The following is a 143,885-nucleotide window of genomic DNA, read 5'->3' as shown; positions in this document are numbered from 1 at the left end:
AATCTTATTATCCAATACAATGGACTCATCTACCTTCCTCCAGGACCACAAAACTGAGCACAAATACAGCTTTAAAGAGGGGCTTGATTTTTTTTTTCAAGTCCTATGGGGGAAACTTTCAATGTGATTATTCAAAATTTGAGCTAGATCCTACAGCAAGGATCACATTCTATACAAGTCTGAAAACATTCACGAAAACAGTGCTTACCTTTATTACAAGGAATGTGTTGGTGTTTTCTCTTCTCTTTTTGGTTGGTTGAGACCTACTGCTATGATTTTAATGGTTCTCCCTTCCTAAACACATGCTGAAATTTAATTTCCATGGGCATGACATCAAGAGGTAAGATCCTACAGGATGGAAAGGCAGGAGGACTCTGCCCTCACAGATGGGGCTAATGCTGGTATAGGAGGTGAGTCTGGTCTTCTCTTGCTCTCTCTTTCCCTTCTGCTTTTCACCATGGGATAATGCAATAAGAAGGCCTGCAACAAATGGCAGTCCCTAGATTTTGAACTTCCCAGCCTCCAGATCTATGAGGAAAAAAACTTCGTTTTTTATCAGTTATCCAGTCTATGATAGTTTGTTATTGTTATAGCTTGGCATAACTGACACCATCTCGGGCCCTGTATTTGACTTATGTCTTGTATTTGACTCAGAAAAATAAAAAATTATTCAGGTTACAGATCTCATGAGAAAAGCAGAATGAGCTGCACCCACAACAGAAAAAAGTTAACCTGTTCAACAAAGAAGCAGGATGCAAGTGTCGACCAAAATTAATGTAATATTCTAGCTAAATTGTTTCCAACAGGATGTCTTGTTTTGTGATTTTCTGTTTTAAAAGCCCTGTAACCACCACCCCCACCCCCCAGTTCACAGCCACTTGTTTTGACTCTGAAACAGGGATTTGTAGGTGGTCACTGATAAAATTCCAAATTTAGCAATTTGGCTACTCGGATTTCTGTGTTGTTTACAAACCTACTTCATCTGGGGGCTCATCCAGGATTTCTATTTAGGGATTTATATGATCCAAGCCTCTCTGACATGAATTATTCCTTAGGGGGACTGCTGAGAGACATTCATTCCTTGCCCTCTAGGAATTTCTTTGTTTCAAAGAGAAATGGAAACCAAAAACCTGGAACTGATTCAGAGCAAGCCATCCAGATCCTTACTGGTAAAATTGTTTTAGTTTGTTGGGATGCCCTTCAGGGTCCTTGGAGACCTTGGATGCAATATTAAAGTCTCTAGGATTTGTTCCCAGACCAAGATATTGGCCTGGAACTTGTTGGCCTTAGGGCCAAATTAGTTTCTGGTGTCAGTTTACAAGCAGACTTAGTCTCTTTCTTTGTCGTGTTAATTTTGTTTGTCACCGGTTTTTGTTATTCATCTGTTATTAGTATCATGGATCCGTCTACTTCTGCTTCTTTGTTGCCCCTGCAATGTGCTCTTAACCATTTTCAGGTATTTCACCAGAGAGCCTCTTCCTATGCAAACCAATTTACCAGGAAAACTCCGCCCACTTTCAGGGTCTCTAACCTCTCTTTGTGTCAACAGGTCCATCAGTCCACCTCAACTTTCTGGAAAACAGCCAAGCCACCACCATGGGCACCCCACCTGGTGGGATCCCCTGGTGAGAGGGGGTACTTGCCCCGTCCTGTTGGCCTCACACACACCGCACATACCACATGCATCTGCACCCTGAAAACGGAGGCCTAGATGCCTCTGGGCTCCCTCCACAGAAAATAGCTCAGCACTCTCTTTCAATTCCCTGTGCACTGAATAATCAGCCTGAGCATCGTGCCTTAACCATTTCGTGCCCAGTGACTTCTGGCCCAGCCACAATCAAGTGATCAGTTGGGGCTGGAGGCAGAATGCATTTTGACTCTGGAGCCCTGGCAAAAAACTGAGGCCTAAACATCCCCGGGCTCCCACCACAGATACGGAGGGTGGCTTGGGCTCAGGGTGGAGTCCAGCCTGGGCTCAGTGGGGGCCATTCTCCCCTTGAAGCTCTCACAAACCTGTAGCAGATACCCTTTTCTGGGCCTCCTCCCTGGGACACTCCTCTCCCATCTCCCTCCCTCTGAAGAGCCCACCAATAGCTTCTCCAGACTATTCACTTCTGAGGAAGGAGAACGCGTCCACACCCTGGGACAAAAACTGGTCCCAGGACTGGATGGTGACCCAGATGGGACCTGGCCCATTTGGACCTCGTGTTTCCCCTCACTTGCCCTACTTGTAATTCAAGGTAAGGAGGCTCTCATGCAGAATCACCACACTTTCCTGGTTGTCTTAAAGGCAGCCACTCAGGAGCCATCCAATCTGTCTGAGCTCTCACAGAGGTAAGTTAGGTATCTAATGAGGTCTAGTCTTTTCTGTAATCTCATTTTTGTTGCTGCCGTTGCAGAAAACTCTGCTTTACAAAGATATAATGTTGGAAATGAAAGCAAGCTTTCAGTGCTTTTGTAGCAATCTCAGGTTATTCTGTCTTGACCTTAATACAGAATATATTGAGATTTGAAGTTGTCTTGACATACTTTAAAAGCTGCTGTCATTTGCAGTCTCAAGTAGTTGATGCTCTTCTAGCATGGACAAAGTCAAATCACCTGGCTTTTTCATAAATGGGTCATGGATTCATCCCTTCCTAGTGCAGGGAATCTTTTGTGGTTGAGATGTAATGCCCAATCTCTTTTGAAAGCTGAAAGGAGTGGTCATGTACTGACTAGAGGAAAGAAAGCCCTAGCTCATCCTCTTTCAGGATATCTGCTGATGTTTAAAACATGTCAAATACCCCAGTGCGCACACTCTGTTTCCATAATTCCAGTTCAGATTTGAATGGAGCCATTCTGTCAACTCTAATACATTTTTCTGTCACCCCTGAAGTGAGAGCTTGAGTTAAAGTTTGTTAAATAGTATCTCATGTAAGCAAGCCAGGAAATGTAGTGCCAGTGGTGTCTCTTTTTCTGAAAGAAATATCTGGAGAAGCTCTTGTACCTCAAAAACTCTGGCCAGTGATCTACTTTTACAAAGCCATCTCCCTTCTGCATATAAGGGAAGATGTGCATGTGCTCTTAGTCTGTCCCCTACACTCCTACACAGGCCCACATGAGTTGAAAGCATGGAATTTAATGTAGCTGGTAATTTTAATCATGTCCTGCAGGGGTTGTTAAGTTCAGGTGACATTTTTTGGCTACTAGCGTTCCTCTATGGAGGACACAGCACAAAATAGTGAAATCAGCAAGCCACCCAGTCATGAAAGCTGCTCTCTCCATGCATATACCATCACAAAATGACTGGTTCGGTTTTTCTGATATATAATCATTCAGACTTCATAGTTTTGTAGCTATGGCGTTGGTTGGCAACAAAAGTGCACCTAACATATTTTGTGCATATCCTCCTGAAAAATACATCCCACAGAAAGCAAGCACTGTTGTCTGGCTTTGTCAATATCAATAGACTGGTCAGCCTGGACTGTGTGTCATAGTGATCCATCAAACCTCTCTAACAACTCTGCCTCCATATCTTCTGCTGTTTCATCAGTTCATCTAATTATGGTTCTAGACTTAAAAAAAAAAAAAAAAAAAAAAAAAAAGGAACACATACCGGTAACCTTTTGAACTGCAGCCTCTCCAAAAGGTTCATAACAAATGTCCTCAGTGGCAGGCAGGATCAGTCCTTCACCAGTAGTAAAGGGCTTCTTAGCTTTAGCCATGCAATAAACCCTTAGAATGATGCTCTCAATGCAGACACACTTAATGAAGTGGTGGCTTTCAACAATTACTCTTGTTCTTGGTGTTCAAAGTTTTTTTCTTTTGAAAAACACAAAATCCTGGTCTTTTAATGCAGGGTACTTGGTCTCCATGTAGCAAAACAGTTTTGAAAGTTTCGTGGCTTCACTGAAGAGCTGATCACCATGTATTATACAAAGCAGACTTGGTGAATGTGACTCACCTGGTGCAGTGAACACAATGAACCTATAATTTAAGTGGAGTCTTTGTGTTTTCTTTTAAATGCAGCTTCTTTTTATTGGCAGGATTAGAGTCATCTACTGTCCCATCATTGGATCTTTCTTTCTTTCTTTCTAAAGAAGCTGCCTAGTGACATTTGTTTTTTACTATTTTTGGTTAGGGTTAACTGGTGGGCTTACCAAAACTGTGACTGAGACAAGTGCACAATACAAGAAAGTGGCCAGGGTGGAAATGGTAAATAAAATGATGGGCAGGTCTCATGCAGACTAAACTAAGTATCAGATTCTGATGTAAAAAAAAAAAAAACCTGCCACCAGGTGCAGCTGTATAATCAATGTACATCAACCCATTTGCAACTCTAAATCTTGCTACTGGATGAGCTTAATTTTTACTTGCCACTCCCTGATAACATTGTGATATGAGTCTTCAAGCAATTAAATTTATTATGGTCTGTACAGTCACACTTTGTCTTAGTTACTTTCTTGTTGCTGGGGAAAAATACCCCATACCCACAAGTTAAAGGAGAAGTTTATGTTGGTTCACAGTTTGTAGAGGTTTCAGTCCATAGTCAGGGGCTCCAAGCCATGGTGATGTGGCAGAAAGACAAGGCACAGGAGAAAGCAGAGCAAGATCAAGGCAGTAGGAAGGATATGTACTTCTGGGCCATACCCACAATGACCCGCTTCCTCCCACCAGGCTTCACACCCCAGCATCACACCCAGCTATAAACTCCTCAGTGGATTAATCCACGATCACACACCCATGATCAAGTCATCTCCCTAAAGCCTCACCTATTACCTCATGAGGCTCTGGGGAGACACCTAGATATAAACCATAACAGACCTCACTGCTCTACATGTGTTTGCAGCCACTCCCCAGTGCTAGCATCACCTCAGCTCCACTTCAAGCATTAGATTGGCATAAGGAATACACAACCTAAATTCCTCCTATGCATTCCCAGTAGGGCTTGTGCTTCTGGGAGAAACTAATGCCTTTGCTGGCTTTGTCAAGCAGGATGTCGGGCTCAGGCAGCAACTGGGTAATGGGGAGCAGTTGTAAATACAATTGAATCTTTGCTTGCTCACCTGGATGATGAGGGACTTAGGGGCCCTTGCTCTTCAGAGGAGCTTTATTGAGGAGCCCAGTGCTTCTGAATCTGATCTGCCCCTCCCTGAGGCCTCCCTGCCCTTTCAGCCTCAAAGTAGCAAAAGTCTGAAGAAGATTCCTTTTGCCCAGAGCATGTACGTTTCAGTGACCAGTTTCAAGCCACTTGTCCCTTTCTTTCTTACTAGCTGTGACTTCCTCAGGCAAGAAACCCCTCTCTGGGAGGGCTTCAAAATTCATTCACTTCTAGGTGACAGAAAACCCAGCTCAAACCGACCCCAGGAATTGATTGGCTTTCCAAACTGAACAGTTTGCTACTTGGCTTGACTGTATTTCAAAGGGTATGACTATGCTGTAATCTGCATCTCAGCTTGGCCCCCACTATATTGGCACCAGCTTTAGGTGAACTTCTCAGCATCATCACTAGTGGCTTCCAGAAGTGTCAGCTGTGGGTCACTCACCCCTGAGCACAAGGTTTCCTTTAATTAGCCATTCCTAGAAAATGTGCCCACTCAGAGCCAATTAGAAGGGTGGATTTTCCTGAGCTTGAGTCTCAAATTCTCTAGAAGCTACAGTTATCTCCCTTGGAAGCCCATAGACTATGGGGAGGAAGGGTGGAATAAAAGTTAGGATACTGTCACCAGGAGGAAGCAAGAAACCGATGCTGGGAAGTCAAAAATAGGATATGGCTACACGTGCATGAGAACACCAAGACTGTTCATCTTTGGCTTCTACTGTATCTATTATGTTTAGATGCATTGTGTTTGTGTTTTCATAGAATGTGGTTTCAAGTTCTTTTTGGACTCAGGGGAAGGTATAAGTATATTAATAAATCAATAAAATACCAAAATGGCTGTCACATCTGTTAGTGTCGGGGATGTGGTCCATGAGTGAGCAACATGGCAAAGGGGAAAAAAAGAATTAGAATTTAAATACTCATACAGAGAATTCTTACTATGGATATCTTACACAAAACAAGTAAAAGCTGATTTACAATGCTTTTTACTTATTTATTATCACAACCCACCGCAGTTTCTTGCAAATGTCTGTATTTCCCTGAAGATGATAGATTTATACAGCCAAGAAGCAAGAACTGTTTGCAGTGAATGCATGGATACACAGATCCCAACCGAGGTCCTGGGAACAGTTTCCTCTTTCACTCCATCCTGTTCACTGCATTCTATCTACACAAGTTGCTTGCTTCAGAACCCTCAGGTCCCACCCTCTTCTGTCTGACACAAGAAGCTCTGTGCAGGCATTGGTCAATTCTGGTTTTTGTTTTGTTTTGTTTTGTTTTGTTTGGTACTGGGGATCGAACTCACGACCTTGCACTTGCCAGGCAGGCTCTTATACCACTGAGCTAAATCCCCATCCCTAATCAATTCTGTATTATTACACCAGCTATATAACTTCTCTCCCTTGCCCTACTTTCAATTTTCTTCTACAGCCAGCAGAACAATTTTTGAAAAACCAAATCTAATCATGTTATCCTTCTGTAACTCTTACAAGACATCTCATTGTTTGGGGGGTAAAATCTAATTTTCTTAACAAAGCGTGAAGGGGCTGCCCATGAGCAGACCCCTTCCTTTTCCTTTGGCATCACTTTTTTCTACTGTCAGCCTCATGCCCTAAACTACAATCACAGCCAAGTGTAGTCAGGAATTGCAAGAACAACAATTACGTACAGGACACAGAATTTATAATATTATTTTATGATGGTCACCCAGAGTTAAATACAAGAAAGTACAGGAAATCTGTCCACAACACTAAAGACCTAGAAAAATCCATCTGAGGGACTGGATCCCACAGCAATGTCCTGCATGAGTCCAGCTGAAGACCTCCCACAGTCCAACTTGAGTTCTAGGGCCCATGATAATGACACATGCTAGTCTGTTTTATGGATCTGCACTGGGAGAACCCAAAGGTCAGTGGTGGAAGATAGAAAGTCTATGACAGTGGGATAAAAGATCTGTGCCAGTATTTTGAGGGTTCTACAGTGGAGCCAAGAAGTGACACTCAAAATGAGGACCAGAGCTCCTCTGAAAAGTGCCACTGCCATCCTCAGCAAGCTCCTTCAATGATGAGACAGACGAGCATGTCAGGAAGCCAGTGTGACAAGCTTCTTCTGGAGATTAAAGAGCAAACATCTTCCCCTTCAGAGCCAGGAAGTGATTCTCAGAGCTCCCCGAAAGTGAAGCAAAGCCATCTTCAGCGACAAGGTCCTAAGGATCTTCAATGAAAATGGCTGAATTGATTTCAGGGAGGCCAGCATGACAGCTCCTCCTCATTGGAGAACCAATGGCTCAAAACAGCACCACTTAAGAGAACAGACAACGGGGCTGGGGATTTAGCTCAGTGGCATAAGCACCTGCCTTGCAAGCAGGTGGTCGTGAGTTCAATCCCCGGTACCGATAAAAATGAAAAAGACAAAAAAAAAAAAAAAGAGAACAGACAACACCTCACTCTTCCTCTCCACGTCTTCTTTTATGCTGGCAACTTTCCTCAGGTGGGCCATCTGCACTCAGCCCCATGCCTATTTAATTCAGCTGGTGTTGAGTTGACCACAAATTTTTAATCTATAACACCGATCATCTCTCTTATCTCTAGGTCATCTCTGATCTCTAGTTCTGGACCTATTTCTTATACATGTGCTTCTACTTACTTTGCCCAGTAGGGGGCAAACTTGCTGAGTTCAGAGCCCAAAACCTGTATCTCTATCCTTAGGGCCTTACGCTGGCACATGGTAAGCGCTCAGTAGATGGTTGAGTGGATAACTAATGGATCAAGTCAACATTTTAAAATTTCAATACAACCCAGAAACTGTATAATTGAATAGAGCTTATCAACATATGAGTTAACCTATATGGAGAGTGTATGGCATAATTGAAAGGATAAAGGAAGAATAAAGCATTGAGTTAGAAGAACCAGTTTGGACTCATCTCTGTCATAAACTGGTAAAGACTTCCCGCATTTCTTGGCTCCTGGCCCCACTCCAGCACCTCAGTCCTGTAGTCACATCACCCCTCACTCTGGTTTCCTGCTGCCCTGTTCTAAGAACTCTTGTGATCACACACAGCCTGCATGGGCAGTCTACGATAATCATCTCTCTATCTCAAGAAACTTAATTTAATCCCAATTGTACAATCCCTTTTGCTATATAAAGTGACATTCAAAAGAAGATGAGAGGGTATCATTATTTGACAGACCACAGATAACTATACTCAAAAGAAATAAGCCTGCACATCACAATTTTATACAGAAATTACATTGAGAGGATCATATAGTTAAATATAAAACACACAACTAAAAATTTTAAATAATTATGTAAGAGAAAGTTTTCAGGAACTAGAAGGTGGTGAAATCTCTTAGAATGACACCATATATGACCCATAAAAGGAAAATAGGTAAATTGGACTGTATCAAAATCAAAAAGTTTTGTCCTCTCAAAGACTTGATGATGAAAAGTATGGTAGAAGGAATGAAAAGACAAACTCTAGATGAGAGAAATCCTTGCTAGAATATGTAAGATCATCAAAACGCAACAGTAAAAACAACAAAATAACAGCAACAATACCCTAAACCCAAACAAGCCAACTAAAACATGGGTAAAAACACATAAAAGTACATTTAATTAAAGAGGATCCACCGAAGGCAAAAAAGCATGGAAAATGATATCGAGCATTCTTAGCCTCTAAGAAATGCAAACTAAGACTATGGCTAGTTAACACCGCAGGACTATGGAAATAAAAACAGAGACAGCACCAAACGCTGGCTGGGATGCGGAGAAAATGTGTCTCTCTCCTATAGTGCTGGTGGGAATGTAAAATGGCACAGCCACTCGAGAAAGCAGTACGGACATTTTTATAAAAAGAAATTAAAAGGGCTGGGGTTTAGCTCAGTGGTTTAAGTGCCTGCTTGGCAAACACGAGGTTGTGAGTTCAATCCCCTATACCAAAAAAAAAAAAAAAAAAAAAAAAAGGAAATTAAATACAGCTACCACATGATCCATCAGTTAACACTGTTACACTCCTGGACATTTATACCCCCCAAAATGGAAACTGAAATCCACACAAAAACTGTGCATGAATGTTCATAGAGGCTATAGTTATAATTTAAAAATTGAAAGTAAACTTCTTTAAACTGTGAATTTAAACAAGTTGTGGTACTGTATGTCCCTTCCATGAACTTCCATTTACCAATTGAAATTTATCGACTACTGGGGCTGGGGATTTAGCTCAGAGGCACAAGCCTGCTTGACATGTGCAAGGTTGTGATTTCCATCCCCAGTACCAAAAAGTATATTAATCAACCATCGATACTTAGAACAACTTAGGAGGATCTCAAGGACATTGTGCCTTGTGAAAAGGGCCAACCTCAAAAGGTCACGTGCTGCGTGATCCATTTACATAATGTGGTCAAAATAGCAGTATCAATGCACAGATCTGACTAGGAATTGTCAGGGCTGGGGCTTGTGGGAGGGGAGAGGCAATGTGAGCATAAGGGACAGCATAGGGAGATCTTTGTGGCCATGGAACAATTCCTTATCTTCATTGCAGCAATGTCTACATGAACTTACATCTGGGATAAAACAACATAGATATTGTCCCGGTATCAATTTCCTGAATTTGATATTGTGCTATAATTACATAAGATACAACCATTTTTACCACTTCCTGTGAATATGCAATTAGTTTAACATAAAAGTTAAAAAACATACTTGCATTGTAGACAGACTTTCCTGTAAGTTTGTAAGCAATGAAGTTACTTTCTTCACATGACCTTTTAAAATCTATGATGAAACACAGTGTGAAAGCCTGAGCTTTTGCTTTGCAGCAAGAAAGAACTGAACCTGAATCTTTGCTCTGCCATTTACTTTCTTTCTTGATCTCAGACAAGTCCTGAAAGTCGATTTTATCATCTTTAATATGGGTATATTATCCATATGATAAGGTTCCTGTTAGGAAAAATAATTTATGTAGAAAGCCTTCTTCATAGAAGTATTTCACAGATTTGTCTCTTTTTCCCTCTGTAGATATTGTCATAAATAAAATCATAAAAGTTTAAAGTTTTTCAGGTTTCTCTGCACTGATGGTTTGAAATACAGTGACTGCATAAGAACTCTGCCAGCTTTACTTTCTAAGATTCTGTGTCCCTGAATTACTTAATCCTGGAATTTCTATCTGTCAGGAAGCAACGCTACAGTTGCCACCAGGGGGCAGGCCATCCTCTGTCTGAGGCCTAATTTGGTCACCAGAGGAACAGGTAACTCACTATATTTAGATTATGAGGTTTTTGTGTTTCCTGCTAGGAAGGACTTCTAGAACAGCCTGAATTCTTCATGGCTCTAAAGTTTTCAAAGTGTTCCAGTAATAAACTTAGTTAAACTTGGTTCAACAATCTATCAGATAGTTATCAAGTTCAAATAACATACTACATTAAGGACTTGGGAGCAGAGTTATATTAAACAATCAGGCTTCATTGCATGTGAGTGTGTGTGTCTGTGTGTGTGCATGCGCACCTGTGCATGTATGTTTTTCAAGATTTTTTCTGCTGAATCCACTATATGACATGTTATAAGGTATTATAAAAGTATTGACTCTCCTCCTAACTTCCAAAGTTTAAAATAATAAGACTGAGGTGGAAAAGGGCAACTCAGCTAGACTGCAAATCAGCTGGTGAACTCCCTCAAGAAATTTCTGGTCAAAAGTGACCAGCTCGCCCCAGTTTTCCTGGTGCTTTCTCAGTTTTATATCAAAAATGTCACCTCCCATAGACCCTGGGAGACCGGGACAGCTGTGGGTCACCATACCTAGAGATGGCCTCTCTCAGCCTACAGACCAAGAGATACAGGTACGAGGCATGGGAGTGGATTTCAGAGTGACTGCTCCTGTCTCATCACTCCATCCTGTCCTGCTGTCAGGTAGACACAAAGCTGCCCTTTGAATTCCAGAACGACATCCATAAGCAAATCTCAGTCATCAAACCCCAGAAAACCCCAGCGAAGGGTGGAGAATAAGTTGCCGGGAGAGGAGGTGCTTTAGCCTGGATTGTCAGAGACCCTCTGAGATGGGAGCAGTGAGCTGAGCCCCAAGTGAAAGGAGGCAAAATACATAAGGGGCGGGGAACATCGCAAGCTGAAGAACAGTGCAGGGCCAGGAAAACAGCGTCATCAGGACTGAAAGGAAAGCTTGATGTGGCGAGAGAAAAGGAGGGAAGGAATGAAGGTGAGCAGTTCATGGAAGATTATGTGGGCCTCAGTAAGGAGTCTGGATTTTGCTCTTGGTAGGGAAAAGAAGCTGCTGGACTCTCCTTGAGATGAGGAAGGATATAGGCCAGTATGTCGTAAAACAATCACCCAGCTGCTGTGGGATAACAGAAACCATTCGGGACACTCCCACCACTGGAATCAGACACATACTGTGCGCCAGGTAAGAGACCACACCATCATCTGGGGGTGCAGGGCAGCAAGACCACAGCTCTGACCCACATGGCCTCAGGGAGTCGTGTTCTAGAGCAGCTCAGAGCCTGGTGCTAGAAGCCTCAGGACAGGATGGCGGGGAGAGTTCTGGTGGCAAAGGCAGGAGCTCTAGGAGACAGGGCTCTTCAGCAGGTTTCCCAAATGGTCACTTCACCGGCTCTTCTGGGGACCCACCTCACCTGTGGATGTGACACAGGCACATAAGTAGTGAGGGAGGGAGTAAGAGGAGACACACAGGCCAGCTGGTGCTGCTAAAAACACTCCACTACCCACCTGGTCGGTCGCCAGCATGCCACCTCCCGTGGCCAAGGAGACTGAGAATTAGACAAGTCCCATGGGGCAAACCCTCCAATTAAATGTTTGAACTAAGTTATAGAGACTCAGTAAAGGGATGGCCTGGGCGAAGAGAGCTGTGCCCTCCCAGCAGTAGGAAACACAGGATCACAGAAAGGCCACGAGGCTGAGGAGCAAACTGGTCCTCAGTGTGGAGCCTGGCTGGCTGCATTTGTGCTTGGCCTGGAAACCAACAATGAATACACTGCTGTGATGTCACCAAGTTTGCAAGGTAAACATGGCTCAGGGCTCCGAGGCCAACTGCCTCCCTACCAGTGTGTTTCATCTGGCGGGACTGGAGTGGGAAGAGACATAGGCATCCCGTGATAGTGACATCACCAGGAGCTGCCATCCAGTTCTCCTTGGGAGAACCTAAACTAGTCTGAGCTGATCACCGGCACTGTTGAGTAGTCTCGTTCACTCCTCTAACCCCAGTGAGGCACCTTCATCTCCCAGGTAACACTTAGGCCCTGAGGAGGCAGACTTAGACACCTAACCTGAAGTAAAGAAATAACAGATAGCCAGATGGGGTGGTACCTGTAATCCCAGAGCTAGGGAGGCCGAGGAAAGAGGATCACAAGTTTGACACCAGCCCAGATCATATAGCAAGACCTATCTCCAAAAAGCAAAAGCAGAGAATGAAGAAATAGCAAATAAATGCTTGAATCTTTCTCTTTTTTCATAGGCCACTGTCGCTTTCTACATGGTCTTGATTGTTAACATCCCATCACAGTATTTCTCCCACTGTGTTTGGTCATCCTTATATTTATATGTCCCCTCCCTCAACCGGGAGCTTCCTGAGAGCAAGGATGCTATGACTGTCCCCAGCACCCAGCATTCCACCTGACACACGTTTGGTACCCAATAATCATGACTGAAGCCAGTCTGGGATTTTTCTCTGGTTTTAACTTTTCAGGTCCTGGGAGATTTTCACTTCTGCTAACCCTGAGTCAGAACAGGATGCATCTTGCTTAATAAAAACAAAACCAGAACCTCCAAAGCAGTCACTAGACCCAAGAATCCCCCTAAGGATGGAGATGTGTGTCCCAATCATCAGTTCTACCACTTCTTTTTTCTTTTTTTGGTACTGAGGATCAAACTCATAACCTCGTGCTTTCCAGGCAGGTGCTTACACCACTGAGCTAATCCACAGCCCCTAGCTCTACCACTTCTTGCTCAGCTGTGAGCAAACGCTTCCTGCTGCACCCCGTATCCCAGCTGCACATCCACACCGCATGCTGGGAGGACGAGGCAAGGGTACTCGATACTTGACACATGAGCACTTTTTTTTTAACTTAGGTGAAAAGAAAAATCTTGCAAATCTCTGCCTGTTACTCATTGTTTTCCTGCTATTTGCTGACTAGCAAAGCTTATAATAAAAAATCATTAATTTTCTAGTGGTTTAAGTGTATTTTACTATTAATCAGCCATCTCAACATTCATTGGCTAGGTTTTATTACACATCAGTGTGGAAAACACCTCCAAGTCAATAGCCAAAATCTTGGTAATCTTGTGGATTTTCAGAGGCCTTGGAGTAACTTTGTAGTTCCTTCAATTGGGGTATGACATGCCAGGAAAAAGAAGAGAATTTGACTACAACTTATATCTTGGATCCAAATTCAGGAGACCTCATTTCCGTCCCAGGAAAATAATTCCATTCAGGCAACTTCCCTTCTTCCTCTCCCACTCCTCCTTCTCCGATGTCAGCCCTTCCTCCCCCAGCCACCCCAAGAAATATTCCTGCAGGATCCCCCCACACATATACAAAATGTGCATAGAAGTCATAGGACAGTACAAAGGTCTTTGACTCTAATAAAAAATAAAACTAAGAAAAACAAGGATTTTTTCATGCCCTGTGCTCTTAAAATAACCCAGGAGCTGTCAGGCATGTCCAGGAGAATTCTGTCCATCCACCATTTGTCTACGAGCTACTTCTATCATTTGACCTCAGCTTTGCTTACATTTCCAATGCTACCTTTGGCCTCTAATGATTTGCTATTATTATGGAGCCTGGTATATTGGTCAATGTTTAGTTTAAGAAAACAGAATCCACACTAACTAGTTTACACAGAAAATATTTAATTTAGAGTCACTTAAATCTTGCAACCTGGGTTTGGTGGCACAACCTGTAATCCCAGCATTTGGAGGCCGAGGCAGGAGAACCACTGCAAATTCCGAGTAAGCCTGAGCTACAAAGTGAGCTCAAGGCCAGTCTGAATTGCATAGTGAGAACTTGCTTCCAAAAGACAAAATTAAATAAACAAATAAATATAATCTTGCCATATTATTGGAAGCTTTAAAGACATGCAGTCTAGATCAAGAATTCAGGAACAACTCCTTTATCTCTATACCAAGAAAATAGTATTGCTACCCACTATCCCCCAATCTAGCACTTTCGCCATAATCTACAGGGCAAGATGTCCCTTATCTTGTCACCTTCTCAATTTAACTGCTACTTGTGTGCTTATTCTTGACAGAATGGGAATCAGATTCCTAGCCCAAATGGGGAGGTTTGGGTTTTTGTCTCTGCAGTACAGGAAAGCATGCTAGAAGGGACTGGAACAGATGTATGGGGAGCCAGTAAGCAGACATACTCTACCAGCTGCATTTACCTTGATTTCATCCTCTGCCCTTGGAGGTCCTGGTACCCCAATACCCAGAGATCTTGCTAATCCAGTGTGATCTCTGGGCCAAGAGTATCAGTGCAGCCTAGGAATTTCTAGAAAGAGTCTCAGTCCCCACCCCTCTACTCCATTAGCATCTGCATTGAGAATCTGATTTATGGATGTGAAGTAAGGTTTGAGCATCAGTTTGTAAGAATCTAGCACGTGGCGAAATTAGAGAGCTCTATACTAGGAGATGAGAAATCTCTGCATTGGGCTTTGCAGTCTGCTCTTGGTGCTGAGAGACCAGGGTGCCATGGCTTTGCTGTCTCCCTGAGATTGAGTGTTAGGTCCCTCTCTCAGCTTCAAGCAATGTCAGAGTTGTTACCAGTCTGGCAGTTTGCTCTTTAGTTGCAGAGACCCTGAAAAACAGAAAGATGCTGAAAACTTAAATTTCCAAGTTACCATGGGAAACAAATTTCAAGACCAGAGAGTTTCAAATAGACCACACACTTTCCCCAAAGCCTGCTACTTGAGCATTTAACACAAGCATCTAGACATTCTGTACATCCATTAAAATGCCACAGACGTCAACTGAATATTAGCAATGCACTATGCTTTCTTAATTGGTACAAATGCTTTCAGATTGTTTACATTTCTAATATACACTGCACCATCACCTAAGACTTGGACTAGAATGTATTTTCACTGTGCTGACACTAACAGGCACTTCATGGAACCTAGCGAAGGTGTGGTCCATTGCATTCTAAATCAGTTAAACTCTTGGTTTAGTTCAAAGTAGACTCATAGCCATTTTTCAGAACCTAATGGATTGGATTGAATATGTGGCATAATGTGTTACAGGGCATATCCATCTATATAGTGTCTTTTCAAAATGCTAAGAACTGTTTGCTGGTTTTGGATGCGAATGGTTTTTCATTCAATGCTGGCCAAGCCTCACCTGCAAAGACTTAAAAGCCGGGAGGGTGAATAGTACTGCCCACTTCCCTCCCTGCCTTCTCCCAATTTCTCTGGCAATTACAACACACGGAAGGCCATTCTTCATCAGTTGGTAGAAGATTTAAGTGGCCAGCTTCTGTATTCCTCTTCATATGTATCACCAGTAGGCAAGATTTAAAAAGTCAACATTTCCAAGTGAACTAAGACGCCTGAGCTAGTCTGCTGTGTAAGTAAATACCTTGTATCAAAATCAGTTTGAGTTCACACTGGCAGGCACTATTTAGTGAGTGACAGGCACTGGTTTCTAGTACTGGTATCTCCAAAAAGGAAAACTGAAAAGAAGCATAGATTTCACCATGAGAAAAGAGGAAAGAATATTTAGGAGATCAACCATAAAATACGAAAAAGTCTTCACGAATCTGAGGTTAAGAATTTAAATATAGCTGGGTGTGGCGGTGGACATCTGTAATCCCAGCACTTGAGAGGGTGAGGCAGGATGATTGACGCAAGACTGAGAACAGTCTGGGCTATAAAGTCAACCTGAACTGCACAGTGAGACTCTGTCTCAAAAAGACACACACACAAAAAAAGCAAAGAATTAAGTTACAGGCCAGGTGTGGTAGGGCAAGCCTGTGATCCCAGCACTTGAGAGATACTTACTTAGTGAGTTCAAGACCAGCCTGAGCTGCATAGTGAGATCCTGCTTCAAAAAAAAAAAAAAAAGTACATGCATAGGTCTGAAAAATTACTGAGGTCATGAATATTCTGTGCCCCTTCATACACAGTAGAATATTATTCAGTTGTAAAAAAAAAAGATGCAATTTTGTCATTTACAAAGATGAGCCAGCCTTAGGACATAAGATGAATTAAGACAGGCACAAAAAGGCACATACTGCTTATATGTACAAAGGTGGAAAAAAAAAGTCAGCCTCACAGAGACTGAGAGTGAACAGTGGTCACCAGGAGATGGGAAGGGGACGGAAGGATGGAGAGAGGACTGCTGGTGGTTGAGAAGCTGAATAGAAGGGATAACTTCCATATTCTATACACAGAAAACTGCCAGGGATATAAATCAGCCACACAGTGCCTCCCTGGCAAGTGCTGGGTCCTGAGTTCAATTCCAGGTAACAACAACAACAACAACAAAAAAAAAACCTCCAGCATAAAGCCCACTATCCTGGATGGCAATAATAGTATATTTCCAAAATGGCAAATAGAACTTTTTTTATTTCTATTTTTTTTATTTTAAAGGGACTAAAACAAAACAATAAAAAAGAACAAACTATAACAGTGAGAACAATATAGAATTTCAAAAACAAGACAGAAAGAAATCCCCTACAGTTGCTGTAATGCATATTACTATCTTCTAAACAGATCCTCAGACTACTGGCCCCAGGTCTGGTAAAGTCAATCAATCAATCCAAGCACTAAATTGTTTCTGTACCTCAGTTGCTATCATCCCAGCCTGTGTTTCTCTGAATCAGTTGCTTACATGGGGTGGGGGAGTGGGGCTCTTTTTGTCTCCTTAACCATGGCCTCTGCCGGCTCATGGGAGTAAGAAGATTTTGAATGTTTCCAACACAAGTAAATAGTGAATGTTTGGGGTGATGGATAAGTCAGTTGCTGTGATCTGATCACTACATATGTATACATGTATTGAAACAGCACACAGTGTCCCATAAATATCTTTTGCTTTGCAAATAATTTGTTGTAAATAGGATAAAAATATACCACCACCCCCAGCCAAATATTCTCTGCCATCCTCTGGACCAGGGAGACTAACCTGGGCTGTCCTCCCTGCTGTCACACCCCTTTCTCAGTACAGACTGATCCCCAAACTCTTCTGTAAGTCTTTCCGTCAGTCTTCCAGATATTGTACCCTGGATAGTGTGGTTATCTTCAGCTACGGGTTGGTAACCAGCAACTCGCTTCCCATGTCTAGGTTGGCCTTCTATTAAGTTTTTAGTAATTAAACTTCAAATCTTTCAGTATTTGAAGAAGAAAGAAATTCTTTAAGGAACTTTTGAGAGAAAATATTTCATGCAAACTGAGGCTAGTTGGGTGGGTTTAAGAGAGAGGCTCAGCCCACTTCACACCCCACCTTGTCTGTACCTGAGTTAGGTGTTTCGTTAGGACCTCACAGAGGGGGTGAGCAGCCCAGGATGAAAGTGACCCAGCAGCTGGCAAAGTGGACCCAACTCCATAGTACTCCTGGGGGAAGGGCACTCCTGGGGGACATTACACATCAAGTTGGCTGCCTGGTCATTCACCAGCTTATTGACAGTCACCAGTCTTGATGCTACCAGCAGGTATTTTCACTGACATTTACATTTCAGGCAATAGCTGTTGATTAACCAAATGGGCTGCATGCAATCAGTCCACAGCTTTAAGGGAAAATACTACTGGGGGAAGCACTCTGCTTCCAAGTTCCTTTTGGAATTGACACTGCAACATCAACCCTTCCCTGGGTTTCCAGCCCTCCCTGCAGCATTCAGATGTACTAGCCCACAGAAGCATGAGTGACAAAATACAAGATATGACCCTTTCCATCCCCAGCTCTAATTCTTCCCACTACCCATAATCTACTTCCCGATGTAAAATGTGAGCTCTGAGCCAGGGAGAGATGTAGTACAAAGGGGAAATTATAACACAGGAGCTATCTATGTTCTGTAACTCTCCAAAAAGCAGGTCCTCTGAAAGGAGTTTCTCTGCTGAGCAGAGAGGAGACAGCATGATGTAGGGTCATCCGGAAGGGGCCCATGAATGGGGGCAAGCAGTAGGGTGCAGGCTGCCACAGAGAAACTCTTTTAGATGCACAGGGAACTAAGTTTAATAGTAACATTCTTAGTGGAACTTTATTTTGAGGTCTCTTCCCTAATGAAGATTGGACATCGTAGCCAGATTTGCTTCTGATTAAGTTGACGAGAATATATGCTGGTGCAAATCTAAAAAGCTGCTTACAAATTTATCTCAAAGTTGCCTGCACTATTGAAAAAAAGTAGTTATTCTGTTGTGAGATTGTTTTTAAAAAATCTGGTTCTCAGCAATATATTCTTGTTTCTCTCCCCCTGGTTTAAGCAAAATAATGTGTTTCTTGGGCCTTCTCTGAGACTTGAAAACAAATGTGCTTTATGAATCTCCATGAGACCAAGAGCTGAGGGAATAAACTTCTTAAACTTATTTTACTATGGGATAGTTTTTGTTTGTTTGTTTGTTTGTCTTTTTTGAGACAGGGTCTTATTATGCAGCCCAGGCTGGTCTTGAACTTGTAAGGATCCTCCAGTCTCAGCCTGCCGAGTGCCGGGATTACAGGAGTGTGTATGGAATATTTTTTAAAGAACATTTCTTGGAATTTACGGTTCACGGAACACACAGACTTGTACTAATTTTTCAAAGGTGGGTTTCCTATTATTTCCAAGTTCCTGAGTATTTTTTGTTTGTTTGTTAAGTTGGTTGGGTGGTTTCTGGTGTGTTTTGTTTTTGTTTTTGTTCTGTTGCTCACAGAACAAAACCCTTAGTTTAATATGAGAGGTTCTCTGTGATCTGTCTCTTTCCTCTCTAGCAGTATCTCCCATGACTTCTGCTCAGTGATATGATTCTTTTCTCCCTATATGCAGAAGAAATGCTATTTATTGCATTTGATTTTAGAATTTCTAAAAATATCCTTCTTGAAATGAATCATAAGAAAGATGTCTCCTTTATTAAAATGGAAGGTTAATTTTAAAAATCTAAAAACATATGGTATCCGTGTGAGATCTTCTATCTTCAGAAGGTGACTATGAGGTAGACATATTGCTTCTTAACTTTCAAGCAGCTGCAGTTGCTCTATGTATCTCATTATCTAACCCACTTCTGCTTCCCACTGAAGAGAAAACGAGGCATAGGATGAGTTTTTTGATCTACTGCCACATGTGTCTGGGGATTCATCAATACTGATGCATTCAAAAGGATACTAGTTAAGCACTGGACTATAAAGTCACAGTTGAATCACTGAAAACGGCATAAGTGATCTTAGAAAACTGGAGAAGCCAGCTGTTGGGGCTGCCTTGGATAAATAAATAAGACTGCAGACTGTGATAATCATTCAGCTTCCTCAGCATACACAGTGGTGATATTTTTGAGATAAACGTTAGCGAAGTCCTAAAAGTATTCTTCCATTTTGAATCAGAGATTGGAAGGCACAGTCACTTGTTACAGATATACATATATACATATCCTGAAACATGTTAATTACAGCAGGTCTAAGAACACCTTATGGGGATGCAAATACCAATCACCAATTGTTAGTGCTTTATGGTTGACTTAAACCAAGTGAGACTACACTATAACTTACTGGTTCTTGGTGCACTGTAACCCCAGAAAATTCATAGCAATCAGGACTAAAGCTAACAGCAAGAGAGCCTTCATGACATCAGACAACAATTTCAAAATGAAGAAGCTTTTCTTTAATCTATTGATATGTTTCTGAAGCCAGACTCACCACTCCTGGAGCCCACAGGGCCCATGCCCTCCTTCATTCACTGAAGGCATGATTGGCTGTGTTAGGGTACTTACCACCTTATGGCAAAAATCTTGTCCTGCTGCATGTACACAAATGGGCCGTTAGATTTTAAAAAGAAATGAGTACCTGGGTATAGTGCTGCAACCCTATAATCTTAGCATTCTGGGAGGCCAAGGCGAGAGGATTGCAAGTTCAAATCCAGCCTGGGCAACTTAGCAGTTTAGCAAGATCCTGTCTCAAGGGGCTGGGGATTTAGCTCAGCGGCATAAGCGCCTGCCTTGCAAGCAGGCAGTCGTGAGTTCGATTCCTGGTACCGATTAAAAAAAAAAAAAAAGATCCTGTCTCAAAAACAGAAAGAAAAGGGATGGGAATGTGGCTCAGTGTGAAAGCCCTGGGTTCAACTCCCGATACCACAAATAATACATAAATAAAGCTGGGGCTGTAACTCAGTACAAAGACCCTAGTTCCAGTGCCCAGTGCCACAAAAATAATAAATAGACAAAAAATAAGTAGAGCTACTTGGTTCTGAGAGGACTTTACAGCACTGAGAAACTCAGTTTGAACTATGACTGTATGATAGGATCTGGGTTTTACATCCGAAGGATTTTTCTGGAAGCTTTCCACATATGGTGTTGGTTGTTTATAAGCCTAGTGTGGTGGTTTAGATCTACAAAGTCCCTCAAAAGACTAAAGAGCTAAGAGATTTTTTTAAGGTGAGTTGGTCATGGGGGCATTATATTTATCAGTGGATTGATTTTTAATGCGTGTGCACCTAATGCCCTGTTAGGAATTGATTGAAAGAGTGTACCTCCGGGGGCATGACTTTGGGTTATAAATCTCCCTGCCCAGCTCCCCCTTCCTCTCTTTGCTTCCTGGCTGTCATGAGCTGTGTAGCTTCTTCTACCTTGCTCTTCCACCATGATGTTTCTGCCTTGGAGCCCGCAGGCCACGGACTGGCTCCTTGAATCAAGAGCCAAATTCCTTCTGTAGGTCTGGCTGTCAGATATTGTATCTAGCAAAGGCAAAGCCAACTAATACACCTAGTGACACAGAGAACACATAATAAATGCCTCCTTTAGCCACACAGAGAAGCAAAAAAGAAAGAAAAGAGAAAGGAAGGAAGAAAGAAGGAAAGAAGGGAAAGAAAAGAGATATACTTGGACTAGGTTGCCTTTTTTTTTTTTTTTTTTGCTTTTGTTTTGTTCTGTTTTGGTACTAGGAATGGAACTCAGGACCTCGCACTTGCCAGGCAGGTGCTGTGCCATTGAGCTATGTGCCCAGCCCTACTCCAGAGTTTTAGGTAGCCAAGTATATTACCTGATGCCCTTCCATTTGCAACTTGTTAAACTTGCAATGCTTCGGAAGTTTCCTTTCAGAGAGAAAATTCTCTTTGCATCCTCAAAGTACCCTTAGCTGGGGTTCTTATCCACCCTCCTGGCTGAGCTGCTCCAAGCTCCATTGACAGCTTCATGATATTATTGTCCTTGGACTTATAAACAATTCCAAAAAAAATGTGGGAGGCAGAGCTATGTACAGAAATTGCCCTTCTGCCACCTTCTTTTCAGATGGAAGATTCCACAGTTTTTCTATTACCTGGCACCCCCTCCCCAATGTGGCCAGGAGAACAGTGACCACCACTGAGGTGATGAAGGGAGCAGGGAGGAGACTGTGTTTCTCCAATCTCATTTTCACGGCATCCGCCAGGTTGCCCAGAATAAACTCATAAATAGAGGCATAAGGTTCTCAGGCTCCACTGAAGGCAACCAGCCACATCCGTCTCTGCCTCAGGCTGCTCAGGAAAAACAAACGGGAGCCACTGTACAGCAAGAGTGGGGCTGGAGGATCAGATGATTGTCATCCTACTGAGAAGACAGTTTCCCAGCCAATTGGAAAGAGCTTATTTACAACCAGACATTTCCTGCTTCATAAGCTGCTTTCTAAGTGAAAGAAGGACGTCAGAAGCTGCAGATTACCCAGAGGATGGCATGGAAACACCTCCCAGAAGTTCAGCAGCAAAAACATCTCATGTTCCTAATCTCAGACCAGAGGGGCAATCGTGGTGAGCTGACAGCCATCCACGTCAGCTCAGTCCTCTGTGGACCGTTTTACTCTGAATGTGGTTGGTTCCTGAAGCGTGGTGCACTGCTGACCTTCACTGAACTTCCTTTTCTGGAGACTGTAAACCCAGCCTTAGACAAGGGCGGATGCCCTGTAGTCTCAATTCCAGAACAAGTCCAGGCAAATAGCCTTCATCTTAGCCAGTCATTTACGCACTTGTCAAGTGCATGGTCAAATATTTATTGAGAGTCTGCCATATGGCAGGTGGTGCACAGGATCCTGGAACCCTCTTGTCATCTTATTCTTTGTCCTCCTGATCCTGGCTGGGTACAGCCTGCACCCTTGCACCTTGGGAGAACTGACAGCATGAATCAGTCACCCTGCTTAAGAATGCAAATAGAGGGACATAGATAGCCCTAGGAGCCTCCAGCTTGCAGGTCCAAGGACCATGCAGGTCCCTCTGTTTGCATTCTGAAGTCCTGTTACTATCTCTCTGACTTTATCTACAGCAGACCCTATTCCTTCTTGTTGCTGCTGTATTGGTGAAAATGACACTACTGATGCTTAACTGATAACAGCTTAGTCTTTCGAATTATTTTTCTAGTTCTGGATCAGCCCTCATTCAAACTCTTCACTGTCCTACCTGAAAACTGCATTTTTTTTCTTTTTCTTTTCTTTCTTCTTTCTTCTTCTTCTTCTTCTTCTTTTTTTTTTTTTTTTTTAGTTCACTAAAAAGAGGGAAAACAGTGGAGGTAAGAAAGAAGAGCCAGGAGTATGTCACAGAGACTCAGTATGATTGTGAATGCAGGAGGATTCAAATTCAATTCAATAATGCCATCTTCTGGGTTTGTCATACTGTGTCAGAGAGGTTAGATATTTTTGAACAACAAGGAGTAATAACAGCCACCCATCTCCACGTCATGGCAACCAAGCTTTGGATCAAGAAAGCTAAGAATTATGCAGTGTCTTAAAACAGCCTCAACAACTTGAGGCCATGATATTAAATGAAATCAATCAGACACACAAGTTTGAGTATCACACACTTTCCCCTATATAAGACAGAAGAACAAAGATAGATAGATGACATGATAAATAGACAGATAGATAGATAGATAGATAGATAGCAAAATGAAAGATAAATAACAGGAAGTAGAGAGGTATTTTTCAAAAGGGAGGGAGAACAAGAGATGGAGGAAGAGGAAAGGGAGGGGAGGGCAAGCAGACAGGAAAAATTGGAGAAAAAATGGAAATAAAGCTTTTGCAAACAGGAAGCAAAACAAGAGCTGGAAAGAGAAGAGAGGGATGGGAGGGAAAAGGATGCAGAAAGAATTAAGTCTTGTTATGCCCATGTAGCAATTCCCCACAATAAATGTACTAAAAATAAAGTTTTAAAATGTATTTACAATAAAGAAACAAAGCAGGATCAAAATTATAGGTGAAATATACATTCTAACTTTTATTATTTACATTTTGGTTGTGAAGAAAACATAAAGTTTTAGGGGTGGAGGCACTCAGAAAGGCCACTTTGAATCTAGCCAGAAATTTTTCCTACTGTAAATCTACAGATATTCAAGGAGGAAATTCCAGTCTCTTATACAGGGCATCCCAGGGTTTAGAAACTTCTTTACCTCTCTCCTCAGTCTACTCTCCTAAGTTTCTCTAATATGCTCTGGTTGTGTGAACAGGAGTCACTACTTCATATTTTCACAACTCAGCTTCACAGCACAACTCTCAATATGCAACGCCAGCCTCATGAATAGTTGGTTGCACTGATGAACTGGGAGGGGACAAAAGGACCCCCACAGTCCTCCATAACTGGGATGGTGGACAGGCTTCTTTGTCATGAGAAGGCAGCAGAGCTCATACTTTGTTGAGAGTCACCCCATATCTTCCTGTCCAGAAACCTTTCATGTTATTTTCTCTCTCTCTCTCTCTCTCTCTCTCTCTCTCTCTCTCTCTCTCTCTCTTTCTATCTATCTACCTATCTATCTATATATATATATATGTATCAGCTGTTGGGGCTTGAGTGAGATGCGGGTGAGCCAGGAAGAGAACCAGTCAGCATCTCCTGAAATCCAGCCATGTTGGAACTTTAGGGTGCTGAGCAAGAAAATCTTCCTGGTAAGCAGCCATGGCTCAAGTGAGCTGCGGGTGAGTCAGGGAGAGAACCAGTTATCGCCCCCCATAAGCCAACCCCACCCTCCCATTAGCAACTGGGCACCAGAGGTCTGAGCATCTCTTGGGAGGATGACCATATGCAATATAGCAAATATGGGGGATTTCCTTGTACCATCTCTTTGAAAGCAAATATTGTCTTTCACTGTTATGTTTTGTTCTGATTAATTGTTTTGCCCTATTCAATGTTCTGTTTTGATAGGTTTTACAGTGCTCTGTTTTTGGTTTGATTTTGCTATACCTGATTGAATGGACAACTACTGTGAAGATAACAGGATATACTATGGCACCTATTACTGTTATCCCAGTATTGTGCTGTGAAGTTCCGTACCAATTTCACTGCATTGTCTTGATTGGCTTTGTTCTGTCCTACCTTCAAAATAAAAATAAAATAAAATACACAAATTTAAATATATATATATTATATATTACATTATATATGGATATATATGATATGTATGTTACCATTCAGGAAATCTAAAAACCTCTGAATTTTACTCTGATTGTCAGTCAGGGAAAGGTAAGACTGTTTTGTGTCCTCTGTCTCGAGAGCAGCCTTTGCTTCTCAGGCTGTACTACCTGAGGAAACCAAGTGCCAGGGCTATCCTTGAAGGCCCACTGGGTCTTCCCTCACAGCTGATCATGATGAGGCCTTCCTCTCCTCAGTAGTGAATGTCTGTTGCTTTTTCTGCCCAGCATCCATCCCTCTATGTAGCTGGTAAAGGAACCTTGGTTTTCATACTGGCACATTCTCCTCCCCCATGTTCTATGCATAGTCATGAGAGGACTGTGACCAAGGACTCTGTCCTCCCCTGGCTGAGGATGGACCCAAAATCTAAGCCAGGTCAACCATCTTTCTCTCCAGATAAATCGAACTTGGCAAGGTGACTCTGGGGAAGAAAATAATGGAGATGCTTCACTCCTGATGGTTCATCTCTGAAGAGACCTTACACTTGGTCCTGCTGCCTTCATCCCCCCAAGCTGAAGGTGCTTCAGAGGTTTCAGAGGTTTGGTTGTGTAGTTTTGGGTATTAGTCTGTTTTTTGCTACCCTAATGCAATACCTGAGGCAGAGTAACTTATAAAGAGATGAAATTTATCTGGCTCACAATTCTAGAGTTCCAAGGCACTATGCCAGTATCTGCTTACATCCAGTGAAGGCCTTTTGGTAAATGACACCTTTCAGTTGGGAAGGCATGCAAGAGGGAGAAATCACATTCTCAGACAGAAAGCCAAGAGCAATTCAGTGGTCAGATTCAGACTTTTGAAACAACTTACTTTTTTTTTTTTTTCTTTTTGGAACAACTGACTCTTGTGAGAACTGAGTCTCTTGAGAACTTCCTTAGTCTCTTCTAAGAGTAGGGCTCCAGGGATCGCCCAGTAGGTCCCACTATCTCAAAGTCACCAAATGGAGGACCAAGCTTCCAACACACAGACTCTTAGGGACACACCAGGTCCAAACCATTGCACTTCTTCATCTGTGAGCTGTCTCACATCCTCTCCTCCACAGACCCTGGGATATAGCAATGTGAGGAAGACCAGGAGGAAGGCAGTAGGTCCCCAGGACCCAGAAGGATCTGAAGTGAGAATTGAAGCCCGTGGAGAGAGTGAAGACAGAAATGTCAACAAAGGAGGTAGCCGGGAAAGCTTCTCTCTGGGTCAGGACCCACTGTGTGAGAGTAACTGTTCAAACCTGTGGACACAAGGTGACTGCTGGCAGCACCAGAGGTCTCCAAAGAGAAGGGCAGCAGTGGAAAGGAACAGTGGAAATGAAGGCCTGCACTGGCTGGGGCCTGTTATCTTCTAGGCTGTGTTTGATGCTATTGTTAGTGCTGATTGTGCCACTTTAGCCAAAGTGACATAATTGTTCTAACCAGCTGTTCTTCCTGGTATTCCAAAACTAAGAAAATACTATGGGCCAGTGCCAAAGAACCAGGGACTAGGCCAAGCAGGCAGACACTTCTCATCCCAAACAAATTGAAGAGGTAGGATCTTGAAACAGACTCAAAACCAAAAACCAGCTACATCTGGAAGACAGCTCTGAGAAGTAGTCATCTCCTATGGATTCTAAATATTAGCAATAAAGCAACTTACCTTAGGCAATTTACAAGCATCAATCAGGGAATTAAACAAAAGCAAAAACAAAACAAAAAATTTTTAAAAAAAGAAATAAGAAAGAAAATGAGAAGACACTTAAACAAAATGCTACCCCAGACATCCACTTCACTGAAGACAAACCCAGGGAGTAATGAGGTGGGACAATCCAAAAGCCAACCACCTGTCCTCTCTTTAGAGGCAACAACACAGCAAATGAACAAGGCTCTAGAAAAAAATCAAATCAGAAATAATTTAGCAGATAACTATAGAGATGATGACCACAATGCAAATCAAATTCAGTGACTCTAGAGCAGATTCAGATTAAAAAAAAAAATAGAGCAGCTTAAGAAAATGACATAAACATGAATGCCCAGCATAGGAAACAAACAGAATCCATGAAACAGATTCAAGTGGATATCTAGGAGAATAAAAATTCCATTGAAAGTATCTGTAGCAGAATGAGCCAATATGAGGACAGAGTCTCAGATGTAGGCTTGAGGTAACTGATCATGAAAAGAAAGATTTCTTAAAAATAGCAAAAGACCATGGGGAGATCAATCCAGCAGCTGCTAGATAACACAAAGAAGAATAACATAAGTTTGATTGGAGTCGGTGAAAAACGCCAGAGATAGCACAAATGATTTATAAAAACAAAAACAAAAAACTGTCCACAGATGTCATGGCAGAAAACTTTCCTGGAAGGGAAAAAGAATTCCCACATCCTTCCAACAATAATGTATTGTTTTAAAAATTTCTCTGAAAATGGTTAGAGGTAGTTTCTGTGGCTTGACCCAGAAGAATACAAATATTCCCTGAACCATTAGGATCAATTATCCTAAAATAGCATAAGCACCACTAGCCACAGACTTGGGACATCCTGGAAGACAGCCCTGATGTTCCCTCACTGTGTAATTCATCTTGTCTAGTTTCCTAAAGAGCTGGAGACCCTGGTAGGAGAGTGCTGCCGAGTCATGTTACCTCACTTGTGGACTCCAGGAGTAACAACCATCTCCCTCTGCTCCACGGATTATCCCAGCTCAATTTGCCTCAAGGAACCTCAATTTGCCCTCCAGGAACCACATTTTTCCATCTGATCTGGACTGACTGACATTACAGCTCTTTAGGTTAGCCTTGAACTTAGCCATGTGGGACACGCCCCCAGCACTCAGCTGACAAACAATTCCAACAGGAATTGTGCTTAGCAGGAGGTAAGGTTCTGAGGGTAAGGACAAATCTACCTAGGTCCAAGTCACCCCACACTAGGGAGAAGTGGAAGAAATGAGGAACTTTCCATGGCTTGAAATTGAGAGAACTCCAAGATATACTCTTTAAAAGACTGATCTCCTTGGAAAGACCTTCAAGACTGATCTCCTTGGAAAGACCTTCTTTCAAGATCAGTTCGGGGCTGGCATCTGGAATCTTGGATTTCAAGAAAATTCCTCCCATTACTTAACTGGTAAGAATGGCTATTGTGCAGTGTAGTTAGTGCATATAACTGCTTTCACTGTGCAGACCTGTACTGAGGGTGTCGGAAAAGGGTATCTAGAGGACGAGTTTCCCATAAACATTCCCAGTACAGAGCTTCTCTGATACACAATCTTTAAAAGATTTTAGTATAGCAATTTCAAAATCATACAAAAGAACACAAAATGACACAATGAAGCCTAATGTAAATCCCCCTGTGCTTTATCAGCCACTAACTGCACCATTCCTCTTCCTCTTCTTCTTCTTCTTCCTTCTTCCTCTTCTTCCTCTTCCTCTTCTTCTTCCTCTTCTTCTTCTTCTTTCTCTTCTTCTTTAGAGGGAGGACACCAAGGAGTGAACTCATGACCTTGCACTTGCCAGGCAGGCACTGTGCCACTGAACTATCTCTGGCCCATCCACAGTATTTCAATATATGCATGTCTTACACACAAGCTTAATATTATTATCACCCCTAAAAATTAATAATAATTCACCGACATCCTTAATATTGAGCCCAGATTTCTCTTAGTCTCTTCTATTGTTTGAATCAAGTTCTAAATAAACTGCTGTATCTGGGATCCCCAAAATCACTCCATGGTTTATAACTCATTATGAAGTCTCACAGAAATCAGCACATGATCATCCTTATGGCTGTGACTTATCATTAAAAAAAAAAAGACATAAAAATCAGCAAAAGGAAAAGGCACGTGGGGTGAAGTCCAAAGAAAGTCAGATGCAAGTCTCCAAGGACCCTCCTCCATAGCATCACACAGGACATACTTCATTCCTCCAGCATCAAACTGTAACATTTGTGAAATATTGTGTATCAGAGAAGCTCTGTACTGGGAATGTTTATGGGAAACTCGTCCTCTAGATACCCTTTTCCGACACCCTCAGTACAGGTCTGCACAGTGAAAGCAGTTATATGCACTAACTACACTGCACAATAGCCATTCTTACCAGTTAAGTAATGGGAGGAATTTTCCTGAAATCCAAGATTCCAGATGCCAGCCCCGAACTGATCTTGAAAGAAGGTCTTTCCAAGGAGATCAGTCTTGAGCCTGCATGTGAACTCTTTTCTCCTCAAGTGCTTACACTACAACTAGTTGATATTTTTGAAATCTTTTTTAATCTATAGGATTCTCTTCTATATCTTTTTCCTATGACAATTATGTAGGTTTCGCATAGTTTGAATTTTGCTTATGCATTTCCTCTACAGTCATTTAAAATAGTTCTCTCAGCTAGTTATGGTTGGAATACACCTGTAATCCCAATACTCAGGGGACTGAGGCAAGAGGATCACTGTAAGTCTCAGGCCAGCCTAAACCACACAGTGAAACCCTGTATCACAAAAGCAAACATAAACAAATAAAATAAAGCATTTCTCTTTTCCCTGTCTTTCCCATGAACTGGTACTTATATCTGCAGCCACAATCCAACTTGGACTATTATTGTGGTTGTGGTTGTTGCTGATCTTCTTCCTCCTCCTCTTCTTCTCCTTCTCCTCCTCCTCTTTCTCCTCTTTCTCCTCTTCCCTGGCCTCCTCCTCTTTTTCTTCTTCTCCTTTGTCTTCCTCCCTTCACTCCTCCTCTTTCTCTTCCTTCTCTTCTTCATAGTAACATGACTTCACAAATTGTTCTGTGCACTTTGAGAGGTAAATTACATCAGGCTATGTTTTCACTGTGACACCACTGCCTCAATCTTGGACTTCACATCCATTTTTTCACAGGAAGGGCACGTTGGCAATCTCCAACATTCCTCCTCCATTAGCTGGAATATTTCTATAAAAATTAACTTCCTTCTTTGTTTTTGAGTACAGGAGGTACTTTGTATAGAAATACTGGATTCACGCTTTTCCATTTTTTTTCCTCCAAGTTTTAAAACTAACAAGGTTCTCCGGATTCTTCTAATAGTGACACTTTGGCATATCACAGCAAAATTATGCATTCAACCATACAGAACTGTGTTTGATCTGTCGCAGCTCACCTGCCCCCCTCATTGCCCAGGGCAAGCCTCAGCAGTCTGGAACCTGAGATCATTACATGTGACTCCACTGGTCCTCGTAAGCTGTCTTTCCTTTTTGTAAGACAAGTTTTTCTAGAATCCTCTTGTATATTTCCCACTAGATCTGGAAAGAGTAATCTCTCCAGAAATTCCTGGTTTCATTATGTGAAAACTGCTATTCAGCACGTACAGTCTGGGTTCTCAGATGCCTAACCTTGAATTTTTAAAAAAGATGCAGAATAGAACATGGTGTCTTAACATCGTGTAAAAAGTGGGAAAAATGAATATTTGCTTTAGTTGAATTTTCATAAAGAAGCTCTGTAAGACTTCACAAGAAATTAATAAAATAGTACCTGTGTGAGTGTAAGAGGAAGGACCCATGGGTAGATTTTAAGACTCCCCTTTGAAAATCCCTTCAGTGCCAGAATACACACTATGAAGACATGTGAACATGGCCAGTAATGGAACAGAGAGCTTTTTCCTCAGATGAATTCCAGATGAAGTGATGGGCTTGAGTTTGGGGGTTATGTTAAGTGGTAAATTTGTGCCTTGAGCATCTAGCACCATGTCTAGCATCTGTGCTACACATGGTATGAAGTCACACGAGGAACAGTGAATTAGGAACCATGACCAGCTACAGAGGTTGCCACCCCTAGCTGATAGCAGCCTCCCCTGGGGAAATTTTAACACTCTTCCTAGGAGACCAGGCCATACTGCTACTCAATTATTTTTAATTTTATTAGTACATTTTTGATATACATAAAATGACCACATGCATCACAGGAAATTTATACACAACATATCTGGATTCCCCATTCCCTTCCCCCTCCCTTCGGTCCCTCTTCCCCTCCTTATCTACTTGAGCTTTGTTTCCTTTTTGTCTTCTTTTCCCTTTATTTCCTTTTCCTTCCCTTCACTCCCCCCTTCCTTCCTCTTCCCACTCAAACAGAAACTGTTCTGATGATCAATTCCTTACATCAGGCTTCCTGGGAGCGGTCCGAGGCAGCTGCATCTTTAAAAGCCCCCCTACTAATGTGAGAGCACTTGAGGCCCAATCTGAACCCAGGAAAAGTAAAGAAAGAGTCACTTCGCTCCCCTCAAACTCAGCAGGGGCGACCCTGTAGGGATTCGTGGGCAGACTCACCTATACTTGAATGAAAATATAAAAGCCTGTTATTGTTTAAATATGTATTATGTATGTGCCCTTTTTCCACCTCCCAGTACATCCAGTCTGTTCCCTCCTCCTCCCTTCCTTTAGCCAAGGATTTGTGCAAATTCAATACTTGTGTGACACCGCCCCTCCTGCATCAATCTGACCTCTAAGGAGAGGCGCGTGACTTCCTATGTCCAGTTCATAGTTAGTTAGGGCTCAGAACCTAGTTCCGACCCTGATCCCAGTGTACCCTCTTCGCCTCTCATTCCAGGGGAATACAGCATTTATCAGGATGATGCACCTGGAGGTCTGCCTTGCCCTGCCACCTTCCCTGAGGCAGATGTGCCGCTGATCCCTCTGGAGCCCTGTTCTTCTCTTTGGTGCATGGGGGCTGTGCTCGGACCTTATGCATAACAGTGATTACAGGGCGAGGAAGAAGCCTTTTTTGGGTTCTCTGAGAAGAAAACTTGTGTGGTTGACTGATGAAGGAGTTGCACGTTAAAGGCAGAAAACTCAGGAAAGATGAAAATAAAAAATCAAAGCTCTAGCTGTCCCCTTTGGCTTCCTGAGGAGCCCTAGGGGCCCAGTTATGAAAGGCACAGCACCTGCCCCAAGGAAGCTGTAGTCTAAGAAGCAGACAATTACACAGATGCTTCAGAAGCTGCATGGTAAGTGCTCCGGCTACCGGTGAGCAGGGTCACATAGAAACCAAGCAAAGAGAACAAAACTACTGTGGGGAAATGAGGGCAGGGGACCAGGAAGGCTTCTTCTAGGAGGCACCCTGAGGACTGTTTTTATTTTTAATTTAAAAGTACACAGGTCCTGTGAGTTCAGTATAGAAAATTAGAGTGAGTTGAGAATGGATGCTGAAGATAAACAGACACCTATGAAAAACCAGCAGTGCCGGTTGGAGGGATTTCAGAGAGCAGTTATGTGATCACTCCACTGTACAGGGATCTGTCCTGGAGTCTCATGCTCGGGGACAAGTGCCTAGGATCCTCAGAGACACTGCTGAAACCAGTGCTCTGCAAAGAGTCTGGGGAGGGAGGGGTGGAGGAACCTCAATCTCAGGTTCTGGCCTTTAGAATAGACTCCTCTGTCCACCCCTGATTGCTAGCAACAAAAGGTACTCAAACATTGAAAGCAGCGGTGTGGATTTGCCATCATGCCCATTCTTAAGCACCCAGTGTGTGTCCCGCCTACCTCAGGAGTGCAGAAAGGAAAAGGAAAGGGAGAGGAAGTGCTCCTTCAAGGAGCTGCCATGAGGAACAGACAAAATGTACCCAGCCAGGCCCACCTCTCCTAGGAAAGATGAAGTAGGAGGATTACAAGTTCAAGGTCAGCCTGGGCAACTCCAAGAGACCCTGGCTCAAAAGAAGATAATAAAAAGGTCTGAGGCAAAGCTCAGGGGAGAGCACTTGCCCTGCATGGATGAGGGAGAACCTGCGTTTGATTCCCAGGCCTGGAGATGGGGGGAGAAGATGCACTGTGTCCTCAAGGACACCTGTATGAGAATGAAACTTCTATATTGGTCTTTAAATCTACAGCTAACTGTTCTTTGTTTTTTCTGCCTGTCCCTCTTATTTTGTTTGGTCTCTCCTAATGGATAAATCTGCATATAATGTGGGCAAATCTTTATTATTCTATTTTCTCTATTAGTTTGATACTTGTACATTTACTATTTTTTAAGTGATTAGGATTGTAATACACATCATTGACCTGTTACAATATAACACAAATTCTTTAGAGTTCTTTTTAATTAATTTATTTATTCATTTATTTTGGTGCCAGGAATCTAACTCAGTACCTTGTGCTTGCCAAGCAGGCACTTATGCCACTGAGCCATATTGCTAGCTTTCAAATTAGTTCTTTACTTTCCAAATACTGCAAAGACTTTTGACTATTTTAGCTGCATTTGGCTCTTCCCACTCTTTGCATTTAATATTACATATATGTAAAAACCCCACAGAATTGCTCTATAAAAGAAAAAGTTTTCATTTATATTTACCCCTACTCCATTGACTTTTTCCAATAATAATCCCTAGGTCAGTCCTTCATTTTCGAATTTCTATCTTGGATCATTACCCTTCCATCTGTAAAGCTTCCTTCAGTAGTTATTTTACTCTAAATCTTCAGGCAACAAGATATATCTTGTTTTGTTTTGTTTTTGTTTTGTTCTGTTTTGTTGTACAAAGGATCAAGCCCAGGCTCTAGCACATGCTAGGAAAGTGCTCTACCACTGAGACATACCCAGCCTTTGCTTTTCTAACAAGATAAACTGAATGTTTAATACACTTATGGGAATAAAAAGAATGTTAACGGTATTGCAATTTATACACTGGGCATTTATGTAAAAGATGTTTCAAAGAAGTATCCTATTGCTGTCTATCTTCTTCAGAGCAATAAATAATGGTTAGTTATAGATAATTTGCTGTGTTATGTTGGACAGTATTATATTTTTATATTTCATAGCATTATCATGTTTCACAGTAAAATTTGCTCCACACCGGTTAGAAAAGCCCATAGAAGTTAGAGCAAACGGGACAGATTCAAGTAGATGAATGCTAGAGGCCCACGGAATTTAAGTATTGGTTTAGTAACAGAGTATCTACCGGCATAAACCCTTCATTTATTCATATTACTGAAATGGCAATAATGGAAACAAAAGATATTTTAATGAAACAGGAATCAGGAATGAGGTCATTAAATATAAGTAAATACATTTGAAATATAAAGACTATGTATTTCCTGATAAGTATCAGGTAACTATCAAAAACTGTCTATCCTGGATTCTGATCTCAGATAAAAGTCAGAGAGAATTACAGGAAAGGTTTTTCATATTATGAGGACCATTTTTAAAACAACTGCAATGCCTTTGGAAAATGGTGTTAGTTGCTCTTTTCATCCGAGATTTGTGTTGGTCCTTCTATTGGTCATCCATACAAGTCTGTGCACTTACAGTCTATTTTACCTTTATTTTTATCATGGGATTCGACAGCATTTCTAGACCATACTTAACTAACAAAAAGAGAACTTGAAAGGTATATGAATGGCTCCAGGAAATTTCTGTAGATGCACAGCAGAAGGGGAAAAATGAGATGAGCCCAGGTTGGAGCTCCTAAACCAACCCTGCAAAGCTGCAAAGGCAAGTTCCTGCTGTTTTTCTAAAGTCTCTTTACTGCTTTCACCTTTGAAAACTATCTCTACTGAGTATAGTATTGTAAGTCCTCAGTTCCTTTTTACCCCTAGCACTTTTAACTTGTGATTTCTTCCACAATAGGAAAGTCACCTTTCAGTCTTAACTATGGGTCCTCTGAAAAGCAATGTGCATCCCCCTGCCCACGGCTTCCTTTGTAATCGCCTCTTTGATCTTTAGTTTTCTATAGTTTCACTGACAGGTCTACACATGGTATGTGTGGTTTTGTTTTATGTTTAAGTTGCCTGGGGTTCGAAGAATCTAATTTTTTTTGTAAATTCTATTTTTCTTCAAATATTATTTCTGCCACATTTATATCTGGAAGAGTCCACTTATACATATGTTCTTCACCTTTTCACAGTATCTCCTGTGTATCTTAGGAGATTTTTAAAATCTGTATTTTCCATTATATTTTCCTTTGTGATCCAATTCAGGTATTTCTGCCCAGAAGTCTTCTACTTTTCTTCTTTCTTTCCTATCTCTCTGTCTTTGCCCTCCCTCCATACCCTATGTTTGGGGATGGAACTCAGGGCTGTGTACATGCTTGCCAAAAACTCCACTGCTTAGCTACATTTCCAGCCAGCTACTTATTTATTTATATTTTGAGAGAGAGAGAGAGAGAGTCTAAATTGCCCAGGCAAGCTTTGAACTTATAACCTTCTCGCCTTAATATTTGCAGTAGCTGGGCACCACCGAGCCTCATTTCTTTTACTCCCTAAAAAAACCTCAGAGACTAAAGCTCTATTCTTGGCGATAGATTGGGTACACCTGAAAATGTGCACAAACCCGCATGTACATGAGCCTGAAGGGGCATATATGCTGGCACTTCCCGCTGAACTTCTTCATATAAGCTTCAAAACTCCCTTTTAGAAAGCTCTGCAAATGCACCAGAATGAATCATCTGTATCAGCGCAGGACTGGTCTGTGTAAATTCAGGAGTTGATGAATACCAGTTACTGTCGCAGGGAAGCATGGGGCCATTTCTCTGTACTTTGTCATTCAGGTAAGGGAACAAATATCCTCCATGGGTGCAATAAAGGAATGGTCACAGCTCTTTTCTGGGGGTAATGACACGTACAGCTGTGTCTCATGGGGTCTGAAGCAGGCTTTGCCACCCTTTCATTTTGTAGTTGGCCATGTGCCATATTCTGTCCGGCTACAGCAAGTGTGAGAGCTGGCGTTAGGAAGATGCACGGGTGGTGGGGCTTATTCTCTTGCATTTCTGTTATTGCCATCATTAGATCTTATTTCAAGTTTCCTAAGGCAACATTCATATACAGTAACACTCAGTACACTTTTTTGGTGTTTAATTCTGAGTGTTCACAAATTTATAGACTTGCATGTCTACCACTAAAGATTTGGTATATTTCCACCACGCTTAAAAGATCCCTTGTGTTCTTCTGCAGTCAGCCTCCTCCTCTGTCACTATAGTTTTTGCCTTTTCCAGAATATCGCATAGAGAGAATTACACCGTGCAGTCTTTTCTCTCTGGCTTCTTTCACTTATGCGTTGCTTATGAAATGCATTCTATCTTTCGTGTATCAACAGCACATTCCTTTTCATCACTGAGTAATACTCCAGCATACACATATAACACAATTTATCCAAATATTAGTTGATGGATATTTGTGATGTTTCCAGCTTTCAGCAATTAAGAAAAAATTGTTGCAGACATGTGCACACAGGCCTTTGTGTGGATGTAAGTTTTCAGCTCTCATAGGTTTAAAAAAAAACCCAAAGTGTGATTCTTAGGTTGTATGGTAAGTGTATATTTAACTCTAATAGAAATTGCCAAACTGTTTCCAAAATAGTTGCACCATCTTATATACAGACCAACAGTGTGTGAGCTCTCCAATTGTTCCACATTCTCACCAGCCCTTGACAGTACAATTTTTTAAGAGTAGCTATTCAGATAAATATGGCGGGGATATGTACTACTTAGATAAAATTTATGCTAAATTTGGGCACAGGTAACTGATTATCTGGGGCAGACTACATTTATTTTTTGGTCTTTTTGAGACAGGGCCTTGGTATGCAGATCGGGCTGCCCTTGAACTCACTTCATAGCCCAGGCTGTTCTAGAACTCACAATGATCCTCCTGCCTCAGCCTCCCAAGTGCTGAAATGACTGGCATGCACCACCATACCCAGCCTAGGCTACCTTTTTTTGTTCCACTCTGTCTGTCGTGTAATTCTGTAACATTTTCCTGCCTCATTGATATCAGCTCTCATCATATTCCCCACCTTAGCCAATTAAATGCAAGTAGAAGTAATAATACTCCAGTTCTGGAACTAGCCTTAAAGAGATCCTATTAGATTCTCCTCATGTTTAACAAGTTTTGTCGTTGCCATGAGAAATAGTTGCCCTGACAAGATCAATAACCCCCAGGTGAAGAATGTGAGAGGAAGAATTTTTGTTGTTTCAAGCCACTGAGTTGTGGGATGACTTTTTATATTGCATTATGCCAACAGCAAATTTCATCTCCCAAATGCTTACTCATGAAAGTTCTTTCTTTTATGAGCACAGTAAATAGACATTTTACAGGAGAAAATATATAGTGTCCAATTAGTACAGTCAAAGATGCTCAAAGTGATTAGTCATCAAGGAAATGCAAGCCAAGCACAATGAGACAGCATCTCGTACATACTAGAATAACAAAAATGAAAAAGACCAACCAATATTTTCCAACTGTTGGTAGGGATATATAACTGCTAGAGGCATCTTATACCCTGGGGAAGGGTACAATCACTTTGGAAAACTGTTTGACAGATCCTTATAAATTTAAATATACTCCTATACATGTATATGAGTCAGTTATTACACTTGTAGGTATTTCTCAAAGAAAAATAAAAACGTACATCTACATGAAAACCTATACACAAATGTTTACAGCAACTTTTTTGTCAAAGTCAAAACTTAGAAATATTTGAAATGTGTAACAACAGGTGAATGGATAAAGAAATATGCACATATACAATAGAATGTCACTCGACAGTTAAAAGGAAAAAAATATTTATACACCTATACAACAATAGGCATGAAACAAAACAATGAAAAAGTCCCAGAAAAGTATTATACTGTATGGTTATATTTATTAAAGATTCTAGAAAATTCAAACTATTGTGGTAGAAAACAGGTCCGCACTTACCTCAGGGCCAGGGTGTAAGAAGAAATTAACTGCTTTAAACTGACATAAGAAAGTTCTCAGGGTGATAAGAATGGAAATGCTCAGTGTGTTAACTATGGAGTATAGACCTACTGAAAGTCACCCATGTGTGTGCCTTTGATAGCTATGATTGAATGCACATGGATTCCACTTTGATAAAGCTGATTGTAAGTCTCCTTTCACCTTCACCAACAGAACACTAGTGTTTTGGAATGGCAGTCTGCCTCCCTCACAATTGGGAGTGGCCAAAGAAATCTACTAGTGGAATGTATTCATCAGCCTTTCCATTGCTGAGACACATTACTTGACACCCACAATTTAAAGAAGAAAAGGTTCAATTTGGCTCACGGTCTCAGCACATTCAGTCTATGGTTAGCTGGCTCCAAGACAGGAACATCATGGCAGAAGAGCATGGTGGATCAGAGATGTCTAGTTCATGGCAGCCAGGAGGCAGAGCAGGGAAAGAGTACCACAGAGGAAGAGATGAGGTGCCAGATAGACACCCAAGGTCAGCCTCCATGACCCATCCAGAGATACTCAAAAGTGTGCTTCACCCATCCCCTGGGAAGTGTCCAAACCACCCAAGTTGACACAATCAAGCTTTAGTATCACATGAAACTCCCAGGAAAATTCTTACAGAAGGATAAATTCAGTGGTTGTATGCCTTTTTCCCTTTTCCTTTTCCATTCCTATAATAAAGAAATGGTGCTGAAGTTGCCATCCTGAGATTGCCATCCTGACAGGCAGGAGGAAAAAAGGTCATCCATGCAGGATGGAAAACCAGAAGCAGCCTAAGTTTAAACCACTGAGGAGCTGTTGCATCATTAAGAAAAAACCCCTTCCTTATCCCAGCCACTACAAGAAAAGCTTCTTGTTATTCAGAAATAAACATAATGTCAACAGATACAAACCTCTCTGTTAAAAGCTTGAGTTTGCGGTTGCTAAATCTCAGACCTGATTTTCTGACCTTCCAGACCAAACGCAGAGCTGTTTTAGAATCTTACTTGTACCAGGCATCCTCGGCTGGGGCTACCTAAGTGCCAGCTTCGTTTCCTGGCCCGGATGCACTGATCAGCACGTGCCTGGTCCCCACTTTCTCTGCTGGCCCCTCCCACTCGGGTCCCAAACACACGCCTCCTCATCACAACACTCTATGCTGTCCTAACCCTAGTAGACTTTCCTCCTCCCTTCAAGTCATCACACAGTCTGCTGACCTTGACTCAGGACTGTTTTTTTCAAAATGGAAATATTTACTTGTTTCTCACTCCCTACCCCCAAGTGTAAAGAAAATGTTCCTTATTGGCATTTTCCATCACTGTGCTGTTTTGCCTATATTTTTTCATCATAGCACTTATCTTCGTTTCTGTAAATAAAATATACATGTGCTTATTAAAATAATGCCTGTCTCCCTAATTAGAAATGTGAGCTTTCAGAAAGGCAAGGCCAATGCTTGTGTTGTTCCATTTGTATTCCCATCACGTGCAGGCGGGCATGCAGTGTTCCTGAATATTAATACATGAAAAAAGAATTCCACACTATTTGTCAGTATCAAGAAGCTTGTGAATTCATGAGCACAGATTAATAACCTTATTCACATCATGATTATTTTTGGAAAGTTTTATAAAACCATAAAGAGCAAATCCACTAATATATGCACTAGCTAATGCATAGATGGCTACTATAAGCAGTTGACAATCACTTTTCATCTTTGTTAATTTTCTGATGCCTTCCAAACATCATTTATTACAATCCTTCACTCAGGCAGCAGAGCTTATCTCCTGTGGTTTTTTTTTTTAGTAGATAATTGTCAACTGAACTGGGCTCTTTCATCAATTTTTTTCTTCATTTCAAAATAACTTAACCTCTAGGAATATCACCTAATCTCTGTTTTCAACTTGGAAGTCAGAGATACCCCTGTTTCCTCAAGATACTATGCAATCTCACTTCTCTAATCCACCAGGTCTGTTTATAGCAACTGACATTTCTTTCTTTTACTTTATCTCTGTCCCTTTCCCCTCTGTTCCCAGGTATTTAGTCAATAAAAGTTTTATTTTATGCTTACTAACCATGTTGCAGTGTTAGGTTCTTAGATTTTATCAATGAACAAATCATCACAAAATTTATATATGAGTGGAAAGAAACAGACAATAAGCAAATTACAGTATTTAAGGGCTAAGGATAGAAATAAAGCAAAGAAAGAAGTGTTAGAACTAAGGTGATAGGGGGTTTCAATTTTAAATAAGGCAGACAGGAGACTTTTCTGTGAAGGTACTAAAGCTTAGGCTGAAGTGTGGCACGTGCCTTTCAGGTATCCAGGTGTTATGTACTAAACGTGTCTCTTCCCTCTAAATATGTGTGGCAAAATCCCAACCACTAACATCTAAGACCCCAGCAGCTTTGGGAAATAAGATAATTAAGAAGGTGATTAGGTTAGAATGAAACTATTAGTGTGAATCCCTAATCCAAAATGATTGATGTCCTTATAAGAAGAGAAAGAGACACCAGGGATCCATGTGGAACAAGGGAGGACCACATGGAGAGACAGGAAAATGGACCATCTACAGACGAAGGCATATTAACTTTCCTGTTGGTGGGACACAAACCTAGCTCCCGCAGGTTTAAGAGAGGTTTAATTTGGCTCATAGGTTTAATCCATGGTCATTTGCTTCACAGCAAAAATATCACAGCCAAAGGGGATGGCAGAGCAAGGCTGTGGAGGGAGTCCCCATGGACTGGTACCTATCAGTGGCCTGTTAGGATGTGGACCACATGGCAGTGAGTGGGCAATGAAACTTCCGTATTTACAGCTGCTCCCCATTGATCACACTACTGCCTGAGCTCTGTCTCCTACCAGATCAGCAGCAGCATTAGATTCTCACAGAGTAAGTGCTCTACTACGAACTAAACAGGGTGGGTATGTTTGGTTGCATGTTCCTCATGAAAAATCTAATGCCTGATGATTTGAGGTGGAGCTGGGGTATTGATGCTAATGCTGGTGAGAGGCTGCAAATACAGATTAACATTAGCAGAGATGTCTGACTGCACCAAGACCTTTCAAACTCATTTCAAAACCCTGTCACTAAGTGGCAAGTAAAATTAAGCTGCATCTGGTGGCAGGCTATAGGTGGATTGATGCACTTTGATTGTATAGATGAATCTTGTGGCAAGAGTTAAGTTAGAATCTTGACACTTTAGATTGCACACGACCTGCCCATTATTTTATTTACCACTTCTCTCTGTGCCTCTTTCCCACATGCACAATCGTCTCAGTCATAGTTTTGTTAAGCCCACCAGCTAACCCTCTCCAGAGCGAGTAAGAAACAAACATCACTAAGAGGTTCTTCAAAAAGGGAGAAGACCAATGATGAGACACAGCAGACTGCCAACAAAAAGAAAGACTCACTTAAAATAAAATATCAAGAGTCCTACGTAAACTGTAAGTTCATTGCAACAGGTGATTCACATTCTCCAAGTACAGTCTGTATAATATATAGCAACCAGCTATCTAGCAAAGCCATGAAACCCAGCACACAGCTTTGCCACATAGAGACCAAGCAACCTGCATTAACAGATGAGCCTTTGAAGTTTTTAAAAGGAAAAAAAAAAAAAAACCAAGAACACAAGGGACTGACACAACTACTGAAAGTCGCCACTTCATGAAACTTATATGCACTGAGAGCACCATTCTTAGAAGCTAACTGCATTGCTAAAGTTAAGAAGCCTGTTACTCTTGGTAAGAGACTGATCTTGCTTGGTGCTAAGGATATTTCTTGTGAACTTTTAGAAGAAGCTGCATTTTGAAAAATGGTACATGTTCCTCTCTTGTCTAGCAAAATTAGGTGGGTTAATGAAATAGCAAAGGAGGAGGCATAATTGTTAGAATTAATGAATGACCATGGTATCAATCCAGATGCCATATTGTTCCATGAAATATATATTTTAGGAGTGTAGGAGACAATTTGAGTGACTCCCCATGAAACAGAACAATTGCTGAAATATTAGACTTATACCCATATATTGATATGTACGGAGTAGGGCTATGCTATTCCCTTTTCTCTTCCATTGGTTCTAAGCAATGCAAACAAGGCCAGCTGAAGTAGTGATATGCAATCTTTGGGGCCAATCTGACAGTTTCCTATTTCCTCGCATAGTGTTCTCTGCAAAAGATCTGAGCACAGTGGCATGGCAGAGTCAGTTAACTCCAGGAATGTCAGCTGGGTATGAGCCTCAAAATACAGAGCTTATGAGTCACCAGGACACAACAGTTTACATGTCATAAACTGGAACAACCTCCTAATACAATTCAAATGCTACCCTAATTGAATTATGTAGATTGATCCTTCTGCATGTCATTCTCCTTGCATTTTACAGAGATGCTTTTCTCCCCATCTGGCTAGACAGCTCAAGTTATTCGTCATCCTCACTGTCACTCATCCTTGAACTATTCACTTCTTCATGAGATAATAAAATCTGGGAGAGGCCTTAGATTGGCCTTTGTCCGTATAACATCACTTGGATCAGGCTTAGGACCCCTTGGCTGCCCATAACTTGGAATATGGCTTGGTGTTTTTACTCTTGCTGTGGGTTGTATTAAGAGATGGTAGATCAGAATTAGCTTGTTGGGATCCAATAACGTCTCAGTGGGATTACAAATATAACTTTTTGGATTGTGAAGAAGACTGGAAAAGGGATTACAATACTTAGATAATGATATTCATTATTTGGATTACAAGAAGGATGTGCACGAGAATATGTTATGTGCATGTTTGCTGCTAACCAACAGGATACCTGCACAACTATTCTAGTCTGAATGATTACAGAGCAGGATAAATGAAGCGGATGTTTTGTGTCAGTACATGCATGGATGGTCACCATGACTGGATGGCTTTCTGGTTTCACTACTTGGGTCAAGATGTTGCTTCCAAACATGAGTTTACACACTATGTCATACACAGAAAAATGCTAACTTGTAGAAAAATGCCACCCAAACTTAACAATGTTTTATAGGATGTGATTAAAACCATTAAGCACATTACAGTGCGTGTCCTTAACTCATATCTATGCAATTCTGTGAGGATATGGAGGGAGAGCACATGTCTACTCTTACACACAGAATGGAGATGGCTTTCTAAAGGTAAATTATTAGCAGAGTTTTTGAGATATGACAGCAACTCCAGAGACTTTTCAAAAAACAGTAACCACTGGCAGGACATTTCAGTGACACAAAATGGAATACAAAACTTGCTTACTCATGTGACATATTCAGCCTGCTCAGTGAACCTAGCCTGTCACTTCAGGGAAGAATGAAAATTGTATACAAACTGGCAGACAAAGTGGATGTACTCGGAGCCAAACTGGAATTGTATGGGCAACAGGAGAATATTGGGATTTTTGATGTTTTACACTTCAGCAGAGATTTTGCAAAACAATGAGGTAGTCAGGGCCTTCTTTCTCCCTGTGCATTATCACCTGTTTTAGCTTTCAAAAGAGTTTGGGCATTACTTCCCAACCACAAAAGATCCCCACTGCGAAGGAATGGACCGGTGGCCCATTTATGAGTAAGTCAAGTGTCTTAGTTAATTTCTCATAGCTGCAACAAAATACCTGACACCCACAAGTTAAAGGAGAAGAGGTTTATTTTAGCTCATAGTTGGTAGATATTTCAGTCCATAGTTGGCTGACTTGAAGGCAGAGTGGCACGGCAGAGGAGAAATAGTTCATGGCTTGGCAGGCAGGAACCAATGAGTCTTCTTCCTTTCCCTTTGTATTCCACCCAGGCTACAAGCCTGTGCCACCCACACTCAGAGTGGGTCTTCCCTGCTCAGTAAATCCTTAATCCACACCCAGAGTTACATTAAACCAATCTGTGGAATAATCCAGTATCACACTCATAATCTAATCATTTCCCAGACCCTTCTCTATGGCACATGAGGCTCTGAGGGGACATCTAGATATAAGCTGTAACATTAGGTAAGTTGACTTTGTCTGTGCTAGAAAGGGAGATCACAAATGCTAGTGGCCTTAAAAGTATGGCTGAGGCAACTTCAAATCTCTAGACATTCTAGATTAGTCAAAGTGGAATATCCTGAGATGGCCACAAAACCACTCAAATCCTGTTTCCATTCTGTACATCCTATCTTTGTGAAACAGTTTTCTGTAGTGATAGCAACCAAAAAAAGATTATGGAGAAGACTTTGGTGTCACTCTTTTCCATCAACCCTATAAGGAATTGTCTAGTGGCAGGGAAATAAGCTTGGTGCTTTCACTAACTCTGCATTATGATGGATTACATATTATAGTGTAATAACAGTTGAACAGTAAAGGAGCTTAAACCATTCCAAAAACATCCCCTACTCATACTCTGGTCCATGAAAAGTTTGTCTGCCATGAACCTTGTCTGTCTCTGGTGCCAAAAATTTTGGGGACCACTGACTTAATTCACAGCAGTGGAGAAGCAGAACATGGGAACAATGCTAATAAGAAAGAGGCCATGGACCCTATATAGCATCCAAGCCATGCCTTCATGGTTCACCCACACACTTACGAGTGTGCTTTACTAATGCCCTAGGCCGCTGCCAAGCCAATCAAATTGACATGCTTAAGCTTAACCACCACATAAGGAGCTCAGAAGAACCAGTTCTGCACCAGGTTTGGTGGTGCACAGCTGTAATCCCAGGTATTCACAGTGTGAGGCACAAGAATTGTAAATTAGAGACCAGCCTGGACAACATAGCTAGACCCTGTCTTTAAAAATTTAAAAACAAAGGCTGAGACTACAGCTCAGTAGTAGAGTAACTGCCTAGCATGAACAAGTCCCTGGCTTCAATCCTCAATGCAGCCAAAGTAAACAAGAACAATAAAAATCTGTTGACAACTTATTTTGGACTTTCTTTTTTTTCTTTGTCTTTTTGAGACAGGGTCACTATGGAGTTCAGGCTAGCCTTGAACTCAATTTGTAGCTCAGGCTGGTCTTGAACTCACAACAATCTTCCTGCCTCAGCCTCCCAAGTGCTGGGATTACAGGCTCGAGCCACCACGCCCAGCTTGATCTTGGACTTTCAACTTCTGGAACTGTGAGAAAATAAATTCCTCTTGTTAAAACCACTTAGTCTATAGTTTTTGACAGCCCCCCTAAGTAATACACTGGGGAAGAGTTTTAGGGCTATGGCCTTCATTCTGAATGAATTGGAGGACCCTTTGAGTTAGTTGTTGGGAAGCAAGAAAATCAATGAAAATGTGTTTCACACAGAAAAGGCAGCATTTTTTTAGTCAAATGTAACTAAGAGATTGAAGCCCAGAGATTGTCCTTTGCATTTAATAACAGTAGCTTCAGTAAGAGCAGTTCTGGTGGAGTGGAGTATAAATGCCTGAGTACAGTGTGCTGCAGGATGGAAGAAGAGGAAATGAAGCCAAGGAGTTTATAGTTTTGCTGTCCAAAAGAGCAGAGAAACGTGGTAAGAGCTACATGGTGAGGTAATTTTGTTTTGCTTTGAGATGGGAGAAAATAGAACATGATTGCATGTGCAGATGAAGAATAATGTAGATTTGCACACAAACGGTTAAATCTTCACAAGGTTCTGATGAGTCTCATCTTCCATATTCTTCTAAATATACCACTGATGGATGCAGTTCTTATCGATTTATCACGTGCTCAAAAATCTTTAGAGTGTTCTTAACTGCTGCAAGAAGAGTTCAAATGTCTTACCTAAAGATTTAAGTCTTCTCTACTAGGGCCCTTTGCAATTCATTTCTCTCTCTTCTCTAGAATCCTATAAAGAGGAGAGAAGCAAGTCAGACAACAGGCAAAAACCTCGAATTACAGTCATGTTTCTATAGCTACTTATGCGACCTTGGACAAATTATGTAAGTGCACCTGGCTGGGCTTCTTCCGGTGGCTTGGATTATCCATTGTGTCAAGTTATCTCTAACACTGGGATCCTCTCCTCAACTTGTCTCATCCCTTCCAGCCACTTCTGCGGATAATAAGACTTGTGCGGTAACTTACTTGTTTCTACTTTGCTTTTGCCTTTCCAAATAGACTCTGCTTTAGAATTGCCATAACAGCAGTCCCTTTAAGGTCGGTCTCCTCCCCACCACTTAGTACTCACCCACTCTGGGCCCCAGGGGACCGTCCTCTTCACAGTCAAAATCCGCCACGTATTAGGTGCAGCTTCCAACCAATCAAAAAGCAGTTAGCGCAGATGTTTGAAGGGCATTCATTTCCACCAATAACCTTCAAGTCTTCTCCAGCGCCACGCTTTGATGGGCGAGGCCAACTTCCAGGATGGCCAGTCTGGGTAGTCCGGGAATCGCAGAGTTTACCAATCAAGTGAGAAGACTCTGGGGAGGGGCGTTTCTCATTGGTAGCCGCGTCCGGAAAAGGGCAAGGCTTCGAGGAATGAAAATACGATTTGATTGGAAAGTGTGATGTTGACCACCGGGGAAATCCCCGCCTTTTTCAGAGTGGCAGGATCCTCAGCCAATCGGAGAGAAGCTGCGCGGAACATTTGCTCAATGGGCGATGTCCGCGGGACGCTGTCACTCAGGTGGTGGCGGCGGAGGCCGGGCTGAGACGTGGCCAGGGGAACGCGGCAGGCTGTCCAGTCTATCCGGGAGGCAGCGGGCTCGCTAAGGCGTCCTCTCCGGGGTCGGAGTCTTGGAGCGGCGGGAAAAGCGGGCGCCGGCGGCTGCGCCTCCATGCCCGCGCGCGGGGCCGGCCGCTGATGGAGCGCGCCGCCCGCCCGGGGCCGCTGGCGCGGGCACTGCTGATGTTCCAGCTGCTGCTGGGGCTGGCGACTGGGACGGTGGCGGCTGGGCGCGCCCGCAACCTGCCGGCCCCGACGGCAGAGGCAGCGTTCGGCCTGGGGGCCGCGGCCGCTCCTACCTCGGCCGCGCGAGGGCCGGCTGCGGGGGCCGTGGCCGCAGCCGAGGTGACTGTGGAGGACGCCGAGGCGCTGCCGGCAGCGGCGGGCGAGCAGGAGCCACCAGACCCCGAGGACGACGACGCCGAGCTGAGGCCGCGCGGCAGGTGAGTGAGGCGCCCCCGAGCCGAGAGGGCAAGGGTCGCATGTGGTGGCTAGGGGACAGTGACACCTTCTCACCCTCGGCCCTTCGGAGAGACCAGCTTGGAAAAGGGTGTACAGAGGTTTGAGATGACACTTTTAGTTGTTTTTAGTTGTTTGTTTCAGGCTTTCGTTCAATCTGCGAGCAACAGATTCTTTATTTTTCTTTATGTGAATCACCCTTTACTTGGGTGATGTAACAGCAGTTTTGAAAAAGGCCTGTCGAAAGAGATGGCATGCCTATATTTTCCTTTAAAAACAACTCTAGTGCCCCTGGACGCGGGCAGTGAACTGTATTTCTCTAATTGAGATCTGCGGAACACCTGCATCAGAATCACCTGGGGATGCTGGTTAATGTACAGGTTTCTGGGCTCCACCCTAACTTTACGGAATCGACATTTTTCTGGATAAGAATCTGGAATCTGCATGTTTAACAGCTGTCTGGATAATTCCAAAATACTCAGAAGTTTAAGAACTCTGGTTATAGATTCTTGAATACTGGCAGTTCTTTGATATTGAAGGAGTTTACTATATGAACATGTAGTTTAGGGTTATCTTAATTGGGTTTCTTAGCCTTTTTAAGCACACCATTTCAAGGTGCATGTTTTAAAGCACTTCTCAAAGTTTGGATGTGAGTATAAGACATGTCGCTGTAAAATATTTTGCAGATAGCCCAGCTAGGGAAAAAGTGATGTTTTATTTAAGAAATGGAATGAGAACAGAACATTAGGTATATCAAGCCAGGAAGAGTCAGAATCTGGATTACAAAGTATTTAAAGCTTACAGTAATAACTAGATCATCATAAGTTAGATTTAAATTTTAGATAAATATAAGAACATAAATCTATATACCTGGAGAGCACTGTAAGTGTAAATACTGAAATTCTCTAGGTGCCATTTGAATGTTTATATTGAACTTTTTTTTAGGCAACAAGAATCTAGCAGCATTTTCTTAGGTCTGCTAATGAGTCAGCTCTTCTGGAAGAATATTGTTTTTCTTAAACTTCTGAGACAGCTGCTGGATGATGAAGTAGAATAAGATGTTTTGTTTGCCTCCCAGTGCACATCTGTTTTAGCAGGTACTGGAGTCCACAATGCCCTTGGGATTACCGAGGTTGGGCAGGTAAATCCTGAAATCCAGCAGGAATGTGCAGTCCAGCAGTGGGGAAGAAATGAGAGACTTCTAATGGCATTACAGAGCAGAAGCAGCGCAAATATAACCCTGGCTGCCCCAAGATTTTTGTGTTCACTGGGTTGGTTATGAGGATGGAGTAGGTTATAAGATAAGAAAAAGGCTGGAGCAGAAAAGCTGACTCTTGAGAAATAGTTAGAATTCTGGTAGACATTGGACTGGAAACATCAGCAAACCCAGAAATTGTAATTATATTTGAGAACATTTTGTCTGTACCTGTGTGTGTGTGACCTGTGTGTATGTGAGCGGTACAGATGTGTATTCTGTGCAGGGAGGAATAGAAGAGGAGGCTGGAAAAATAGACTGGAGTGTGTGTGTGTGTGTGTGTGTGTGTGTGTTGTTACACTGTTAGCATCATCATCATCAAACATGTTAGAACCTCTGGCTCACGAACCACTGGCTAAGCGCCTGCATTTTAGCAAAGTCACTATTGATTCACATGCACATCAATTTGAGAGATGCTACATAGAGGATCTTGAATGCTAGGCCTGATCAAACTTATGCGTAAGGAATAGTTCTCTAGCAACAGTACTGAAAACTCAAGGTAAAGAAGAGATACCAAAAGGAGAGTTTTCTTGCCCTTCAGAGAGGCTCAGTGTTATGCAGTATAAAACAGGTGACAGATTTGAGAGACATCAAGGCAAAATCTTTGTTCCTGGCAAATGAATTGATTCCTTTTCTCTTGGCACTTGTCTAGAAATTGAGATGAAGCAGCCAAGAGTTGAAAGCATATATAGGAAAAGCAAGAGTTTGGGGAGCAGGGAAGAAAAGATCAGGGTTTGGTGTTGGACATGCAGGCAAGAAGATGTCCAGAGGGAGACACTTGGTGGCTGGTAGAAATGAGTGACAGACTGGAGAAAGGTTGGGGTACACAACTGAGGTTGCGAGAAAGAGGGACCCAAGAGAAAACACGAGAAACGTCTTTGTCTGTTAGGGAAGAGGGTGAACCAGCGGAAGAAACAAATACATCTGCTAGATGGGAGGTGTAGGGTGAAAACTGGGAGGAAATAAAGATTTGGTGCTGAGCACGCATAAGAAAGAATTTAAGTAATGCTGCAGAAATAAAAAGACAGATTGCAAGAGGTTAATGATTCATCCCTTTCTGCCCCACTCCTTCCTTTCCTCACTGATGGGAGGCAGTTTTAGGGCAAAGGACCAGATCTTATTTATAGAGTGAAAGGAGGAAATGAAGGTAGTTGGAGAGGATCTGCTTGCTAAGAGGAGGATTACTTCTTTCTCAGAGAGAAGAGAGGACATAGATGAATTTTGCCTATAAAGAATGAGTGATCTCTGGCAGACAGAATTGGCTGGGAACAAATAGGACCTAATTTAGGGATCTGCCTGCAATATGAAACTTAGTGTGCAATATATGAGAAATCTTTGGGAAGTAATTTGATAGTCCTTGACAGATAAATATGCAAAGTTTCAAAGTCCCCCCCACACAAAGGCTCTTAAAAAAAAGTCAAAAACCAGAGACTGTGAGTTCCAAAATAATAGACCAATATCCTGTTTGTTTCAAGAAGGAGGATTAGAGGAACAGATTTGAGTTAACCAAGCGTTTATTACAAACAGCTGTGAGGAACTACTGTACTGTACTTATAACACAGTTAAGGGAGATGAGAAAGTAAGATCTTTACTTTTGTGTGCTGTCTTTTGTTACTTAAACAAGTTGAGCCTTAGCCAGTTCATTATTTGCTTTTTTTGTCTTCATAGAACATTTGGCTATTTGTTGGGTTCATTTAGAATGCTCATTCTGGATCTCAAGCATGTGAATGAGTGAATAAATTCTTTCTTTGTTCAAAAAAAAGTACCTGTCAAGTGTTTCTCCTGTTAAATATTACATGTAGTTGAATTGTAAATGATGTATTCTTTGTAGAACATTTGGGAGAAAGCCTCACTCTTACCTCAGTGTTAGGTTTTATGGGTGTTGGGATAAGTTTTATTACCAGGTTGCTAACTCCAGCACTGATCACAAGTTGCAGAGTATTGCTTGGGCTTCTTGCAGTAAGTTGGACATATTCACCCTGAAGATAATCTGACCACCTCCGAAGTTGTAAAGAACTAGTTTTATCTTGGCCGTACACTGACTTGCAAAATGTATCTCCTTTTATCTCAGTGTCTAATTTCTCTCTTAACAAAAATACTAATAAATCTGACATTGATCTCTGATGCTTCTTCAGTTTGTGCATGTGTAATCTTGAATTTTTTGGCATAAATGAAAATACTTTGAAAATACTTTGCAAATATAAGCTTTCTCTTTCCTTTAACCAATAGCCGATGTGAAACAAGGTACAGAAATTATCCTTCCTCATATTTTAACCACTGGTGGAGCACTGAATAATAAAGCATCTCAGAATCAGGTGCTGAAAGGGAGGTCAATCACCTACACCCATCTCTGTGCAGGCTCTGGTTAACCAAAATCCATATTTCAAGAACAATTTACAAATCACTTTTAAAGCAGATTGGTAAGCCAAAATATATATACTTGCGAGTAATGGATGATCCTTGTCTGTACTTGTCTTTAGCTTGATTAATGCCCCAGTGCTGTGTGTATGTGACGGGGACAGGAGACAGCCCTTTATAGGAGCCCAGCTCTGTGTGCTCCTGGACATTTGGCCAAAGGAGCCTCACTCTGTCAGTTGCTGTGCGCAGTAGTTACCTTGTGCCTCATTCTCTCATTATTATCTGTGAACTCCATCTCCTTGCTTTTTATAAGAGAGCTGCTTATATGTATGTATTAGAGATTATTCCCAGCACTGAAAACAAACACATAAAACTTGTAAGTTACAGAGGTGAACACTGTACCAAGAAAGAAATCAAATGCATTTTTTAAACCCAGTTGTATTTATAAGTAATGATTTTGATTTAAAATGTTTCATAGAATACAATAGAAATGTTTCCAGAAATGTTTTAACAGGGGTGGAGGAATGGGGAGGATGTACAAATGTGTCATTTGCGTGTTACCCATAACATTGAAAAATTGAGATACTTTTTTTAACAGTCTAATCAATATGTCAGAGTGACCCAGTATGCTTGATATTTATATATTTGACTTTTTTTTGGTTTTTGAGACAGGAGCTCACTTGTGTAGTTCAAGCTGGCCTTGAACTCACTTTATAGCAGAGCTGGCCTCGAACTCCCAGTGATCCTTCTGGCTCAGCCTCCTGAGCTTTGGAATCACAAGTGTGCGCTGCCATGCTGGCTGTCTTATTTGTTGTGGTTTGGGGTGTGGCTAACCTTGTGAGATGGTTAAATAAAGCAGGTTTAATTTAAAGATTTACTTAGTAGGTGAAGACTAAGACAAAGTCCAGTTAGTATTAGTTTTTTTTTTTTAGATAAGAACATATGCTTTCTTCAGTGAGAGCATATGTTTAGGTGCAGAATTCTTTGGTACGTTAAAAAAAAAAAACAGATGTAGCGAAATCACATGTTCAGCTTTGAATGTTTTTTCCTTAAAAGAAAAGGGACGTAAAAATTTAAAATAAGCAGTCGTTAGTGTAGGACCTGTTCACGCCTGTTACCTGCTTCTGTTCCTTCTCAGGGGAAATTTTTAAATGACCTTGTGAAGGAATTTAGTGTACACTTAACCAGAATCCAATAGATGTAAGCTGGCCAGTGTTCTGGGTGACTTAAGTCAGAGCAAACAGTTCTCTAAAATTTGTGTATTCATTGTGGCATGAGGTCATTTCTGCTCAGTTGAGGGCATAATCAGAGCAATTACAAGATAAATGACATGTTGATGAGATTTCTGGAAGGAATAAAATGCAGCACATTATAATAATACGGTGGTTGCCATTTATGCAAACTTAAGAGTTTACAGAATAATAGAGTTAGGGGACCTTTGTTCAAAATTTACTGCATGTATGAACTGAGGCAAGTTTATGCAAATTTATAGTTGACAGAATAACAGAATTTGAGTTAGGAGATCTGACTTTCCTCTTTTGTCCAGAACTTAGGTGGTGCATGATTGAAGGTAAGTCATCTCTTCATGTTTCAGCCTGTTTTTGTTTTATGTGGGTATACATTTACTGCAGTTTATTGAGGGCTAGATTCTGTATAGTGTTGGGTTCTAAGAGTAGGTAAATGTCTTTTACTAGAGAAGTTCCAAGTCTGACAGGGAGATAATTGTGTTAAAGAGTTAACTGTACACCTGTAATCCCAGCACTCAGGAGGCTGAGGCAGGAGGATGGCTGCAAGTTTGAGGCCACCTGTGCTACAGAGTGAGTTCAAGTCAGCCTGAACTGCATAGTGAAACCTTGTCTCAAAACAAAAAAAGTTAATTATATTAGAATGGCTAATAGTTGTCAGAAAAGAACTGTGAAGGTGAAGAGAATAGAAATATCAAGTGCTTGAATGTGAAAAGTGTGAAAGACCACATAGCTAGGGACACAGAGGAAATTCCACGCGGGGGCACCGAGCAGCAGTTCCTATGCCAAAGCTCCTGGACTTCTATAAATCTGTGTAGAGGGAGCTCATGTTACTTACTCATTTATTAATGGTGCTGGCATTGAACCGAGCACCTCGTACATGTTAAGCAGGTACTTTACCACTGAGCTGCATTAAGAGGACTGACACTGTCAGTGTTTTGAATAAGCAGGATTTTTAATATGCTAATTTAATTTTTTTGTGCTCATGCTGCTCGGGATTGAACCCAGGGCCTTGTACATGCAAGGCAAGAACTCTACCGCTGAGCCACACTCTCCAGCCCCAATATGCTAATTTGAAGTCTTATTTCTTTACTTTGAATAAGTATTTTATCATTCCTTAGGTAATAGTTATGCTTATTTCTTTCCAGAAATCCTAAACATTTAGATTTATTCTTAAAGATAGAAGAATTCATTATAAGCAGTGTTCCTTTGGCAAGTGTATTATTTTAAGGCAGGGAACAAAATGTAAATAAATGAAAGAACTTTGTTGGAAAGGTTAGAAACCTGGAGAAGTAGTGTGTGTGCTGTGGGGTGAAGGGAGTGCAGGAGAGGGAGCTAGATTGGCAGAAAAGGTAGAGCGTGAGATTAGGAGAGAACACTGAACCCAGACTGGGAGAGGCTCTATGTGCCATACCAGGCAGTGGGCCCCTTCTCAGTGGGCACAGGGAGTGCCCAAGATCATCACCATGGAAACAAGACCCTTGTAGTCAAGCATGGTGACAAATGACTGTGATCTCAGTACTCTGGGAGACTGAGGCAGGAGAATCACTGTGTTCAAGCCAGCCTGAACTGCATAATGAGACCCCCCAAAAACAAACAAGAACAAGACTATTGAAAGAACAGAGAAAGAGACATGCAGCAGGAAAATATTTCAGAGACTCTTCCTTTTTTTTTGGTCTTTTTGGATTTTATCAGTACCAGGGATCAAACTCACGACTGCCTGCTTGCAAGGCAGGCACTTATGCCACTGAGCTAAACCCCCAGCCAGAGACTCTTTCAGGGTGTTCTGATGAGAAGGAAGACTGTGTCAGAGCTGTGGCAGCGCTGCTGCAGAAGGAATAGATTTAAGAGCAGCTTCAGAGAACATGGCCGTTATCTAAGTGCGAACACTGAGGAAGCAGGCCATGCTGATGTCTGATCTAAACATTAGGTACAGGGTAGAAGCTACGAAGGGAGAAAGAAGTTGGAGAAAGAGGCCCCGGGTAAGAAGTTTACTTTTCTGAGCGTGTCCTGGTGATAATGGCAGAGCCTGCTGCAGATGCTGAGCTCAGGAGGACAGTGGTATTGAACTGCAGGTACTGCATAGGTCTAGGACTGCTGGGTTACAGAAGGAGCCGAAGCTGTACAGGACATTGGCCCTGTGGGAAGAACAGGCAGTGTAAACCGGGAAAATGCCTGCTGGGTAGAAACTGAGATTTGTGTGGGTCACCATGAGACTCATGAAGGACTGGTCCTGTACAAAGCAAGGAAGCAGTGTCCTGAGTGTTCTCTGGCTGCTGTCACCGTGGCTTCTTCGAGAACAAATTTGATGCATGGTGTGGGGCCTGGCAGAGAGGAAGCCACAGAAAGCCCTTCCTGTGAGCAGCCTGAGGATGGGCCACATGGCTTGCTGTGCAATCAGTGAAACACTTGCTCCCATAAACTAAAGCAAGGGTTCTGCTTTAAAGAGGGTTGCCCAACACAGTTGTTCAGTATACCCTCTTTTTCCAGGTGATAAATAATACATTGTTACTGTTTTTCTAAGGAAATGGCCTTTGAGCCTGATCACTGTTTACATGACTGGTTGTATGTATCATGAAACACACTTGGGGTGTTTGTTAGGATGCATTATCTGAGTGGTCACCCAGTCTAACTTCAAGGTTCTCCACCTTCCCTGTGGAGACCCTGCCTTTCTGTGTCCTTTGACTCTTGAATAAACTAAGGGTTTTTCATCTCTTTCCTGGAAACCAAACTAGGGCCATCCCGGGGAGTCACAGTGGTTTATCTTTTCCCTGTGTTTTATCGTTATGCCATGTTTTACTGCTGTCCTCACAGTAACTATGCATTCAGTGTTTTCAGCAGTGTTTGTGATTGATGTTGTTCCAGAGTCTGTGAATCTCTCGCTTGTAGACTGTGATCAGGTGCCCATAGGTTTGCCCTGCCGAGCCACAGTGAAGACTCCAAGCCCAGAACACAAGAGGGGATGAAGGGAGGGAATTTTTTATTTTTATTTTTTGACACTTAGAAGAGCCTGTGAGACCATTTGTTGTTACTCAGTTAAAAGGGGTTAAAATAATTTAGGGCACCCCACTCAAATCTAAGAACCAGCTTGATTGTCAGTAAGTATCAATAGCGGTTAAGACATCGATGCACTTAATTATTGCTGCCCACATTTATATTTTGAAATACTGCTCAAACTTGCACATGCTTGCTAAATGTAGTACTTAGTGAAAATGCCTTATTTTAAAAACAAGAGATTGGCTAAAGCACATTTGACTCAGTTAAATATACCGCCATGATAGGTTTTCAATGAAAGAAAAGTTGAATGTTATCTTCAGATTACTTATTAAAATATATCCTTGTAAACATTTAACATTTATATCCATATTTTATTGTTGAATTTTTGTTTCTTTTTTGGAAAGTCAGAGTTAGACCTTTGTCATTCTTCTCTGAATAAGCCTGTAGTACACAACTCATGAAACCCAGAGAGAGTAGAGCTTTCTTTGTTGTTGTAAATAGAAAACCTAAGATAATAAATAGACAATGTTGATTATGAGTTGTTTGAAAAATAGTATCTAAAGTGTTCAAAAGATCTAGTTCCCTTAAGTTTTCATGGGTTAGTACTGTTTGCAAAGCAACTAGAGCTTTAGTGTCAACTGAAGTTTTTTCATTCAGTCATTGTATTTGTGATTAATGATTTTGTTTTTTGTGTTTGTTTTTTGTTTTTTGTTTTGGTACCAGGGGTCAAACTCACAGCTTTGCACTTTCCAGGCAGACATTGAGCTAAATCCCTGGCTAGTAATGATTTTGAACAGAACAAATAGCATTTCTATGATGGAACTAGAGGAGAGTTAACTTGATTTGACAATTAGTCTCTAACTTGACTGGCTTCTGTTTTTATTTGTAAAGTGGCATGCCTAAAGTATGAATTTTTATACCTTTTATTATAAAAGTTTCCTTATTCAGGATATCTTGCTCCTCTTGCTTCCATTAGATTTGATAGGAAACAGGAGATTATACAGGAAGGGACTGTTCTCTCTCTTGTTTGTCATCTAAATTGCTAGTGTGTGTAGTGTGGCAAAGTCTTTTCACAAATTAGGCTGAGTTATCATTTGAGAAATTCAAAATGTGAATTAGTGGATAGTATGGGAACTGTTAATGATTTTATATGATTATTTCGTAAGTTGTTCTTTGAAAGGTTTCAGATAGGTTTACCTTAACTAATTATTGTGGGTCATTTGTAAGTTTGCTTCAAATTCATACACATTGAACCTCAAGTGTAATGAAAGGCAAAGTTTCAGTTTAGAAGCTATACATACTTGGAATTCGTATGGTCTTTAAAAACAGACAAATAAGAATAACAAATTCTAGAACAACTGACTGACTTATCCTTTGATTTAACAAATAGTTATGGGAGCCTGCAGGAATCTGGGGGTGTATTCCAGGCAGCAGGGACAGTAGCTGTAAAGTTTTCCTGAGGGAAATCCTGTGCCATATATTTGAATTCGAGGACATCCCTGTAGGGGGCTTATTGACATGGGATGCTACAAGCTTTGAGAAGCCTGTCCCGCAATTTAAATGTAGTAGGAAGTTAGATATGAATGCCCTGGTCTGGAACTAGAGTTCCAGGGAGAAGTCTGGAACTAGAGTTATAAATTTGGGAGTTGCCAGCATATACACAGATGTATTTATAGCTATGAGAGGAGATGAGATCACAAAGAAAATGACATGTAGGTATAGACTATTTTAAGAGGGAGGAAAGATGACGAGAAACTAGAAAATGAAACTAAGAAAAAATACCTTCAAACTGGGGAGAGGAGAGAGAAATAAAAGCAAAACACAGGTGAGTGCAGTGTGGTATCCTGGAAGCCACAGAAAGTGTGTTTCGTGGAGGGCAGGGGAAGGGCTGTTTGAGTACTGTGGACAGTCTTGAAGTGAGAGCTGAGGCTAGACCCCGTGTTTATCAATGAGAGTGTCATTGGTGACTCGAATCAGAGCCATAATCAGGCTGGGTGTGGTGGCGCAGTCCTGTAATCCCAGCACTCAGGCTGAGGCAGGAGGATGGCTGTGAGTTTGAGGCCAGCCTGGGCTACAAAGTGAGTACAAGGTCAGCCAGAACTGAATAGTAAGACCCTTTCTCAAAAAGACAAAGAAAAAAGAACTATAATCAGAAATGCTGATTAGAAATAGTCCAGAGGGGCATGAAGGGGAGGATTTGAAGACATAAAAATATGTAACAGCTGTATTAGAAGCTATAGCGGGAACTGGGATTCATTAGGTCTGATTTGGTTTATTTTTTAGATCTGGTTTGGTTTTTATATTGGGAGAAAATAACAGCTTGGGATACTATTTTTACCTGTTCAGCCTGCTGTAACAAAATTCTGTGCCTTTGGGTGGCTTGAAACTTTATTTCCTCATAGTTCTGGAGTCTGGGAAGTCCAATGTCACGGCACCAGCATATTTGATGACTCAGGAGGAGCATTCTATATAGAGGACATCCTCTGTGTCCTTACGTGGTAGACTGATGAAGGAGTCTCTGGGACCACTTCTATAAGGGTACTGATGTCACTCATGTAGGCTCCACTTTTATGACCTAATCACCTCTCGAAGGCCGTGCTTCTTAATTTCTCACGCTGAGCATCACCTTTCAACATGTGTATTTTCACTGAATCTAGACATGTGCTGCTGGGAGAGGGAGCAGTTGTGTGGAGTAAGAGGAGACATCTGCAGAAAGGAGGTGTTGGAGAATGTGTGAGGGAAATATCTGCTGCTTAATGGGAGGAGTTGGGAGTGGATGAGACAGTGGACAGTTTGGTTGTACTCTGAGAAGAGACATCAGAGTCCAGATGTGGGTAACTGGACAGCAGTGGCGGTGGAAAGCAAACTTGTGATTATCTCCCTTTTCCCATGGGAAACACAATGCCTGAGATTTGTGAGCTTGGAAGCACTGGTACCAGGTTTAAATCTTCCAAGCATAACAGAGGATGCCACATACACACCCCTTACCCTTCTAAATTTTTACTTTAATGTAATAGTCTCTGACTTTGTGGCTCAGTACCTTTCTCTGAGGGATAAAGGATGCAATCTTTGTGTTAGTATGATGAAAGGCAAGATGAATGAATGTGTACAAAAGTATCAAACCAGGATTTACACTCATGTTATGCTCCATGGAACAGTTCTAGCATATGTTTAGGTGAGCATTCCAGGTGTAATATATTCACACCACTCTAGGACTTGTTTTGTTTTGTTTTTGGTGGTGCTGGGGATCAAACTCATGACCTCACACTTGCCAGGCAAGTGCTCATGCCACTGAGCTAAATCCCGGACTAGGATTTGCTTTTTAAAAAGTTTTATTTTGATTTTTTTTCTGGTAGAAGTAGCCCAGTTCAGTACAATGGCATATAAAAAAACAGATTTGAAAGTTTTGAGAAGGTCAGAAGTGAATGATCAGATTACTCATGCATGGATTATAAAGGTGATCCATTTATGGTAAAATACATGCTTTCATAGAAGAGTGATGTGAGTGGATGATGACGATGACAATGGCAACAAGGATGACAACGTGCACCAGAGTTCCTGTGATAGTGACATGGAGCAAGAATCAACTAATATGGACACAAGGAATGCAGCCCTCGATTCACATGACCAGATAGGACAATCCAGTGTTAGAACTAGGTCTGTAAATACAGTGAGAGCCTTGGCAAGAGCAAAATGTATTGGACGCATGCCAACACTGCGATTCAGTGTTAGAAACTGTAACAGACAAAATGCTACAAGATGCTGTGAAATACACAGAGCTGGAGATGCAAGTAAAATGTTCAGTATGCACAAATCAAAAATGTGTTTATTATGACACCTCACTAGCTGAACTGCAAGCATTTATAGGTCTCCTGCAGGGACTTCTCATGGTAATCACAGGAATGTAAAAGTTTATGGAAAAGCAAGGGATCAAAATATGGCATAAAAATTTATGCCCTTACAGGTACAAAAACTTTGTTATGCTTTCAGTTAGAAATTTATCCTGGGGACTGGGGATTTAGCTCAGTGGCACAAGCACCTGCCTGGCAAGTGCGAGGTCCTGAGTTCAATCCTGTTACCACCCCCCCCACCCCCCCAAAAAAAAGTGAAAAAAAGAAATTTATCCTGAAACTAAGCCATCAAGTTCTTATTTGTACAGAATGACATTGTCTCCCAAACTAATCTGAATGTGACATTTGACAGTTGATTTACTGGTTTCCAACTGATGTTACATTTTCCTAACAGAGCATAAGTTGACTATTCCAGGAACCATATGCAGAAAAAAAGCAGAAGTTCCAAATGAAATATTGCATTTTCAAAACAAAGAATTGTATAGTACAATCTTTGGATTTCTGAGAGATTAACATTGACCTTGTATATGTCAAACAAACAAATAAACAAACAAAACAAAACTGGTACTACAGATGTCAGCATTGTACCATGATGAAAATATTGATAGGGAAACCTCAACCAAACAGAAGCCTGAGATCGAAACTTTATATAACAAAACCAAAGGCAGAATAGATGTTTTTGATGGGTTGTGTAGCAACTGTGATATCACTGAACTATGAAACAGAGAACATTGGCTAGTGATTGTGTTTTACTCAATCCTGAACAAATGTAAATAGTTTTATAATTTACAACAAAAACAGCAAGTGAAAAATAACACAGAGAAATTCTCTGGGAGGATTAGGACTGGAACTCAGATCATTTATAGCAGAGGAAAAACTACACAAAAAATATTGTGGACTGCAGTGGTGAGCTCACAGATGAACAGGAAGGTGCAGTATCTGAAAGACCTACTATGATAATAGGGAAACCAAAAAGAGATCAACTGTGCCCCACAGGAAAAAACAGAAAACAAAGCATACATGCCATCAGTGTAAGTGATACTTGTTTATGGAACATGCAGTTGTCATGTGTGAATTCTGCCTTGGGTGTGACAGTTGAAGCAAGACTTTTGTTTGTTTTTTTTTGAGACAGTTTTACTATGTAGTTCTGGCTGGCCTCGAACTCACTTTGTAGCCCATGCTGGCCTCAAACTCACAGAAATCCTTTTGCCTCAGCCTCCTGAGTGCTGGAATAACAGGCATGCAGCCACCACATCTGGCTAGCAAAGATTATTTTTGTTATAAGGTTCTGTTGGTATTTTCATTGTAGTTCACATTGATTTGTATTTCTGAATTAACTGTTAGGTTTGTTAAGCAAACCTAATATCAACAGCTGATATGAAAATGCTGGTGTTTGTTCTAAGCACTCATTACACGTTTAATATTTTATTAATTTATTTCACTGCTAAGTGCATATCCCAGCATAATAGAAAGTTCCTAACAAAACAGGAAGAGAAGAGAAATGTTGCAGTTTCAAAACAGAGAATCGTATAGTGTAGTCTTTGGATTTCAGAAAGATTCAGAGAACAGAAATGTTACAGCTTCAAAACCGAGAGTTGCATAGTACAATCTTTAGATTTCAGAAAGATTTAGAAAGAAAGAGTGGTCTGCCACGTAGGAAATGCTGTCAGTGCAAGTGATACTTGTGCATGGAGCATGCAGTTGTGTGAAGAGTGCCTTGGGTGAGAGAGTTGAAGCAAAGATTTTCTGTGGTAGACTTTTGTTTGTGTTTACATTGTGGCTGACATAGGCTTTTATTTCTGATGTTATCTCTTATGTTTTGTAAGAAGCCGACGTGAAAATGTTGATGTATATTCTAAGCACCCATTACATATTTGGTATTTTGTTGACATTTTATTTTCTTATTAGTTGTGGTAATAGAAGTAAAAATTTTTTGGGTAGAGTGCTATTGATACTTTCATTGTAGTTCCTATAGAAATTTACTTCTGATGTTATCTTTTAGGTTTTGTAAGCAAGTACACGGCTGATTTGAAAATATTGGATGTTTATTCTAAATGCGCAATACATACTAAGAATTTAATGCTTTATTTTATTAATATTTTGTGTTTTTGTTACCTACACACTGCATAATGTAAGAACCTTCTAACAAAATGCAAAGACTAACCACAGATCAAGCATGTCCTACAAAAAGGCCAGGAAAACTATTACATGTGCTGTCAGTGTAAGCGATGCGTATGTATGGAATGTGCCATTATCATGTGTGAAGACTGCCTTACGTGTGACAGTTGAAATAAAGATTGTTTTTTCTGTAGAGCACTACTGGTGATCACAAACTCTATACACCAGAAACCAGTTGATGTTGAAATTTTTGGTGCTTTTTTCTAAGCAGCCAACAGATATTAAAAATGCAACATTTTATTTTTTGTGATTTTTTTTCTTGTTAAGCACTCAGTGTTTAAAAAGACTTCAAAATTAAAATTAATAATTCATCGATAGAAATATTCTAAAGAATAAGTGGGGTAACACTCCCTTGATTATGCTGTGAAATGACAAAAAGCACGTTAGGTCCTGGGGGATTAAGGAACGGTCACCGAGGTGGAGTGTAGACTAGAAAGTGTTCTGAGTGCTGCACGTCCCCAAGGCCTTTCAAGGGCGTGGTCATGAGTTAAAGTGAGAGCAGTCCATAGATGGTTTTTCTCCAGCTGCATTCACCTGCACAGATACAGGAACGGGACAGCGGAGAACAGGAATTGTGCCAGGGTTGGAGTTCTGCCTGTCCACTGTGACAGGTGAAAGAGAGGATAGGACATGGAGGGTGGATGCAAGCTAGTGCTTAGGATAGGATGAAGGACTGGCATTTAAAGTAGCTAAGAAAGAAGTGAGAGCAAGATGGTAGTGCAGCTCCTAGGATCTATGGCTTGCTGTCCGAGCGGCCAGAGATTTGCTGGAGATGGGGGAGCAGAGGTGGACTGGGCTGAAAAGACAAAGCTGGGTGGCAGGGGTGGAATGTTGAAGTTTCAGTGGGTGGAGAGGTTGCACTTGGTTAAGTCCAGGGTTTATCCCAGGAGTCGTGTTTTAGTTACTTCTCACATTGCTATGACAAAATACCTGATGCCCAAAGTTGAAGAAGGAAATCTTTATTTAGGTCACAGTCTGTAGAGGTTTCAGTTCATAATAATCAGTTGCCTCCAACACAGGGTGGGGTGGCAGGCAGGCATCACAGAGAGGAAACCATTCATGATGGACAGAAGTAGCAAAGCAAGCAAGAGACTTTGTTGGCTTCTTGCTACCCCTTTTGTATTCTTTCCAGGTTACTGGGATTACCAGTCAGCGGACTGATTTAGTAATCACCCACCCTTAATCCTGTCATCCTCAATTCTAGCATTGCACCATGAATCTTTCACACACGCTAGATCCAGCTACCTCTGAAAGAGCTCCATCTATGGCTACCTGAGGCTTGCTGGTGGTGGTGGGGTGGGCATCTAGACACAAGCCACAATGGGTGGCTAAGCAAGGGAGGTGGATAATGAAAAGCCAGAGGCAGAAGTGTGTGAAGCAGTAAAATCCTGTGGCACGGGGCTGGTGACTTGAGGATCAGTACATAAAGCCTGGAGGGACTCTGGATGAAATAGTCTGATCCTGAGAATTTTCAGAGAGAGAGGAAGAAAACAGTCAGGAAATGGTAGAGAAGAGACGAGGAGCGCACTACTCCATCCCTGGGCACAGGAGGCCAGGTTAAAGGAGAGAGAAAAGTCCCTTTCCTTCTTTAGAGAAGTAATGCTCCTACTGAGGCCCTGTTGCAATGAGAGCAAGAAGATAACTGAAAATTTAGGGAGAAATTCTGGGGAATGGCTTTCAGGAGATGGGAAAGGTAGGCAAAGAAGATGGAGCAGAGAGTGCTGAGCTTCTCACAGGAATTTGGATGTGGAAGGATGGAAATGTGGAACTTCTCATACATGCAATAAACCGAAGAAGAGCGTAGTGAAATCATCCTGTTATAAGGACAGATGAAGTCTAGGCATGGTGGTGCACTCACCTATAATCCCAGCATTTAGGAGGAGGCAGGAGGATCTTCATGAGTTTGAGGATGGCCTGCACTACATAGGGAGACCTGGTCTCAAAAAAAAAATGAAAAACAAATCCCGTAAAGACAGATGGTAATAGTGGGGATAGTTTTCTGCCGAGTGTATGGAATAAATGCCCAGAATCTTAGATATCTTTTCCAATTTTTAATTTACAGATCATTAGTGATTATCAGCACTTTAGATGGACGAATTTCTGCCTTGGATGCTGAGAATCATGGTAAAAAGCAGTGGGATTTGGACGTGGGATCTGGCTCCTTGGTTTCATCCAGCCTTAGCAAGCCAGAGGTAAGAATCCTTTATTAACTGTTGACTAGAAAACCCAGCCATAATCAGCAGTTGCTGATGGATTTGCTAATAAAGCTTGGGCTTAGGCCCTGTTGCCTGGGATTTTAAGACTTGCTGCAGCTGTAGCCCCTGGGACAGTTACCCAGCTTTCTGTCCTTCCATTCCCCTCCTGTAAAACAGGGTGATTAAGAGCACCGGCTTCGTAGGATTATTTTGGGCATTAAATGAGCTGGTCGTGTAAGTGAGTAACTGAGGAACACTATCTGCTCTGACAGTACAGCACATTACCTGATCTATTACACAGTCATCATTTTTCTTACCACAAGATTTCTAGGAATAACCAGGTAAATATATATAAAAATTGAGTTTTACTAGAGATTCATACTGCAAAATATCATAAAATAGTATTCCCTCCATTGTCTCTTAAGTACATCCTAATCGTAAGCATAATCCACTAGAAACTTTCTTGGAATAGAATTCTTCATAAATTTGATCATTTGCAGAACATTTGTACGTCATATCTTTGAGCTCTAGAATGGTAGGAAATAGGTGCAGGTTCAGAGAGATCCCACTTCCATTTCTACTCTGGCTCAGGACTAGAGACTTGAGCAGGTGGCTTAGTCTCTCAGAGCTTCCAGCCCTCATCAATAAAGTGGGAATACTGGCTCCTTCACAGAGGTGGGACTCAGTGAGGGGAGGGTGGCATAGGAACCTTACTTCCCTCACCTGTAGTCTGGGCTCTGCTGGATTAAGTCCCCTTTTCTGGAGCTTTATTTTGTTTTAATCATTTACAGCGTTCTTTTTCGGGGGTGTCTTTTTTGAGACAGGGTCTTGCCATGCAGTTCAGGATGGCTCTGAGCTCACTTCGTAGCCCAGGCTGTTGTTGAACTTGCAGCAATCCTCTTGCCTCAGTCTTCTGAGTGCTGTTTAAATCATTTAAAAGTTGATGCATCTTTTGATTTGTGACTGCTAACAGGGAACAGTTGCCTGTTTTTTAGAATGCCCTCTGCCTTCTTCCCACCATACGGAGTCACTTCTGCACTACACTCCCTGTGATAGTCTTTTATTTCATCATCTGTCTTTCTTTTTGAAAAGCTTCTTGCTGTCATTAACTTGAGGAAAGACAAAGCCCAACATAAGAGGTGTGAGGGTGACCTGAGTGGTGCTGCTAGAACTTTCGAATGAGTGAGTGGCTCCCTGCAGCCCGGCTGCAGTAGACTCCCTGTGCTCTCCGTGAACACAGCCCAGTTCTTTTCAGTGGCACCAAGGTGGGTACTGAGGGAAACGGCAGAAGGCCCGCTGGTCATCAGGCCACGTACCCAAATATTTTTTGAAAATAGTGAGCTTCCATTGTATTGGGACTTTCTAATGCAAATAGCAATTTGAAATTATTTTAAAAACTTGAATTAGAATTCAGACTTTCTGAATGAGACTCAAATGAATTGCTACTCCAGATATATTTTTTGGCTTTTTTGTCTTGTTAGAATTACGCTTGGGTTTGCGTATTTTGCTTTGTTTCTGAACTAGACATAAAAGATGATCAGCAAAATGAGAAGATTGTAAGCTGGTTACATCTGAGGTAATTATTCAGTGTTTTGCTTGCATGCCTGTGTTTGCAAACCAAAACATACACGTGAAGATATTTTGCATGGTGTAACAAAGTAGAATGCAAATAGTTGTAATAACTCAGGTGCTATTGAGTGTATTTAATTGTAAGCACCTAGTTACACTCAAACATTTTCTTACAAATTGCAAATATCTGACTTGCATTTTTTGGTTTTGTTTTGTTTTATAGCACTGGGAATTGAACCAAGGGCCTTTATACTGAGCTGTGTCTTCAGCCCTTTTTCATTTTTAAAACACAGTCTTACTAAGTTGCCTAAGCTGGGCTCAAACTTGAGATCCTCCTGCCTCAGCTTCCTAGAATCCTAGGATTATAGGTAGGCACCCCCAAGTCCAGCATGTTACTGTTTAGCTTACTGTTTTCTGGGATGTCTTATTTAAGTATCCTGTCTCCCACCTACCCCTAGTCATAGATGCTTTAGGTTAAATGCCTTGAAATGCTGACTTGCAAGCACATTTAAAAGTTTTATTGTGCATCTTTATGTTGAAAAATGAAAAACTCAACAGTTTTTCATGTAAGAAAACTCCTTAGTTGTTTTTCATGCATTTTAATTTTCTGTTTTAAAGAAATGATATCTAGACATTGAACTTGTGTAACATAAGTTACTAGATTTTACGTTGCCTCAAGTTCTCAGGACCGTGTCTTGAGAACATGGGTTTTGTGTACAGATATGCTCTTGGCAGCTGTGTTCCTAGCACTGTCGTATGTACTGTACTTGCTTTCCTTACAGTCAGTGCAGTCCTCCTGGTAATCCTGCCCTGTGGATGTGTTGGTCTCATTTTGTAAAGGAGAAAAACTAAAGCTCAGAGAAGTTTTTTACTTAAAGTTATAGACCTATCTTATAAGGCAAAAATTGAATACAGGCTTACCCAACCGTACTGTGGTAGTCTGGTATTAAGCCTTTTCCCTGTTTGTGTGTCTCTCCTCTATAATCTCCCGCTGTTCACATAGCACAGTGAGTCTCAAGCTGTTCGTAGGCTCTGAGGGTTTCAAAGAGATTTTTCCTCCATAAGCTCTATCCATATTTATGAGATTCAAAATTAAAATAAAATTTTTAAAAAATTATTGGTTTGTTAAATCATAATAAACCTATTGCACAATAGCATAGTATTTTTGTCAATAATTTTTTCAGTACAAAAAATTTAATAAGAAAACTCACATTGTTTTACATGTCTTAAAATCTCTAATTTCTGGTTTAATAGAGGATAACTAGATTGTCATACTTGCTTCTGTGTGAGATATTTTGCCATGTTGTTTTTGATTGAATTATGTGAAGTAGAACTGTAGCCACATAGATGTGTAGAGGGAAAGAAAGGGACATTTTAGAAGTCTTTTCAGATAAGTGTAGTCATTCTGCTTTGATGATCACCATGAAACAAGTGGAGGTCTCTTAAAAGTTGTTTGTATTGTGGTTTTAACCATAACAATGAACATTTTGTACTCAAGCTAATTAGCATCCTTCTCTTGCCTTTTACTGACATGTAATTTCTAACTTTATTTGGAGAATATGGATTTACTGGATTACATTGATCTTCCAAATGTTGACATGTCTAATTCTAATATTTTAGAATATTAATTTGAGCCAGGCATGGTGGCACAGACCTGTAATCCTGGCACTCTGGAGGCTGAAGCAAGAGGATTACCAAGAGTCTTATGGCCAGGACAAACTATGTAGTGAGTTCAGGACCAGCCTAAGCTACATATTGAGAGCCTGCCTCTCTCTAACTAATAAAATAAAAAGAAAAAATAAATCAAATTAATATTGTCAGTGCTGATTTTATCTGAAGTCTCTGGGGTGTGTGTGTGTACAAGTGTGTGCTTAGGGTGAAACCCAGGTTCCTGCCCGTGCTAAGCAGTGGCTCCGACACTGACCCACGCCCCTGGAAAGTCTGTGCATGCTGGAAAGTTGGCAGGCCACGCCGGAAGAGCTTTCCAAAAATCTGATTTTCACTTGAAAACTTGAATTTTACCACACATACTGTCAGAATTTTACCACATATACTGTCAGAAAACTTGTTTTCTTTGACGTGAGAAATCCACTTTGTCCATTTCTGAGAAAATGTCTGTTATATAAGTCTCAGTTGATTTTTGAGTAAAAACAGAGCCTCAGGAACAAAACAGCTAGTTCAGCTCACGACAGCCCCACAGGTACTTTTGCTCAGTGAGTGCGTCAGTTTATATTTCCTGATTAATCATGCACAATAGCAAAAAGTATAAACTCAGTAGTAAAATTAATCATGTTTGCTGCTTCATCAAGACCATTCTTAAGTGGAGCGGTCTCTTTTTGCATCTTGTTGCAAGTGAGTGACAGTGAGCATTGCACCTATCAGTTTGGTGCACAGTTCATGTGAAGGCACCAGCAACCTCTTATATAGCATCAGTGCAAATAAAACAGAGTGAAATGGTCAGTAACATCTCATTATGGAAACTGTTTGACCTTCTACAGTTCTCAGAGAACCTGCAGGCCACACTCTGAGAATTGCTCATTTAGTATGTAATAGAAACAATATTTGTGAGATTATGAACATACTAGTAAGAAGAGGGGACTGTATGGTGAGCTCAAGTCATCCATTACTCACCAAGAGCGCCAGACATTGTGTTCAGAAGTAGGGCAAAATTCCATGAAAGGAGGATCAAAAACTGTTGTAATCCCAATACTGAATATTGTAATTCCTTATATTATAATCCCTTATCTCATCTTCCTTGTGGTCAAGAAAACTATTTTTGTAATCCCATCGATACATTATTGGAATCCCAGAGACATAATTCCAGTCTACCACTTCCAGTGCAACCCACAGCAAAGAATAAAGACACTCAGACATATTTATACTTACAGGCAGCCAACGAGTCCTGAGTCCATTCCAGGTGAGGATACATGGAACAAAAGACCTTGGGCCTCTCCAGAATTGATTATCTCGTGAGGAAGGGAGTGGCTTAAGGATGAGTGACAGTGAGGATGGCGGGAACTGTGTGAGCAAGGTGAACTGAGATGCGCAGGTAGAGAGCAAGTACCTCTGTGATCTGCAGAAAGACCAGTCTGCATAACTCAATTAGGGTAGCCTTTGAATGGTTGTAGGAGGCTTTTGTTTCAGTTTCTGATACGTAAACTTTTGCGCCCTGGAAAGTCATAGCCTATCTTGTGGCTTGAACCCAGTTGACATTCCTGGAACTGATTGGCTCTGCCATCCTGCTGTGCTCAACTTTTTTGTAGGGAACACAGTGTGAGGAGACAGGAAGTTGTCTGCTGGCCTCAAGGATTACATATCAGTACCTTAGCTAGCCTTTTATTTGCACTGCTTAGAGCCAACTGAAGGGAGAAGAAAATAGCATAGCCAGCTCTGTACATATCAGTACATGGAGACAGGGTTTGGTTTAACTATCGCCAAAGCAATCATTCTACATTTAAGGGCAGTCACCTAGGTTGTCTTCTACAAAAAAACCAGTGTTTCAGATGTGCTGAACTGGATGCGTAGAGAAGTAGAATCTTTCTAAGTGCATCTCGTGCCAACTTCTATGAAGCTTCCTAACATTCACAGCACAGTGGTAGTTTGGCTGACAGACTTAATTCTTTCCCCAGTTTTGAATGCAGATTGAATTGGAAGAGGCCTAAATCAAATTCGCACATAAGAGCAACATTGAACCTAACCATTGGATTTGATTCAGTTCTCAGAGAGAGTGAACTTGACTTTGGGAGCTTTGGTACTAGTCATGAGTCCACCATTAACTTGCTGTGTGAACTGACTAATCCCACAGAGCTTGATTTTCTTCTCTGTAAAATGATGGGGTTGGGCTAGGCTAAATCTAATTGTTCTGACTTCAGGAATCAGATGCCATCAAGTAAGTATTTAAAACACCCAAATTATCTAGAGAAATTTTTGAACTCCTTTTAATACATTTAAGGACTTTTTAAAAAAAACACAAATTCAGTGTAGATTTTACTGCATATATAGCTCATTGCCTCCTGGCTTGCTATGATGTTGTCCTTAACTTTTTCTGACCCAACAGTATATTGGGTTGCTTCAGCAGTGTTCTGATTATGTCAGTGAAAATGCCTAGTGGAAAAGGGAGACTGACAGTTCCATTAAGAAGTGTTTTGCATTTTATTTAGAACCAATTGCATGCTGCAAGAAACTTGAGGTACCTTGGGACTCATATCTCATTTGCTACTCATTCCTGTTGTCATTGTATTTGCAGACTTCCTCAAAAGAATACTGATGTAAAACAAAACACCAAGCCACAGCCTTCGGTGTGTGTGTATGTGTATGTGTACGTGTGCCCGCTTGTGTGTGTTAGACTGACTGATGTACCTGCAGTTCATGGTGTGAGCTTCAATAGTTGTGACCCAGGTAATTTAATACAGCTAACAATTTTGCTGTTTTAATTTTCAGACTGGCCTCCTGAGGTGGCATCTGACTTGCTTTCCTCTGGTAATTTACATACAGACTCAACCTAGAAAAAGCACTAAAGAGTTTTGACAGTGGCTTTTTGCTGATTGTCTTAAAGCTTTGTTTTATAATTTATTAACGTAATAATTTTGGGGGGATGGGTTCTCACTAGATAGTTCAGGCTAGCCTTGAACTTACAGCAGTTCTCCTGCCTCAGCCTTCCAAGTGCTGGGATTACAGGTGTGTGCTACCATGCCCAGCAATAATTTTGTTCATGAGGATCTTCAGGCAGCCTTTGGATTATACTGTAAATCTAAATGGATAAAATGCTCTTCAGCTTCTCTATATCCAATGACACATTTATAAATACAAAGAATTTTCTTGTCTTTATTTAGAATACCTTCATAAAGAATAATATAATTTATGTATATTTTACCTTATAATATTAGTTTGTATAGATGATGTAATTTGCAGTTAGGTGAATGCCTTTACCTTTTCATTATTTAGAGATACCATATATTTGTTATCTCTTTTGTGTCTCTGTTAAAATGCCTTTTTTTCCTCCTAAAAAGAACAGTTTGTCAGGTATCTTGGTGGCCATAGGAGGCTGAGGCAGGAAGGCCATCTCAAGTTCAAGGCCAGCCTGGGCACATAACAAGTTAGAGGCCAGACTGACCTATACAGCAAGAGGCTGTCTCAAAAAGCAAAAAACAAAACAAAAAAAGAGCAAACAACTCTTCTATAAGCCTATACTTAGAGCTTGGGGTTTCGTTTTGCTTCCGGCTGCTCCTCCCCAGGGGATGGCCCCTGCTGTTTCAGGCAGGTGCAGGACATAAACAGCTGTGGTGCTGATGGTGTCTCCATCCTCCTCACTGCCTGCAGTAGCCTGGATTCAATCTAGCCGGTGCAGGACCTTCGAAAGGGGGCTAGCTTTGAAATGAGTGCGCTTCTCATGGTTGCTGCTTTGCCCAGAGTCCAGACTTCAGTACTGTTTATCAGAAAAGCAGCTGCAGTGTCTTAAAAGGGTCTCTAACTTGAGCTAAAAGATACCCAAATGGCCTTACATTGTTTTGCTTTGTACACTAAATAGTGTATATGGTAGCAGGGGATTTAGCTCAGTGGCACAAGCGCCTGCCTGGTAAGCGTGAGGTTGTGAGTTTGATCCCTAGTACAAAAAAAAAAAAAACCCAAAACAGAATGGGTAAGTTGTGCACACTGAATCTAAGTCATTTAAGGTGGTAGTTTATTTTGAAGAGTGACTGTCAGTTATGTGGCCAGCCACTATTTAAAAAATAGCTTCGTTTAATTGCTTTTCTTTTCATTATAGAAATGAAACAGTGATTTAATTTTATTAATCCCTGAGCACGGCTGAAAGCAGTGTTTGAGCCAACTAATTTATTCTAGCATGCATGCTGCCAAATGAGAAGCGGACTTGACCCTGTTTTTTAGGAAATGGATCTTTTCCTTTTTTCCCTCCGTCCTTCCTTCTCTCCCCGTCTTCACTTCCTCTCTATCTCTTTTCTTTGTTTCTTTCCTTCCTTCACAAATGTCTGTTAATCTAGAAGAAAGATCTTAGTTTTTCTGATTTTTTTTTTTTCCGTTTTCATTATGATTGTGAAAGTTATGCTTAAAAAGCTAGTCTGGTGGTTTTCCTTGAAGTATTTTGTAAGTTGACTAAATTAAGGAAAGGATATTAAAAATTTATTTTCTGCTGTGTGTTTTTGTTCTTGAATTAAGTCACTCACAGTCTTTGAAGATAATAAACACCAAATCATTTTAGTTTTTTTTTTTTTCCTATTTCCTTTTAAACATGTCATTTGGGTGAATTCTGACTAATCACCAAGTCTCCTAAAAGATCTTACAACCTCTCCTGTTTCATCATCTGACTAGTTGTTAACCGCGTTGCCCTGAAGTCTTTGAGGTATGAGTGGCGGTTTTTTCAGCCCTCGGGAGGCTGAGGGAGGAAGATCACTGCAAGTTCAAGGCCAGCCTGAACTGCACAGCGAGGCCCTGTCTCTAAAAACAAACAAAACATAACAAAATAGTGACTCCTTACTGTTGGCAGTAGTGTTCCAGGGAAATAAAAACAGCATTGCCACCAGGCAGCAATATTGGTGCATCTTGTTTTACGTTACTAATACTTCTGACATCTAGTAGTATAGTTACTTTAACTTACTGTTTTACGTCCCATACATGTATCATTTTTGAAGAATTAAGTATTTTTAAATGCCAGGCATGGTGGGACACACCTGTATCTCAGCAATTGGCAGACTGAGGCAAGAGTTTGAGGCCAGCCTGGGCTGCAGAGGAAATTCAAGGCCATCTTAAGCTACACAGTGAGACCCGGTCTCAATCAGTCAATATAAAAAATTGACTAACATCTCTAGTGTTACTGAAAGCCTTTACAATCTTTAAGAACTTGTATGTTCTAATCAAATAATTTGGGAGGGATGGATGGATGGATTTTACTACTAAGGATTGAACTCAGGCCCTCATGCATACTAAGCAAGCACACTGGTGCTAAACTAGATTTCTAGATTTTAAAAAATGTTTATTTTGAGACAGGGTCAAACTAAGTACCCCAAATGGGCCTCCAACTTGCAATCCTCTATCAGCCTCCTAAGTACCAAAATTAGAGGCATGCGCTACGATGCCCAACAAGAAATTACATATAAATAAAAAATTGGTAGCAGCTTTATATATTTAATTCTACATTGGCTGGATCTGTATTTGGTTTTGAGGTTTTTTTTTTTCTTGGTACTGGAGATCGAACTCACAACTGTGCACTTGCAAGGCAGGCACTTATGCCGCTGAGCTAAATCCCTAGACCCCAGGTTTTGTTTTTAAATGATGTGGTGAACCCAACCCTAAGAAAGAAATGACTGACCTGGCATAGTTGAGCTTTCAGTCTGCCCTCCCTTCACAGTTACCTTTGGGGCACATCTTTGAATTCGGGAGGTTTTTATTGTTTTTGAAATTTTGTGTTAATGAAACACAATTCTTTTCGGATGTTTCCTTATAGGGCATAAGACTTTTATGAATTATAGTGGTTAGATATTTCTGCATTAAGAGTTTCTAACTCAGGGGTGGGATTACAGCTCAGCAGCAGAGCACCTGCCTGGCAAGCACCAAGTTGTGAGTTTGATCCTCTGTACCAAAAGGAACCACAACAAAAAAGTTTTTAACTCTTTAAAAATCTGAATATATACATATGTGCTTCAGCACACACATTACATTAAACGTTTAAAGTAAGCAGCCCCGAATCTTTACATCTATACAAACTGTTTGATTAGCACTTTACTGTTTGTGAAGTGATATCAGATCAGTCCTGATTTGTTAGCATAGCCTTGTGAAGTAAATACTAATCTCTGTTTTTCAGAGAAGACAATTAGGCTCCAAAAAGTTCAGAGATTTATCAGAAGCAGTAAAGCCAAGACTTAGCCCTGGATCATCCTGCTTATTCCTTTCCCCTTCCCCACCGTTGCATAGTTTTCAAATGCCTCGATACAGTGTATTTTCATTTCCTCTAATGCAGTTCGGCCTGTGCCTTATCAAAGTTGACTGGCGAAAACATCATGTGTGCAGCACACCTGCTGTGCTGCTCTGCACATTGTGAGCACCGAACTGCCTGCTCCACAACCCCAGCGTGCTGTTCTTAACATACAGCGAATTCATCATTGTGTTGGGAGAGAGGGGGTGGGCATACAGGGTTCTGTGCTGGGTGTAACAGTGCCCAGAGCAAGCACAAGGTCCTGAGTTTGATCTGTACAAAAAACAAAACAACAACCAAAAAAACAGTGCCCAGGATGGATGTGATCCCTGCCCTCAGGAAACTTATGATTTTAGTGTATAAGCTGCTGAAGGGCGCACTCGGGAAACAGTGCTGTGGGCCAGCAAGGAAGTAAATAGAGTGTAAAAATACAACTGAGTGTGATAACTGCCCCAGGGGAGGATGGAGCTGTGGAACAGTGGTGGCCAGATCACTGCATGCTTTGCCTGGTGGTCAGAAAAGGCTCCCTGTCAGATCAGCTGATAAGGAGCTGCTGAGGAACCAGATGGGTAGAGAATGGGGGAAGGCGGGGAGCATGGTGGGTGAGAATCTTCACAGCAGCAGCGCAGGGAACTGTGAGAAGTTGAGGAGCCAACAAGGGGGAGCAGCAGGGATGAGCCCGCTGAGGGGCCAGCCCAGGTGGTGCAGCGACTGCTATGCCCCATATGGTAGGCTTTGCAGTGTAACCTAAAGATGAGCCGGGGGACACCTTTGAAGGAACTGAAGTGGAAGAAATCACTGACTGTAGTGAATGGGCTGGACCAAGTGCAGAAATGGGCTGGAGTAGGTCAGAGGCTGGAAAGGCCTAAGCCCAGGGAGGTGGTCGTTTAGATTGGGGTGGTAGCAATGGGCTCAGGAGGAGTTTAAGGAGGAAGGTCTTTGTGACATTAAAAGATCAAGAGGATTTAATAGTAAATTAGGAACAAGTACAGAGAAGACACACTGTTCATTTAGGTTTGCTGAGTTTGGAGCAACCACACCATTTCTGAGCAAGAGCTTAGGGACTGTCTTGGTTACTTTCCCCTCATTGCTGGGACAAAATACCTGATACCCAAAATTAAGGAAGAGAAGGTTTATTAGGCTCAGAGTTTGTGGAGATTTCAGACCATAATCACCTGGCTCCAAGGTAGGATGGCATGGCACAGGGCAACAGTCGGAGGTGGCCGGAGATAGCAAAAGCTGCAGGAGCAAGAAAAGGGGGAGAACAAGCCCCTTTTCTTCCTCATATTGTAAGCAGGCTGCCCACCCTGGGGTGTGCATAGCATCCACACAGTCTCTCTGCCCTTCTCTTGTAGATGAGAATGTTTATAAAGTGAGGACCCTGGCTCCCTGCTGAGTGGCTTAACCCTCTAAACCTCTCAAGTTGACACAGTGTATCCACCATTGCAGGGTCCCTTTGATGGTCTGGGCCCTGTGCTTGGAGGAGAGGTCTGAGCTGCACAGGGAAGGTTAGTATCAGGGAAACGGACGTCTGTCACCTGGACAGCCCAATGACCAAACTTTTAAAATCTTAACATTTTAAAATTGAGTAATTATAACTGTTTATTATATATTTTGGATCTTACTATCCATTTTTTATACTAGAGAGAAAATAACAATATTTGCAAATGTGAGTGATTTATTTCACTTATGAGGATAGTCTCAAGTTGCCTCCATTTACCCATAAAAGCCTCAAGATCATCCTTTTTTTTATAGCTGAGTAAGTTTTTATTAGTTCATCAAACAGAATAGTTTGTACTGTCATTGTTTGTCCACTTTTTATGCTTTGATTTTGTAACTTGAACAACTACTTCTAAGATAACAATGTAATTTTTTATCAACTAGTGATTTCTTACTGTGTATCTGAAATTCTGTATTGTTTCTACACTTTTCTGTTTTACTTGTTTTCTATAAATAAAATTGAGTAATTAATTACAGCAGTGGCGGGGAGTTGAAGGGTGCATGAGCTTTCGTGGGACTTTAGGAATTTTTCTGCTTTATTCAGGCTTCTTCTTTACTACTTGTCAGTACATTTAAGACCTGTGTAATAATGACATTTGTCATAGGGAATTTGTACCTGTAGATGATATCTCTTGCTTCTACTACTATTTGATGTGAATATAACCATTTAAAAATACAAATACACAATTAAAGATAACCTGATTATAAGCTTATCACATCCCTAAAATGACCCCTAACTCATTGGAGCCTCAGTGAAGGTCTCCTGGCAGGAGAGGCTGTCAGGAAGTATTTCCATTTGATTGTAGTGGAGTTGGGGGAACTGGGAGAGAAGTAGGAAAAGTCAGGAAGCCTATTAAATGCCCAAAGAAGTAAAAACATGAATCAGTAATTTGCGGACCAAAAAGGTGGGCCATTTAAAATAGTTGTGGACCTTGATTATGTGAACCAAGTGAAAAACTGTGAGAAATTTTGTGAAACAGTCAAGTGTTAATTTTTCTCTCGCTTATTTTCTATTTTTTATTTATCTTTTATCGGTACCGGGTTCGAACTCTCGACCGCGTACTTGCAAGGCAGGCGCTCATGCCGCTAAGCTAAATCCCCAGCCCCTCAAGTGTTAATTTTTACCAAAGGCTCCACTGTGAGTGAGTGGTGGAGTCCGAGACCCAGAGAGCAGGGCTGGGGGACCTGCAGTCGGCACCAGGGACAAGCTTTGATTTCATTACCAGGGTGCCTGTTGCACACCCCAGTTTGCAAAACAGCCAGCATGGCTGGGAAAGGAATGTCCAAGGTGAAGGTTAACGTAACAAAAAGTCAAAGGGTTAGCACTCTAAATGGGTGTTGTTTGCATGTTTTGCACCTTCCCAGCCTTAGTAAATTTATCTTTGGGATCATGCTATAAGCGTCAGTTACTGCAGTGTGCTGCAGTGGTCTTCGGGTAGGAGCAGATACGGCCCCTGTAGTACATGTTCTCGGGCAATCTGTGGTGTTTTCTGCCCTCCTTTGCAGTCTTTGGTATGCTTCCTCTTGGCGAGTCTGCACCTTGCCACAGTCTTCCTGCTCCTTTGTGCTTTGCAGTGCTTACCTCTTCTCAGCTGGTCTCTGGAACTTGGTTCAGTAACTCTGGGGCTGTGTGTTCCATCTTCCTTCCCTTTTCCTGGTTAAGGAAAGTTTCAGAAGCCATTTTCAGTTTCCAGTCTTACCACACATGGGTTTCTTCTAGATAGTTTTGGGGATTTAAGAATGGTCAATGCATTGTGTGTACAAATCTGGCTTCCCAGCAACATGGGAAAAGTTCTTCATAGAAGAATTCTAGCTAGTAAGTACAGAATAGTGGAATTAGAAATCACTATTTTATTTCACTTAATTGTGAATTGTCAGTCAATACTAAGATGGTAAAAAGTGAATGGAACACTTGTTTATTTGTTTGTTTTCTTTTGTTTGTTTGTTTAAACTTTAGTACCGGAGATTGAACTCATGACCTCTCACTTGCCAGGCAGGCAGTCATGCCACTGAGCTAAATCCCTGGCCCCTCATTTTGCTTTTTAAATCAGGCTGGCCTTGAGCTCACTATGGAGCCCAGGCTGGCCTTGAACTTGCAGTGATTCTCCTGTCTCAGCCTCTTAAGTGCCAGGATTACAAATGTGCATCACCACATCTAGTTTGGAACAGCTTTTAAATGAAGGAATCAGGGTGACTTCCATGAACCCACTGATTGATAGTAACATTAAAAGTGGGACAGCCAAGGGTTGTGTGCCTTATACTATGAAATAACAAAGGGGTCACTAAACTTTTTGTAAAGGCTTTGATAGTGAACTTCTTAGGCTTTAAGGCCTACGAGGTCTCTTTTGCAACTAATAAACTCTGCAGTTTAGGTAGTTATAGATAATATGCAAATGGATGCTTATGCGGCTGTGTTTCACTAACTCTTTACTTACTAAACAGTGAGCAACTGGAGGATTTGGCAACAGACCCGTGTAATAGGAAATATACAGCACTAGCTAGGAGGTATTCATACCCCCCCAAAAAAACTCACATCAGATCAAAGCTCCTGGTCTTAATCAACTTTTCAGAAAATACAGAGAATAAAGGAACAAGTTAAATGACAGCCACATCCTGAGTGGGGTATTCTGTAGGACAGTCTTGTTTCTCAAGTACATCGGTGTATGAAACTTGGGGGGACAGGGGAGGGACCTTCCTAGGGGATAAAACATAGACTTGATTGTATAGTTAATCTCTGAGATTAATTCATTGTACAGTTAGTTAATCTCTGAGACAGGGACATTTGAATATTAAATGCTTTTGCTCTAGTAATAAATAAGTGTATTATAGTAGGTGAGTAGAGATAGGTGTAAGAATTGGCAAAATGTTGATAATTGTTGAAGCCAGATGATAGAAACATGGAGGTTATTGTATTGGTCTCTTTTGCATTGTCCTTCTCTGGCATGATTCCTGGTGAGTTAAATGTACTCCCTCCTGTAAGTGTGTGTGTGTGTGTGTATGGGAGGGGGGATCTGGTGTCTTAGAAAAGATAAAGAAGAGTTAAGTGAGAAAACAATGTGTACAGCTGGAGGGATTTTTGTTTTTATTGCTGATGGTATTCATTTTAGTAGTAGTACTCCCTTTGTTTTTCAACTGAAGTTCCTCCATCATTTTCACATTCCAATTTCACACACCAGTCAGTCCCTCATTACACGGCCCCTAGTATTCATTTTGCCACTTAGATTTGTTCAGAGCAAAAATCGAATTACTAAACTGCTTGGTGATTGCACAGATAAAGACTAGATCTTTGGTATTAAGTTTGCCAGCCAGAGTGACAAACCTTTTATTTTAAAATTATGTACAGGAAAAAACAAATAGAGGAAATATACACAAAATAACTAGAACTTAGGCTTTTTAAAATGACCACAGGGAAAAGCAGGTCCCATAATTAGTTTGAGATGCAGTGCAGCGGATCAGAACAAATAGCTGCTTCCATGGACAAATCAGTGGGATGTGAAAAGGCAAATCAGTGGGATGTGAAAAGGCATCACGGTAACCTACATTTTTTTCTACCGAGAGATTTGCAGCTGACTGTCTGGATGACTCATTCCTTTGCTTAAGGGTGAGGTAATGTTATTGTGAGGGGTGATGTCATCTCTACCTGAACTGCATGCATATATATTGCTTCTCAAGCTTTCAAGGAAAAACACCATCTGCTTTCACATATGCAGCCTGAAAGATTTTTCAAAGATCGGTGCAAAGGTCAGCAGCATGACTCATAAGCAGCCAATTAGTGAAGAGCAGCTGTTGAAAAGTGAACTTTGAAAATTGTAGTCCAGAAATATGACGTGATGATTCAATAATTGAATCACAGTTCTTCTTTGTTGCTTTATATTTTGCACTATTAACACAATTTTCTCAGTATGGTCAATCATATCAAACCTTCTTACTTGTTTAAATTGTTGTGTTTTTTTTTTTGTCCCATGGTACTGGGGATTGAATCCAGGGGTTGAGCTACTGAGCCAACTGCCTCTCACCCCTGTATTATTTTTACTTTTATTTGAGGCAGGGTCGCACGAAGCTGCCCAGACAGAAATTGAGCTTTTCTGTCTCTGATCAGATCCTCCTACCTAATCTTCCATTAGCACTGAGCTTATAAGCGTGTACCACCATGCCCAGCCCAAACTATATTTTTTTAATTTAAGGCTTTTTGTGTGTTTATTACTTTTGGAAGTGCATAGATCATTCTCAAAGCAAAAATGAATCTTAGTCCACATTAGTTCAGCAGTTGCTTTTCACACACAGGAGTTATTTAACGTTCCTTAAGGAATTACAGCTGCTTGAGGAGACGAGTGGCTTCTACTGGAAGGAGAGACAAGTCAAAATAAGTGCTGTTTGCTACCGAGCCACTAACTTTCTGTTAGTGAGACACACTTGCTTTCCTTTATATTTAACTTAGTATTACTGTTGAGATGGCCAGATAAGTGAAATACCTATTTTTTTAAGCTTTAGCATGATTTAAAGCTACTGTCGTAAATACAGAAGGTAGAGATCTATAAAACTCAATTGTTTAAAAACTAATACAGGAACTCAAAATGAGAGATCCTGTTAACTAAATACTATGTATTACTGTTGTTGAATATGTATACTATGACCCAAATTTGTTTTAATGTCAACTTCAGTTTGCACATTCTACAAGAGATAAGTTTTAATTTTTTAAATAAGCCTGTTATCTATAATCAAAAATACAAGAAAGCTAGGAATAACATAACAGTGCTACAACTCTAGGTAATACTATGTGCAATGCCTACCAGTGTCTGTTTGAGAATTTATAAAAGATCAAAAGTTTTTCCTTAAAAAATAAGAAATTTCGGGGGGGGGGTACATACCTGTAATCCCAGTAACAGGGCAGGCTGAGGCAGGAGGATTACAAATTTGAGCCCAGCCTGGGCGGCTTAGTCAAACATTCTCAAAATAAAAAATAAATGACTGGGGATGTAGCTCAGTGTGAAGGTCCTGGGTTCAATCTCCAGTACTGAGAGAGAAAGAGAGAGAGAGAGCTTAAGTGCCCAGAATTATGTTCTACATTCAACTATAGAGCTTTCGAAAGCTTGAGTAACTTTCTTTTCTTTGTAACCTCGAACTTGAAAATAAATTCGATCTCTAAGAAGTTGCACAGATTAAACTGATACCCAAAAAACAGAAGGCTCTTGTGTACCTGCTCGACCTACCTCCGCCTGGCCGTTTGCTTCCTCATGTAATGCAGTCCTGTGCTGCCTTGCTCATCCCCCCGCCCCAGCCTCCTACCCACTTGATTCTGTGAGACATTTAACAGTAAGTTAAGTACACGTCCTGACCTTTCCTCCTGAGCACCTGCCCGTGTGTCCTAAGAGAGGCGTCTCTCAGAGAGCCGTGGAGCGGTTACCAGCTCCCTCAGTTTAGAGCACACGATGCGTCCTACTTTTGAGCTTTGCAGTTGCCCAACTTTGGTCTTCACAGCCAGCACCCAGCGGCGTCTGATCCAGCAGGTTGCATGTATTTAACACGCCAGCCTTTTTTTAACACTGACATTTGAAGCATACGGTCTCTCTGCCCTTTTATTTAAAAAACAAAACAAAACAAAATCCACCATCTTGTGCTCATTGGACATTTCTTTGGGATAGATTCGGGTGTGGTACAGTCTTGGCTGAAAGACCACCAACGTGGCATTGTGACCTCTATGGGGCATCACACCCACTGCTCATTGATTGATTGATAGTGTGAATGTTGATCTGTCCAGGTATTGTCTGAGTTCTCCACTACAGGATTGCTGTCCTGTTTTTAATTTCTTCTATCTAATAAGCTGTGCACCGGGAGATATTTAGGACCATGCCAAGATCCTATTCTCCAAAATTTCATCTCAGATCTGACTGTGGCTGCCCCATCCTTTTTGAGCTTGTGCTGCTGCTGCTTCTGCTTCTCCTTCTTCTTCTTTCCTCTTTCTTTAGCAGTAAGTTAAATACACATCCTTTTTTCTTTCTTCTTTCCTCTTCCTCCTCTTCCTTCTCTTTCTCCTTCTTTTAATAATAAAATGCTCATCTTGTAACTACCTCTACCCTGAAATTATTTCTCTGAGATGCTGTGCTTCCTTTTGGTGAGGAATTAAAATCTAGGCCTTAGGTTTGAATGTGTTACCTTAGCAGCCACTGCATACAGAAGTATAAACATGACTGGATCTGAGAAATAACTCCTTAGGTGTACAGTGGGCAGGTGTTCGAGAACGTGAGATTGTCTCAGCTTAGTTACCTAAAACAAGAGTATTACTGAATAAGATACTGTTAGAAAATTTAAACTGTCAGACTTTTCTTAGATTTCAAAGCAAAAGCCTAGGTGAAGCCACAGTGTCCCAGGAGAAGAAAATGATGTACACAGTGGCGTAGCTGTTACCTAAGTGGTGTGTTTAAGTACCTTGCCTCATGTCTGCCCATGTGGGGACAAGGAACAGAAGGTGCTTTGAGGTCCTATTTAGAGACCTTTGAATGTCCTTTAAAGGGTTTTGAGTCTTAGGATTTGGGGTCTTTAGTAAGAAGAGAGCCATTGAAGATTTTTGAATAGTTATCGTAACTAGCTTAACTCTGTGTGTGATTAATCTAGAAGATACTTAGAGTTTAGCTTGAGGAAGTTTCCACTTAAGAACTATCAGAGGCTGTTCTAGTAACTTAGGCCAGAGATAGTGTGGTGTGAAGAAGAATATGAAAGAAAGAAATGACTTAGAACAGTGATCTTCAGCCTGTGTTGTGGAACGCCAGGGCTTGGGACACATGTAGAGCATGTGAATCGAGGACTGAGTTAGAACTGTGAGTCTCTGTCTAGGGATTTTTAGGGCTTTAAAGAAAGCATTCTGCTGCTTAACAACACAAGTATGTAAGGAAATTTGATTTTGAAAAAGTAAAGGTCATCATTTGTTTGGAGGTCGTTTTTACTATTTTTTACCTTTATCCCTTTCAATATTCCATTTTCCCAACGTTTTGAGCCTGGGTGATCCAAACAGTGTTTGTGTCACTGAGTAAAATGGATCAAACATTTTTATTTTAAATGGCAAAGGTCAGTACCACAAAGACATGCACTGGAACTCAGGAAACAAGACGTTCTTGACCAGAAATTTAGGCATCAAAGCCTTGCTTTGACTCCCATGGCCTGGGACGAAGCCTGCTGCTTCAGGTACAGCGCAGCCCTCCCCACCGCATCACCTCCACACCGTCTGCTGATCTCCTGCCCCCTGCCCACTTCCTGCCTCCTGCCCACTTCCCTGTCACCTTCCCACAGAAGCCTTTGCAAGGCTTCCTCCCCGGTCAGCAGATTAACTCTGCTGCTGAGGTCTTTACCAGAGGATCCACCCTGAGCTCTTTCTTGACAGCTCCCCCCTCCCCACCCTGCCCGTGCCTGTTCCTGTCCCTCTGTCTTGCTTTGGTTTTTCTCTAACACACTTGTCACCTACCATACTCTATCTCATTTGCTATCTTGTCTCCTGACATTAGAGTTTAAGCGTCATGAGAAGAGTAGTTGTTCATCTGTTCTGCCAGCTCTTTTCTCCCAGCACCCCGACTAAACAGTACCAGGCACATGGGGGACCTTCCAGAAGCACTGTTTAGAGAAGGGAGGGCAACTAAGAGCCCATTTGGCCACTCAGCCTAGTACCAGGCGCCTGGCCCAGAGCAGATTTGAGAACATATAGAAGTGGGGATGAGCCAGGCATCGTGGCGCACGCCTGTAATTCCAGCACTCGGGAGGCTGAGGCAGGAGGATCTTTGTGAGTTCAAGACCAGCCTGGGCTACAAAGTGAGCTCAAGGCTCACCTGAACTGCATAGTGAGACCCTGTCTCAAAGAGACAAAAGAAAAAAACAAAGTGGGTTACTATGTGAGTCAACATCTCCAAACCTATGTTGCTGGGATCAAAGTCTGTGACAGTCATTGACGTGTCTAAAACAGGTCCCCCAAGTACTACATGTATAGCCCGTTTACTAGAAAATCATATTGCATGTAAACATATTAATGGCTCGAAGACCTCCTGTAGGAACCTTTTCTTGACCTCCCTAGATTCCAAATTCTCTTTTGGTAACTCACTATCATTATGAGATCTTATTGCAGCATTTAAGGAAAACCAAACGAGTGTCTGTTATGTGTGGGGCCCAGGCCATTGGGAAGTTGTAAATTACCTTTGGTCGCTGGACTGTGCTGCTGCCCGTGGCGCTCAGAAGGAGGCTGGAGTAGTTTGGCCTCAAGCCTCAGCTCTTGGCTCTGATTCCTCTGCAGTAACACCGTGTAAAAGCTGCTTCTGTCTTAGGTGTTTGGGAATAAGATGATCATCCCTTCCCTGGATGGAGACCTCTTCCAGTGGGACCGGGACCGGGAGAGCATGGAAACCGTTCCTTTCACAGTCGAGTCCCTTCTTGAATCTTCTTATAAATTTGGAGATGACGTTGTTTTGGTTGGAGGAAAATCTCTCACTACGTATGGACTCAGTGCATACAGTGGAAAGGTGTGTAAAATGTATTTATCGCAGGGAAATTTGAATAATTTGCGATAGAAGATTTCTTAAGCCGTATGTTAAGTCGTTGAGTCTTATTATAATTTTTCTCCTGAGGGTAGCATTTGTTTTTATAACAGAACTGTGAGGGAAAAAAGAGGAAACTAAAATCTATGTAAGATAAGAACAGACAGTGAGCCACAAAGAGCAAGAGGAAGAGAATTAATAAAGTCTGCTCTGTGAAGTACTTTTTTCTTTTTAAGACAGGGTCTTGCTGTGTAGTTGAGGCTGGCCTTGAACTTACTGTGGAGCTCAGGCTGGCCTTAAACTCTCAGCAATCTTCCTGCCTCAGCCTCCCAAGTGCTGGGATTACGGGTGAGTGTTCCCATATCCAGCTTCAAAGAAGCTTTTAAGTATGAAAACTATTAGAAAATGTTCAAATTTTTAAAAAACAGCCTGGTGTGGTGGCTCCTGCCTGTAATCCCCGCACTCAGGAGGCTTAGGCAGGAGGATGGTTGCGAGTTTGAGACCAGCCTAGGTTATAAAGTGAGCTCAAGGCCTGCCTGAATTGCATAGCGAGACCCTGTCTCAAAAAGACAATAAGTAAATAAGTAAATAAATAAATGAATAAATACAAAAAACAAATACTTCTGTTATCTGGAATGCTGAAGCTGATGTTTTTAACTCAGCTAGAATTTTAATGATAATGTTGTAAGGATTTTATACATGGTTCTCCATTTCTTCTGATATGTTCCATGGAAAACCCCAAAATAAGACTAAAATTGCCAAACCCTTAAAATCATTTCCTAGTAAATATTTGAGGACTTTCATGGCTCTGTACAATTCACTGTATGAGTGGTGATTTAGCCGGTACTCACTACTTTGGTACTTCTTATGTATGTGTTTAGCTTCTTTTTCACCGTTAAAGATTGTTGACAGGGTGGCATCCCTGGGCTCCCGTCACCATGTCCTGCCCTGATTGTCACCTCTCTGTGCAGGTGAGGTACATCTGCTCTGCCTTGGGCTGTCGCCGGTGGGACAGCGATGACCTGGAAGAGGGAGAGGACATCCTGCTTCTGCAGCGCACGCAGAAAACCGTGCGAGCAGTCGGGCCCCGGAGTGGCAGCGAGAAGTACGTATCCAGGGACGTCACTGTCCCTGTCATCTAGAGGCACCCAGGACCAAAAGTCTCCAGACTTTCCTCTGGGCAGATTTCGTGCGCTATTCTGTTCCCCTGAAAGGACGCTGTTCTTTTAAGAGAAATGCAGACCCTAAATTAAACGTGGCTCCAGGGTTATTAAATGCTGAAGTAAATGCTGTGCTTCCAGAGATGGTAACCAGGGTGCCTGCACTTTGGTTCAGGCTGAGGCTAATGTCGTTTTTCATAGCAACCCTGATGAGAAGCTCTTTGACTGCAGGAAGCTCTTAAAATTAATGTGCTTTCCTTAGGCTTGGGCCTGATAAACTCCGTAGTCCTAGGTTGTAGGAGTTTTTATGGTTCACTTCATTATCCCAGATTGAGAATAATTATTTAACTTTCCTTAAAGCATTCAAGTCACATATGTAACCTAATCCCTGCTTCCTTCTTCAAATAATGAACCCGTTATGTAATTTCTATATTTAAATATGTGATGAAAAAATGAGATACGCTGATTCTTTACCACGTGCCAGGATTTTAAAAACTTAACATTTGGGGCTGGGGATTTAGCTCAGTAGCATAAGTGCTCGCCTGCCAAGTACAAGGTCATGAGTTTGATCTCTGGTACCCCCCCCCCAAAAAAAACAAACAGAAACTTAACATTTAAGTTTTACATTGCATGTGAAATAAGAATAATTTTCGGCCCCATCTGTATCTTTTGAAAGTGAACTAGACTTTCAGATTGGGTCAGTCTGATGCACTATAATTCAGTCATCATTTTGAAAACTGTTTTCAAACCAGTGAATAATGCATCCTTTCTCCTTTCACTGGCCCCTGCGTAGGGCTTTTTTCCCCTCTTTTTGACACAGGGTCTTGCTATGTAGTTCAGGCTGCCCTTGGGCTCACTTAGTAACCCAGGCTGGTCTCAGACTCACAGTGATCCTCCTGCCTCAGCCTTTCAAATGCTGGGATTACAAGCATGCACCAAATCCAGTTTATCTGTGTAGGGCTTTGCATGTGCCAGCAGCCTGACTTTCTTCATCCTGATAGGATTTGACCACCATAGAACAGAAGTACAAATTAACAGTTCAGAGTTACCACAGTAACTCTGGGTGTAGGGGTTCAAGAATGATCCTTGCTTCTTAAATGTGTATTTTTTCAATAGATGTCAGTATTCTCTGTTTTGTAGTTACGTGACAGTACTCTGCCAGTAGTGAAGGGTTTTTTGATCCTTAGTTACAGAGGAAGCATTACTGCTACTTGATGGGTAGGGGCACTGAGCATTAGGGAAGAGGAAGTTCTCAACCACAGCTGTCAGTAGACACCTGACCCTGGGGCTGCAGCGCTGTACCCCTGGAGCAGGGGCGCTGATCGCAGGGCCTGTGCTTTCTTAAGACTCTAAAGCGGATGCCTTCATCTGGAGTGAAATGTGCCCAAAATAGATAGCACAGATTCTGTGCCAGCGTATTTTCAGGCGACTTTATTGTGTCTTAAGAAAATCATTCTTGCTGTCAGTGTCAACATTTGTTAGTTTTTGAGCAAAAGTCGGACCCCTCTTTGCTTTGTCCACAGCTCTCAGAACCCTTGATTCTGAGGGCTCAGGGCCGGTCTCGTGTGCCCCCTAGTGGCGGAAAGCAGCAGAGCATGCCTTTCCAGAAAGTTAGGTTGACACTTTTCCCTTCATAAAATTCTAGTATTTGCTTCTATAATGTAGAAGAATTCTGTGCTGTTTGGCCCCCTTGTTTACCTGTAAATTTCTAAAACAAGCCTTTGTAACTTTAAGGTGGAATTTCAGTGTTGGCCACTTTGAACTTCGGTATATTCCAGACTTGGAAACTAGATCCAGATTTATTGAAAGCACCTTTAAGCCCAGCGCAAACAAAGAAGAGTCTAAAGTTATTTCAGACGTGGAAGAACAGGAAGCTACCATGCTGGACACGGTTATAAAGGTCTCGGTCGCTGATTGGAAGGTTATGGCGTTCAGTAAGAAGGGAGGACACCTGGAGTGGGAGTACCAGGTACCTGAAACCACCGAGGACTTAAAAACAGGCTTCCTTCTCTCCCAGGGTGTCCACATTTATGGTGGAGGGAAATACTTGCTGGGTCTGACTTCTTGTGTGTGTGTGCTGGGGGAGGTGAGGTCTTGCTATGCAGTTCAGGTTGGCCTTGAACTTGCTTTTTAGCCCAGGCTGGCCTTGAACTTGTGGGGTTCCTCCTGCCACAGCCCCCAGAGTGGTGGGGCTACGGACATGTGCTACAACACCCAGCATAGATTCTTAACTTACTCTCTGCCTGAAGAGATTTGTGGTGTTTAAGTTTTATTTTTTAATTTTCCTTCCTCCTTTATGAGTCGAAACTACATTAAACACTCTTTCTAAAATCCGTTTATGGTCTCTGTTTAGTTTTGTACTCCAATTGCATCTGCCTGGTTGCTTAGGGATGGAAAAGTCATCCCCATCAGCCTTTTTGATGATACCAGTTACGCATCTAACGAGGAGGTTTTGGAAGATGAAGAAGACATTGTAGAAGCAGCCCGAGGAGCCACGGAGAACAGCGTGTACCTGGGTGAGCAGCCTTCTCCTGCCGATGACCAGCAGGCACACTGCACTGAGAGTTTATTTTCGCATTATTCCTTCCTACTTCAGCGGTGCCTGTTGTATTTATGATTCCTGAAGGCCTTCTCTCATGTGGTTTGCCCTTAAGGTTTCTAGTCCTGCTATTATTCCATTTGTCTGTCCAATTCTGAAATTCTTAATTACTACAATATACTTTTTTCATCAGAGGCCTTACTAGAAAGGGTAAGAAATGTTCTCATTGTATGGTCTGACCTAAAAATTACCTATATGGCCTCAGTCTACAACTGTTTCTTAATTGTATTTGTGTTTATATCTGTATTAGTTTGCTACCCTCTTAAAGATTGAGGTTTTTTTTTTTTTTTTTTTTTTTTTTTTTTAGTTCTGTACAATAGATCTCAAAAATGAAATTTTGCTGTACTTCTGGGTAACTGAAAAACTTAATATAGTAAAATGTTTAAAATTCCGAATTATGCATTTGGCATCATTAAGTACTTTTAAAATTATATAAGCTTTATCATGTGCTACCCAATGAAAAGCAAGACTTGGAGAAAGTTTCACGCATGCTCTGTTGATAGTATTTGACTGCATTCTTAACCATGGCTTGGGGTTGTAAGTGTTCAGATAAAACTTAAAGAGGAAGTTACTTCGACATGCTGTTTATTTTATGAAGTACAATGACTTAAATTTTTGAATTTTTCTATTGAAACGGTTTTCCTGGCCGGGCAGGATGATAGTCCCAGCATTTGGAAGGCTGAGCAGGAGGATTGCCATGAGTTCAAGGCCAGCTTGTACTTTTCCTCTTTTTTTTTCCCCGATTAACCAGTCATGTTTGAGTGACCAGGCATCTTTCTTCTTTGAATAGAGCATGTGACACTCAAAGATGTAATGAGAATTTGTCTAATTTTATTAAGTCAAAACCTTTTAAAAATATCACTGCATGATCGAAACTGTTCTGGTTGATTCAGGAATGTATAGAGGCCAACTATACCTGCAGTCATCAGTCAGAATTTCAGAGAAGTTTCCCACAAGCCCCAAGGCCTTGGAGTCCAGTGAAAATGCAATTATTCCTTTGCCAACCATCAAATGGAAGCCCTTGATTCGTAAGTGAATTATGAACTTTATAAATACTATTGAAATGTTTAGAAACCTCAATCTCTCTTTACCCTAGTTTTTAATGCTGCAGAGATGATCATTATTATATGCTTTATATTTTACCAGTAAATTGGGAAGACATTTTAGATGTTAATAACAAATTTTAATTTGCCATTTAGAGCTTTCATTCTTAGAAAAAGCAGTCGCTTCATAGAAATAAATGTTAATAAGCTATCTATGCAGCTTAGAAAAACTCTTAACCATTTACTGACCATAGCAAAAGAACATTCAGCTCTTTATATATTTATTTAAGACTATCTAGGAAAGGGGCTGGGGTTTAGTTCAACGGCATAAGCACCTGCCTGGCAAACATGAGGTCATGAGTTTGATCCTCGGTACAAAAAAAAAGAAGAATATTTAGGGGGAAAAAATTTGTTACCACATCATTACATCATATACTTTGACACGTATGAACTGCTTTAAATACCTTTATGTAGCTTTTTTTTTTAACTGTACAGGCCACATTATATTTTAATTACTTCTATAAATGACTCCGATTCTGTTTCAGACTGTGAACTTTGCAAGTGCAGGAATCTTGGGCCATTTGTTTGATTTACGTGTCTGCATTGACCTGTGACCAGACATCAGTTTGTTCAGTGCATGAACACGTGTGCTTTCATTATGGCTTAACAGTTAATATTTATCGTTTTCTTTTAGATTCTCCTTCCAGAACTCCAGTCTTGGTAGGGTCTGATGAGTTTGACAAATGTCTTAGTAACGATAAGTTTTCTCATGAAGAGTACAGTAACGGCGCGCTGTCCATCCTGCAGTACCCGTATGGTAAGCGTGATCCCTCCTGAGTCGAATATTGCCAAGTCCCGGGCCAGGCCTGTGGTTTATTCCTGCAGTCCCAGCACCAGGGAGGCTGCGGCAAGAGGACTGTGAGTTCATGGCGAGCCCAGGCTACACAGTGAGACCCTGCCTCAAAAAACAAAGAAAACACAGAGTTCTGTCTTACTCAGCTGCTTGACTTTAATTCACAGAATTTAAATAAAAGGAAATTGATTGGAACATAGAAAACCATTTCAGGAGGAAATATCCTGAGGGGCGGCTAGCCACAGGCGCTCCAAAATCATACTGCCAGAGTTCAGATCCCAGTTTTACCACATCCTGAGTTGAGCCCTCTAACTTCTCTGTTTCGGTTCCTTTCTCTGAAGCAAGGGTGGTCTTCCCGTGTCTATTCACTGGGTTCTTACCGGGTCTGAGGGAAGCATGTGAAGGCTGTTATCACCGTGCCCTGCACACGGTGTCAGGATTGAATCATTAATTCTTTCTGTAAGCTCTCACTCACAATTAGCCTACTTGTGTAGATCATAATAGCCTGTGTAATGACAGAAATCACTGTTGTACGTAAAGCTACATGAAAATGATGAAAAATTAGGTTATCATTTTTTTTTAACTTTTTTGTCTCTTTGAGACAGGGTCTCACTGTGCAGTTCAGGCTGGCCTCAAGTTCGAGACCAGCCTGGCTACAGAGTGAGTTCAAGCCCACCCTAAACTGCATAGCGAGACTTTCTCCAAAAAAACACAAAGACTGACTCATGGTTATATATATACATACATATATGTATGTGTGTATGTATATGTATATATGTATATATATATGTGTGTGTGTGTGTACGTATATATATGTGTATATATGTATAAATATATATGTATACATATAAATATTGAGTTCTCATTCCATATTTAAGATTGAATTAGTTATTGAAGGAATGAACCAGATGGCTCTTAATTTTTTCTCCTTTTTTTGAGTACATTGCATAAAGAAAATTTAAGATGCTTATGTTAGAAAGAAAAATATCCATAAGGAAAAGGCAAGGAAGATACTTGAAATGCATTAAAGAAGAGAAATAAGAAATCATTGTTATATGTCCTAGAAAATAGATAATTTTAACAGTTAAAGACAGGCCTCCTCTGGTTTATCTTAAAACGCAAGGCTTTTCCTCTTTGTCTTTGAAGATAATGGTTATTATCTACCCTACTACAAGAGGGAGAGGAGCAAACGGAGCACACAGATCACCGTCAGATTCTTTGACAACCCAAGTTACAACAAGAATATCCGCAAAAAGGACCCTGTTCTCCTCCTGCACTGGTGGAAGGAAATAGTCGGAACCATTCTGTTCTGTATCGTAGCAACAACTTTTATCGTGCGCAGACTGTTCCGTCCTCAGCCTCACAGAGTAAGACATTTTGAAAAAGCGAATGTTTTTTCCAAACCTTGGAGGGAGAGAAGTTGTTACATGGTGACGGTGGGGTAAAGGGAGAATCTAAGTTTTACTGTGAAATCATTGCTGTGAACACATTGCCCAAGGGTGGGGCTGTACTGGGAGCCGTGTGGCATTAAGCAGTTTCAGGGTTGTGCAGAGGTCGTGGAAGGTGCCCCATAAACTGAGATGGCCTGGGCCATTGCACGCCTCGGCCACGTGGGACAACCTTTGCTTCTATCCCTGCCAACCTATCCAACATGTCATCATGGACAGCTGCAACCCAACGGTGTTTGTGCATCTAAATACAGAAAAACGCAGTGAAAATACCAGGTTGTTGGTACTTTTTGCTCCATTATAATCGTACAGGACCACTCTCATATATTGGGTTGTTGATGACTGAAGTGTCGTTCTGTGAGGATGACTGGACTCCACTGCCATCTCCTCACCTCTTGGTCACTCCTCAGCCACTGCCAACTGGCATGTGTCCCTCCCCGCCAGTCCACAGGAGCTGCTTCCGCCTGAGTGACAAATGCTCCAGCTCTTGGCTAACGGAGCCTCTGTGTGTCTGACACTGTCGAGCCCCTCTCTTGGGCCTTTTCTGCCTGTCTTCCCTGGCTCACTGCTCTCCTTGGGTGTTGCATGGACCCTTCAGGATCTCATCCTCCTCATCTTCTGCTCCCCAGGTCACAGCAGGAGATCACAGAGCTCACTCTTCCTGTCATCCCAGACTTCGTGACAGTGTGTGTCCCCGTCCATCCCCCCCACCACCACACTCCCCGTCTCCCCTCTGTCCCCCCCACCCCAGGTTTCCTGTGTGCTCCCTGGACCAGCTGTGTAGTCAGACCAGCTCCCTGTATACCCTTCAGGGAGCCGAGCCCCACAAGAGCCCTGTGCACTGCTCCTATCCCCATCCCGCCCCAAGCACGTGCCTCTGGGTGTTTCTTCGTCCCTAAGGGCGCTGCCAAACTCAGTCACCAGATCCGGAATCTCCGTCACCCAGGCTGTCAGATTCCCCTTCCCTTTTCCAGTTTCTATTGCCCAGTACAAATGCATCGCATCTCTCTCGAGTTACCAAAATTGCTTCCAGCTGGTCTCCATGCCCGTGCCTCCAAACTACAGCTGTACTTCCCTGCTGGAAAACCTCTAGTAACAAGCTCCGTTTGTTTGTTGGTAGGATGGAGTCCATGCTGCTTTAAGCATGCGTGGCTCTGAGTGAGTTGTGCTCCATCTCATGACTTACCCTCCTCACATCCCTGTCCGTTCCTCCTCTCTTGCTGCCAATCCCTTGGATAGATCTTTTCTCTCCTCTCTCTCTCTCTCTCTCTCTCTCTCTCTGTCTCTGTCTCTGTCTCTGTCTCTCTCTCTCTCTTTCTCTGTCTCTCTCTCTCTCTCTGTCTCTGTTGCTCTCCCCTTTTTGATGTTTTCAGACAGGATCTCACTGTGTAGTCCTGGCTGGCCTTGAACTCATGGCAGTCTTCCTGTCTCAGCCCCCTGAATGCTGAGTTTATAGGTGTGCACCACCAGACCCAGCCCACTTTAGATCACATGCTCCTCCTCGAAGGAACCTGATGGTGCCCATTCCTCTGACCTTGCCTCTGAACTCTGATTCCCAGCTCTTCTCCCTTCGCAAATGATTAACTCCTGCATGTCTTTAAGTTTGAGACTGCTCATCTGTCCTTGGGAAATCTCCCTTAACCTCTTCCTCTGCATCAGAACACCCTGCCCTCCCTTACTAACATGGCTGATAGGGTGCCAGTTCCCTCTGCCTCTCCACTGCACACTCCTAAGGACAGAGGCCAGGCTGTGGGTACCTCTGTCTCCCTGGTTCTTACACAGTGCCTGGCACATGGGTCACCGCTACAGAAGGTTTGTTGAAAGAATCAGTGACTGAATACATGGACCATAGTGTTGTCTTGGGCCAGAATAACGGTTAACACCCTCTGGAAAAGCTTCTGAGGATATTGGTGAAGGGATGCTGCCAACCCAATCTCCGATTATCAGGAGCGTTCTTAGAACATCTGCAGAATTTCTTGGGGAAAAACTACCCGAGTGTTGCCTAGAATTCTGAATTCATACTTACATGTATGGACCTTTTCCTTCTAGCTGTTTACACATTATGCTTAGTGTGCACACACAGCATACCCACACCCTGCAACAGAGACAAGAGTCTCTCTCAAGATTAAAGGAGTAGCAGTGGGATGATAAACTGTTTATTACACATAATAAAATGGAATGTTTTGGGCTGGGGATTTAGCTCAGCAGCATAAGTGCCTACAAACACGAGGTCGTGAGTTCGATCCCCGGCACCCCCCCCCCCAAAAAAAGAATGTTTTATGTGTGGTTCTATAATGCTTTTTTTTTCTTACTATTATTTTTCAATGTTATGTTATAGTCAGAGATAGTTAACTAACTTTAACTCAGCTTTATACAGGTAATAATTTTGTTTTCTGTTTTATCAGCAAAGGAAGGAATCTGAAACTCAGTGTCAAACTGAAAGTAAATATGATTCTGTAAGTGGTGAAGCCAGCGACAGTGGCGCGGCTGACGTAAAGAGCTCCGGCTATGTATCGCGGTAAGAGTCTTATGAAATATTATGGCTTCCATTTCTGTTCTAGCAGTCATTTGCATTGAGCAAATGACCTGAAAACTCAGTTTGTTTTTTAACATGTGAACATCCACATAAATAAAACAGCCTGAAACCTCAAGTAACTTAAATTTGTTAATAATGGTATGTACCTTAAGAGGAATAAAAATGAGATGCTAGAAGAGTTTAGAATTTCAACCATCAGACTAAGTTCTTATTTGTTTAACTTAATTAGGTTCTACCATGTACTGGAGCTCTCTTTTATAATATCAAATAATAATTATTGTATTTATTTAGAGTGATAGATACTCAAGTTGGAGAACCTAAGTATAAAATACCACCTCGATGCTGTGTGGTAGAGGAAGTGGTGCCATGGTTATTTTTCATCCTCATGGATCGTAGCTGTTGTTTTGTTTTAATAGCATACTTCTCATTGCTGTCGTGATACAGGGGCAACAAAAAGGTCTAGGCCTTTGCTGCTTCAAGTCCAAAGTCCTGGTTTTCTGATAGAAGAGACGAAAGTGATTGGTAGATGTGGGCGTTAGTTGAGGTGCTCAGCCAGCTGCTCCAGGATGGCAGGGAACAGGTGAATTTCACAACAAAGCAGAACTTAGTGGGTGACAAGCACATGGTGAGGGCCACTCTTGCACCTCGTTGACGTGGACGTGGCAGGAGCAGGGGACCGAGGTCTCCCGTCAGCTCACCAGCACTGAGCCAGTCCTTGTTCTTCAGTTCTGACTCTGAACAGCTGTGTGCAGACGCTCTGAGGCTCCAAGACAGACAGAAAGACAGGGCCTGGCCTGGGGAGGCTTCCAGTCCATGGGGAGGCCTGGTACCCAGAAAAACAGCCATCAGCAAGAACGGCTGGGAAGGAAGCAGTAAACCTGGCTGTGAGGGCTCAAGGGGGCATCGTTAATGAGATCGCATTTGAATTGAATCTTTAGTCTTAAGAGTTAGACAGCTGGAGACAGGATGAGGAGAGAGTGGCATAGGGAATAAAGGTGGGTTTCCAAGGCCAAGATCAAGAGAATTGGAATACTGTACTCTAAAACTGAACTAACTGTAACTCAGCTTTAATTTCATTTAGTATGAGAAGTGCAGTGGTTGTTTTTAACATTTCTATAAACACACGACCTACTGTTTACGTGTGACTGCCACACCCTAGGCACTGTTAACAGCCTGAACTCGGGGCTCGGTCATGAGTCCAGATCCCAGCTTTGTCATTCTGCAGCTGCCACGGGGAGCGGACGGTGCTGTGCATCTGTAGTGACTATCGGCCGTTACCCTTTCTGGAAGGTGTGATACAGGAAGACGGTGCATTCTCCCCCCAGGAGTGAGACAGAAAATGTGTGACCTCCTGCACTGGGGGGGGGATGGATCTGTGCTGAAGTGCAGTGGCTAGCTATTTTTAGGAATACAGATTATTACTCTTCATTCTCTGTGAAGGTAATTGGCCCATGGAGGGTTGGGGCCTATTGTTTCTCCGTTTTAATTCTGTACTGTGACCAGCTGAGGCAACTACTATATCAGTGTAAGTGTGCAGTCACAGAACAGTAAACTTGCCCTTCTGGAGGGTGCCAGAGAGCCTCTAACGCAGCTCTCCCGTGTGGTCGGAATAATTTCCACAGCATGCATTCATGCATCTCTTGATTGACACACATTCTTCAGCCCTTTGATCTGGGAGGTGGTTCCCTAGTTCTAGGCATGTGAAGGGAAATGAAAGTGCCAAGAGTCCCTACATACAGTGCTGGTAGGTCTGGCATGCTGCATACAAATAACTGCAGAATATAGAGAAGGAGGCTAAGTGCAAAGTCCTGTGTGCACAGTGCTGCAGAGTCCTTAAGACCTGGGCCCAGAAGGCCTTACCGAGGTGAACGGGGCGAGAAAGGAATAGGATTAAAAGTGATGCACAGCCTGGAGTCTGCAGCGCAGGGCAGTGAGGTCGGGGAGGTCCGCACCAGGGCGAAGCAAAGCAGGCTGTACTGTGCAGGTGCCGGCTGCGCCCGGCAGGGGGCGGACGAGTCACCCTGGTGCGGACCTTCTAAGGTGTGCCGCTGACTCCGGAAGCTGCTGTCAGCTGTTTCGCCTCCTAGGACTGCTGGTTACAGCGGTTCTTAAATGTAATAGACTTAGTTAAAATTTTTCATAAAATTTGAAAATAATGAAATGAGATTGCATTTTTAATTGCATACAAAATGCCTTAAAAGGTAAAAGGTTTAGAATTAAGAATATGGCATTTTGATAGATAAAGTATTGGGTAGGACGAATTAGTAATGCAATTACTGAAACAGCAAATGGCGAACAAGTAATTCCCAATTAAAATATTTTATTTTTAATTTTCCTAGGAAACGTGTAAGAATAAATTTGCTTTGTATGCTAACAAGAACTAAGAATGTAATGAATAGAATTCAAAACATATTCTTTATTAAAATAAGTTCTGTAAGTTTACTAAATTTATGGATCATATCTGTAATAAGGTAAGGTTAAACTGAACTATAAAACTATTATATGGTCGGGGATTTGGCTCAGCCGTGTAAGCGCCTGCCTGACGAGCATGAGGTCTCTGGTACAAAAAAAAGAAATTATTATAAACTTCTAATAAATTACTGTGCTCTCCTTCTTTAGATATCTAACAGATTTTGAACCAATTCAGTGCATGGGTCGTGGTGGCTTTGGAGTTGTCTTTGAAGCTAGAAACAAAGTAGATGACTGCAATTATGCCATCAAGAGGATCCGGCTGCCCAACAGGTGATGGATGCTACTTCAGTTATCCAGGAATTAGCACTGGGTGTTCTAATCCCATAGGCGTGATGGCCTTCATTCACCTGTGCTCAGCCTTACCACAGAGAACATATTTCCAGCCTTCCAAATACCAGGTTCTCAGTGCTACTAAGTAACTTTGCTCTCTAAATGTTGTCCTATTTATAGGTCACTTTGTATTCCTGATGTTTGTGTAGAAATGTGACCTGATTAAAATGGCGGTGACTCTGCCAGGTGTAGATGGCTGATCTGAGAACAGGAAAAGAGTTGAGAATGTTAGGGGCTCCTCTGCCCACAGTGTAGACCTAAGGTAGGAATGAACAGGAACTTGGAAAGGAGGGCTGATAGGATTGGATAACTGAATGCAGAGATCTAGAAGTTGGAAAACTTTTAAAAAATGTACCAGTATCTTTAGAAGTGCAAATATTATGGCTTGTGTCTACATGTCCCCCCAAAGCCTCATACAGTCATAGATAGGTGGGGCTTTTCCAGAGGCAGCAGAATCTAAAATGTGCGACTGATTCACAGCGCAATGCCAGGATTAAGGGTACACCGTTGGGTTTGGCACCCCTCTAATTCTGGTAGGCTGGACACAGTGTAAGGGACAGAAAAAGGCTTGTCTTGTTCTTCGCTTGTTTTGCTGTCTTTTGCCACCGTGCGCTGCTTCTCCTCCGCAATGCCCTGCTGCCGTGCCACCCTCCCTTGCAGCCAGCAGGTTATGGGCTAGAACCTTTACAAACCGGGAGCTGAAGTAAATTTTCTCCCCTTTAACTTTGGGTGTGGGGTGTTTTTCTCAGCAAGGAGAATAGTAACTAAGTATTAACAGCAGTAACACAAAGGGAAAAATTAAAGTAGCTAACATTCTTCTGGGCAGGGTAGAAGATACAATGTGTTTATTTGCATATTGACAGACAAGAAGGTTCATATATTTGTTGGCTATGCATTTGTATGGGTATATGTATATATTGGTATCAGATACTTTATTTGTATGTTCTGTTCTATATAGTATAGTGAGGCATCCCAAGCAGGCTGTTAGAATTAAGTATGTAGAGCCAGGCACAGTGGCACATGCCTGTAATCCCAACACAGGGGCAGGGGAGGCTGAAGCATGAGGATCGTAGAAAGTTTGAGAACAGCCAGGGCTTCAAAGTGAGCTCAAGGCCAGTCTGAACAGTATCCCAAAGACCCTATCTCAAAAAGACCAAGAAGGAAAAAAAAAAAAAAAAGAACTAAGTATGTATGTGCATAAATACCTGTCTTATGCACAAATATTTATCGATTGTGTGCATTTTACTGGTTGCTCCATCGGCGTATTTTTCCTGTATGTGTAAATATTTACCAGACAAGGCTAGATTGTGACGGAGGCCGTGCAGGTTTAGCCAGGTATGAGTGAGCTGGAGGCGTCTGGAGAGCTAGCAGGGCTGCAGTCTCCTGTGTCACCCGTCAGTGCCTGTGGGATGCAGGCGTGGAGGCCTCTGTAAGCAGGGCAGGATTCTTCGGGTCAGGGATTGGGGCACATGTGGACCCTCTTGGGCTGGTCTTTGTCATTCTGAGCCTGAGGCGGATGCTCAGCTGTCTTTTCTGAGTATTTCTCTTATCCCTACCCCTTCTCCTATTAACCAGCAAACATTAAGAGTCTAGAGTGACTCATTGTCATCACACCAAGAAGCTAAAATAAAATAATGAAAAAAACAGATGTGTTTGTGGCATTCGTTTCCAAAAGGAAAAAAAAAATTACTGAAGGACATATGGAGTTTTTTGTTTTTTGTTTTTAATGCAGGACATACTCTGGTTTTTTAAAGATTATGCCCGAGACTGAACACCTACTCTGGTTTCCAATTCAAGTGAGGCTTCTATCCTATTGTATTTTTCTGTTGTCACTACTAGTTATGAATATTTCTACAGCCTTGGACAACCTTCAGCATCTTCTTACTTTCTCTGACTCAGGGAATTGGCTCGGGAAAAGGTGATGCGAGAAGTTAAAGCCTTAGCTAAACTTGAACACCCAGGAATCGTGCGGTATTTCAATGCCTGGCTGGAAGCACCACCTGAGAAGTGGCAAGAAAAGATGGATGAAATCTGGCTGAAAGACGAAAGGTAACTCAGTTAAACATAGACTTAAAAGCTGCTACTTCCTGTTAGGCTTTTTGCTTCTGTGGATACAATGTCATTTCTGTAACTTTAGAAAAAGAACTGTAGGGCCCTGTTGTATGTCATGTTCCGGAATGCTCCCAGACCATTTAGCAGAGGTTTTTGAGAATAGGAGGTTATAAAAAAGTACTGGTCAGTAGGGCTGTATGATTAGGATTATGATTGAGGGATTCGGTGGCTTTTCTCAGTGTGAGGTATTGTCTGTCTCTAATTGTCTCCATATGTAAGTTTGTATTTAGTTTTTTTTCTTAGCAGTTAACAATTTCCAGCTCCCTTTTAGGCAGTTTTATATTTGCAGTTAGAGATAACCAGAAATAGCTGGACAGCCTTGCCCGCTTTAGCTGAGTGTGCCATAGAAAGGAGGGCCCTGCAGAAGCCGCCTCGCAAGCGCGGCGAGGAAGCAGGTGCAGGTAGAGGCCAGCAGCTGGAGGCGGTGTCCACAGTGACACTTATGGCGCACTGCTTGACCTTTGTCTCAAGGAGCTGTGAGCTGCTGTAACTTTGATGGGGACTTCAGAATCACAGCCACCGAGGAATCCAGTCCTTGGTGTTCTTCAAGCCTTTTCATTTTGCACTGAAAGCCTTCATCCCTCAGATGTGATCATCCCAGAGAGCTGTTTCGAGTATAAATTAATCTTGCAAATCAAGATGTTTCAGAAGGAACGGGTGCAGGTTGTGCTGTTTGTCATTTGCTAATCGGGTTATTGTAGGTGAAGCTTTTGAAACAAGAAGTGCATCTCAAATAACTTAACACGCGTTCACTGTCCTCTCTTTGTGTTTCTCCTGTTTTCAGCACAGACTGGCTGCTCAGCTCTCTTAGCCCGATGGATGCACCATCTGTTAAAATACGCAGGGTGGATCCTTTCTCCACCAAAGAGCACATCGAAGTCATAGCTCCTTTGCCACAGAGAAGCAGGTCTTTTTCTGTGGGGATCTCCTGTGGCCAGACCAGCTCCTCCGAGAGCCAGTTCTCCCCGCTAGAACTGTCGGGAATGGACCACGGGGACAGCAGTGGGTCAGTGGATGCAGCAAACAACCTGCAGGACAGTTGCCTCACAGACTGTGACGTGGAAGACGGCACCATGGACAGCCGTGACAAGGGGCACTCCTTTGAACTCTGTCCTTCCGAAGCTGCTCCCTACGTGAGGTCAAGGGAGACCTCCTCTTCCATAGTGTTCGAAGATTCTGGCTGCGATAATGCATCCAGCAAAGGAGAGCTCAAAACTAACCGAGTGCATATCGGCAACCACTGTGCTAATAAATTCACTGCCTTCAAGTACTCCAGCAGCAGATCTTCCTCGGAAGCCACCCTGTCTGTTTCTCCTCCAAGACCAACCACTTTAAGTTTAGATCTCAGTAAGAACACTACGGAGAAACTGCAGCCCAGCTCGCCAAAGGTGTATCTTTACATTCAGATGCAGCTGTGCAGAAAGGAGAACCTCAAAGACTGGATGAGCCAGCGGTGCACGCTGGAGGAGCGGGAGCGGGGTGCGTGTCTGCACATCTTCCTGCAGATCGCCGAGGCCGTGGAGTTTCTGCACAGCAAAGGGCTCATGCACAGGGACCTCAAGGTGTGTGGTTCCCTTGGGATGCCTGGGGGTTCAGGGCGGCACCTGCAGGACTGGTCGGATGTTCACGGAGGGACCGAGGGAGGGAGGGAGTGAAAGCATCAGGGAGAGGGCCAAGAAGGCGTGATGACGAGGCCTGCTGTGGGAACAGGTTACGCAAGCGGTGCATTCTCCTCTGTAACGTGCTTGTGTTCATTTCACTCTCAGTCATGTTCACAAGGGTCCTTAAAGGAGAGAGAAAGAAGCTGTTGTGTAAAATCCACCACGAGCAGTTACTCCCTGTTTTTCCTATAACCCTGACCCAGGCACTCTGGGGACTTTGCAGGGAAAGCTGTATAGAGAAAGGTAGCAAATGGAACCAGCGGGTAATTGTGGCTCTAAAGCCTTCAACTGTGTCTTACCGTATACAGTGCTGGGAAGCATAGTGATGCACTATACTAAGTGACATAAAGGTCTTACAAAACTTGTAGTGTTTCCTTGGTAGGTCTGTGAAAATAAGTTCGCAGAACTTTTATTTAATTTCTACCATTCACTTGCTAACAGTGGTCACTGTATATGTGTAATGAATGTGAAAATGTTTTTTCTGATGAAAGCAGCTTAACTTCTTGACAGACTTGGATTCATTCTAAATACTTTCAGTTTTATTTATGTAACCACAAACTTTTGCCTCAGGCACCAAAGTAGCTATTTGGGCAAAAGTTATTTTCTTCTAAAATCCACAGGAGGTTTTTAAACTCTTCAGTATATTTTAAGAGGTTTGGAATAATAGGAATAAGAATTAGAAATAATTCTTATTTTCCAATATAAGTTTTAGTTATATATATAATCTCTGTGCTTTATCAATTTTGGTTTGAGTACAAATTGGGTGCTGGGAATTTTTCTGTACCAGATGAACAGGTCAGAGACGAGGTCTTGGTTAGAACAGAGCAGACAGCTTCCTGGAGATTACACAGCTTTAACTGAGAGGGTTCTGGCTGTTCAGCTTTAGAAACAGTGAACCTCCATCATTAGGTGAAGACAACTAGCTGATACACACATTCTTCTTGGATGTAATGCTTGTTGTACGCTCATATTAAGTTGAAAGACAACGTAATTATGTTTTCACTAACAGCGAATAGTCTGCTGCTAAGTTTGTAATATAAATGAGTTGTTAGTAAAATTTGTTCAATGCTATACTGTTATCTAAAGATTTTTCTGTATATGCAGCAGAAAAATTCCAAGAAAAAGGTTAATTTCCCCTTTAGTTTTTCTAAAAATCAAAAGACAAATTTTTAGTGTGCTAGAAAAAAAAAAAAACATGAACATATTTTCTCCTCAGCTGAAAAAGCTATTCAAAGAAAAAGCCATGCATTTTGCTATATTATAGCCTGCCTTTTTGAGCCCAGTGTTAAGTCTTCTAACCCCCCTCATCCACCCGTGCCGTCCGCATGCCGTCCACATTAGTACTTTGGTTACATTTTTGTCCTCAGCCGGTGTTCTCTGTTCCTGCCACTCCAGCTCTCTAGTACTGTACCTTACTCTGTCCACATGGGCTTTCCTCAGTTCTTCAGATGCACAGAGTTCTCCTGAGACAGTGATGGCAAACCTTTTAGACCTATAAACAGTTTCACATAAGAGTTTTGAACTAAAGATAGAAGTTAGCGGGGCTGAGGATTTAGCTCAGCGGCATAAGCGCCTGCCCTGCAAGCAGGCAGTCTTGAGTTCAATCCCTGGTACCAATAAAAAGGAAAAAGACCAAAAAAAAAAAAAAAGAAGAAGTTACAGTCTTGCATGTTTGAGTTTTAGAACAGGTAGCCTGGGTGCTACCAGCCAAGAGTTCTTATTCCTCCTTAATGGTCTGTTTCCCCCTTCAGACACAAACTAAAAGATGTTTATTTGCCAGGCATGGTGGCACACTCCTATAATCTCAGGACTCGGGAGGCTGAGGCAGGAAGTTCAAGTTCAGGGCCAGCCTGGGCTGCAAAGTGAGTTCAAGGCCATCCTGAACTGCATAGCAAGACCATATTTCAAACAAACAAACAAACAAAAGAAAATGTTTATTTCACTCATCATCAAATAGTGATTAGCTGCCACAGAGCTTTACTTATTACTGGACATGGCAGTGAAACAAAAAGTCATTTCTCTCCTGATGTGGTGGTGCCTGCCTGTAATCCTGGCGCTGAGGAGCCTGAAGCAGGAGGATCACTGTGAGTTCAAGGCCAGCCTGGGCTGCATAGTGAAACCCTGTCTCAAAAAATTAAACCGAAATAAAACAAAATTTCTTTTCTCACAGAGCCAGGCTACTCTACCACCTATGAGCGGGAAACCTTGGGCAATTTATTTTTAATTGCTGGGCCTCAGTTTCTATATCTATAAAATGGGGCAGGAGTGATAACATCTCAAGGGATAGCATCTCCACAGTCACCAGGAGACTGCTCAGAATAGTACCTGCCACATTACAAGCACTCTGTATGCATTTTGCCTTTTTTATTATAATTGTTATGGTTTAATTATAAATGAAGTTTACCCAGAGAAAGTTTGTAGAATAATAAGATTGAGGATTGTATATACTGGATGTGAGGGAATGTGGGTTTCTGAGGCTTTTATTAATAAATGTTCACGATGTCCACCTCCGCCGTCCCTCCCTTTACACAGTACTTGTCTGGCATAGAAAAGCTTTATTTTCATGTTAGCCAATTTTAAAGAGAAATGTACTTGCGGCTATCTAGTGTCATGCTTCCTTTCTATAATCTTTTAAGTAACTCTCCTCCCCTCTACACGTGATCATTGTACTCTCATCCGTTTCATCCTCTCCAGCCCTCCAACATTTTCTTCACGATGGATGACGTGGTCAAGGTTGGAGACTTCGGGTTAGTGACAGCCATGGACCAGGACGAGGACGAGCAGACAGTGCTGACCCCCATGCCAGCGTATGCCACACACACAGGACAAGTGGGGACCAAACTGTACATGAGCCCGGAACAGGTGAGTGTGTCAGGCTTCAGTCTGCAGGGCAGTCACCTAGCTGTGCCTCCAGAACCTCCTGCCTTGCTCAGATTAGAACTCCAGGATCAAGTCAGAAAGTTAGGAAAATTGACACTAATGTGCCACAGGCAACACCACTCCATTTCACATGGGGATGGACTGAGGAAAATACAGCCCAGGAAACATGCTCTCACCACCTGAACCAGCACCGGACTACAGCAGGAAAGTTAGAAAAAGACCCTGAATGTCACCTTCCAAAATTGCATCCAGTTAGCTCTGGTGGAGCTGGCTTCAGGGCCAGCTCACAACAGAGACATTGTCCAGGGGGGCCCTCTGACCATTCAGGGGCAGCTTCCAGAAAGTCCAGAAAGCAGGAAATAGAGTTGCATGTTGCTTTGGGGGAAGCTTTGTCTTCAGAGGACAAGTGCTATCTGCTGGGTGTGGCCTGGAGCCTGGGCAGCAGGGCATGCTGGGAGCTCCCGGGCAGCAGACCTTGCCAGCCTCACTGGGCTTAGATCCGCAAGCCCCGTGCCTTGGGTCTCTGTGCTCGTTTCACTTAAAATGACAGAGAACCTGCAGGTTTGTCCTAAAGAATTTTATCTGTCAATATTTGCCCTGGTAGAAATTAAAATTGACAAATTTATAAAGCTTTATTATGCATTGTGAAAGATGTTTTCCAAAACAACAAAAAGGAGTGGCATTTATGTTCTTTGCAAATCTCATTATTATCTGACTTCCAAGAGCTAGCCATCATCTCTGCTTTTGGATTACGTCCGTTGCAATATGTTGTATTTGGTGAGGTACGTGAAGAAAATCTGGGCCCATACAGATAGTGAAAATGGGATCAGTATTCGTTTCAGGGAATCATGGATACTCCTCCTTGATAGTGCATCATGACTCAGTGCGATCATTTCTTAAAAATCATTTTGACTGTGGGATCTAAAAGCTCTAGGCTGGGCATGGTGGTGCATACCTGTACTCCTAGCACTTGGGAGGCTAAGGTAGAAGGATTGCTGGGAGTTCAAGGCCAGCCTGAGCAACATAGTGAATCCTGTCCCAAAAAGACAAATACTCAAGCTCATTTTGTCCTCTCTTACCTCACTATCCCTTGGTCTGTGCTGGTGTTTGCACAGATTTTTCACCCAGGCATAACTGTGTAACACTGTACATCATCACTTGGAAACTCTTGGTTCCCTAAGCTATGCACTTCTCGAAAGTTCTCATGTTTTGTTCTACAGATCAGAAAGTCCTGTTGGTTAATATCACCACAAGCCTTGCTACACAGCTTTCCAGGTGTTGGGGAGCACCTACGGGTGGATGCAAACTTTTCAAAATTGGGATTTTCACTTAAAAGCTCAACTTTTATCATCAGCTTCAAATACTGTCAGTTTTCCTTAAAGAGGCATTTGCGTATTCCTCATGTTTTTAAAACTGTTGAGCACCCAGGACTGAATAAGCGCAGCTTGTTCACCAGTCCGTCTGCCACTCTGAGTGGCGTCCTGTGAACGGCACAGCTGGTGTGTGTTGTTGCATCTGCTCACACAAAAGCGCTTTTATTCACACAGCCATTGTGATTCGGGGAAGCTGAAATGCTCTTTCCATACGGATTAGCGTGAAGATGTGTATCAGAGGGCTGAGATTTTACAGTTTTGGGGCCAGGCAGGGGTTCACAGCACCCGAGGCAGAAGCAGGAGAATTGTGACACAGCCTGAGTTACATAGTGAAACCCTGTCTCAGAGAAACAAAAATAATTTTACCGCTCGGTAAGGACATTTTAAGTGAATTCTGATTTTGAGGGTATTTTTAACTTGTGACTTTGAGCAGGGTAATTACTGATACAGCTGGTGCTTCATGCTCAGATTCCATCTCTTGTCGTAGTCTTAGTGTGAAGATGGTCTTGTTCTCGCAGCTCTCCAAAGGGGTGAGAGGCTCTCCAGGGATCACAGACCATAATTTGAGAACCACTAGACTGGATCATCTTTGAGCGATTGTTATCAGAGATCAACAATAACTGCTGTTTTGGAGAAGCAGGACTTTATTTTATTGATCTACAATGACCTTCCAAAGTACTTCAGTTGTTCACAGTATTCAAATGTCTCTTTCTCAGGTTTTATATATTTGTAATTCTAAAAAGTGTTTTTAAAAATCCTAAATTTAAACATCTTAAATTTCAGATGATACAAGTATTCAGGTAGGGGAAAAACAAATTATGCCTACTGTGCTTGTACTGAGAACCCTGCAGGTCCAGAAAGCCACAGGTCGTTTTGTAGAAAAGAAGCTGTGACCAGGGGTTTTGGATATGGCCGGGGCTGGCACACACAGAGACAGAAGTTTCAGGTGGGGTCGGGGCAGCGGCAGCGAGGCACTGAGGAGCAGCGCTGTGCCAGCAAAGCCAGCCTGGAGAAAAGGAAAGATTACAACCTCTGTGCAGATGACTCTCCTGAAACACAAGAATCCCTCAAAGATCTTTGGAAGAAGGCTCCTGAAAAAATCCAGATGGATTCTACTATAAAATTATTCTGGTTAAGTTCCGGGGTGGAGTTCGTGTTATTCAGGAAACCGGGAAGAAGTAACTCCAGAACCTCTAAAGTGATTGAGGACTCAGATGTCAAATACATAGAAACGAAAAAGGGTCACAGGCGCTGAGAAAATTTAAAGACTAAAGTCAGAGCGCCCCTGCTGGACTCTCAGGGGGAAGCAACAGAATCAGCCTATGCTAGAGGCCGAACAGCTTGAATTGCCAATCCCCTGCAGACAGCCCGGTACCTGGTTGATAGAGGCTTTAACACTGCCAAGATGAGACCTTGCAGGAGGAGAACGTGCAAGTTGTTACTGTCAGGTCGACTGAGCCTCGCTGAAGGAAGACAACGCAGTGTAATTGCCTGACAGAGAATTGAGTGAGCGGAGGAACTGTTCATTATTACACAGAAGATTCAAATACAGAGATCTTTTGGATAAAACTTAGAAGGGGAAGAGGAAGAACGAAATAGTGAATATTTACAAGTTTCAGAGTCATCAGAAACACTGACAGCTAAGCCTTATCATTCTGCATCAGAAAGCATTCCATTTTTGGTAAAAACTTCTGATTCCCTTATTTCAAACAGCGTGGTTTTCCTGTTTGTAACCATGATTTATTGTCGATCTAATATTTGATCTCTTTCTGTGACCAGTATTAAAGCCCTTTTCCCCATGTCGTTTTGGGTTTGTGAAATCAGTCTTGTTTTTTTATATAGTACTTACATTTTTTCACTGTGAAAGTTGTATGATCCCGTTACAACAAAGTAGAAAATAGGTGAATTCATTTCTAACTTCAGTACTTTTTCAAGAACAACAAATAATTATTGCATACTGGAAGCTGGAACTACTGAAGTAAACAATTCCTGTAAATATTCTGGTTTATTTTCTTCATTTTATAAAGCTATGCATTAGTTTTTATTTATACTTTTGTGTTCTGTAGTTGATTTTAATAAATAATTTTCTATCCTAAAAGAAAGGAAATTAAGCATATTTAAATAGGTAAGAGTTTTTAAAAATCTCTAAGTGCCAGTCATGGTGGCACATGCCTGTTATCCCAGCACTCAGGAGGCTGAGGCAGGAGGATCATTGTGAGTTCAAGACCAGCCCAAGCTACCAAGTAAGCGCTGCATAGCCCTGCATAGCAAGATCGTGTCTCAGAAAAAAAATCTCACGTAGCCAAGCAAGTGGTGACGTGTGCCTGTAATCATAACACTTGGGAGGCTGAAGCAGGAGGATTGTTTGTGACCAACCTAGGCTACATAGTAAATTCAAGGCCATTATTTGCAAGCAGAAGTATCCAAACTAGCGCACGTAGAAGAAGCTATCTGTCGGCCTGAGTAATGAAACTCTCCTGGTTAAGTGATGTGGCCAGGACCTGGTGAAAGGAAGAAGTGAAGTGAGAAATCGCATTATACTGTAAATGCTTATTTATATTCAGAGAAAAGAAGACCAGGAAAGCCATAACCCGTAACAATCATTGCATCTGAGCCAGGGGGATTTGGAATCAATTTTAATCTGTCTTGGGTTTCTCTGTGCTTCCCACTTTTTCTGTATTGTCCTGGATCAGAATAAATAAGAGGTATCTAATAGCATTTTTCGAAAGTTAATTATTATTTAAACTGGGGTAGTGGTGGTACATAACCCCCTCCATCCCAGCATTCAGTAGACTGAAGCAGGAGGATTATTGCAAGTTTGAGACCAGCCTGGGCGACACAGTGAGCTTGAGACCAGCCTAAACTGCATAGTGAGACCCTGTCTCAAAAAAAAAAAAAAAAAGAAAAAAATTATTACTTAAGTTGTTAAAAATAATATTTTAAGTTTCGGAAGGATAGTTACTCATTGTTTTAGTTGTAATTACCAAAAAAGATAAACCCCATCTAATGTTTGCAGTGATAAAACAGTCAGTTTAAACTTTGAAAAGATATACTCTTCCTCCCTTGAAATTTTTTGCTTAGCTCATGATTTTTTAGGTGTTTTGTAGAGATAATTTGTCATGTATTCATTAAACTGTATGTCTTTTTAAAATACTTAATGTTTAAAATTATAAATAACACTCATATATCAATTTGTCATCTAGGAAAAGTGAACAGTATAAAGAACATACAGAGAAAAAGTGAAAGCTACTTATTAAAAATCCCTAAACCAGGGGCTGAGGATTTAGCTCAGTGCCATAAGCACCTGCCTGGCAAGTGCGAGGTCATGAGTTTAATCCCTGGTACAAAAAAAATCTCTAAACCATTAACAGGGGCTGGCAACTCTTGTGAATATACACATCCTCTCTCTTTTTAGAAAAATTGGGATTCTGTTCTAACATTTGGGATACAATATTAAAATGTGAACATTTCCTACATAGTTAAACATTAGAAAATATTTTTGACTGCGTTCCATTCCGTCAGCTCAGCTGACGTTTTGGTCTTGGACGTTTTGGTTACTTGTTAATTTTGTTGTTAGGAGTGTCACCTGGATAACTGTCCTTAAAACCATATTTGTCCCTTTTCCATTTACCGTAGGGTGGGTAAGTTAGATAGGATCATCAAGCGGTGGTGTAAACATGTCTCATCCAGTTACTTCTCATGAGTTTCTGTTCATCTTGCTGAAGAGATAACGCTGTACTCTGTTAAGGGCTGGTCAAACGTATGGGGTATGTTTAACTTTGTCACAGTGAAAGACACATTGCCGTCAGCCCCCTACTTGAGATGCACGTGTCCCATCGGCCTTACCACCTTCTGGAGCAGTCTGGAAGTGTCCTTGTGAGTGTCTTCGCAGGGTGTGATCAGGGATACAGTGAATGCTGCTGCCAGGTGCCACCCGGCAGAAAGGCAGGCGCTGAGGACCCTTCTGGGTGGCCTCATCTGCCTTTTTCACTCGCTCTGCCGCATGCAACTTTGGGCTCCTCAGAGTCAAAACGGTCATGAAAAGTAAGCATTTTGAATTGGCTCAGGACGTGGAGGCAGCCACAACAGTACAGCTAAACACTTTCCCAAAGGAGGACTCACTGGAGCTGCCTCAGAGAGTGGCCACATGGGTCTGCGGGAAGGTATCGGGTGCTGTCAGGCGGGTTAACAGCAGTGTGTCTTCTGTCCTGAGGCTTATTTAATGTAACTTGGGCCATAGTTTCCAATCAAATCTTGTATTTCTTTGAATACTTCCCCAAGCCCCCAAAGATGAGAGATGAGGAGTTGGGGTGGGAGCTTGAATTGCTGATGTCGCTTAGGAGGGAGCAGGGCCACAGTCAAGATGGTGCTAGGGCCTTCCACCTGCTGAGCGCGGAGACAGCTGGCTGGGCAGAGGTGCAGTGGGTGGACACGGAGAATAGTGTAGAGTGAGGAGAGGTCACCGAGGGCTCCCTAACCCTAACCCGCGGTGCCCATCATTTCCCAGGTGACTCCCTCCCCCTCTGTTGCCAAGGGTCAAGTTATAGGCCTGGAGAGAGTCTCAGGAATAAAAGGGCTCCTGTGTGTCACCAGGAGGTCACTTGTAATTCGAATGAGGCTCTCCGCAGTAGAGAGGTTCATTTGTGATTCATTTGATCACTTTAACAAGCCTTCACTGAGAGCTTCTCTATACTTAGCCCAGTGTTGGAAGATGGGAAGACAAAAGAAGCAGTTCTCTTCCCTGGAGGACTTTAGAATCTAGTCGTAAAGAATAAAAAATATGCACATGAAAAATACAGCTAAGGATGCAAAGCAGCCTGCAATTAAGTGCCTTAATGAAGGCCAAGCAGGGTTGATTAGTGGTTTGGAGTAATGAAGATTTTCTCATAAAAATGGGCAAAGGCTAAAATGGTTAGAATGAGAGATTGGGGGAGATAATGTAGGCTTTGAAAAAACTTCACCTCGGGGAATGAGAGCTGTTCCTGGCTCCCTACTTCGTTAGCATCTCAGGCTCCAGGTTTCTGCCACCTGCTCTGCTGATGCATATCTCAGAGGTACCTGGGCTTTCTTCCCTCTGTAATGCTGAGGGATGTAATTACCTGGTGTCAGGAGTGCAGGCAGGAGGATCCAGAGATTAACCCTTTACTAACATTTCTACACATGCACTTAATTTTAAACCAAGAAGGAGCTAAGGAAACTTAAGGATTTTGAAATGCTGTAATATCAATTGTACTGTCGTTAATTTTTTTAAAAATATTTTTTATGGATTTCAGATCCAAGGGAACAACTATTCTCATAAAGTGGACATCTTTTCCTTAGGCCTGATTCTGTTTGAACTGCTGTACCCATTCAGCACTCAGATGGAAAGAGTCCGGGTAAGTCACCCTTCCTCAGAAAACATCAACAGTAACCCAAGAGAAACAGTTTTTATTGATTGTTATATATGTTTTTTTGTACTGGGAATCGATTTCGACCCTGCACTTGCCAGGCAGGTGCTTACACCACTGAGCTAAATCCTTGGTTCCTGAGAAACAGTTTTTAAAAATTCAGTTATTCCAATGCCAGCAGACTAATTAACTGGAAGCCAGAGAGGTTGCCTTCCAACACGAGAAGGATTTTTAGATCATTTGCTTCCAGTCTTCAAATACTTTGTTTTATTTTATTGTTTGTTCCTTGTCTTGGCTTAAATTCATGATAATTTAACAATATCTTTCAAAAAAAAAAAATTTACGCTAAGTGTAAAGCAAGGAGAACCAGGGGGTTACAGGAGCCGGGAGTAGTTGGCCAGAAAAGACTTTTCCAGAGGACAAGTAGCTGCATCAGTACAGAAGCTATTCAAGGTCTTTTGAACGGAAGCAGCTGGGGCCAGGGATTTAGCTCAGCAGCAAGCGCCTGTCTGGCAAGCACGAAGTCCCGAGTTCAGTTCCCAGAACCAAACAAAAAAGTAAGCATAAGTGAGCACCCTCAGCTCTGCTAGTTGTTGTCCCTGGGCCCTCCCCCATATTTCCAGAGTTTATGCTCTTAAAGCCATTTCTTAGTTGATCAGCTTTGATCTGTTTTGTGGGCTTCCAGCATTGATAGAAGAGAATATAGTTCTCATATTGAGGCCAAAGAATTGTGTGATAAATGGAGGGAAAGAAACCAAAACAAAAAGTAACTGAATTTTACAGTGGCAGAAAAAAAGGCCATAAAACATTTCAAAAAGAAAACTAAAACAGGTCTGGGGATTTAGCTCAGTGGCGTTAGGCCTGCCTGGCAAGCTCGAGGTCGTGAGTTTGATCCCCGGTACCGCAAAAATAAAATGACTGACTGAATGAATGAAAACTAAAACAGACTCAACCTAAGCAAAGAATTAGGAATCCGATGTCACCAATCAGAATTCTAAGTGCGCTAAAGGACACTATCAAGAGTGAAGTGGGGGTAGATGCCTGTGCAGCGAGGGAGCCCAGGGCGTCCCCCCAGGCACAGGCCGCACCCCACGCACAGCGCATCATCCCCAGGCCACGCCCCACACACACACACGCATTGCAGAGTTTGTACAGTTTGTCTGAATAGAGTCACATGTCAAGTTGAAAGCAATACTTTTATTTCTTTTTAGACCTTGACTGATGTAAGAAATCTCAAGTTTCCCGTACTGTTCACTCAGCAGTATCCTCGCGAGGTACGTATCGTGCTCATCCCTGATTTGCTCTGAGGAAGCCGAGGTCCAGGACGGGGAGGGGCCTGCTCTGAGTGTGGCCGGAGTTTGTTAAGGAAGAGGGTGAACCAGCCTCCTATGCTAGGGAGGAGGACGTGCTGCAGGACCTCCGCCTGCCAGCTGAGGGACACTTTCCTTGGTTTCACCACACAGCCTAAGGTCAGGAGGGAAAAGTAAAGCTGGTTTGGTAGGAACATTTGTGTAACGAACTTTGAAGAGAGTATTAAATGCTGATCTCAGGCAAGTTATTTCTCAGCTGAAAGTTTTATTGAAATAATTGTTGATTCACACAGTGATAAGACAAATGTATTTTTTTAAAAACCAGCTCTGTGTACTTTAAGGAACACCTTTTATTACGTTTTGGAAAAACCGCCGGTTAGCCCCAGAATAATCTGTATTTGAAGCAGGGGTTGGCAAATTAGGACCAGTCTGCTGCCTGTTTTTGCAGTAAAATTTTATTGGAATGCAGCGAGGCCCTCAGCTGACCTGCCGTCTGGCTCTTTTAGGCTTCTGTGGCAAAGCCAGCTGCTGGTATCAGAAACTGTATGGGTTACAGACTTTAGAGAAAAAGGTTTTCAGCTCTTGCTTTAGAAGCACTGTTTAATGATCTAAAACTGATACTTGACCACAAAACAATTTTTATGTTTCAGTATGTGATGGTTAAAGACATGCTCTCTCCCTCCCCCATGGACCGGCCTGAAGCCACAAACATCATTGAAAACTCTGTGTTTGAGGACTTGGAGCTGCCAGGGAAAACAGTGCTCCGACAGCGGTCTCGCTCCCTGAGCTCGTCGGGGACGAAGCCCGTGAGGCTGCCCAGCAGCTCCCGCAGCCCTGTGCCCAGCAGTTAGCCCTGCAATCAGCTGTCAGCCCTGCAACCAGCTGTCAGGCCACAGTGTGGGGCCTGGTGGGCATAGTGGCCCCCTTCTAGGAGCCCACCACTTTCCAGAGTGGCAGGTGTGAACATTTTGTTCTTTGCTCAGGCTAATTTCGGGCTGTGTTTTCCAAGTCAAACCGGAGCTGGACTTGGGGCCTGCCCTGTTTAGAGCCAACGCTTGCTTTGTGCTCCTCTCCTAGGACAGGGCTGCCGGGTGGCGCCTGCTCCATGCTCTCCTGCAGCTGCTGGCCCAGCCATGCAGCCTCGCCTTTTGCCTCAGAGGTAGGAACATTCCTTGAAATATAGAGAGCTTTAAAGTGGAGATATTTTTATAATACAGAATAAACCTTTCCCCCCATTGTGGAAACTATTGTTCTAGAAATAGGCTTTCTAGAAGGATGAACTTTGAAACTGATTTCTAAAAAAGCTGACTTCTTTTTTGTCCCTGGTGGGTAAACGAAGAAATCTGCACTATTTTGGAGGACAAGTAGCACAAACTGTACGACAGTTAATGTCTGTAGTTTTATAGACCTATTTGTAGCTTTAAGTAGTTTTATTCCTTGGATGGTTCTAGAGAGGGGTTAAGTTTATGTACTTTTATTACCTCCAGGAAACCCAGCAAAGGAGAATGAAGCTTTGTATGTAAATTGGTTTAAATTCTTTTTGGGAAGGAAAAAGCTGTAGTTAACCATGGAAACTGTCTTACAACTAATTTCTTCAAAGATGGGCTTTTAACCTCATAAAATCCTACGTAATCCTGCAGGTGGGTGCATTCCCAAACTGATTCTAGATAACAGTTTAATCATTTACAGCCTGATGGGTTTTTATTTCCCTCTGTAAATATTTTTATTTTTTATTTATAAAAATTCTGGAATCAATCCATTTGGGTTGGTGGTGTACAGAACGCACATAAGTGTGTTAACTATTGTGACTTCTTTCAAGTCTAAATGATTGAATAAAACTTTTTTAAAATTACTTATGCTTGACTCTTATTTAATTTGAAGTTGATCCTAAAATGATAGTTTTTTTAATTTACCAGCAGAGATCATAGATTTGTAAAGGGTCAAACCTTACCACGAAGAAGACTTCTTTCATGCCAGGCATGGTGGCACACACCTATAATCCCAGCACTCCGGAGGCTGAGGCAAGAGGATCACCACAAATTCAATGGCAGCCTGAACTACATAGTTTGAAACCAATCTGAACTGGATACTGAGACCCTGTATCAAAAAGCAAAACAAAAGCTTTCTTCTAGGCTTGGGTGCACACACCTGTAATCCCAGCATACAGGAGGCAGAGGCAGGAGAATCACTACTAGTGTAAGACCAGGCTGGGCTACCTAGTGACTTCATGACCAGTCTTAAATCAATTTAAGAAAAAAGGAAAGAAAGAATTTCCCCAACCTGTTCCAGCCAAGTGTCTTTCCCGGGATTCCCAAAGATTTGGCAGGGCCTTTTAAGGATCACAGGGTTTATAATCCACTGACGTTTGCTTCGTGCCCACCCTGTGCCCAGGACGGACTGTGGGTAGGACCCTGTCCTACGGGACACCTGGCAGAGGAAGGGCCGTGGCAGAGCTCCCTGTGTTGGTGTCCCCAACACGGAAGCACGTAGCAACCTGGGCTGATTGGGCACAAACCAGCTGCACACAAATGTGTGAGTGTAACCATTCCACAGACACACGCCACCTGTCATACAAAGCCCGGAGCAGCCGTAAACTGGGAAACCCTGCCGGAGGCTGTGGCCTCCATCCAGACTCAGGCACAGCCCTGCTGCCTAGACCCCCTCTTTCCGCGCACGGTGCTGCTCGGGCTCTGATCAGCCCAGCCCTGGCCTCTCCACCTGCGGGCCAACAGCTCCTGTCACTGCTCCCTATTCTTTTCTTCATTCTGGTGAGGGCCCTGCTGATGTCTCCCCTACACTGCCCACTCGTTCCTGAACATCCTTGACCCCCACAGTAGCAGCCCGGGAGCGGGGCGGGGCAGGGCAGGGCAGGAGCCTTACCCCCACCCCACCAGGGCCGCACTCAGGCCAGGAGACTGCTGGGCTTTGCCCAAGACCTCAGAGCCAAGAGGAGCAGAACGGAGCCCAAATCCAGGTCTTCTGATCCAGTCGGCATCTTGTCTGCTCTCACGCAGGGCTTTCTGAGCACTCACATGTGCCGATAGCTTGTATCTAGCTGTCCCCCAGAGCCTCATGTGATCATAGGTGGGCTTTTTGGAGGTGCTGGAGCTAAGGTGTGTGATGCTAGGGTTGAGGGTGTGAGTGCTGCTTGCCCTAACAGTGGGCAGGCTGGCCAGAATATAGGGGACAGAAAGTGCCAGCAGCACTGGCTACTCGTTACTTCCCTGCAGGCTGTCTCCTGCCTGCCCTGCTTTGCCATGGCCTGTTTCTTCTCTCTGACACCCCTCTGCCCCTCTGCCATGCCACCCTGTCTTGGAGCCAGCCAACTATGAGTTGAAATCTCTACAAACTAAGTTATGATAAGGCTTTCCTCTTTTAACTTTGGATGTCAGGTATTCTGTTTCAGCAACAAGAAAAGAAATTATAATACATGTAGCAAGGCCTCTGTCACCTTAGTCCTGGGCGCTCCTTTTCTAGCTGCCTGCAGGAAAGCAGACTTGAGGATGGGATGCCCAGGGGCTGGGCTGGCGTCACCCACAACAGGTGCCAGAGTGGAGTTTCCTGAGCCGGGGAGCAGCACCTTCCTTGCTGATCCAGACCCATATTCCTGTTCAAGTGCGGTTCCTTTCCTAGCCTGTGTCCAGCTGCCCCCACGCCTGTTTATGCCTCTGCTTTAGTATCAGCAATGCTTCCTACCACAGGCTGCAGACAGATGAGCCAGGTGCTCGGTGCAAGTCAGCCCCTTTATTGCCGAGATCCAGAGGGCAGGGCTCACCTTCTCCTGATCCGGCAAGACCCTGCTTAAACCTGGTCCTAGACTCCGTATTTGCAGAGCTGAATTTGAGGAACATAGGTACAGAATAACCCCAACACATCTGCAGTCCTCAGGAATTGAATAGTCTAATGGGAAGAAGGAAAGGAACACACCACACACTCCCACAGATACTTGATGAAGTGAAAGAGTACAGGTGGCTTAAGGATCTCAGTACTCAACTGAGATCCTGTCTCAATGTAAAACATAAAAAGGGCTGAAAATGTAGCTTAGTGTGCAGGCCTGGGCTCAAGCTCCAGTTCCACAATAATGAATGAGTGAATGAATGAATGAATGAATGGGAATGAATGAACCCATGAATGCCAAAGCTGGGGCTTGGGGAACAAGAAAGAAGATGGCTCAGTGTAGGCAACCCACACTCACCTCCACAAACAGAACCAAAGTTACAAGTGTGGAGATTTTTGTTTTGGTGAATGACAGAGAACAATGGAATTCAACAGGAGAAAACCCAGAAACTTTGCATAGGCTTGGAACAGCATCGCCGGAAGAGAAACCAAATCTCTGTCTCTTCCACCCTAACAGAGCCAGCGGGGATGGGGGGGGGGGGGGACATCTCTCCCCAGGACATTCACCAAAGGGTGAAGCAGTCTCAGCCACCTAGCAGCGCAGACACTGGCAGCCCTAGCACTGGAAAGTTCCACAAACTTTACAGGCTCAACCTAAACAGGTGAGGCACTGCAGCTATGGAGAGGGAACCCACTTCATCTCCCCAAAACCATCCTGGGGTGCTGGCTCCTGGAGCCATCTTGAGAAGGGACCTACTGTCTGATTTAGGTACTCTGGGGGACTAGAAACCCTCACATGTTCCCATCTCTGGCCCCCACCAGCACTTCACTGCCCGGCTCAGGGTGGACGCTCTGAGAACACGGCACCGTAGGGAGCAGGTACAGCAACACAGAGAAGCGAGGGCACCTCAAGAGACAAGGGCCTGGCCAGTCGCAGGTGACAGGTGGCTCCATGCAGGTGCCAGGACTGTGGTCCTCACCACCTGTGTCCCAGCATTGCATGTGGCGCCTGTCGTGACACGGTGGGGAAAGGACTCTGGATTCACGGTTCCTTTGCTCCCGAGCACGCAGCCAGAGAAAGTCCAGAGGAAATGTTTGGGGGCGGGGCAGGTCCATTCCAGCTCCCTTAGCACTCGGGTCTGATGAGAGGAAGCTTGTCTGACCCCAGCCACGACACACTCCCCCTGCCTGTAGGGGGCACTATGTGGGGTGGGGCACCTGCCCTTGCACAACAACCCGAGGTCCTTCTTCTGGGAGCGCAGGCGCAGCAGCGGCAGAGGGCTACGAATCTGCTGCCACCGCACTGACACGAGTCCCCACCGCCAGTCACTGACCAGGCAGGCCGGTGTGGGCGCCTGAGAAGGAAGCTGTGACTCTGGCCCCGCTCACCATGTGGGACACTTGGCCCAGCACCAGAGTCTGCCCGGAGGGCAGGGGTTCGGGCCTCTCTGGAGCAGCCAGGATGCAGACCCTCCCATGCAACAACCAGTGTCCACCGGATGGGTCACCACTCCCAGGACGGGAGGAGGCACTCGGGGCACGGTCCCCACTCTGCTGTTCCCACTGTGACGGCAAGTGCGCTGGGCTCAAACTTACTAATGACTGCCGAGGAAGGCTGCGGGTAGATTACACCGCAGTGCCCGGCTGGCAACAGACTCAACACTGTCCGGGCCGCATGTGCAGGAGGAAGGGGCTCACTAAGAAAGCCATCCTGTCAGAGGTAGAGACAGTCCTGCAAACAAGGGCACAGATCTCACCCAGGAAGGATCACGTGAAAAGACAAGGAAATATGACGCCCCCTAGAGGTCATCACCAGCTAGTATGGACTCCAGAGATAACAGTGAATGAATGTCTGGTAATTTTTTTGTTTTACATGATATTTAAAAAGTTCAAAGAGATCCTGCCGGCATGGTGGCAAACACCTGTAATCCCAGGGATGGCTGAGTCAGGAGGATCACTGTGAGCTCGAGGCCAGCCTGGGCTACATTAGGAAGACAAACCAAGATATGAATGAGATATTCAGCAGAGACAAAGAGAAAAGATAGATTTTGAGAAATAACTAATCAGAAATCATGACAAAAAACTCAGATATAAAGTTAAGTTGAAGTCAAGACAATGGATATAGAAATTACATGCTGCAAACATGTACTAATTTAAATAAAAATGTTTTAAAAGCCAAGCATGGTGGCACATGCCTGTAATCCCCACACTCTGGCAGCCTGGCCTGGACACCTGGCTGAGGATTGCTTGGGCTGAGGCAGGAGGATTCCAAGTGCCAGCCCAGCCTGGGCAATTTATTTTTTTTTAGGAGAAAAAAAAAAAACAGAAAAAGGGTACAAGTTATACAGAATTTCAGAAAAAATAAACAGTAGGAAATCACTAGTTGATATGTAATCACATATTGTCATCTTAGAAAAAGTTGTTCAAGTTACAAAATTAAAGCATATAAAGTGGATATTCAAACAGTGAGACTGCAAACCGTTCTGTTCAGTGATCCAACAAAACTCAGTAATGTGGTTATCTATCTTATACACTTAAATATACATGCATTTATATCCTTTAGAGCACTTTCTTTTCCTCTCTTTTGTACAATGACAATTCATATTTTGGGTTTTATTACTCCCACAGTTCTTATTACTTTTTTTGAAGAGACTAAAACCAAATGTGACATAACAAAATAGTCAAATCAAAAGGATGGACATAATACATAATGTAAAAACAAAATACAAAGTGATCAACAATAGTTACCATAATGCCTCTTGCTATCTTAAAAAAGCCTGGGCAATTTAATGATTTAGCAAGACTTTGTCTCAAAAAATGAAAGGACTGGAGGAGCAGCTTTGGCAAGCCCCAAGTTAAATCCCTTGTATCAGAAGAAGAAAGAAAGAAAGAAAGAAAGAAAGAAAGAAAGAAAGAAAGAAAGAAAATAGACATTAAATTGATATCACAGAAATTCAAAGGGTTGTTAGGGATGATTTTGAAAAACTATATGATAACAAGTTGGAAAATTTAAAGGAAATGGACAAATTTCTGGACACTTGTAACCTACCAAAATCAAACCTAAAGAATAGAAAATAGGGGCTGGAGATTTAGCTCAGTGGCATAAGCGCCTGCCTTGCAAGCAGGCAGTCGTGAGTTCGATCCCCGGTACCGATAAAAAAGGAAAAGACAAAAAAAAAAAAAAGAATAGAAAATAAACATGAGTAGACCAATAAAAAGCAATGAGCAGTAAAAAGTTTCTGCACCGGGGCTGGGGATATAGCTCAGCAGCACAGTGCCTGCCTAGCAAAAAAAGGTCCCGAGTTCAATTCCTGTTACAAAAAAAAAAAAAAAAAGAGAAATAGGACTGGCTGATTTTACTGCTGAATTTTACCAAACTTTTAAAGAACACGTCAATGAATTCCATAGAATTGAAAGGGAAAGAAGTCTTCTGAACTCATGCTATGAAGCCAGCATAACCCCATTACCAAAGCTTGACAAGAGCACAACAAAACAAGAGCACAACAAAAAAAGGGAACTATAGACAAGGATTTCTGATGAGCATAGGTACAGATATCCTCAACAAAATACTGAAAACAGCTGGACGTCATGGCGTACCTCTGTAATCCCAGCACTCAGGAGGCTGAGGCAGGAGGATTGCTGAGAATTCGATGCCAGCCTGAGCTACTTCTTGATTTGATGTTTGTGTCAAGAAGTCTGTCATGATATTGATGGATTTTCTTTTATAAGTGATCTGCTTGTTTTCTCTGACAGCTTTTAATATTCTGTTCTTGTCATGAATTTCTAGGATCTTGATTATTATATGTCTGGGTAGAGATCTGTTTTGGTTGTAGCTGGCTGGAGTTCTGTATGCCTCATATATCTGAATATCATTTCCTTTTCCTATGCTTGGGAAGTTTTCCTTAATTATTTCTGTGAATAGCCTTTGTATTTCATTTGTGTTTACCCCTGCTTCTTCACTCACATTTTTTATTCTTAAGTTATAGATCCTCTTATCATCCTCTAGCCTTTGTATTGTAACCTCCTGGTTCCTTGTTATTTTTAGGAGATCTTTCCTTTTGCAATCATACACTGCAAACCTATCTTCAAGATTTGATAGTCTATTTTTAGTTTCTTTCAAGCAGTTTTGCCAGCTTTCAATGGAGTTTTTAATTTCCTGGTAATATCTTTGGATCTGTTTCATGTATTCTAGATTTTGTTTATATTCTTCATCAAAGGTTTCTCTCCTTTTTCTGGGTTCCTCCATTCTTCCATCTGTGTCTTCTTGAGAGGTGGTTAGCATTTCATTTATTAATCTTTTTATATCTTGCTTCACTTAAATTAGAATTTCAGTTCGTCTATGAGGTCCCAAAGGTATTTCTTTATGTCCGCTGATGCTGTGTCTGATATTGCATGATTGCTGCCCTGGATCTCTTCTGTATTTACCTTTCCTGGACTTATTTTCCCTGGGTCAGCAGCTGGAGGCTTTTTCTTGTTTCTTTCTCTTGTCATGTTTCTGGTTTCTTTCAGACAGGTGTATGGTGGAGGTCTCAGGCCCTTTCCATATTGCTTATGGTTTTTTTGAAGTGTGCTAGCTAGGGGATTCCTGCCCTCTGCAGTTTGCTGTTGATCTGTGAGGTGCACGCAGGGACGATGTGGGCTAGCCCCTCTCCTCTGAGCCAGTCAACCAGCAAATGCCTTCACCACATTAGTCTGTGCTGTGCAGACATCACAGGTTCGGGACAGTTTCATCCCTGGCTCTTGGGTCCCAATCAGGGGTGTGACCCAGCCCAGCCCAGATCCCACCAGTCAGCTTTGGGCCAGGAGCGGCCGACTGATGCCACTGCTGTTCCAGGTTCAGGCCCATCCTGCCCAACTCCAGTATGTCATCCAGCTGGGACCAAATTCCAAGCACTCACCACGGGTTAGTGCAGCTCTCCACGCTGTTTCCTTTCTCCACTGCACATTCTCCTGCCAATGGCCTCGGGCTCACCAACTCCTGATTTCAGTGTGACTGTGACTTCAGCACGTCCATGAGTTGTCTGACTCCAAAGCGCCCAGTACAGCATGGGACCAGCTCCGGTGAGGCGCATCTGGCTCCAGCCTTCCATCTGTGTTTTTTCTTTCTTTCTTTTTCTTTTTCTTCTTCCTTAGTTTATTCCTGAGTCATGAGAATCTCTCTCCTTTCGTCTGGTCTTCTCCATGGTGTTAAATTCTAGAGTCCGAGCTGTTTCTCTTAGAGAGACTCACTACCCTGCTACCTGTCAATCTGCCATCTTCCCAACCACTTGGATCATGGTGAATTTGAGGCCAGCCTGGGCTACAAGGCGAGATCCTATTTCAAAAAACTAAAAAATTAAAAAGCAAACATAAAATAAAATAAAATAAAACAAAATAAAGTACCAAACAACAAATTTCTCTTAAGAATATGGAGAAAAGTAACTATTATACACTGTAGATGGGGGTACAGAATATAGAAAGGAGGTTCTTCCAAAAATAAGAAAAGAAAACTACATAGAATCCTGCTACCGTACTCCTGGGTTCAGATTCGGAGGAGATGGAGTCAGCACACAGGAGGTACCCACACGCCCCTGGGCACTGCACCTCTATTCACAATCGTGAGGATACAGAATAATTGCAGCAGGGCAGGCAGGCAGGGAGGGAAAAGCTGCCCCCAGGAAGAGTCAGAATGACTTTGAGAAGGTCAAGAAAAGACAAAGCCTGACACTGAGACCGACAAGGACCAGGCCCAAAAGTGGAAACGCCATGCCCAAGGCTAGGGCTCTTGTGGTCCCAGGTACACTGGAAGATTCTCCTGCTCACAAATGTGGTAAAGAGCCAGGCGACAGATAACCAGACAGCCATGCCTCTGTTTATACCCCTCTGAAGGATGTCTTTGGTTTGCTTGTGCTGATCTTAGAAAAGTTACCATTAATGGTGCTTGCAAAAGTATGTGCGCTGCCTACCCTTCATTTCTATAGCCCGCCTCTGGCCAAACTGCCTTGCTTGTAACCCATGAATTGACCTCGGCTTGGCCCGTGGTGGTCTAAAATGTAGTTTTTTTCATGTGTTAAAGTCCCTAGACAAAGGGCACAGGAGGCAACCCAGCTTGGGGACCCCATCTTCTTCAGGAGCTTTCATCTGATAAACTTTCTCCCCACTTACTTCCCACCTCCTCGAGTCTGCCCCTTGGCACGGTGAGATGCAAACTCAGTTTGTGTGTATATCGAGGTCACAGAATCGCTCAGCTGCCCGATGACCGATGAATAAAGAAAATATGACCTGGGTACAGTATGAACTATTCTTCCTTCATGAAGAAAAATAACATTAGGTTACTTGGCACTGGAGGACATTATGTGATATGAAGTAAGCCAGACAGAGCAAGATAAGCATTGTACAGATGTTCCCTCTCATACGTGGAAATTAAAACAGAAACACTCTTAATCCAAAAGTGTAGTGGCAAGATGATTCCCAGGGGCTGGGAGGAGAGGCTGGGCCAGCCAGGGAAGGAAGGTGGGCGGACATCATTAGTGCACTAGGATCCACGCACAGAAAGAGAACAGCGAAGGGAGAAGGTAAGGAAGGAAAAAAGGAGTCTAAAATGACCATAAAACATAAACTAGAGAGACACCACCAAAAACTGTATGCGCACTTCAGGACAAGGAAAGACTGTATAAATATTTTAATGCTAATTTATTGAGACATCATGAAATGGATATGAGTTACTTTTGGCCTCTACAATTGCAGGAGATGCTCAGAGTGGTGGCCCTCAGCTCCCAGACATCGATTAGCACAGCAAACTGCTGCCCGGGAGCCCTGGTCACTGAGATTGCTGCACATGCATGTCCAGTTTGTTCTCGAAGGGCCGCCAGTGTCGTGGGGTTTCTGGGACTCACGACGTCCTCTGGGGTCCTCCACACAAGGGTAACACCATCTATTGAAACAACATCATACCAGCTTTCTTTTCCTGAGCTGTGTACATATTTTCTTGGCAAAGCCTGTACACATGCATCCAATTTCCCAAGAATAAATATACACATCATGTATTGAAAAACCACACCAACAGAAAAGAAAAATAACAGTAAAAGAAGTATCACAATGAATCAACTACTACATTAGTCTGCATAAATAATGTGTTTATAATAAAAATAAAATAAAGAGAGCTAGAAATATAAAAGTCTTGAATCCTGGAAATTTTCTAACAGAAGGAGACCAGGTACTTTCAGTGAGGAAAGCCCAGCCTCCACCTGGCTCAGCCTGGCCCCTCTGTCCTGCAGTCTATCTGCCTCCTCCAGCTTGGAAGGGAGACCAGGGGCAGGGCACCAGGCCTCTCCCTGGCTTGCCAGCACTCCAGGGCAGTGCCAGACCAACACAGTGCGGGTCCAAGGGTCACTACCAACCCTGCCCGTGGCCCCTGGGAGCAGACAGAAAAGAGACCTCAGCTGCTCACCAGTAACTCCGTGAGAAAACACACATGACAAAAGCTGCTGCGTGTGATATGATGGGAAAACACAGGGATTATGACATTTTAAAAATTTAGTCCAAAAAGACTCCTTGCCATTAACTCCCCTCAAAATATTTTCTCTCTCTTCAAACACACTTCGCCCATCCTTGCTGCAACTTTCTCACTGTTCTGGGGTCCCCCTCCTCTCTGTTCTGGGGTCCTCCTCCTCTCTGTTCTGGGGTCCTCCTCCTCTCTGTTCTGGGGTCCCCCTCCTCTCTGTTGTGGAGTCCTCTTTCCTGCTGTTGAGGCTGCCTCCCTGTCCTGAGTCAATTCACGGAGAAGCCAGAAGGGGCACCATGTGGGGGCCTGTGAACCCGACGGGTGAGGTCCTGCAATACCGTTTCCACACACCTTTCCACGGATGGCCCTGGATAGCAGGTTCACCCTTACTTTCTAAAATCACAATAAAGACACTCACAAAAGAGGACTTCCAGAACTCTTTCAGAAGGTGGTAAAAACGATGGGATGCGTGTGTCTGAAGCAAGAGGCAGTCTGTGTAGGGGATGAATGACAGTGTCTCAGACCGTAATAATTATTGATTTATTTTTGTAATAACTTTTTAAAAACACATTTTTAAAAAATTTTATTTAAAGAGAAAAAAAGAGTAAAAGGGTACAAGTAATAATTTTTAAAAAAACAGTAAGGAATCACGAGTTAATAGATTACATATTGTCATCTTAGAAATAGTTGTTCAAGTTACAAAATTAAAGCATAAAAGGGGACAGTCAAACAGTGAGACGCAAACAGTTGTGTTCAATGATCCAACAAAATCTTAGTAATATGGTCATCTGTCTTACACACCTAAACACACTTGCAGTTGTGTCCTTTAGAACACTTTATTTTCCTCTCTTTTTTACAATAACTATTACACATTTTGGGTTTTATTACTCCCTAAGTTCTTATTACTTTTTTTTGGAAGAGAATAAAACCCAATGTGACAAAACAAAGCAGAGTCAGTCAAAACAAAGGATGGACATAGTACATGATGTAAAAATAGAATACAAGGTAATCAACAATGGTTACCATAATGCCTCTTGCTACCTTAAAAAGAATTGCCTGTATCATCAGGTATAATAAAATTGAATGAAACAGTACAGGAGAAAACCAATAAAACCTAAACATTGGAGACCTTACAGGACTTCAAAAGAAGATAATAGTCAAACCAGAATGGGAATCATAGTGAATCTTATTGCCTTCAAAGTAGTTGCCTATACCCTCAAACTTGATACTATCAAACAAAACAGAATAGAGTAAAATCAGTCAAAACAAGATGGTGAGAGCAATACAGGGGTTTGAATCAGGTTAATAGGAAATCAAAAAGTTACTATAATATATCCTGCTAATTTTTAAAATTTTTTTCCTTAATTAAAAAATAATAAAAAAAATTGTTTAAGAAGGGGGAGATTGAGATAAAAAGGACATAACAACATAACAATACAGGTCAGAACAGAACAATTTTTTTTTGTCTTTTTCCCTTTTTATTGGTACCGGGGATCGAACTCACAACTGCCTGCTTGTAAGGCAAGTGCTTATGCCGCTGAGCTAAGTCCCCAGCCCCAGAACAGAACAATTTAAGCAACGTAATGTTTCACCACAAGATAACCCAACTTAATAGTAGTTACCATAGTGTCTCTTTCCTTGAAATATTTGTATATTATAGCACCAAACATATCAAGACAGTGTGAAACCATTCAAGAGGATGAAAATGTTACAGGGCATTTAGAACCAGCTAACAGAAAATGAACAATGGTTTCTATGTTATCTCTTTGCCTATAAAAAATTTTGTTTATACTGTCATGTATAATAAAATCCAATAAGATACAACATGATAAAACCAATGGAGACAGAAGAACAACAGCTTGATAGGACTTCAAAACAAGATGATATTAAATCATCACTAGCTATTATGATGTCTTGATTTCTTCAAAATAGCTGTTCATATCATCAAAATCAAACAGCCCAGAATAAACCCATTCCAATTAATGAGTAAAAACTTTATAAGGCTTCAAAGACATAATGGGGAATCATGATTACCACATACTTTTATGTATTTATATCATTTCTTACACTAGGGAAACTATTTGGTATTCATACATGTGAGTTTGATTTATTTCACTTATGAGTATGGTTTCAAGCTGCACCCATTTATTTATAAATATCTCAATGTGATCCTTCTTTATAGCTGAGTAGTACTCCATTGTATAAAAATACCACAACTTTTTTATCCATTCCTCAGTTGATGGACACTTAGGTTGTTTCCAAGTTCTGGTTATTTACAAATTGTGCTATTATAAACATGGGTGCACATATATCACTGTGGTATGATGCTTTCAGTTCTTCTGGGAATATGCCTAGAAGTGGAATAGCTGGAACAAATGGGACTTCCAATCCCAGCTTTTTGAGAAATCTCCAGACTGACCTCCACAAAGGCTGCACCAGTCTACACTCCCACCAACAGTGTAGGAGGGTTCCTTTTTTCCCCACAGCCTCTCCAGCATTTGTTGTTGTTGGTTTTCTTGATCCTGGCCATTCTTTCAGGAGTGAGATGGAATCTCATTGTGGTTTTAATTTGCATTTCTCTAATGACCAATGATGATGAACATTTTCTCATGTAGAAACACATTTTTTAAAAAAATCAGCCTTGAGTGGATATTGTAAAATAGAAAAAAAAAAATCAGCCTTAGAATTCCTATGCCACTTTTCTCTGAGGCAGTGGACAGAATGCGCTTCGAGCCCCACCGCCGGCCACAGTTAGTGAGTTCTCCTCTTGGAAAGGGGCTCTAAGAGGACTGCAGGTGTCCTTTGTCCCGTCCCCAGGTGCACTTGCTATGTCCCGGGCCCACAGGCCTCCAGGCACTGCTGAGGAGTCTTGCCCTGGAGATTCCACCCCTGCAACTACAGTACCTGCCACGAGGTGGCGCGATCCCACGGCTCAATGAAGACAGGGAAGGCGAAGGAAGGGAGGGGAAAAGGTAGGTAGTTTTAAAGCGGGAAACATGGTAAAAAAAAAAAAAAAAGGCCAGGATTCTGGAGTTCACTGGGTGCGCATGAGGCAAAGAGCGTTCCCGAGCTGCTGGTGCGGGAAATGCCGCAAGATCCAGCGGGAGGGTGTGTTGCGAGGCAGGCGCAGAGGGCACCTCTCCCGGGCTGTGCAGTGCAAAGAGCTGCGTTAGCAAACGGAGAACCTCAGAAAGCTGAGGGGCTGCCGGGCGCGGTGGAGCACTCCTGTAATCCCAGCACTCGGGAGGCTGTGGCAGGAGGATCGCCGCGAGTTCCAAGAGAGCCTGGGCCACAAAGTGAGTTCAAGGCCGGCCTGAATCATAGAGTGGAACCCTGCCTCAAAAAAGACCAAAAAAGGAAAAAAGCAAGCTGCTGAGCCTAGGAAGGGTGAGGAGAGGTGCTGAGGTCACGGGGCCCATGAGGAAGAGGAGAGGAGAGGAAGAGCAGGAGGCCGGAAGCAGGTGGGATGCCCACCTTACCCAGCTGAGCCCGGCCAGATGTGACCCCCAGCACCTGCGGGTTTACAATCCATACTGTGTTCCCGAGTCCCCCCAGAATCCTCCCTCACCTCCCACACACCCGCCCCACCCTTCTTGCCCATTTCTGCAGCGGTTCTGGAAGTGCTCTTTCCTGAGTGACTTGGCATAGCTGCCCGGGCATCCTGAGCCCACTCAGATCATTTGTGCCAGTGTCTGTCAGGTGAAAATATCACGAGGTGTTCCCATGCGCCTATTCACCCGTTCTGGCGCCCTCTTCTTCCCCAAAATCAAAATGAGATAAATGTTTCCAGTCAATTCAGGACATCAAAACAGTTTTAGTTGCGCAACCACAGACCCTCGCTAAAGAAGAATCCCAGAGCTGCTTCGGAGAGCGGCAAGAACCGCGGGCTAAGTGTATCTGAAGCAGAGGAGAATTCTGAGGGGGATTATCGCCAATGTGCCTTTTACTGTCATGCATTTTAAAAATCTAAGCATTCACTGTTTCTTTTCTTTTCTTTTTCTTTTTTTTTTTAAATCTATCATACCAGGTAAATGTGTGCAACCTAGAGAAGGACTCTCTGTTACTGCTCCTTAATGCTGAGATTTGGGGGCTTTAGGGGGTCCTGTGGCAAGTGGCTCCCTGCTTGGGAAGAACCACTTACCATCGCTTACCTTCTTAAGCGATGTTAGCCTTTATGTTTTTTTGTTTGGATTTTTTTTTTTTTTTGAGACAGGGCCTCGCTACATAGTTCAGAGTGGCCTTGCACTCACTATGCAGCCCCGCCTGGCCTTGAACTTGGGGTGACCCTCCTGCCTCAGCCTCCTGAGTGCTGCAATTGCAAGTGTGAGCCACCATGCCTGGATTATTGTTAGCTTTTAAAAAGTACTCAAGAACGCTGTCACTGGAGATGATAGCTACTCTGGTCAGCGTGTCTCTTGCTGGCCCCAGAATGTGTGTGGGCATTGGAGAGGGGACAGTGCAGTTTGCTGGTACATAGTACAGGTGCCTGCCGGCCTCCTGGGAGGGTTCTCATCACCCATAAAGGATCAAGAGGGTTTGATGCTGCAAGGTAATCAAGAAAGATTACCTCTCTTCAAAAGGTTCTTCCAAAGCCATATCGAGAACAACTGGATAAATTAAGGTACATACGTACAATGATATTATACAACTAATTTCATTATGGATCTCTATCTTGTTAGGATTCTTTCCAAAAATATAATAGTTTCATGCTCTTGACAACTGGACTCTATTCCCAGGCAGTTATTTATTTATGCAGTGTTGGGGACTCAACCCAGGGCCTTCACACTGAGCTACATCTTTGGCTCTTTTTCATTTTTTATTTTGAGACAGGGTCTTGGCAGGCTGCTAGGTTGCCTACACTGAGTTTGAACTTGTTTGTGATCGTCCTGCCTCAGCCTCTCCAAGTGCTGGGTTACAGGTGTGCACCACCATGCCCAGCCCCAATAATATTAAATTAATAAAATTAGGCGGGGAAAAGACAACCAATAAATGGCATTTGCGGTGCCTTCGGTGAGCTCTCACTTGGTTTCTGCTTTGTAGGATTTAACAGGGTCTCACTAACCTCTGCTAGGACTTCTGGGGAACAGATATCTGTCTCCCTGCAGTTTCACGTGTGAGGCCACAGAAAGGCTGGGGATTTAGCTCAGCGGCATAAGCAACTGCCTTGCAAGCAGGCGGTCGTGAGTTCGATCCCTGGTACCGATAAAAACGAAAAAGACAAAAAAAAAAAAAAAAAAAAAAAAAAAAAGAAAGACATAAAGAAAGTAAAAGCAGGAATTTAAGGGAAGTTTGAAATAAGCCCCTTATCAGCTCCGTCGCCCTCGTTTGCATAACAATGCCCACTCTTATGAGGCCGGTCCCATTTAGAAGGGTGACAGGTGATCCTGTCACAGGCCCACAGCATTGATTACTTCTTGTTTACGGTTTTCTTTCAGCCCTCTGATCTGTTTCCTCCACTGCCCATAGCGCGTTGTGCAGCGTAAGCAGTAAACACATCTAACTGCAAGCGTGCACTTCGGCGAATACTTAGAGTTCAATACAAACACAGAGACGTCTTCGGTTTCCTCAGCTCTGAGATGCGATTCTGTGGCTGGGTTACTGTGAGGATCTGGGGACTTGGTTCTGGTTGAGTCACGCGGAGAGCTGCACGCTTGTCATCCATGGTTACACCCGCCAGGGGGCGGCAGAGGAGGGAGCCTGGCTGCTGCATGATTGCTGGGGGAGTGGGGGGGGGGGAATGAAGGGAGAAGTAGAACAGGGCCAGAGCCACGCGTGACCCTGACACTGCAGGAAACTAGGAGACACCGCCTCTGCGGGTGACGAGTCCTGGCGTGGAAACCAACGGGAAAGGAGGGCGATGCGCAAAGCACTCAAGAAATGGCCTTCGGGGCCGGGCGTGGTGGTGTAAACCTGTAATCCCAGCACTTGGGAGGCTGAGGCAGGAGGAGCGCAGCCAGGGCTACGAAGTGAGTTCAAGTCCAGTTTGAACTGCATAGCATGACCCTGCCTCAAAAAGACAAAAAAAAAAAAAAAAAAAAAAAAAAAAAAGCCTTTGTTACAGGAAGTGTTGGGTGTCAGGGTTGTGTAGGGAGGGGGCTGCCGCTGTCCCCTCCCTCAGGGACTTTGCCTCTAGGCTGGGGCAGCCGCTGAGGTTCCTGGGTTGCTCCCCTCCCCTGACGCCAGAGTCAGGGCGCGGCCCGGAGGAAGAGGTGCTCCGCCTGGCCGCGTGGGATCGACAGGCGCCGAGCAAAGCACTCTGGGTGTCCCCAAAACAGGCCGGTCCTGGCAGCCACAGAGGCTGGAGGAGCAGGAAAGAGCCGTCCAGGCGGACTCATCCAGGCCCGAGTGAGTTTCCAAGCCTAGCGCTGTGGCATGGCCTGCAGCGTGTCAGGTCAGTCCCCGGCATCCCGGGCTAGCAAGCTCTCACCTGATCCCCTGTGCAACACTGGGTCTGCTATGTTCCCACTTGACAGGGCAGAAACGGAGACTTCCAGGGTCTAAAGTGACTCACGATGGAGCTAACCAGGCAAATCACAGGTGAACTGTAAATAATTTTTCAAAATCAGTGGAATGAACCTGTTAGCAGTCAGGAGGCTGAGGCGGGAGGATCACCGTGAGCTTGAGGCCAACGTAGGGAGACCCCCCATCTCAGAAAGCAACAAAACACAAAAATCATTGAAATGAACCCCATTAGGCTACTCATCAGGGAAAGACAAATGGAGGCAAACGGTGGGATCCCATTTATCCAGACTTAGATGACAAACTTTTCAAAGGTTTACCTTTGTAAGTGAAACACAGCAATTCCACTCTTTGGAATTGGAAATAATTACACAGAAATGGGTGTGGTAGCAGGTTTGAGCTCAGCCTGGCAACTTAGCACCTTAGCAGCATCCTCTCTTAAAAAGTAAAAAGGGCTGGGATTTGGCCTAGGATAAACGCCTTGGGTTCAAATCCAGCACTGTAAAGTCTTCACCGCCACCGACATGGTTGTCCCAGGGATGTGTGTACTACCCTTCCTGGAAAAGGGGTAGGTGTGCAGCTCAGTGGTGCCACACTTGGTCAGCATGTGGGGAGCTCTGGGGTCCAGCCCAGTGCTGTCAAAGGGCCTCCCTCCAGCCCTCTGCATCACTACCTGTGTGTGTGGAGTCCACGTGCTAATAAAAGTAATACAGAAAAATACAACTTTCTTTCACACACATTAAAAAAAAAAATAAGATCCAAAACATACCAAGAGACATTTAACAAGATTTCAGATGCACTCATCGGTCTCCACCTCTCCCTGACCCTCAGATCCGCTGTCCCCCCCACCAGCCCTGAGCTAGTGGACAGTGTTTTACAGCTGACATCGGTGCTGTTCCTTCCCTGTCCCACGTCCTCTGCAAGCTGCTGGCTCCCTCGAGTTTGGCATCAGATTCCTGGGCTCAATGTGCCTGCATGGCCATTAGCTGGGGGATAGTGAACAAGCCAGAGTCTTTCCAGGGGCTGAGTGCTCCTTGGGTTCTCTTTGTGGCCCCGTCTCTACCTCCCCTGCTCATGTTAGCCCTTCCCCTTCCGGCTGGAAACTGCCTCTCCCACGCTGGCACTGGGCCTCAGGGTCTCTGTGAATCTCCCACTGGACCCCGCCCCTGCAGAGGAGCCCAGCACATGGACACCATCTGTCCCACTGAGACCCTGCTGCAGACACTTCTCTGTGCTGGGCCCTTTCCTGTCCTGCAGTTCCAAAGTTGCATGCTCTCACCCCTAACTGTGCACCACCGTTGGCTTAGCCACTGCTCCCAGCTTGGCTTCCTCTGATTTCAGGGGGGTTTGTTTGTGATGAAGATGTGGGCCTGGCCTGTAACCCCAGCCTGTAATCCCAGGCACCAAAGCACCTGCCTGTAACCCCAGCACTCGGGAGGCTGAGGCAGGGGGATCACTGCAAGTTCAAGCCCAACCTGCGCTACAAAGTGAGCCCACGGCAAGCCTGAACTTCATAGCAAGATATTGTCGCAAAAAGACCAAAAAAAAAAAAAAAAAAAAAAAAAAAGAGGTAGGCCTAGCACAGAAAGGGTCATGATGACACCATGGCCCATAACCAGGAAATCTCAACTTCAGGATGCTCCTTCACTGACTCTGCACTGCAGTACTGTGGTTTGCTTTGGTTTTTTAAGACAGGTCTCACTGTATATTTCAGGCTGCTCAGACTAGCTTCAAACTGGTGATCCTTGGCCTCAGCCTCCGGAGTGCTGGGATTCCAGGCGTGCACCACCACGCCCGGCCCGTGGTATTCCTGTTGTAACAAGGGAAAGAGTCCATTTCCCCACTGCATCTAAGGTAGTCATGGTAAAATGGCATTGCTATGAACACTGACATGCATTTTGCTTTTTAAGTGACTCCTATATGAAATGTGTTCTCAAGAGGCAGTGACTTTGCCAAAGGATCTGAAGAGGGGGGCAGTTTCAGTGTTTTATGTCTCAGTTGCAAAGAGTGAGACGTGCTAAATCCAGTTATCTGCTTATGTTCTGGTGGAAGATTTCTCCTGGTCTGTGGTCTCTGTAGGATGTTGCCAAGTAGTCATTAATTAGTCCCAAGGAGGGCAGATAGCCAGAGGAGGTCTGGAGACATTTTAAGTGTTAAAGGAGTCCTTGCTTTCCCCTGAAACCTGGCAAGCTCTCACCTGCCCCAAGGCAAGCTGAGACTAAAATTAGTAAGGGGGACCAGAGGGAGAGGGAGGGGAGGGGAGGGGAGGGGAGGGAAGGGAAGGGAAGGGAAGGGAAGACCTGTTCATGAGAGCTGTATAATTCTGTTGGGGCACAGTTTTTAGGATTCACATGTTTGGATGCTTTACAATACAGGTTTAAGAATGGTTAACAAGAACCTGGGTGTGGTGTTACACACCTGTAAGCCTAGCACTCAGGAGGCTGAGGCAGGAGGACTGCTTCAAATTTAAGGCCAGCCTGGGCTACATAGTGAGTTCAAGGCCAATTTGAACCACACAGTGAGACCCTGTCTTAAAAATCTAAAAAGAGTAGGTAACAAGCCAGACAGAGCTGAAATCCCAGCTACTTAGGTGGCTGATGCAAGAGAATCACAAGTTTGAGACAAGTTTGAGACCAGGCACATTAGTGAGACCCTGACTTAACACAAAATTTTTTTTATTTTTTGGGGGGGGGGAGGGAAATTTGAGACAGGGTCTCACTCTGTATGCTAGGTTGGCCTTGAACTCATGGTGATCCTCCTGCTGTGGCCTCCCGGGTGCTAGGATTACAGACATGCACCACCAAACCCAGCACTAACAGAATGTTTAAAAGAACAAGGATGTAGCTCAGTGTTAGAGCACTTACCTAGCATGCAAAAGGTCCCGGTTCAAGCCCTAGTACCCCACCCCCAAAGCCAGATTGCAGTGACGTGAGCCAGTGATTCTTAACTTTGGTGGGAGAGATTCTAAAACATGCAATGCCAGGGTCACAGCCCAGAGCAATTGTAGGCAGACAGACAGAGCGAGGCCCAGAGCAGTCAGTGCAGAGGATGAGAAGACAGCACAGCGCGGCTGGAAGTGCATCTGTTGAAGGCCGGGCATTGAGATTAAAATGCAGTGACCAGGCCAGGTGCCTCCCCTAAGGAGAAGCAGTAAACTGAAGATAATACTATGATTGGTATCGCCTGGTTGAGTAAAATCTCGATAGGTATCAGTCACCAAGGTGGGTAACTAGGACCTCCTCCTTTCTCAAATGGTCTTTGTTCTTTCCACATACAGTTGCTACGTGACCTGCTTCCCCATTGGATCAATACTACTAAGCAGCTAGTCTTGAAATCTTATTGGTTGATCATAATCTTGACCCTTGTATCCACCTCGTGATGTTGCTCATGAAACTTCCTTGGAGAAGTGGGTTCCTTGGTAACTCACTTTGGGGTCCCTCCTGTCTCTCAGAGTTGCCTCTCTCAATGAAGTTTTCCTGCTCTTAATTTCTATTGTTCCTCACAATTCACTCCAGATTTTAGAGGAACATAAACTTGGAGTATCTGACATCTAGAGGTTAGAAATTCCATTATTTCCCCTACATCAAGTTAGAGCTTGCCTGGGTTATCAGATCCAGTGTAGGACTTACATTCAAGTAACCCTTATTACCACGCACACGCCTGCAATCCTAGCATCCAGGAGGCTGAGGCAGGAGGATCATTTATAAATTCAAAGCCAGCCTTGGCTACATAGTGAATTCAAGGCCAGCCTGAACTACACAGTGAGACCATGTCTCAAAAATGAAAAAACAAACAAATACGCTTAACTAGGGCTGCTGGCAGCTTGGCTCTGACAGAGGGATGATTTACATCTCTGGCAGGACAGAGATTTCATCAGAATGGCACAAACTTTAAAACGTATGAATCGTTTATTTCTAAAATTCTCCATTTAATATTTTCAGACCATGTTGACTTCAGATAATTTTAAGCAAGGAGAGCAAAACCCCCAGGTAAAGGGGAGCTGCCTATATCCCAAATCTATCATTTCTACCTCGTCATCTACTACCTGGACTAAGACACCACTTCCTTTCGCCTGGATTGTGGTGCTGGAGACCTCACTTCTCCACCATCTCTCCTGAAACAAGAGTAAAAGCCAAGCTGGATGTGGTGACAGAGCTCTGTGATCCGGCCATGTGGGAGGCTGAGGCAGGAGTGGCAAATCGGAGCTCAGCAAGTTAGCAATTTAGTGAGACCCTATCTCCAACTTTTGAAAGGGAAGGAGGTACCAGGGAATACAGTTCAGCGAGAGAGTTTGCCAGAGTCTTTACAATGCCTCCCTGGTCTGCAGAAAATCCTGAGGGACCCTTGTAACCTCTTGAGCCTTTCCTGCCTTCCGGTCCCCTCCCAGGGATCACCACTTGCAGCTCTTTGGTCCCGGTGTCCTCCTGAGCAGATTCCCTGCTCGGTCAGTGCCACCTTCTCGGCCAGACCTAGAGGTGGAGGGGGTACCTTTCAAACCTGTGCTGGCATCTGCCCTGTCTGTTCTGTTCTTCTTCATTTTCTGACCCCCTTCCAGCCCACCACGTCTGCTTTATTTAGCTGTGATTTTCCCCAATGAAAAAGAACCTTTATTTTTGCCATATTCTCAGCACATAGAATTTGCCTGACAGATGCATGTTAAACGAGCGCTTCCCAAACAAGTAAATAATTGACTTAAAAGTCATGTCGTTTGTGTGCTGCAGATTTGTTTTCATTGCTGTGTAAGGGACCAATTGCTCTAGAAAATGTCATATGACTACAAAAGCCTGGAGTCCCAATCCCCACCCCGTCACTCTTCCCCTCTGTGAAATGGGTGTAAGAATTCCTCCCACACAGAAACAAAGAGAATAAAGGCAGATAAGATCTGCGGCTGTGTTTTGTAAACTCTTAGGGTGTCCCGGGCAAACCTGCCCAGTGCCTCCCAGTCCACGGCCTGCTGGGCAGGTCCCTCCCCAGGCAGGAAGGACAAAGAGTGACTTAATAATGGGGGTGAGGACACTGGGCAGCAGGGTGGCCACCAGAAAGGGGCAAAAGAAGGGTCAGGAGGCAGATCATTCTCCTTTATATTCATAATCAGAAGGAACATTTCATGAACCTTCAGAGTTTTTAAAAGTACGGTCATATACATTCTTTCTTGTGCCTTATGAAACTGAAATGAATGTCCCCCTTTCTTTTTGGGGGGGTGTGGTACTAGAGATTGAACCCAAGGCTTTTTAAAAAAATTAATCTCAGAAAAAGAAAAAATGAAAATTTAAAAAAATTTCAAAACACATCCATCAGGGGGCAACAATGGTACATACATTGTGTATTGTCATCCCCAAATCATTCATCCAGAGCACAAGACATCTGCTTACAACTGTCCAAACTATACAGCACAAATCTTTCTCTTCAGCGAACTTACAGAAATCGGTAGGGTAACTATCTTAACTATTTATAATACACACACACACACACACACACACACACACACATACACACACATACATACATACATAAGTTGTTTCTTTCAGCTTCTCACACTAGTGAGACAAAATGATGTTTACACACACTTGTCTGATTTATTTATGAATATGGTCTCAAATTGCATCCATTTACCTGTAAGTGTCTCCAGTTTATCCTTTTTTATGGTCGAGTAGTTCTTCATTCTATAAAAATATATCTTTTTAAATCCATTCTTCAGTCAATGGATATTTGGGTTGTTTCCAAGATCCAGCTATTACAGATTATAAACATGGTGCACATATATTGTTGTGGTATAATGTCTTTCTTTTGGGAAGATACCCAGAAGGGGAATAACTGGGTTGAAAGGGACCTCCAATCCCAGTTTGTTTTTTCTCAGTCCTAATTTTTGAGGACTCTCCACACTGATTTCCATGGTGGAGAAGGGCTCCATTTTCCCCACGGCCCCTCCAACATTTGTTATTGCTTCATTTCTTGATGGTAGCCATTCTCTCAGGAGCGAGGCAGACTTTAGCTTTTATTTGCATCTCTTGAATGACCAGTAATGTTGAACATTTTTTCACATATGTTTTTGCTGTTTGTATTTCTTCCTCTGAGAAGTGTGTGCTCATCTCAGATGCCCATTTTTGGATTGGGTCTTTAAATCTGGCAGGAGTTTTTTGAGTTCTTTATATGTTCTCAGTAGTAATCCTTTTCTGAAGAACAGCCGGCAAACATTTTCTCCCACATGGTGGGTTGTCTCTTCACTCTGTTGGTGGTTTCTCTTGCTGTGCAAAAAGCTTTTCAGTAAGATGAGGTCCCAGTTGTTGATTCTTTGTGATACTTCTGTGCAGTTGGGGTTTTGTTCATGAAGTCTTTGCCTACATGAATGTCTTCAAGAGTTTTACCTACTTATCTTCTAGCGGATTTAATATTTGTTTTAATACTAAGATCTTTTAAAAAAGTTAAGATTTTTCATCTATTCTGATTTTAGTTTAGTGCATGGTGAAAGATATGGGTCCAGTTTTAACCTTCAGCATGTGTAGAGCTAATTTTTCCAGATTTATTAAAGAGGCTATCTTTCTTCCAGTGAATGTATTTGGTACCTTTGTTATAGATAAGGTGGCTTAGTGTGTCTAGAGTTGTTTCTACATCTTTGAATCTGTTCCATTGAGTTTTAGGGGTTTTGTTTATTTGTTTGCAAGTACCAAACTGTCTTTATCATAGTCTTCATAGTATAACGTCAAGTCAGGGATTGTGATACCCCCTGTCTTATCTTTGTTGGCCAGAATTACTTTACTATTCTAGGTTTCTTCTGGTTCCAGATGAATTTTAGGAGTCATTTCTCTAATTCTGTGAGATGCGCTATTGAAATTTTGATTGGGATAGAATTGAATCTGCATAACAGTTTTAGAAGTTTGGCCATTTTCACTATATTGGTTCTTCCTTGATAACAGCATGGGCTATCTCTCCATTTTTTAAAAATCCATTTTATCCAAATATAAAGAGAAAAAAGAGGAAGAAAAAAGTTATAACAAAACTTTAAAGTACATGAACTAGGGGTCTCTCTCTTTTTTTTTTTTTTTTCTTTTTCGTTTTTATCGGTACCAGGGATCAAACTCATGACTGCCTGCTTGCAAGGCAGGCACTTATGCCGCTGAGCTAAATCCCCAGCCCCCATTTTCTAGTATCCTTTTCAATCACCTTTTTCAGAGTGCTATAGTTTCAGTATAGAGGTCTTTTGCATCCTTTGTTAGATTGATTCTTAGGTATTTCTTTCTTTTTTGGATGCTATTGTAAAAGATGTTTCCCTGATTTCTCTCAGTGAGTTTGTTATTTGTGTACAGGAAGGCTGTTGAAGATATAATCAGAAACCTATCAACAAAGAAAATCCATCAGACACTGATGGATTCACTGCTGAATTCTACAAGAAATTTAGAGAATATCTAACAACACTACTTCTCAAACTGTTTTTTAATTTTTTTGAGTGTTGACTTGCATCCAGTTATGCTACTGAATTTGGTTATTAAATCTAGTAGTCTTTTACTGGAGTTTTTGTTTTGTTTTCTTTTTGAGACAGGGTCCTGCTATTTATTTCAGGCCAGGCTTGAGCTCACTTTGTAGCCCAGGTTAGTCTGAGCTTACAACAGTCCTCCTGCCTCAGCCTTCTAAAAGCTGGGATTACAGGCATGAGCTACCACACCTGGTTTCTGGTGGAGTTTTTCAGGTCTTTTATGTAGAGTATCATGTCATCTGCAAATAGCAACTTCTTCCTTAAACTTCTATCTTTATTCCTTTTATTTTTCTCTTGTCTAATTGCTCCGGCGAAAGTTTGTAGGACTGTGTTAATAAGAATGGAGACAGTGGATATCCTTGTCTCATTTCTGATTTTAGATAGTTTTTTGTTCCTTTAATATGAGGTTGGCTGTTGGTTTGTCATGGATGGAGTTATCAGATAAAAACAAAGACAATCTATTCCAATTTTTCCATAGAGCTTCTATCATGCTAGGATGCTGGACTTTGTCAAAAGCTTTTTCTGCATCTATTGAGATGATCATATGATTTTCATCTTTGACTTTGTTAACATGGTGTATTACATTTATGGATTTACATATGTTGAACCACTCCTGCATCCCTGGGATGAAACCCACTTGATCATGGTGTATTAATCTTTTTGATGATTTGCTGCATTGTTTGCCAGTATCTTATTAAGGATTTTTGCATCTATGTTCATTAGGGAAATTGGCCTGTAATTCTCTTTCTTGGTTGGGTCCTTCTCTGGTTTTGGTATCAGGGTAACACTTGCTTCCAGAAATGAATTTCAGGATATTGCTTCCCTTTCAATTTCATTAAAGAGTTTGAGAAATAGTGTTGTTAGATATTCTCTTAAATTTCTTGTAGAATTCAGCAGTGAATCCATCAGGGTCTGGGCTTTTCTTTGTTGATAGGTTTCTGATTATATCTTCAATTTCATTGATTGACATTGGTTTATTTAGGATTTCTATATCTTCTTGATTCAGCTTTGGTAATTCATATGTATCTGGTAATCTGTTCACTTCTTCTGATTTCCAGCTCATTAGAAGACAAGTTTTCAAAGTAGGTATAGATGATCTTCTGGATTTCTGTAGGATTTGTTGTGATTTCACCTTTTTCATTCCTAATTACACAGATGAGTTTTTTTCTTTCCTTTTTCTGATAAGGTTGGCTAAGGGTTTGTCAATTTTATTTAGTCTTTCAAAAAAACAACTCTTCAATTGATTCTTTGTATTGTGTGTTTTGGTCTCCAGTACATTAATTTCTGCTCTGATCTTTATAATTTCCTCCCTCATATGAGCTTTTGATTTAGCCTCCTCTTCTTTTGCTAGGTTCACCTAAGTTTGAGGTTCACCATTAAGTTGTTTATATGCACTTGCTCTGTTTTCCTGATATGGGTATTTACTGCTATAAATTTCCCTCTAAAGACTGCTTTCATTATATCCCACAAGCTCCAGTTATATTGTTTTGTCATTATCATTCAAGTGTAAAAACTGTCTAATTCCTTCTCTAATTTCATCTGTGACCCACTGATTGTTCAGTAGGGTGCTATTTAATTTCCATGTGTTTATGAGGTTCTTGTGATTTCTCTTGCCATGAATTTCCAATTTCATTGCACTATAGTCTGATAGTATGCATGGGGTAATTTCAGTTCCTTTGCATTTACTTAAGCACTTTCTTTTTTGGTACCAGGGATCGAACTCAAGACCTTGCACCTGCCAAGCAGGTGCTTGTGCCACTGAGCTAAATCCAACTTAAGCATGTTCTATGAGCCAGTATATGGTCTAGTTTTAGAGGACATCCATGTGCAGTTGAGAAGAATGTGTATTCTGATGTTGTGGGGTGGAACACTCTACAGATATCTACTAAGTCCATTTGTTCAAAAATTTAATCTATGAACCCAAGACCTTTGTTTCGAGCTATATCTGCAGGCCTTTTTTTTTTTTTTTTTTTTTTTTTATCATGAAACAGAATTTCACTAAACTGCTAAACTGCCCAGGCTGGGCTCAATCTTATGGATCCCCCTGCCTCAGCCTTCCAGCACGCTGGGATTACAGGCCTGCACCATCAGGGCCCAACATGGATTCTCATTTTACACCTGAGGAAACGGAATCAAAGCGAGTTTGTGGGTGGTGGGGTCTCACTTTGTTGTTCAGGCTGGCCTGGAACTCCCCGACATCCTCCAGGGTGTTGGGATTGCAGAAATGGACCGCCCCACAAGAGACTTTTATGGAGGGAAGACATCAACTTTAAATCCAGCTCAGCTACCACCTGTGTGACACTTGACTAAACTCCCTTGAGCTCTCGATTTTCTCAGCTACAAAAGGAAGGTGATGATTACATTAACTCAGGGGTGAGGGTCGGCATCTACTAAGATAAGCCATTTGTGGAGTCTAACACGAGCTGGGCTCCTCTGGCTCGGAGCAGTCTGGTGGAAACGAGAGATGGGATTAGAAAGAGGGGTGGGTGCTTCTTACCAAGACTCTTACCCAGTGGGGGCTCAGAAGGACCTTGTCTTAGTCACTTTCTTATCACTGGGACAAAAGTACCAGACACCCCCAAAGTACAGGAGTTGGCCCACAGCTCAGTGCAGGGCAGCACACAGGGCTGAGGATCCTGGCGGAGAAAGCTGCTCACATGAAGGTGGGAGCTCTGAACCAGAGTGCAAGGGAGTGGAGGGTCACAGCCCCAGGGGCCCCGCCTCCAACCGTGAGTCAGCTCTAGCCCCCCAAGTCGGGGCACCTTCCCTCCCTCCCTCTGCATTGAAGCTGCAGGTGCCGGGTAGGGCCCAAGTGACTGCAGCCCCGGCTGCTGGAGCATCTTTCCAGTTTAACTTTTAATTCCCTTCTGGTCCTCCAGATCTGAGCAGGGGCCAGGACCCCCCACCCCCACCCTGCGCGCGCCCTCAGAACGGCGGGTTGTCCCTCCTCCTACTGGTAAAACGGCATCAAGGGTCCCCAACGGTACAGGACTGGGACCTTGGCGCTTTGGTGTCGCGGACAGCGACAGCCAGGCAGGAGAAGGTAGCCCTTGCCTTCGTGGGCAGCGGGCTGGCGCTCGGGCTCCAGCAGGCAGGGGAAGTGGGCGCTCTGCTGGAGCAGGTTCGGGGGACCCCGGGCCAGGTGCAGGGCCAGGGAGGCGGGGTACACGGGGCCGCAGATGCTGCTGAAAGGGCGCTGGTCCTCCGCGCTGGCCGCGTCGTCCTGTGGCGGGAAGAAGCCGGGGAGCCCCAGGTCTCTGGCGGTCATGCGGGGTCTTTTGAAGGCGGGGTACCCATCTGCCAGCTTGGGGGTGGGGTCAGGGCTGGGCCTGTACAGCTCTTCCTTCCAGAGTTGGGTGTCCAGCTTTGCCTGCTGTGGAAACAGATCCCACGTTAATAGAGGGCAGAGAAAGGCGAAGGACGAAAACGAAATGAGTAAATAAATACAAAAGAAAGGCGAAGGACGAGGCGGCTTCCCTCAGAAGTATCTAAAAGCGCAAAAATTCTCAAGGCTGGGGTGTAACTCGGAGGTAGGACACTTGTCTGGCATGCGCAAGGCCCTGGGTTCAGTCCTCTAGCACTGCAAAAATAAAAAAAAAAATCATTTTTAAATGTTAATACATACAACAGAGGGCCAGGATTTAGCTCAATGGCTCGAGCGCTTGCCTGGTACCCCACCCCCACCCCCAAAATATGCACAATAGAGAAATACTGAAGCGTTTGTAATGAAAAGTGACTTTTCCATTTTATTTCTCTCTTGGTCCATCCCTGGAGGAAACTGCTGTTATCAGTGTTCATAAGAAATTTTTTTTAGAAACATTTAATTAATTACTTTATTTTGGGGGGTATTGAGAATTGAACTCAGGACCTCATGCTTGCCAGGCTGGTAGAAATATTTTATATACCTATTGTCGTAGTCAAGGTCTACAAGGGGAAAGACAATACAGGACATCTAATTTATAGGATTATTTTATAATATTCTTCCAAGGAGTCAAATGCAAAAGAGTGTGGGAGATCTGTCTGTATACCAGAGACCCAAAGAGTGCAGCTGAAGGCCTGGATGCCACAGCAATGTCTTGCACGATCCAGCAGAAGACCTAGAGCCATGACAGTGCCCCCCACCAAGCCCAGCAAGTGGCCTAGAGCCCACGACAGTGACTCAAGCAAGTCTGTATGAAGGATCTACACTGGGAAGGCCCAAAGGTCAGTGAAGAAGACTACAAAGTCCGCACCAGTGGGAGGAAGGATCAGTGCCAGCAGGCTGAGGGAGCTGCACTGGAACCAGGAGAGGCTCCGGGAGGCTCAAGGTAAGGACCAGAGCTCCCCTGAAGAGAACACAGCCGTCCTCAGTGATAGCGAGGACCCAAGCTGCTCCAATGAGGACAGCTGAGTTCATATCAGGAAAATCAGCACAACAAGCTTCTCTAGGAGACTCAGCAGCACCATCTTCCCCTCCAGTTCTCTTTTTATGCAGTTGGTCACAATCCTCAGGTGGGTCTTCCACACCCAGCACCACACTGATTCAATTCAAGCTACTAGTTAATCCACTACACTAATAAACATATGTGTCTATCTCCCTCACTTAGTTTATACACAAATGATTCATGTTATTACTTTCCATCCTATGTTCAGCTTCCACTAAATAACAGATCTTAGAAACTGTTCTACCTTTATATCGATCAGGCTTTTGGTGAGGCTACCTCAGTATAGGAAAGATTTGCTTGTGTTAAAAAGGAAAAGCCAGGTGTTTGGTACACACCTGTAATCACAGCTCTGGAGAGGCTGAGGTAGGAGGATGGCCAAGAGTTCAAGGTCAGTATGGAGTGCATAGTACATAGTATGTTCAAGGCCAGCCTGAGTTACAGGGAGACACTGCCCAAAAAGAAAGAGAGAGAGAAAGAGAGAGAGAGAAAGAAAAGAGAGAGAGAGAAAGAGAGAGAGAGGGAGAGAGAGAGAGAAAGAGAGAGAGAGAGAGAGAGAGAGAGAGAGAGAGAAGCAGTAGAAGAAGAAGAGAAAGAAAAAGAGGAAAAAGAAATGATAAAGGAAGATACTGATAACTCTAATTATATAATTTTTGCTTGTACAGGTTCTTTGGAAACAGGGTCTTGCCCAGCTTGATTATATATGTGTAATACACATACATAAATTTATATACATTTTAGACTGGGATTTGAACTCAGGACCTCGTGCTTGCCAGGCAGGTGCTGTGCCATTGAGCTATACCCCTGGCCCCTCTATATTTTTTAAGAGCAAGAATTTATTGAGGAATAGGAATGGGGATTAGGAATGGCTCCTGAGAGAGAGGAGAGGTCCCAAATGGGTGTCGACGAGCCCACTTTTCTGAGAAAGTTTTATAGCGCAAAATCATGAAGGGTGGCTATAACAAAGGTCAAATTCTAATAACCAATAAGATTAAATGATAGCCACCTTGCTACTATTATGGGTGACACCATTAACCTTAGTTGATAATTTATAGTTTTAGTTTTACTAGTTTCAGTCTCAGTGAGTGAGACAGGATGGCCCACCCCAATGAGATAGTGGTTTTTTATATGGGAAATCTCAAAAGGGTGACACCACACTTCCTTAGGGACAAACGCAAATCTGGCCATTGTGACTTTAATCCTCCTCAGATGCACCTCCAGCCATGTTGCTTCTGCACCATCTCGCTTAAGCGTCTACTCCTATCTGACAGCCTCTAATATTTCTACTTAACTTGGTTGTCTGTAGTATTCCCCCTGAAGAGCTAGCCCCTAACTGCAGTTAAGGGAGAAAAGAGAAGTTTCCATCTCGCTGTTTTGGGCTGATTGTAGGGGAAGCCACAGTCAGGGGCCTTCTCCAGAGAGCTCACTAATAGGCCTTGGCTGGAGCCATGTTGCTATTTAGCAGTTTTAAGTTCTGTTTACAAGGCTGATCTAGTGGGTCCCAGTAAAAGGAATCTGGCACATTTATTCTTGATTTCATCTGCACGATCACTTAGAGTTTGGCAGACTCAGAGCTGTAGCATCCTGTAGAAAATGTTCCCTCATGTTCTGAGTTCTTGTTGAACGTGGAGGGCCAGGGCCAAAATATTGGCTGTATTCATAGTGCAGTTACTTTTCTAGCTCTGATCTGCAAACAATCCTGATAGTTTTAGTAGTTGAAACTGTCCTCCCAGTGGTCTCAGTGGGAGCGCCAAGATGATATAGGGGGAAAATATGTAACTCCTCTACCTGCTAGGTGTCAGATATGCTGAGTTCATGGTCCCCAAAGTTGAAAAATGAACTCTAAGGAACAATGGAGGTAGGAAAATTTATACAGAAATAAGGATGAAGAACAGAAAACCCCCCGAGAGACAGGAGGGTTGCCTAAGTCCAATTATACTAACAGTAAGAATTTGTGCTCATAGGGGCTGGGGATTTAGCTCAGCGGCATAAGCGCCTGCCTTGCAAGCAGGCAGTCGTGAGTTCGATCCCAGGTACCGATAAAAACGAAAAAAGCCGAAAAAAAAAAAAAAAAAGAATTTGTGCTCACTAAAAGAATGCGAAGATAAACCACAAACTAAAGAAGAATCATGCCAGACATACAATTAACAAGCGAAAGAGGACTAGGGTATTTGGGGAATTTCTACTGCTGGGCAGAGTTGCACATGCCTGTAATCCCAACTACTAGGGAGGCAGAGGCAGGACAATCATAAGTTCAGGGCAAACCTTGGCAACTAAGTGAGAGCCTGTTTTAAAAATAAAATAAAGGCTGGGGATGTGGCTCTCAGTGCTAGCATACCCTTGAGCTTGATCCCCAATCCAAAAATAAATAAAAACAAAGATTCCTATAAATTAATAAGAAAAAAATAAAAAGCAATCCATGGGGAGGGGAATGGGCTAAAGTCAGGAACAGGCATTTCACAGAATAAATATCCATAAACAGGAAGAGATGGCCAACTTCACTGATAGCAAAATGAAAACTACGACCACAGGAATATACAATTTTACACCTACCAAACTGGCAAAAATTTAAAAGCCTGACAATGCCAAGTGATGGCAAGATTGCAGAGTCACTGAGTGACCTTCCATTGCTGGTGATAATGTGAAAACTGGAAAAGAGTGAGTATTCCTAATAGTTTATGAATAGCATGTGTGCACACACATGAAGGTGCCTTCTGTTTTAACCACGTATTTGGAAGGGGACAGTAGGGAGAAGATAAGTAATTCAAGCATCCACCTGCAGTAGGGACAGCTACATAGGCATGGCAGATGAGTGTAATGCAATGCTGAGCAGTAGAGAGGGCAGCCAGGCATTGCTTATTCAAGCTGACACCACAGCTAGCTTTCAAAGCAATGCCTGGCTGATGGTTTGGCTCCGTTTTGGGTGTATGGCAGAAAATGTCTCCTCGTAGTATACTTCAGATTCTCTTAGTTGGCCAGGTAACCTCAAGTTTACTTCAGTTCCTCTTACAATTTCTGTTACTTCCCTTTCTTTTCTTTTTTTTCTTTTTGTTTCTTTTTGACAAGAGTCTTGCTGTGCAGTTCAGGCTGGCCTTGAGCTCACTTTGTAGCCCACGCTGGTCTCGAACTCACAATGATCCTCCTGCCTTAATCTCCAGAGTCCTGGGATTACAGGCACATACTACCACACCTGGCTGTACTTCTCTTTCTTGAGAATAGCTGATCATTATGCTGCATGGCTGGTCACTATAATATACATTGTAAGAACCAATCAATAACTGCCAAATACCCTGATTCTGTACTTCCTGCTTGCTTATCCCATATGAGCCCCAAATTTGTTTCTGTTTGCCATAGCAGGTGTATCTGGATGATGCACTTAATGAGGAGGGAGGAAGCCTCACCCTGGGAGTGAGTGGCACCAACCAGTAGGCTTGCAGCCTCGATGGAATAAAAAGAGAAAGAAGAAGTCTCACATCTGGTTCTTTGGAGGAACTCTCATCTTCTCCATCACCGTTGGACATTCATCTCTAGGGTTCTAGTGAAGATTCTTTGATTTCCTGATACAGACTCTCATTGGACACTGAATGGATCCTTTGGATTTCCAGTGTGCAGACGGCCCTTTACCTCCTCATACCTGACTGCTGGGAAGCCATGGCAAGCCTGCCTTGTAAATTCTATGAATATTGTACACTGTATATATCTAATAGTAAATCTGTGCCTCTAGTGAACTCATCTAGTGATACAGTGTTTCAAAGTAGAGGCCATGCAAGAGTACAAAGAATCTAATGTATACCAAAGGTACATGAAATTAAACAATTTGTTTAAAGCAATACATACATACAAGATAAAACTATTTCAGAAAACTAGACACAAAAGAATGATTAAGCTCAATCCCAGACTGTTGGCTTCCTCCAGAGATGGGGAGGGAAGCACTGGGTGTTACGTAGAAACTATGTGTCCTGTCTCCGAAGCTGGCCGTGTTTTATCAGTGTTTGAGCAGTGTTTTAATTTAAGCTCTACATTTGCATTATTTACAGTCTTTGTGTGCATGACTTGTCTTTAATACCATTTTTGTACATGCACACTCATGGACACACAGAAGACCTGAAAGTCAAAAATCAAACACTTGGCATCAATGTTATTTTAAGTAGGTGCTCCATGTCCACGTTCAGATGACAGATGAAATAGATACCGATTCAGGGGACTGAAGGGGTGATAAGCCCAGAATGCTTTCCTACCTCTTGCGGCGAGACTGTAGAATGTTTCTGTTTCCCATAGGGCTGGTAGTCCACCATGTAGGAGCTTTGGTATATGGCTAAATCCACCTGGTCCTGGAGGACAGGGGGGAACATGAAAGAGGAGCTGCATCTTGTCACTGTTTTACATAAAGCCTTTGATTGGCTTCTGCCCCTGAGGCCTCTTCCCTCACCCTCTGTCTCACCTGGCTTCTTCCTGCCTAGCACAGGCTGGGAGTTATTGAGCAACCTGGAACCCCTAGGTATCTTTTTCCAGACCTGGGTTAAATGCCACACCCACCCAGAAGGTTCTGTTCACCACTTTCCAAGAATCTACCCCTTTTTCCCTCTGCTTGGAGAGCAGGGTTTGCAGCCCTCATGGCAGCTTCATCCTGGGGGGTGGGGTAGGAGACTGGATTGAGACCTTATCTTAGACACCTCTGCAGTCCCAAAGTCCAACACAGATGCAGGAACACTGTGGGAGCCTAATAAATGCATGCTAAATCAAGAAAAACCCAGAGTACTGTAAACACTTAGCTCTCTTGTCCCTGTTTTAAAAAAAAAAATCATTCGACAACGATAAGCAGATGGAACCCCAAAGAGCCTAGCTCTCCCCTGCTTGCTAAGACTGCCAGGCCCTGAGACAGTCACAAGGGACAGAAACCCACAGCACTCACCTGTTTGGGGTACACCACACCTGCCATGGCCAAGGACCTAGACAGACAAATCAGTTATCCCAGCTCTGACACAATCAGGCGGAACAGCTGCTTCCCCAGAGCGGTGCCAGCCAAGCACAGCTGTCCTGGTCCCCTTTGTCCATTTTGCCCACCTCCTCTGGGTTCTGCCCTGCACATTACCCCATGATCCAGGGCTGGAGGAGGCCCAAGAATAGAAGGGCTGGGGACTGGGCCCCCGCACAAAGACGATGCAGTG

At 42.8% G+C, this 143,885-nt stretch overlaps 3 protein-coding genes across 7 annotated transcripts in view; 1 reads left to right on the top strand and 2 right to left on the bottom strand.

Moving 5' to 3' along the window:
- Positions 1 to 44,956: 44,956 nt before the first annotated feature.
- On the bottom strand, positions 44,957 to 47,876 carry LOC106027526 (uncharacterized). The gene is made up of 3 exons (XM_063230332.1): positions 47,850 to 47,876; positions 45,360 to 46,262; positions 44,957 to 45,020 (listed from the first exon to the last, which is right to left on the bottom strand). Exons 1-2 carry the CDS (start codon positions 47,874 to 47,876, stop codon positions 45,609 to 45,611), a joined length of 681 nt encoding a protein of 226 aa, XP_063086402.1. The 3' UTR covers positions 44,957 to 45,020; positions 45,360 to 45,608.
- Eif2ak3 (eukaryotic translation initiation factor 2 alpha kinase 3) lies at positions 45,975 to 110,898 on the top strand. Of its 4 annotated transcripts, XM_003468887.4 has the most exons (17): positions 45,975 to 46,279; positions 62,241 to 62,370; positions 81,673 to 81,867; positions 82,854 to 82,987; positions 84,777 to 85,011; positions 85,396 to 85,558; positions 86,535 to 86,669; positions 87,379 to 87,501; positions 88,684 to 88,904; positions 91,391 to 91,503; positions 94,141 to 94,263; positions 96,223 to 96,372; positions 97,220 to 97,997; positions 100,791 to 100,958; positions 107,623 to 107,724; positions 108,948 to 109,010; positions 109,697 to 110,898. In XM_003468887.4, the coding sequence occupies exons 1-17, from the start codon at positions 45,975 to 45,977 to the stop codon at positions 109,895 to 109,897; spliced, it is 3,339 nt and encodes a 1,112-aa protein (XP_003468935.2). In that variant the 3' UTR covers positions 109,898 to 110,898. The 4 variants fall into 4 exon arrangements, with proteins under 4 accessions (XP_003468935.2, XP_063085768.1, XP_063085769.1 ...); XM_063229698.1 differs by lacking the exons at positions 82,854 to 82,987; positions 84,777 to 85,011; positions 85,396 to 85,558; ... (9 more) ...; positions 108,948 to 109,010; positions 109,697 to 110,898 and adding an exon at positions 63,855 to 63,949 and having other exon boundaries at positions 81,673 to 81,864; XM_063229699.1 differs by lacking the exons at positions 81,673 to 81,867; positions 82,854 to 82,987; positions 84,777 to 85,011; ... (10 more) ...; positions 108,948 to 109,010; positions 109,697 to 110,898 and adding exons at positions 63,855 to 63,949; positions 65,563 to 65,750.
- Positions 110,899 to 137,133: 26,235 nt separating this feature from the next.
- Positions 137,134 to 143,885, bottom strand: part of Spmip9 (sperm microtubule inner protein 9) — a 7,400-nt gene continuing 648 nt past the window's right edge. Inside the window, exons 2-4 of one of the 2 annotated variants that reach the window (XM_003468938.2) lie at positions 143,630 to 143,666; positions 142,956 to 143,048; positions 137,134 to 137,669 (exon numbers count right to left, since the gene is read on the bottom strand). In XM_003468938.2, the coding sequence (XP_003468986.1) occupies positions 137,247 to 137,669; positions 142,956 to 143,048; positions 143,630 to 143,656 (543 nt within the window). In that variant the 5' untranslated portion in view covers positions 143,657 to 143,666 and the 3' untranslated portion in view covers positions 137,134 to 137,246. The remainder of the gene's footprint in view (positions 137,670 to 142,955; positions 143,049 to 143,629; positions 143,667 to 143,885) is intronic. The other variant, XM_023564746.2, reaches the window with a different exon arrangement.

The sequence above is a fragment of the Cavia porcellus genome, unplaced genomic scaffold, assembly GCF_034190915.1.
Source record: "Cavia porcellus strain 051 isolate PalLab524CR breed Dunkin Hartley unplaced genomic scaffold, mCavPor4.1 scaffold_18, whole genome shotgun sequence".
Lineage (NCBI taxonomy): Eukaryota > Metazoa > Chordata > Mammalia > Rodentia > Caviidae > Cavia > Cavia porcellus.
Note: the sequence above shows the minus strand (reverse complement) of the source record. Positions and strands in the feature narration are given on the sequence as shown.

Excerpts from the sequence above, each read along its gene's own strand:
- Eif2ak3 (XM_003468887.4), top strand. The coding sequence starts at position 45,975 with ATGGAGCGCGCCGCCCGCCCGGGGCCGCTGGCGCGGGCACTGCTGATG. Across the intron at positions 97,998-100,790 it reads TCATGCACAGGGACCTCAAG|CCCTCCAACATTTTCTTCAC; the intron begins GTGTGTGGTTCC and ends CATCCTCTCCAG. Across the intron at positions 107,725-108,947 it reads CTCAGATGGAAAGAGTCCGG|ACCTTGACTGATGTAAGAAA; the intron begins GTAAGTCACCCT and ends ATTTCTTTTTAG.
- LOC106027526 (XM_063230332.1), bottom strand. The coding sequence starts at position 47,876 with ATGTTTGATGATGATGATGCTAACAGT. Across the intron at positions 46,263-47,849 it reads ATGATGATGATGCTAACAGT|CTCGGCGTCGTCGTCCTCGG; the intron begins GTAACAACACAC and ends GCGCGGCCTCAG.